This window comes from Bos indicus x Bos taurus, chromosome 1 (assembly GCF_003369695.1).
Source record: "Bos indicus x Bos taurus breed Angus x Brahman F1 hybrid chromosome 1, Bos_hybrid_MaternalHap_v2.0, whole genome shotgun sequence".
Taxonomy (NCBI): domain Eukaryota; kingdom Metazoa; phylum Chordata; class Mammalia; order Artiodactyla; family Bovidae; genus Bos; species Bos indicus x Bos taurus.
Window position 1 is genome coordinate 130418993 of NC_040076.1, and position 109267 is coordinate 130528259.

Consider the following 109267-nt stretch of genomic DNA (forward strand, 5'->3'; position numbering starts at 1 on the left):
AACAACCTGCCAGGATCAGGCTGGTTCCACTGACTTTTGTGGGCTTATTGCAGATCCTGTTCTCTATCCTGGAAGAGTGGCGTCTGTGGCACAGCTGATTTATGGAGAACGATTATTTCCCCTTGTATCCCTGCCCTTATTCCCCACCCCTTCTTTTAGCTGCAAGTAAATTTAAAAAGGGGGGAAATTACATGTGTGAATAGAGTAATTTCCAGGATAAATCCAGAAGCACATTCTTGGTAGCTATATAAGGTTTTGTCAACAGGAGCATGTTTGACTAGTATGGCTGTGTTGAGAAAAAAATTATTATCTCCAGAAACACGAGGTTAGAAGCATTTTTCTTGGAAATGCAGAATAGTTTAAATTATTGCCATGGGAAAAGGAGATTTTACTCTGGCATGAACTCACTGATTTTTAGTAACAAAAAATTTTTTCAAGATTTGATGTTGACAATATCACTCCTCAGTGTGCCAAGGGTTAGGCTGTGGATTCTTTCTCAGTCTGCAGCAGTGAACTGCCTCTGTCCAGCGATCTGCTCTCCAGTCATGGAAAACCAACACACCAGCCAGTTTCAGCTTCAGAAGAGTGGTGAAAGGAATTGGCAAGGTTGATAAGATATCACTCTGTGTATTGGTTTTGCCCTGCTAATAGCTAAATGGTTTAACAAGTTTATCAGTCCCACTGGTCTGACACATATGTTAGAAACAGGAACTGGGGTTTCAACAGCTCCAGAGAAAACAGGACACGTATTGTTGGCTTGAATATTTCCTTCTCGCAGTAAATCAGAGTTCAAAGAAACTACAGAATTAAGAGGTAGGCTTTTCATGTGTAATTGCACTCAACAAACATTTATTGTTTAAAAATTCCTTTAATGTTTCCTTCTTGACACAGTGGATCTTTTACAACAGAGGTAGTTCAGATCCAAACACCAAACTATTTCCAATTGAGGTGATCAGAGGTTATCTGTAAGGCCAACAAGTGGGGGAAAGCTAGGCTCTTCTTTGATTTTCTTCCCTGTACTCCCTTTTCTTTGCACTAGCTTCAAGCATCCAAAGAACAGCCTTGTAAAATAAAAAGAACATTGATTCAGAGTTTCTACCCATTCTGTTAGCTTATTGCAGGCAGATTCTTTACCGTCTGAGCTATCTTGGAAGCTCCAAGAATACTGGAGTGGGTAGCCATTCCCTTCTCCAGGGTGTCCTCCCAACCCGGGGTTTGAACCCAGGTTTCCTGCATTGTTGGCTGATTCTGTACCATCTGAGCCACTAGGGAAGCCCCATTTGAGGCTACACCAATCCACATGTCCTATGGTCTCATCACAGAGCAACAATTACGTAGGCTCCATGATCCACTGGATTGACCAAGTCTGGCTTACATTACAGTGTAGGAAGTAAGAACTCTCTTACAGGAGGCCAAAACTCTAGGAAAGGAGACAAAACAGACCTGGATGCATATTGACTGTCACCAGTTCATTCAGATCCAACTGTTGTGTAAAGATAAAGAACTCTGGGACCATCTCTACTCAGATATCTGTATTGAGGTTCCCAAGGATTGTTTGGCTGGTTGGAGAAGACCTGAGATTGGATGGTGAAGACATCTTCAGGAATTTTAAACAGAATTAATGTCAGAGCGGGTCAAAGAGTAGGGACATTCCTTAGGTGATAGGTAGGAGAAGCTGTGGATAAGTGGCATCCAGGGTAAAGATACTGATGGAAGCTGTGGCGTCAGTATCTAGGGTCTCCTGAAGCCCATCCTTGAGCCCCTAAGGGTCTGTGGAGTTCAGGATAGAAGCTGTCTCTGTGGCAGCTACCTGCACAGACAGAAAGTTAGTGTGGTACAGGCCAGAGAAGGCAGACATGGGAGCAGCCAGAAGGGAAGGCAGTTCTGCTCTGAACGTGAGAGGGAAGGCTGGAAGAATCTGGGGATGTTCCTGGTAGAGCAGCTCAGATGACAGGAGACATCCTTGGAAAGACTCTACAAGGATATCAGGCTGTGATGCTAAAAAGGCCCCAGGCACCAGAGGCTGACTGCTGGCCTCTGCACCCATTTCAACAATTCTCACACAGGGCTGAGAATTTCCTTCTTAACTGTTCACTGGAAAGTATGAAGATTTCATTCATCTGAAAACAGTAACGACTTAATGTTTATCATCAGGGAATCCATGCCATCTACAGTACTAGTGTTCTATTTTTCTCCTCTTAGCCTTGGTGGAATCACTTCTTTGGCTTTTAGAGCCTTCTGTCTTCACAATGGGCCTGAGATCAGCACTGCAGAGAGGAGCAGAGGCTCTGGGCAGCTTGGAGACTTGCCCTGGCCCCCTTGACCTATAGTGGGTAGAGGCGTGATTCCAAGCTCAGTGCTCTTTCTGTTATACCCTCTACTTGGTCCCTGGTCAGACAGGTCCTATGTTTTGTGCTGAAGGTTTCCCTGCATCAGGGCAGGAATACAGACGCAGATGTAGAGAATGGAGTTGTGGATACAGACAGGCTGGAGAAGGAGAGGGTGGGATGAATTGAGAGAGTAGCATTGGCATATATACACTACCATGAGTAAAATAGATAGCTAGTGGGACGCTGTCGTACAGCACAAGGGAGCTCAGCTCAGTGCTCTGTGATAACCTAAAGGGGAGGAAGGGATGCTCAAGAGGAAGGGGATGTATGTATACTTGTAGCTGATTCATGTTGCTGTACATGAGAAACCAACACAACATTGTAAAACTATTATCCTCCAATTAAAAATTTAAAAAATATATAAAATGTGAGCCTAATAGATGGGTTTACTGCAAGGAGGTCCAACCAGTCCATTCTAAAGGAGATCAGTCCCGGGTGTTCTTTGGAAGGACTGATGCTAAAGCTGAAACTCCAGTACTTTGGCCACCTCATGTGAAGAGTTGACTCATTGGAAAAGACTCTGATGCTGGGTGGGATTGGGGGCAGGAGGAAAAGGGGATGACAGAGGATGAGATGGCTGGATGGCATCACCGACTCAATGGACATGAGTTTGAGTGAACTCTGGGAGTTGGTGATGGACAGGGAGGCCTGGCATGCTGCAATTCATGGGGTCGCAGAGTCGGACATGACTGAGTGACTGAACTGAATGAAACTGAATAGATAGTAGAATACTAGACTTGTAAAGGTGTAATGAATTGATGTTTACACTTTTCCAATATTAAATAAAATTCCTTGAGTGAGAAAAAAAAAGATTTAACTGCATCACTCATGCTCACTTTCATCCCTGTGACTGTGACAAAGATCACCAACTACTTCCAGGCTCTCCACCTCAACCACTTGTGTGATGGTGTTGGCTATCTTGCAAACAGCTAGAAGGCACCAGGATTCATGATCCCCATGAAATGTGGGCACTAGGAATGCATCACTCCCACTAATGGAGTCCTTTCTTTACCCCAGAGTGAGGACCAGGAGCTCTGCTTCCTCCACCCCTCCATGAGGAAGGAACAACCCGTCTATCCAGGGCTAGGGAACTTTGGAAAGATTCCAAGGACTCTGACCCTAGACCTGACAAGGTCCAAAGAAGAAATTCAGTTCCAAAAGGAAGAGGGGTGTGTAGAGACCCAAAGAACTGCTCCTGGGGAGCCTTGGGCACATAGTGGGTTGAATAAAAGTTCATTCATTTTCTGTACGATGTTATGGAAAAACCCAAATGAACTTTTTGGCCAACCAAATAGAAAACAAGAAACCATCGATGAGTGGGACAGCTTTACTTTCCTTGAGCTGCTATATCAGGATCCAAAGTCTGCTTAGGAGGGAGCCTCTCTGTCCATACCAGAGCATCCAGTGGATACCTATTCATGGCTGAAAGAAGGTTCTGGATGAAGATAGAGCAAAGGATAGCTCGAAAGAGGATTACTACACGTGCCTGTTTGCCTTCCCAGGTGGTGCTAGTGGTAAAGAACCCACCTGCCAATGTAGGTAGACATAAGAGACGTGGGTTCAATCCCTGGGTTGGGAAGATCCCCTGGAGGAGGGCATTGCAACCCACTCCAGAATTCTTACCTGGAGAATCCTCATGGACAGAGGAGCCTGGTGGGCTACAGTCCATAGGGTCACAACAAGTTGGACATGACTGAAACAACTTAGAACGCATAAAATTACACCTTTCAGGGGTGATGGGGAGCAGACCACAGGAGAGTCACACTGTCTGGGGAAATGTGGGGATTACCACATCAGTGGAGGGTGGTGACACTGACCTCATGAGACTGAGAGGAAGCCCAGGGACCTCTGGGCAAAGGCACCTTTCTCTTTGTGACCCCATGGACTGCAGCCTGCCAGGCTCCTCTGTCCATGGGGATTCTCCAGGCAAGAATACTGGAGTGGGTTGCCATGCCCTACTCCCGAGGTTCTTCCCAACCCAGGGATCAAACCACTGTCTCCTGCATTGCAGGCAGATTCTTTACCATCTGAGCCACCAGGGAAGCCCTTCCTGAAGCCACCATAACTGAAATCAGGGAATCAATTCTAGTTCCACATCACCAGGCCTTGGACTACTGGGGTTTGCATGTGTGAGCTCAGTTGCTCATCATGACTCTTGCAACCCCATGGACTATAGCCCACCAGGCTCCTCTGTCCTTGGGATTCTTTAGGCAAGAATACTGGAGTGGGTTGTCATTTCCTCCTTTAGGGGATCTTTCTGGCTCAGGGATCACACCCTCATTTCTTGCATCTCCTGCATTGGCAGGCAGATTCTTAACCACTGAGGCATGTGGGGAGCCCTTGGGGTTTGTACACTACTTACCTATTTGTGAAGGTGGATTTTCTTTTCCTTTAACAAAACCTTTTGTTTGCAGAGCTTGGACAAACAGGGTTGTGTGTTGAAGAAATTTCCCAAGTCTCTGCCCATGATTTTGACTGAGGCCAAACTACTTGGGTGCACACTTTATTGGCTCCAAGACTATACTATGGATTCAGTTTTCCCCAGGTGAAATTGGTGCCTTGTAACACCCTGACAGGCCCACCAACAGGTAGGATTAGTGTGTGGGTCACCTGAAAAATCATGTGAACCCCTTGATCTGCAAGTCTCTGTTTTTGGGGCAGCTTAGTAAATAAAGGGAGGAGCTTCCTGGGAAGTTCTGGTGTTTAGCATTAATCTTCTGCCAATGATTTACTTCCCTTGGCACTGTTGAATTGAAGATTAGGTGGTCATTTATCAGAAAGTGCAGTAGGAAAAAACTTGTCGCTGCTGCTAAGGCCACGGGTATTGGCCAACTACAAGTTTCTGGCTAGAAGGTAAGCTCTGATTTATTGGATTTGTATTTTTTGAAAGAGTTACATGTAAAGCAAAAAACTAACTGCTAATGAATGAGATGTCTGCTCTCCTGGTGTTGGCTGGAGTTAGAGCTTATGTTGAAGGAGAGGGAGGTGCTGCAGGTATCCGCTCAGAGCCTAGGTTTTGGGGACAGGTAGACCCAAGTTAAAGTCATGGGTCTGCTAACTGTGTAATCTTGGCAAGTGATTTAACCTTCAGTTTGCTTCTTCTTAATTCTATTAGTTTTTCGGTAAGTTGTCTTGGATTTTCTCTGTAGGCAATCATATTTTCTACAACTAGTGATATTTTTGTCTCTTCCTTTCTAATATTCATAGTAGAAATTCTTTTATCTTGTTTCATTGCATTGGTTAGACTTAGCAGAATGATGGGGAAAATAACATTCATAATGGACATCCATACTACATTCCTGGTCTTAATGGGGAGGTTTCAAATGCTTCATATTAAGCACAATCACTGCTATATGTTCTGGTAGACACTGTCAGCTTAAGAAAGTTTCCTTGTGCTTTTAAAAAATCATAAATGGATATCAAATTTTATCTCGTTGTCAGCGTCTATTGAGCTAAAATGATCATACAGTTTTTCTTTTTTAATCTGTTAAAAGAATGCATTTCATTAATAGTTTTCCTACTAATTAATTATTTTCCTATTGCAAATCATCCTTAAATTTCTCAGGTAAAACCTAATCAATGCACCTTTCTTTTGAACATTGCTGGATTTGATTGGATCACATTTTATTTAGAATTTTAAAAATCAAAGCTTATTATTATTAAAGAAATGCAAACAAAAACCACAAAGACATATCACCTCACACCTGTCAGAATGGCTAGCATCAAAAAGTCTATAAATAACAAATGTTGGTGAGGAGGTACAGAATAGAGAACTCTCATGCAGGGTCCGTTGAAATGTAAATTGGTACAGCCTCTATGGAAAACAGTATGCAGATTCCTCAAAAAACTAAAAACAGAATTACCATATGATCTAGCAATTCTATTCCTTGGTATATAGCCAAAGAAAACAAAACCATGAATTTGAAAAGACACATGTACCCCAAAGTACATAGCAGTACTATTTACAGCAGGCAAGATATGGAAGCAACCCAAGTGCCGGTCAATAAATGAATGGATATATATATATATATACACACACAATGGAATTATTACTCAGCCATAAAAATAATGAAATTCTGCCATTTGCAGCAATGTCAATGCACCTAGAGAATATTATGCTTAGTGAAACAAATCAGACAAATACTGTATGATATCACTAACATGGGGAATGTAAAAAGTAATATAAATGAATGCACATGCAACACTAAAACAGACCCAAAGAGAGAGAAAACAAACTAGTGGTGACCGAAGAGTAGAAGGAAGGGGTCGTGGGGAGACGGGGGAGGGGATTAACAAATATGAACCACACTAGATATAAAATTGATAAGCAACAAGGATATATTGTCTTGCAAGGGAATTATAGTCATTACGTTGTAATATTTTTATTGGCATATAATCTATAAAAATACTGAATCACTTTGCTGTACACCTGAAAGTAATCTGATATTATAAATCAACTATACTTCAATTAAAAAACTAAGCTTGAAAGTGATATTCATATATTATCTTCTTGTGTACTATATCTTATCAAGTTTTATGAATATAATTTTTAATGAATAGTGTTGATTTTAGGGAGCAGGCCAGGACAGAGGGGTGGACATGCTGACGAAGCTCCAGTTCTCCCTGTCGGTCACCCTGCTGTTTGCCTGTGGCTTCCTCTACCAGTTCACCCTGAAACCCAGCTGCCTCATCTGCTACCTACCTTCCTACAAGTCCCATCAGGGGCTGGAAGCTCTCCTGGGTCGTGGGCGCAGCATCGTGTTCCTAGAAACCTCGGAGAGAATGGAGCCAACCCCACTGGTCTCCTGTGCTGTGGAGTCAGCTGCAAAGGTTTACCCCGAGCAGCCTGTGCTGTTACTTATGAAAGGGCTCAACAATTCCATGCAGCTGCCCCCAAACTCCACTTCCCCAGCCCTTTCCCTCCTCTCAGCAATTGACAACGTTTTCCTCTTCCCTTTGGATATGAAAAGCCTGTTTGAAGACACACCGTTGTTTTCATGGTACACTCAAGTAAGTGTTTAGAGAACCTCAGAATCCCAGTGTTGGGAGGGACCATAGAAATTGGATCCAACCTACTCATTTTATAGATGGGTACACTGAGGATAGATGGGTGGGGAAGATCCCCTGGAGAAGGAATAACAATCCACTCCAGTACTCTTGCTTGGAGAATTCCATGGATGGAGGAGACTCGTAGGCTACAGTCCATGGGGTCGCAACGACTGAGCGACTTCACTTTCACACTGAGGATAAGGGCTCAGAAATAGGCTGAGACAGGGTATCAAAGATAAGCAAGAACCCAGATCTTTTGACTCTTGCCTGGTCTTCTTTCTATAGTGTTGAGTCCCAATTCAAGGAAACAGGAGAGTCTTGATTTAAGCTTATCTCTACCCTGCTGCCTTTTACTTTCATTTTATTTCTTAGGATGTCTTGAAACTACTCTTAATTGAATGAGTTTCTGTATCTTTTCTAGGTGTATAGACCACTCATTTTTCACTGACAGTTTTAAACCCATCTATGTTAAACTTTTTTTGCACCTGAGGGGGGGAAATTAGGCAATATTGAACTAGAAAATGATTTAAATAGATAATTCATGAAAGATCAGGTGGGTGCAGCTATATAGGATTGTGTAATATTGAGAGATGATCAAGAAACTCCTGGGGTTCTTAGGACTTTTGTAATTTTGTGCGAAATCTCTCTTTACCTTTCCCTTTAAAGGACACTTGTGGTGGCATTTACGGCCCATGGTAATCCAGGCTAATTTCCTCGGCTCAAGGTCCTTAAGTTAATCACATCGGCAAAGACCCTTTTTCTAAAGGAGGTAATTGTAGGTTTCAGGAATTAGGACCATTGAGTGGCTGTTATCCAATCTACTACAGTATTTGTATAAAAAAAGAGAAAACTTCTGTCCCACACCCTCTCTCAGTCACCTAGGGACTGGGTGGGGTGTCCTGGATGGGGGACATGCTTGCATCTTGGGGGAGCTGGGCAGTGGCATTTTCTGCCCCAGTTAGCCACCATAGGATAGCTGGAGGCCAGCTGTAAGGATGACTGAGTGCGCCATCACCTGCTGATGATCACTGGACTCACTGCACTGATTTGAGCAACTGTAGCCCTTGAAGAGGAGAAGGCAATGGCACCCCACTCCAGTACTCTTGCTTGGAAAATTCCATGGACGGTGGAGCCTGGTAGGCTGCAGTCCATGGGGTCACTAAGAGTCGGACACGACTGAGTGACTTCACTTTCACTTTCATGCATTGGAGAAGGAAATGGCAACCCACTCCAGTGTTCTTGCCTGGAGAATCCCAAGGATGGCGGAGCCTGGTGGGCTGCTGTCTATGGGGTCGCACAGAGTCGGACACGACTGAAGCGACTTAGCAGCAGCAGCCCTTGAAGATGCCCAGAGATGAATACTGTGAACTTGGGGAGGGAATGAGCAACCAGAATCTGATTCCCCTTTCTGGTGCTCACCTCCAGGGAAAGTTTTATTTTACCTTGATGTCAGTCCAATGTCCACATCAAGGCAGGCTTCCTCCTCCTGGTTCTGTGTGGCTTCTGATATCTGGGTCTGTTCATTAATAATCACCAATTTACTAACAATCAACTTCAGTTATTTTTACTGAAAATAAGTGAGCCTCCAGAGTTAGACTGCCTGGGTTAAAATCCAACCTCTGCCTTTCTTACCTTGGACAAAGGATTGAACTTCTTGTTCCTTCCTTTCAATTTTTCACTTGAAAAACAGGAATAATCGTAGTATATAGGTACTATAAGATTTATTATTATTTTTTTTTTATATTTGGCTGGGATGGGTCTTGGTTGCTGTGCTTGGGCTTTCTCTAGTTGCAGCAAGCAGGTGGCTGCTCTCTAGTTGTGGTGTGCCAGCATATCATGGCAGTGGCTTCTCTAGCTGTAGAGCACGGGCTCCAGGGTGCATGGGCTCAGTAGTGGCGTACATGGGCACAGGCTTAGTTGCTCCTCAACATGTGGGATCTTCCCATACCAGGGATCAAACCCATGTCCCCTGCACTGGCAGGCAGATTCCTAACCACTGGACCACCAGGGAAGCCAGGTACTATGATTTTTGAGGATTTGTGTAGATTAGAAATTATAACAGTTATTGATAAATTTTAGCTATTATTATGCATGAGATTTTTGGCAATTGTATACAATATAATGCTATTAATAGTTCAGGTGAGGATTTTGGCAGTCTTAGCTGACTTTCTTTTGTTTGGTTTTAGAGCAGAATTTTTTAAAAAAATGTTTATTTTGTCAAAAGCCAAGGGTCATGGTTTAATCTTTTAATCAACATGTTTAAATTTAGAAAAATCTATTTTGCTTTCTGTATTCAAAATCTTAGCATTCCACTTGGGAACACGGATATTTAATTTATAATGGTTTATTTCTATTCATTTCAAAGTCATTTTCTGTTCTGCTCACATTTTAGCATTTTTCAGTTGTCCTTGACTCCTCGGTCTCCAGCTCCATATCCAATTCATCAGCAAATCCTGACCAGCTTTATCGTTCCCATGTGCTCAGAATCTGACTACTTCCGTCATCTCCTTTATTGTCACCCTGGTCTACATGGTCATCGTCTCCTGCCTGGATTATTTCAACAGCTTCCAAATTTGCCTCTTTGCTCCTGCCCCCATCTATTTTCCATACCATAGCCAGGGTGACCCTTTTTAGACTAATTCAGGTCAAATCTCCTTTCTTCCAAACCTTCCAAATCATTTCGGTCTCTACCCCAGCATAGCATCTGCCCTCACTCCTGCCCTGCCCCTTCTCTGATCTTGTTTCCTATCCCTCTCTTTTCACTACTCTGCACTGCGGTTTTCCTGTTCCTATACACCATGAGTGTGTTCCTGCCCCAGGGCCCTTGCACTTACTGTTTCCTCTACCTAGAACCCTCCTCTCAGAGATACCAACATAGTTCATCCATTCGCTTCATCCAGGGTTCTGTCTGAACTGAAGATCGTGCTCCATCCTGTCCCCTTCATAACCCCCTTGCCTGACTTTCTTTCCAAGCCTTATGAAAACCCAACATATGATGTATTTATTTGTTTATTGTCTATATTCTGCCAGTAAAGATTTTTGTCTATTTGTTCACTTTTGTATCCTTAGCAGCTTAGAGCTGTGTGAATGGTAAGTAGGCCTTTGATGAATGTTATTAAATGAATTAATCAGTGGACGAAGGTATGGATTTTAAGATTCTTTTACCAACTTTTCAAAGAACATAGATATTAATATGTCCTATAGTTTCAGAGTTCATTTTTTCCTTTATCAGTTCTCAGCATTTTTAGGATGTACAAAAAATTCTTTCTTCACAGTTTCATATTTGTGGTTAATTTCTATCCTGCTGAAAGCGACTCATGAAATCCCTTCTGGGTTTCATCTTTCTACTGCTTTTATAAAAAAAACGATTTCATGAAATCTTTAGAAGCTGTTAAAAATCTTCCTATTGATACTACTGCTGTAAACTTTTCACTTAAAGGCAACTTTTTTGGGTTGGAGGTAATTTTGATAAATTTGCGACATTGGGCTTTTGGCAAATAGATTTTTGGGAGGTCGACTTGCTTCCTCCTTAGCTACCTGTGCCAGGCCTCCCCTTTCCCCTTTCTGGGGGCTGATTTGTACCTGCTCCTGCAGATCAACAGCAGTACCGAGAGATTCTGGCTGCATATCAGCTCAGATGCATCCCGCTTGGCCTTCATCTGGAAGTATGGCGGTGTCTACATGGACACAGATGTCATCTCCATCAGACCCATCCCTGAGGACAACTTTCTGGCTGCACAGAAATCTCGGTTCTCAAGTAATGGGGTGTTTGGATTCCTCCCCCACCACCCTTTCCTGTGGCAGTGCATGGAAAACTTTGTGGAAAATTATAATCCAAATATTTGGGGCCACCAGGGTCCCGAATTGATGACAAGGCTTTTGAGAGTATGGTGCAAACTCAGAGACTTCCAGGAGGTGAGTGACCTCAAGTGTTTAAACTTCTCCTTCCTACACCCCCAAAGATTTTACCCCATCTCTTTTCGAGCCTGGCGGCGCTACTATGAAGTCTGGGATACGGAACCGAGCTTCAACAATTCCTATGCCCTGCATCTGTGGAACCACATGAACCAGGAAGGGAAGGCTGTGGTCAGAGGAAGCAATACACTGGTGGAACATCTCTACCGTAAGCACTGTCCCAAGACTTACAGGGACCTTCTTCAAGGTCCAGAGGGGTCAGTGACTAGGGAGCAGAGTCCAGGTAACAAATAAGCCAATGCTGGGCTGTTGGTGCAACACTGCGGATTTAGCCACTTCCTAGAGTGCCAGGTTTTCACCTGATCTCCACTTCCCTGGAGTGCAGAGGCTCATCCACATATCACTTACAGTCACAATTTTCCATGTTGTTTCACCAAAAAACCATTAGAACTAAAAAATGAATTCAGTAAGGCGACAAAATCAATACACAAAAATTAGCTACATTTCTAACCACTAATAATGAACCATCAGAAAGAAAAAGAAAACAATTCTATTTACATTTGCATCAAAAAGAACAAAACACCTAGGAATAAATTTAACCAAGGATGTGAAAGGCCTGCATATTGAAAACTTTAGGACACTGATGAAGAAACTGAAGAAGATACAATGAAACAGAAAGATATCATATGCTCATGAAGGATGAATATTGTTAAAATGTCCATTCTACCCAAAGCAATGTGCACACTGAAAGCAGTTTATACCAAAATTCCAGTGGCATTTTTTTCAGAAATAGAGCAAAGAATCCTGATATTTATGTGGAACAACAAAGGACCAGGAATAGCCAAAGCTATCCTCAAAAAGGAGAACAGGTTGGAGGTATCTTGCTCCTTGACTTCAAACTGTATTTCGAAGCTGCAGTAACCAGAACAATTGTGAGGTCAAAGACAGACCCACAGGCCAGAGGACCAGAATAGAGAGCCCAGAAATAAACCTACATGGATGTGGTCAGTTTATTTATAGCCAAAGGGTCAAGAACATACAGCCGGGCAAGTGCAATCCCCTCAGTAAACAATGAAAGGAAAACTAGACTCCATACTAAAGAATGACACTGGACACAGTATACATTGCACATACCACGGGCTAGAAACCTACACTTTTCCATGTCAAGATCTTCCTTTCCTGGGTCCTCTGAAGATGGACTCCCCCCAACCACCACCAACCTTCAACTCCCAGCAGTCAGTTGCTCACAAGAAGTTTCTCCCCTCCTTCCCTCACTTCACTTTTCCCTCACCGTTTTCTCCCCATGGGACCTCCTGGGGCGTGTCCTGAGAAAACTGTTCCTATCTGCATGGACACAGTGTCATGTTGTCCTCAAATTGAAACCTCATCAGGTCCTCAGAAGACCGAGCACTGACAGCGCTGACCTGTGGTATGTGGAAGTGAAACCCGTACTGGTGCTGAAGGAGGCTGAGCTCCGCAACAGAGCGAGATGAAACCTCTCGCGAGCCCCCGCTTACTGCTCCCTGCAGGCAGTGGCGGAATTGCAGGCCCCGCTTGTCAGTTGGGATGGGTGGACTGTGTCTACAATAGAAATCCCGAAGACCATTGGTATATAAAATATAGAAGTTTGTCTCTCATGTAAAAGTAGTCTGAAGGTAGGCAGATCAGGGTGGGTATGGTCACTGCAGTCATCAGGGACCCTGGCTTCTTGGATCTTTCTGCTTACCATCCTTAGCATCCACAGCCCATGGTTCATATGGTCTCCAGCCCATCATTTCTGCGTTTCAGGCAGCAGGATGAAGGAAAGAGGAAAGGTGCACTTTCCTTATTTTATAAATGCTTCCTGCAACTTACCATATAACATTTAACCTTACATCTCAGTGACCAGTATGTAGCTGCAAGAGAGGCTGGGACATTTAAGGAGGAAGAAAAGTGGGTGTTATGATAGGTGGCTGACAGTTTTACTACATGTTAAATTTACTTCTGTAAGATTAATTATAGAGTCCGATAGAGCATTAAATTTACTTCTGTAAAATTAATTACAGAATCTGATAGAGCAGGGGTCCCCAAACTCTGGGCTGTGGACAGGTATCTCCTGTCAAATCATTGGTGAAATTAGATTGAAGTACACTTGAATCTTCTGAAACCATCCCCCTCCCCCCAACCCCTGGTTCAAGGAAGAATCGTCTTCCATAAAATCTGTCCTTGGTGACATATAGGTTGAGGACAGCTGTGTTAGAGAATTGGCTGGGGAAAAAAGAGGCTTGATTCCTACCCTTTAATTTGATACTCATTAAAGCATTCAGTCAGTAATATTAATTCTGTCTCTCTGTGTGCCAAGCACTGATGTAGATGCTGAAGATTCAGCTGGATCAAGCAGACAAGGTCCTAAGTCAGCTTGGACTGCAATAACAAAGTACTATAGACGGAGTGGTTAAACAACACAAATGTATTTGTCACAGTTCTGGATGCTGGGAAGCCCAAGATCAGGGTGCCAGCGTGGCTGAGCTCTATTAAAGATCCTCTTCCAAGTGGCAGATAGCAGATTTCTTGTTAAATCCTCGCATGGTGGAAAGAGGCAAGCGAGATCTCTGGGGTCCCTTTTATAAGGGAACTAATCCCATCCATGAGTGTTCTGCCCTCATGACCCAATTACCTCCCAAAGGTCCCACTTCCTAATATGATCACTTTGAGGTAGTAGGATTTCAACATATGAATTTTGGGGGGATCACATTCAGTCCATTGGAGGTCCCCAGTACTTAAATCTAATGACTGGCCATATCCCCTCTGGGATAGTCTCCTCTGCTCCTTAGGGTGCCTGCTATTCCCTTTTCTACTCCAGTTGTCTTAAAAAAGCAAATCACTCACTCAAATTTTAAAAACAGCTTCCCCTTCTACAGTCACATAAAAATTTACTTCCTCTTCCTAGGAGGTATGAGAATTAATATTTCTTCCACAAATAGTCATCAATCAAGATTTTCTAGAAAATTGTTTTGATAGTTTGCTTTTAAGGAAAGCATAAATTTATGTTTTTCTCCAGATATGAAGTGATGATGCTTTTCAAACTACATCTACCCATCCCCTTTCATTCTGATATTTCCCTCTTTGAGAATCACTGCTCTGACTGTCCTGCTAAAAAATAATCACAAGTCATGTCTCCTGCCCTAGCTTTGTTTATTCCCAGCTAACTGCTCTGGATTCTTAGGTCCAGTCTGATGCTAGAGTGAGACTTTGAGACTTGCTGCTACTCACTGTGGCGGTCCTCTGACCAGTGTCCCCAAAGTCCCTGCTGGGTTTCAGCTCACCTGCGTGTCTCCATAGGCGTGTCTCCTAGCACTAGCCGTTTGAGGGTGGAGCAGGGTCACACACTGAACCTAATTTCCGCATCTGGAGAATGCATGGCAAATGCATGACTAATGTTCCCAATCACTAGGGTTTTGAAAAGTTTGATTAGAAATATTTTCAATATTTCAAAAATATATGAACTGTTTTATATGATGGGATCAAATAGGTCAAGCTGAATGTTACATTTCTTTATGCTGGGCTGTGATTATATGAATTCACTGTAGCAATACTGATAATTCGACGGTTATAGAGAGTTTTACCTGGCAGCAAGATGTTTTTGATTGATAACACGTCAGGCAGAAATTAATAATGTATTACTTAATAAATGCAGTTTGTTTAGTGGAAAAGAATATTTCAAAACTTGGCAGCGATGGGAAAAATGCATAGACTAAAAGGTATGTAATTAAAAAATAAGTACTAGAGATGTAACGTACAACGTGATGATTACAGCTAACACTGCTGTGTAAAACACAGGAAAGATGTTAAGAGAGTAAATACTGGAGTTTGCATCACAAGGAGAAACATTGTTTCCTTTTTTCTTTTTATTGTATCTATATGAGAAGACGGATTTTAGTTGAAACCACTGTGGTTGTCATTTCACAATATATGTAAACCATGCTGTATACCTGAAACTTATAGAGTGATAAATAACAATTACTTCTCAATAAAGCTGGAAAGAAAACATAGTGGTGAGGAGGGTACTGGGCAAAATAAAAAGAGTAATGAGCCATCAGAAATGTGGATTCCAGATGACCCTGGGTTCCTTCTGGCCTTTGGTGAACATATGCCACACGTTTACATCATGATACAGTTTGAAATTAGGTCATGCGAAGGCAATGGCACCCCACTCCAGTGCTCTTGCCTGGAAAATCCTATGGACGGAGGAGCCTGGAAGGCTGCAGTGCATGGGGTCGCTGAGGTTCGGACACGACTGAGCAACTTCACTTTCACTTTTCACTTTCATGCGGTGGAGAAGGAAATGGCAACCCATTCCAGTGTTCTTGGCTGGAGAATCCCAGGGACGGGGGAGCCTGGTGGGCTGCCATCTATGGGGTTGCACAGAGTTGGACACAACTGAAGCGACTTAGCAGCAGCAGCAGCAGTGTTTCCCCCATGTTAACTTTTCTTTTTTCAAACCTGACACTCATTCTTAGAATTTCAAATGATAAGATTGCATGGAATAAAAGATGAAAGTCCCTCTTGTACTACTGTCAAGTTTGGTATGTCTCTCACTTTTCTCTGAATATATGTCCATGCTATTTGTAAGTAGTTTTGGCCATAGTCTTCCCAGTATCCCCCACTATCAGCTTATCTGCCCTAACTCTTCTCTCCAGGATCTCCATGATGCAGCAACTAACGTGTGAAGACTTGCCCCAGAGGGCTAATGACTGTGTGAGCATAATGGTTAAATATTTTGAATATCACCCCTGAATTTCTTATATGTATAATTAAAAAACATAAATGGATTCATATAATACATAGTATTATGTTAGTTGTTTTTTAATTTAACACTGCATATGTCTTGGACACCTTTTTTCATTAACAAAATATATTCTTCATAAGGGCTGCAGAGTGTTTTATTGTAGGATATATCATAATCTATTTACTTAAAACCCAACTGGTGGACATTTAAGATGATTCTAATTTTAATCATACAAATGGTACTGTAGTTCTGATTACCACATTTTTAAGACTTTAAAATTTGGTATGTGCTGTCAAATTGTTTTCAAAAAGGCTGTTTGAAATTTCTCATTTCCCCATCCTTCACCAGTGCCAACATTCTACTTAATTTTAGCCAATATGATTGTTTAAAAATGTATCTAGTTATTTTACTTTTGGTGAAGTTGAGTTTCATATGTTTAACTGGTATGTTTTCTTATTCTATGACTTGCCTAATCTTTTGTTCACTTTTCTATGGGATTGCTTTTCTATTTCTTATTGATTTTTAACTGGTCTTTGTATATCATGGACACAAACATTTTATTATTTTGTTGCACTTTTTTTTTCAATCTGTCTCAGCCCGCCCCAACTAGTGTTTGTTTCTAGACTCAGAGAGTGGGTCCTGGTTAAACTGATCCTGCATCTCATTCTGCAATAGAGGAGAGAGTTTTCCTGAGAAAAGAGGTTTTTCTCTAAGTGCACAGACTTCTTCAAAGTAATCTTTTTCAGGGAATGGGTTAGAGAGTAGGTAAGAGGTTCCCCCTCAGTTCCAGCCAGTTCTTGATATGTGAGTGCAGGCTTTTTGGTGCCAGATTCTCAAATTTTTCAAGAAGAAACTAGTAAACCAGATTTTTATGTAAAATGTCCTTCTAACTATATGCCTGTCTATATACATTGATACAGTGAGAACCCAACAGTACACCTTTGACCTCAAATCACTGCTGGGACCATCAATGGTCAGCAGCCCAGCCCTGGGAGACCTGTCCCCCACACACCAGAAGCCCTTTCAAAAATTGGGATCTGGAACCCAGCTGGCTTCCAAAGTGTGATGCCAGCAGTTGACGGCAGAGGGCACTCCAACTGTGGACTGTTGTATCCATTAGACAATAATTTCCATTCCTTCCTTCCCCTAGCCCTGGCAATCACCATACTACTTTCTGTTTCTATGAATTTGACTATTCTAGGTACATTATATAAATGGAATCATATCATCTATGTCCTTTTGTGCCTGACATTTCATTTAGCATAATGTTTTCATGATTCACTCGTGTTAGCATGTATCAGAATTTCATTCCTTTTTAAGGACTTATATATATGTGTGTGTGTGCATATATGAATGTATATATAACATTTTGTTTTCTGTTCGTTAATGGACACTCCGGTTATTTCCACCTTTTAGCTATTGTGAATAATGTTTTTATGAACATGGGTGTACAAATATCTTTTTGAGTCTCTGCTTTTAATTCTTTAGTGTATATACACAGAAGTAGAATTGCTGAATCGTATGGTAACTCCGTGTTTAATTTTTTGAGAAGTCATCATTTTCTTTTCCACAATGGCTATGCCACTTTACACTTTCACAGCAGTGTACAGGGGTTCTAATTTCTCCACATTATTGCCAATACTTTTCTCCATGCAGTTTTGTTTTGAATATCCCCTCATACAGCTTAGTAGCTGGGGTGGGAAGAAGGCTTAAAGGGGGGGGGGGGGGGAACAAACTCAGAAATCCGAGTCTCAGTAAAACAACAAATGGCTATAGGAAGGTGTCAAAGACCGTTACCCAAAAAGAGCTTTTTATGGTCCTGGATTTCCCAACTGGATTCCCGGGGCTGACCAGATGGATGGGGGTTGCGGGGAAAGTGGTGGCCATCTGAACAGACCTGGGATTTACTCAAAGGACTAGCATGGGTTCGGATCAGAAACCAAGTGGCTGCGTGCGTGCCAAGTCGCTTCAGTCGTGTCCGACTCTTTGCGACCCCATGGACTGCAGCCCCCTTCCCAGGCTCCTCTGTCCATGGGATTCTCCAGCCAAGAATACTGGAGTGGACTGCCATTTCCTCCTCCATCAGAAAACAAGAAGGTCCCTTTACTTTGGTACTGGTGGACCCCAGCATTCAGCAGGTCAGGCGAGTGTGTGTGTGTGTGTGTGTGTGTGTGTGTGTGTGTGTGTGTGTGTGTGTGTGTAGACGGGAGAGAGTCCCTGCTTCTCAGCAAGGCCTGGGAGCCACTCACTAGGATCCTGGATTGGGTGTAGGGGGGGTGTGTGTGTGTGTGTGTGTGTGTGTGTGTGTGTGTGTGTGTGTGTAGACGGGAGAGAGTCCCTGCTTCTCAGCAAGGCCTGGGAGCCACTCACTAGGATCCTGGATTTTCCTGAAGGATTAAACGTGGCATTCCCTCCTTCCCGCTTCCGTAACGGACCTAAAAATAGCTTGTCCCGGAGGGACTGGGGAGAGGCTCCGCCCCTCCTTGGGGTCGGGTGGGGTGGCTCTCGCGGGAGCAGGAGGCAGCGGAGACCCCAGCCTCCAGCTGCGGGCGCCCAGAGGTTTTTCTGTGCCCCCGGTCCCACAGGTTGGCAGCAGGTGGCCGGGCGGCTCTGCCCCGTGCCGTTCAGAGCCCGAGCTGCCGCGCGGGGTGGGGGTGGGGGGGCCGGGGAGCGGAGGAAGCATCCCAGGCCGGCGCGGCGGCGAGGATTCCGGGAACAGCCTCCGTCCAGGGCGGTGGAGCGAGTCGGGAGGCAGGGCCGGGGCGGAGGGGCGGAGCCGCTCTTTCGCGACCTCTGCCCACTGCCTGGGTTCCGGGGACCCCCAGGTGAGCCGGACCGCGTGGGAAAACTATGCCAGGAATTTGGCCCGAGCGGGAGCGGCGTGCAGTCCAAGACGCTAGCCTCGGTCGCAGTAGGCTCAACAGCAGCGCCTCCGACGCCCAGCGGGGTCCGGCGGGGAGCTCTGCCTCCGGACCCACCGCCCCTTGCGCCCGGCGGCTTCCCCATCCCCGGTGCCTGGCCCACTCCGGACCGAGGTACTCGAGGGCGGGGTAGAAGGAATGACTGAACCCGCAGGACTGGGCTTCCCTGGGAGGACGGCCTCGGATTTTCACTTTTGGGAAAAAGTAAAATGATTGGCGTGGGGGTGGGGTTGCTGCTTTGCGTTCTGTAGGTAAAGGGGGATCTTCTAGTAATGAGGTGATGTAAAAACAGACGGATTAGCATCTCTGGTTCCTCCGCCTTGCTTCCCGAGGCTGGAGTGTAGGAGGAGGCAGCAACCATGTTTTTCGTTTGGGGTGGCTGCAGATAAAAGCCCAGGGGAACTCGCTTAGTACCTGACAAGTGTCCAGGAGGCCCGTCAGAGGAGGGGGTCCGGGACCTGGGAAGGAGTTATCCAGGTCTGTTCCTTAAGGCCCTGCCCCTGCAGGGTCTCTTGTAACGTTTCTAACCAGACTTTGAAGAGAGGCCTGATGAGTGGGCGGTGCTCTGACCGGCCTCCCACAGAGGCAGACTGGGTGGGTGGTCTTTCTTTCCTTTGCCTCAGTTTCTCACACCTCCTCCTGGGGCTGAGAACTGGCCTGTGAGGACAACCCCACCTAGAGAAGGCCGGTTCTGCAGTCAAGTGACTGATAAGAGGTATTCCGTCGTCTCTGTCAGCACCAATGCTCTGGAGACGTTTCCCTCACGTGGAAATCTTTTTGGATACCATCCAACTTGATAAGATGGTCACATGAAGCTATTTGCTTTAGGTGGAAACAGAAACCTGAATTCACTTGTGCAGCATAACTGGGTTCTGCCAGGGAACTGAAGTTTGGTCCAACTTCTTGGTTGCTCAGCTGAAACTGACAGAAAGAGGGAAGGAAGTAATTTGATGGGCCCTCCTTGTGGGCCCCTTGCAGGGAGGGCCAGTCCTGATCAGCAGGCTAACCGCTTGCATGCCATCTGTCACTGGACCTCCTACCTCTAGGGAGGATTTGAAGGGGATCTGGTGTCCCAGGATCTGAAGTTGGAAAAACTCTACTGAGAAGCAATGGCTTCTCCATGGAGAAGAAAAACACCAGTATGTTCTAGGAAAGAAGAAAAAGGTTGCTCAGTCATGTCCGACTCTTTTCGACCGCATGGACTGTAGCCCGCCAGGTTCCTCTGTTCATGGAATTCTCCAGGCAAGAATACTGGAATGGATTGCCACGCGCCTCTCCAGAGGATCTTCCTGACTGAGGGATCGAACCTGGGTCTCCTACATTGCAGGCAGATTCTTTACCATCTGAGCCGCCAGGGAAGCCCAGTATGTTCTAAACTGTTGTTCTTTTAGATGTGAAAAGTTGTGTTGGTTTTTGACGGTTTTGCACCTGGAGAGATAGATCTTATCAGTATGTAGTCATGTCTAAAATACTTCGAAGAGATGTCAATCAAATCCTTATCTCCCATTTTTATTTTATATTTTACTTTATTTATTTATTTCTATTTTTTGACAGAGCTGCACAGCATTCGGGCTCTTAGTTCCCTGACGAGGGATCGAACACATGTTTACTGCAGTGGAAGTGCAGTCTCTTAACCACTGGATCTCCATGGAAGTCCCATCCCATTTTTATTTTAAAGACAATTCTTTTGTGGCAAACTTAAAATAAGCTTTAACCAAAACAAGGAATCGTCTCTTAAAAATTGGAGATGTTCTATAAAGGGAGAGCTGTGTGCCTGGTCGAGTGGATCTCTCTCTTGCTACATAATGGGCAAGAAAGACTGAAAAGGGGAGGGAAGTCTCCTTGTTTTAGAAAAAAGCAGAAACAAAGAGCAAGGCAGAACAAGGTCTGTAATGGTAGTGCTCCAAAAGTGCTCCTGGGTCACTCCTGTCTCCATTGGGGTCTCTAGTGCTCCCTTGCCTACCATGTGTGCACAGCCTGTTTGCAAACTCTGCCAGGGTTTCCTTGGCAGCCAGAACAATTAGTGCTAATGACACACCTGAGTTCCCCGGGGCCTGCACTGCCAAGTTAGCTGGTAGTCAGGGCAGGCTTGTAAATGATTGCCTGGCAGTTGCCTTGGAAGCTTGGCTCCTCCAAATGCTCCTCTTGGCTTGACAGCATTCTTTAAAAAAAAAAAAAATTGTCGAGAGGTTGTTTCTTATTTATTTTTATTTTTGTCTGCACTAGGTCTACATTGCTGCTCGCAGCCTTTTTCTAGTTGCAGAGCCCCGGCTCTAGGGCACATTGCGGTGTGTGGGCTTAGTTGCCGTGAGGCAACTAAGTTGCTGGTCCAGGGATCAAACCCAAGTCTTCTTCGTTGGCAGGTAGATTCTTAATCACTGGACTTCCCTGGTAGCTCAGCTGGTAAAGAATCTGCCTACAATGCAGGAGACCCTGGTTTGATTCCTGGGTCGGGAAGATCCCCTGGAGAAGGAATAGGCTACCCACTCCAGTTTTCTTGGGCTTCCCTGGTGGCTCAGACAGTAAAGAATCCACCTGCAATGCCGGAGATCTGGGTAAGATCCCTGGGTTGGGAAGATCCGCTGGAGAAGGCTACCCACTCCAGTATTCCTGCTTGGAGAATTTCATGGACAGAGGAGCCTGGAGGGCCACAGTCCATGGGGTCACAGAGTCGGACATGACTGAGTGACTTTGACTTTCGCCTCTTAATCACTGGACCACCAGGGAAGTGCTGGCAGCATCCTTGAAGAAGCAGGACAGACAGCAAGGTTGCAGTGGTGGTGGTGTACACTAGTTGTTAATTTATGTTAAAAAAAAAAAAATCAGAATTTTATTTTGAAAAAATAAACTGGTCGTTTTTGTGGAAACCATCTTTGACAGTTGATAGGCGGCAGGTTTCAGAAGAATTTTAAAGTTTCCAGGAGTTGTTTCACTGAGAGGTGGCTCCCTTTTGAGGTAGTGAGCATCCCATCATTGGGAGTGTGCAAAGATAGGTGGTAGATGGCTTGCTGTTTCAGCTGTGAGGTTACTCCAAGTAGAAACTGTCTCTTCAATGATGAATGATTTGGAATGCTAGCACAAATATCATTCTTTTGGATCCCACTAGTTAATGATAGTGGTCTAGTATTGGGAAGTTCCTGGGACCCCATTGAAACATCTAGAGATGGTTAATAGTTCCTGATTTCCTAATGATGGGGAGTCATTTTTGCTTTGCATTTCTGTTCCCAGGTGTGGGAAAGCAGTCTGCTGATAATTTAGTTTGAAGAAAACACAGCGTTCCTGCCTCTGGGGCGCGTGGTCTCCAGGTAACCAGAAGCACTCTCACTTGGCTTTGTCTTCTGCCCATCTGCACCAGGATGCAAGCTGAGGAGCTGAGTTGTGTTTGGCTAAATTCTACAAGAAGACAGGGAAACGTTAGGGTCTCCAGCACTGATCTGTTATGATGTACTGTAAACTCTTTCAGTCCTTGCAGTTTGATCAAGAAATCTCAGGTATTATAATTTACAAAATGGGAAAGGATTTTTTGTATTATCATCATCACCAATGGGAGGTAGTTTGGCAAAATTCAGAAGCTTTGGACTCAGAACTTGATTTCGATCTTGGTTTCCTAACTTGGTAACTGAAGGACTGGGGGCAGATCCCTTAGTCTCTCTGAGCCTCAGTTTCTACATCTATCAGATGAGGCAAATCATAGCCACATACAAGGCTGTATGATGGTTAGAAATAGAACTATAAAATGCTGGCACAGTGCCTGGCACATGGGTAGTTAATAAGTAATAGCTGCTGTCATCTTAATCAGCTTCAGATTTCCACAGTTCTGCTCACCTTTTAAAATACATAAATAAATTTTTCTGTGCTAGGTCTTCATTGCTGTGCGTGGGCTCTCTCTAGTTGCAGCAAGCAGGGGGTCTCCTTTAGTGCGGCACTCGGGCTTCTCATTGTGGTGGCTTCTCTTGTTGCGGAGAGTACATGGCCTTCAGTAGTTGCACCTCTTGAGGTCTAGAGCTCCGGCTCAGTAGATGTGGCTCATGGGCTTAGTTGCCCTGTGGCATGGGGAATCTTCCTGGACCAGGCATCAAACCCGTGTCCCCTGCATTGGCAGGCAGATTCTTAACCACTTGGCCACCAGGGAATTCTGCTCATATTTTTATGTCAGAGCCCTGGGACTTCTGAGAATTGGACTCTTAGGGTTTCAGTGACAAACAAGGATGATACTTTTGTGGTTCAGTAAAAACTCACGAGGGGTTTCCTAGGTGGTGCAGTGGTAAAGAATCCGTCTGCCAATGCAGGATAGGTGGGTTCAATCCCTGGGTTGGGAAGATCCCTTGGAGTAAGAAATGGCAACCCATTCCAGTATTCTTGCCTGGAAAATTCCATGGACATGCTGGACTATAGTCCATGTGGTTGCCAAGAGTCGGATATGACTGAGCATGCCACACAATGCAAAAACTCATGAACACAGACCCCCTAATTCAGTATTTTCTATAACTGAGATTGGGGCTGCCACCTTGGCTATTTACAGAGTGTGCTCAGAGTGTAAACATGAGGGTTTAAGGGCTGCTTAGAAGGCCAACTAGAACACAGCTGTTACCTCTTGACAGTCAATGTGTACCCTGGGGCATCTCCCTGATGAGCCTGCACCCACCCATAAGGGTTCCTGCATGCTAAGCTTTCATTAGCAGCCTGGGGGATTAAGCTGAGGACACAGATGGTCAACAAATCGAGCATTTTACTGTCCAAATGGCATTTCTCTCCAAGGAGTCCAAATTAACTCACCCTAACTCAATTCTTGGGCTTCCCTGGTGGCTCAGTCAGTAAAGATTCCGTTTGCAATGCTGGAGACCTGGGTTCAATCCCTGGATTGGGAAAATCCCCTGGAGGAGGGCATGGCAATCCACTCCAGTATTCTTGCCTGGAGAAAACCCACGGACAGAAGAGGTTGGTGGGCTACAGTGCATGTGGTTGCAAAGAGCAACTAAGTACAATTCCATTCTTACTCTTTGTCCTAATTCTTTTTTTCTTTTTTTGATAGGAAAGTAGGATTTATTGATGGGCATGAGTAAGGAGGGGACAGTGCCAAGGCTCTCATGAGTGTGGGGTCTGCTGTTTGTCCAGAGGGTTATGATTAGGGATATATTTGACCTCTGGGATGAGCCATGTTTTCATATTCATCTGCATCAAACTTGAACTCAGCCTTGCAGGGGGCCTCAAGGCTCCTCATTCATGCGCTCCTTGTTCAATCACATATATATATATATATATATATATATATATATATATATATATACACAAAAGTTTTTCTACTACACTTGATAAAGGCTTGAGAAAGAACATCAGAAAAAAAAAGAAGAGATGGAGAAATTGGAGAGCATAAACTTAATGAAATTGGCACAGTGAATATGAAATAGAAAAAGTGAAATAAACTAGATAAAAGTAAAAGATCATCATATAGTACAGTTGTTTTTAAACATGATTGCTCATTAGAAACATATCTGGAGCTCTGGAGAAAATAAGCAATACCTGAGCATTAGCATTTTTCAAAAAATTTCAAGATTTTTTTGATATGCATCTGGATTTTAATAAATGATTACAAGCTTTTCTATTAGATCCTAGTTTTGGTGAGATAGAGTTCTATAATTTTGCTGTTGATCAATAATGATACAATGGTATTGCTGCTGCTGCTGCTGCTAAGTCGCTTCAGTTGTGTCCGACTCTGTGCGACCCCATAGACGGCAGCCCACCAGGCTTCCCATCCCTGGGGTTCTCCAGGCAAGAACACTGGAGTGGGTTGCCATTTCCTTCTCCAATGCATGAAAGTGAAAAGTGAAAGGGAAGTTGCTCAGTTGTGTCCGACTCTAGAGACCCCATGGACTGCAGCCTACCAGGCTCCTCCGTCCATGGGATTTTCTAGGCAAAAGTACTGGAGTGGGGACAATGGTATTTAGTGAGTAATAATTACATAATTACAAGCATAAGAGATGTTTGTCAGTTTTCACAATCAATAGCCAGACAAAAATTAAAAGACAATTATAATTGCAAGCCATAATGGGAACATGATTAACTTAACACTATAAAATAATTACATACAGTTATTTGCGGGGGTGGGGGTGGGGGTGGGTCAAGCAGAGTGATGTGGTAATTGGAAGTGCATACTTGCACATGTTTTTATCTACCTGGTAATTCTGTGTCTTTTGGCTGGTGCATTTAATCCATTTACATTTTGTGTGTGTGTGTAGCAGAGTTTTATTAAAGTAAGAAAAGGGACAGAGAGAGTTTCTGACATAGACATCAGAAAGGGATCGGAGAATGCCCCCTCACTAGTGTTAGCAAGAGAGTTATATACTTTTTAATTAATTATTACAATAAATCAAAAGAATGTCTCAAGGTTGTAAAGATCTTACTAGACCCACTCCCATAGTTTACATTTTAAGATAACAGGATTAGCAGGAAGGTTTTCAGGAAGGAGAAACTGTCCTCAAGCAGGATACATTGTTGTTATATAATCCTTGCTGCTAAGTCGCTTCAGTCGTGTTGGACTCTGCCTATCTGCCATCTGCTGATGGGTGGGATTGTTTCCCTTCTTGGTAGTTGTTTGGCCTGAGATGACCCAGCCCTAGGGTCTAAGGGCTCTATGGTAAGGTTAATGGTGACCTCCAAGAGGAAATTAGGGAAAACCACTAGACCATTCAAGTATGATCTAAATTGAATCCCTTATGATTATACAGTGGAAGTGGCAAATAGATTTAAGGGATTAGATCTGATAGAGTGCTTGAAGAACTATGGACAGAGGTTTGTGACATTGTACAGGAGGCAGTGATCAAGGCCATCCCCAAGAAAAAGAAATACACAAAGGCAAAATGGTTGTCCCAGGAGGCCTTACAGATAGCTGGAGAAAAAAAGAGAAATGAAAGGTAAAGGAGAAAAGGAAAGATAAACCCATTTGAATGCAGAGTTCCAAAGAACAGCAGGAGAGATAAGAAAGCCTTCCTCAGTGATGAATGCAAAGAAATAAAGGAAAACAGTAGAATGGGAAAGATTAGAGATCTCTTCAAGAAATTGGAGCAACCCCACGCCCAGGCCAGGGGCGGTGGCTGCACAGGCGCAGGAGGTCCTAGAGGAACTATTCCATGTTGAAGATCAGGAAGGGCGGCGGTGAGGAGATACCCCTCATCCAAGGTAAGGAGCAGCGGCTGTGCTTTGCTGGAGCAGCCGTGAAGAGATACCCCACGCCCAAGGTAAGAGAAACCCAAGTAAGATGGTAGGTGTCGCAGGAGGGCATCAGAGGGCAGAGGCACTGAAACCATACTCACAGAAAACTAGTCAATCTAATCACACTAGGACCACAGCCTTGTCTAACTCAATGAAACTAAGCCATGCCGTGTGGGGCCACCCAAGACGGGAGGGTCATGGTGGAGAGGTCTGACAGAATGCGGTCCACTGGAGAAGGGAATGGCAAACCACTCCAGTATTCTTACCTTGAGAACCCCATGAATAATATGAAAAGGCAAAATGATAGGATACTGAAAGAGGAACTCCCCAGGTCAGTAGGTGCCCAATATGCTACTGGAGATCAGTGGAGAAATAACTCCAGAAAGAATGAAGGGATGGAGCCAAAGCAAAAAAATACCCAGCTGTGGATGTGACTGGTGATAGAAGCAAGGTTCGATGCTGTAAAGAGCAATATTGCATAGGAACCTGGAATGTCAGGCCCATGAATTAAGGCAAATTGGAAGAGGTCAAACAAGAGATGGCAAGAGTGAATGTCAACATTCTAGGAATCAGCGAACTAAAATGGACTGGAACGGGTGAATTTAACTCAGATGACCATTATATCTACTACTGTGGGCAGGAATCCCTCAGAAGAAATGGAGTAGCCATCATGGTCAACAAAAGAGTCCGAAATGCAGTACTTGGATGCAATCTCAAAAACGACAGAATGATCACTGTTCGTTTCCAAGGCAAACCATTCAATATCACAAGCATCCAAGTCTATGCCCCAACCAGTAACGCTGAAGAAGCTGAAGTTGAACGGTTCTATGAAGACCTACAAGACCTTTAAGAACTAACATCCAAAAAAGATGTCCTTTTCATTATAGGGGACTGGAATGCAAAAATAGGAAGTCAAGAAACACCTGGAGTAACAGGCAAATTTGGCCTTGGAATACGGAATGAAGCAGGGCAAAGACTAACAGAGTTTTGCCAAGAAAATGCACTGGTTATAGCAAACACCTTGTTCCAACAACACAAGAGAAGACTCTACACATGGACATCACCAGATGGTCAACACCAAAATCAGATTGATTATATTCTTTGCAGCCAAAGATAGAGAAGCTCTGACATTATTATCAAATTCAGACTCAAATGGAAGAAAGTAGAGAAAACCACTAGACCATTCAGGTATGACCTAAATCAAATCCCTTATGATTATACAGTGGAAGTGAGAAATAGATTTAAGGGCCTAGATCTGATAGATAGAGTGTCTGATGAACTATGGAATGAGGTTCATGACATTGTACAGGAGACAGGGATCAAGACCATCCCCATGGAAAAGAAATGCAAAAGAGCAAAATGGCTATCTGGGGAGGCCTTACAAATAGCTGTGAAAAGAAGAGAAGTGAAAAGCAAAGGAGAAAAGGAAAGATATAAGCATCTAAATGCAGAATTCCAAAGAATAGCAAGAAGAGATAAGAAAGCCTTCCTCAGCGATCAATGCAAAGAAATAGAGGAAAACAGCAGAATGGGAAAGACTAGAGATCTCTTCAAGAAAATGAGAGATACCAAGGGAACATTTCATGCAAAGATGGGCTGGATAAAAGACAGAAATGGTATGGACCTAACAGAAGCAGAAAATATTAAGAAGAGGTGGCAAGAATACACAGAACTATACAAAAAATATCTTCACAACCCAGATAATCACGATAGTGTGATCACTGACCTAGAGCCAGACATCCTGGAATGTGAAGTCAAGTGGGCCTTAGAAAACATCACTATGAACAAAGCTAGTGGAGGTGATGGAATTCCAGTTGAGCTATTTCAAATCTTGAAAGATGATGCTGTCAAAGTGCTGCACTCAATATGCCAGCAAATTTGGAAAACTCAGCAGTGGCCACAGGACTGGGAAAGGTCAGTTTTCATTCCAACCCCAAAGAAAGGCAATGCCAAAGAACGCTCAAACTCCTGCACAGTTGCACTCATCTCACATGCTAGTAAAGTAATGCTCAAAATTCTCCAAGCCAGGCTTCAGCAATACATGAACTGTGAACTTCCAGATGTTCAAGATGGTTTTAGAAAAGACAGAGGAACCAAAGATCAAGCTGCCAACCTCTGCTGGATCATGGAAAAAGCAAGAGAGTTCCAGAAAAACATCTATTTCTGCTTTATTGACTATGCCAAAGCCTTTGACTGTGTGGATCACAATAAACTGTGGGAAATTCTGAAAGAGATGGGAATACCAGACCACCTGACCTGCCTCTTGAGAAATCTGTATGCAGGTCAGGAAGCAACAGTTAGAACTGGACATGGAACAACAGACTGTTTCCAAATAGGAAAAGAAATACGTCAAGGCTGTATATTGTCACCCTGCTTATTTAACTTCTATGCAGAGTACATCATGAGAAACGCTGGACTGGAAGAAACACAAGTTGGAATCAAGATTGCCGGGAGAAATATCAATAACCTCAGATATGCAGATGACACCACCCTTATGGCAGAAAGTGAAGAGGAACTAAAAAGCCTCTTGATGAAAGTGAAAGAGGAGAGTGAAAAAGTTGGCTTAAAGCTCAACATTCAGAAAACGAAGATCATGGCATCTGGTCCCATCACTTCATGGGAAATAGATGGGGAAACAGTGTAAACAGTGTCAGACTTTATTTTTGGGGGCTCCAAAATCACTGCAGATGGTGACTGCAGCCATGAAATTAAAAGACGCTTACTCCTTGGAAGGAAAGTTATGACCAACCTAGATAGCATATTCAAAAGCAGAGACATTACTCTGCCAACAAAGGTCCGTCTAGTCAAGCCTATGGTTTTTCCTGTGGTCATGTATGGATGTGAGAGTTGGACTGTGAAGAAGGCTGAGGGCCGAAGAATTGATGCTTTTGAATTGTGGTGCTGGAGAAGACTCTTGAGAGTCCCTTGGACTGCAAGGAGATCCAACCAGTCCATTCTGAAGGAGATCAGCCCTGGGATTTCTTTGGAAGGACTGATGCTGAAGCTGAAACTCCAGTACTTGGGCCACCTCATGCGAAGAGTCAACTCATTGGAAAAGACTCTGATGGTGGGAGGGATTGGGGGCAGAAAGTGAAGGGGACGACAGAGGATGAGATGGCTGGATGGCATCACTGACTCGATGGACATGAGTCTGAGTGAACTCCGGGAGTTGGTGATGGACAGGGAGGCCTGGCATGCTGCAATTCATGGGGTCGCAAAGAGTCAGACATGACTGAGCAACTGAACTGAACTGAACTGAAGGGAATATTTCATGCAACGATGGGCACAATAAAGGACAGAAATGGTATGGACCTAACAGAAGCAGAAGATATTAAGAAGATGTGGCAAGAATACACTGTGGCAAGAAGAACTATACAAAAAAGATCTTCATGACTCAGATAACCACAATGGTGTGATCACTCACCTTGAGCCAGACATCCTGGAATGCAAAGTCAGGTGGGCCTTAGGAGGCATCACTAGTGGAGGTGATGGAATTCCAGTTGAGCTATTTCAAATCCTAAAAGATGATGCTGTGAAAGTGCTGCACTCAATATGCCAGCAAATTTGGAAGACTCAGCAGTGGCCACAGGACTGGAAAAGGTCAATTTTCATTTCAATCACAAAGAAAGGCAATGCCAAAGAATGTTCAGACTACCACACAATTGCACTCATCTCACAAGGTAGCAAAGTAATGCTCAAAATTCTTCAACAGTACATGAACCGTAAACTTCCTGGAGTTCAAGCTGGATTTAGAAAAGGCAGAGGAACCAGAGATCAAATTGCCAACATCCATTGGATCATTGAAAAAGCAATAGAGTTCCAGAAAAACATCTGCTTTTTTATTGACTATGCCAAAGCCTTTGACTGTCTGGATAACAACAAAGTGTGGAAAATTCTTAGAGAGATGGGAATACTAGACCACCTGATGTGCCTCCTGAGAATTCTGTATTCAGGGCGAGAAGCAGCAGTAGAACTGAACATAAAACACTGGTTCCAAATAGGGAAAGGAGTACGTCAAGGCTGTATATTGTTACCCTGCTTATTTAACTTATATGCAGAGTACATCATGCAAAATGGTGGGCTGGGTGTAGCACAAGCTGGAATCAAGAATGCTTGGAGAAATATCAATAACCTCAGATATGCAGATGACACCACTCTTATGGCAGAAAGTGAAGAAGAACTAAAGAACCTCTTGATGAAAGTGAAAGAGGAGGGTGAAAAAGCTGGCTTAAAACTCAACATTCAGAAAACTAAGATCATGGCATCTGGTCCCATCACTTCATGGCAAATAGATGGGGAAACAATGGAAACAGTTTGAGAGACTTTATTTTTGGGGGCTCCAAAATCGCTGCAGATGGTAACTGCGGCCATGAAATTAAAAGACACTTGCTCCTTGGAAGAAAAGCTATGACCAACCTCGACAGCATATTAAAAAACAGAGACATTACTTTGCCAACAAAGGTCTGTCTAGTCAAAGCTATGGTTTTTCCAGTAGTCATATATGGATGTGAGAGTTGCACTATAAAGAAAGCTGAACGCTGAAGAATTGATGCTTTTGAACTGTGGTGTTAGACTCCCAGGAGATCCAACCAGTCAATTGTAAAGGAAATGAGTCCTGAATATTCACTGGAAGGACTGATGCTGAAGCTGAAACTCCAATACTTTGGCCACCTGATGCAAAGAACTGACTCATTTGAAAAGACCCTGATGGTGGGAAAGATTGAAGGTGGGAAGAAAAGGGGACAACAGAGGATGAGATGGTTGCATGGCATCACCGTCTTGATGGACATGAGTTTGAGTAAGCTCCGGGAGCTGGTGATGGACAGGGAAGCCTGGTGAAATCACAGAGTCGGACATGACTGAGTGAGTGACCAAGAGGACTTAGGCCAAGGGGGACCTTCCAGTGCCCCATCCCTGTGGTGAGCCCCTGCCGACCCATGCCTGCAGGAGGCCCTCCAATACTAGCAGGTAGTTTTGGTTCTGTCTCCTGTGGGATCACTGCTCCTCTCCTCTGGGTTTTGGTGCATGCAAAATTTTGTTTATGCCTTCCAAGACTAGAGTCTCTGTTTCCCTCAGTCCTCTGGAAGGTCTACAGTCAAATCTCTCTGGCCCTCAAGGCCAGATTCCCTGGGGATTCCCAGTCCTTTGTCAGATCCCTAGGCTGGGAAACCTGATGTGGGGTTCAGAACCTTCACAGTAGTGTGAGAACTTCTTTGGTATCACGGTCCAGGCTGTAGGTCACCCATCCAGCAGCTGTGAGAGTTGTTGTTATCATGATTGTGTCCCTTCTACCATCTCACTGAATTGGGAATCCGAGCTCTTGTTTGTGGAACATGAACTTCACAAACATGCAAACACAGTAGCAAGTGAATAGGATTTATTAAAGAGAAGGAAAGTACAAAGCTCTCAGCATAGGCACTGAGAGGGGGTAAAGAGTCTCCCAAAGGGTGGATATTACAGCAGTTTTATATCCTTACCAGTATTAATTTGTACATTTTTTGTTGGCTCCTGTCCTTAAAATACATCATTTTTAACCAATCAGTTTAAAGGTCACAATGTTTAATTTAACATCTTTATGACTTTTCTTGATCCTTGGATTAAATCACCATCCTTTTTCATGCCCCCTGGCCATTTTAAAATAGACTAGATGTATTGCCAACATCATCGAAAAGGTAAGAGTTTCAGAAAAACATCTACTTCTGCTTTATTGCCTTTGACTGTGTGGATCACAACAAACTGTGGAAAATTCTTAAAGAGATGGGAATACCAGACTACCTGACCTGCCTTTTGAAAAATCTGTATGCGGGTCAGGAAGTAATAGTTAGAATGGGACATGGAACAACAGACTGGTTCCAAATAGGGAAAGAAGTACGTCAAGGCTGTATATTGTCACCCTGCTTATTTAACTAAATGCAGAGTACATCATGAGAAATGGTGGGCTGAGTGAAGCACAAGCTGGAACCCAGATTGCTGGGAGAAATATCAATAACCTCAGATATGCAGATGACACCACTCTTATGGTAGAAAGTGAAGAACTAAAGAGCCTCTTGATGAAAGTGAAAGATGAGAGTGAAAAACTTGGCTTAAAACTCAGCATTCAAACATGAAGATCATGGCATCTGGTCCCATGACTTCATGGCAAATAGATGGGGAAACAGTGGAAACAATGACAGACTTTGTTTTCTTGGGCTCCAAAATCACTGCAGATGGTGACTGCAGTCATGAGATTAAAAGACTCTTGCTCCTTGGAAGAAAAGTTATCACCAACCTAGACAGCACATTAAAAAGCAGAGACATTACTTTGCCAACAAAGGTCTGTCTAGTCAAGGCTATGGGTTTTTCAGTAGTCTTGTATGGATGTGAGAGTTGGACTAGAAAGAAAGTTGAGTGCTGAAGAATTGATGCTTTTGAAATGTGGTGTTGGAGAAGACTCTTGAGAGTCCCTTGGACTCCAAGGAGATCCAACCAGTCAGTCGTAAAGGAAATGAGTCCTGAATATTCATTGGAAGGACTGATGCTGAAGCTGAAACTCCAGTACTTTGGCTACCTGATGCAAAGAACTGTCTCATTTGAAAAGACCCTGATGGTGGGAAAGATTGAAGGGGGGAGGAGAAGGGGACGATGGAGGATGAGACGGTTGCATGGCATCACCGACTCAATGGATGTGAGTTTGAGTAAACTCTGGGAATTGGTGATGGACAGGCTTCCCTGGCGTGCTGCAGTTCATAGGGTCGCAAAGAGTTGGAAACGACTGAGACCAAACTGATCTGAATGGCCTTAAGATTAATGATCTCGGGTTGTTTTTTTCTCAGGCAAATGGATGGGAAGTTAATTACTGCTCTTCCCTGGATCCCACTGCTGATAGTTTTATCAGACCAAGGACACATTCCAGGAATTTGTGACAACAGGTATAGCTTCAGGCTAATGGAGTGAGATGTTTATTGAAAACAAAACCAAGGTCTCAGAGTCCTTCACTGACTGCCTAGCAATTTCTGTGTCATTCCTGTGGCTTCTTCTTTGTCTTTGGACATGGAGTTTCTTTTTTTGGTGGGTTCCAGTGTCCTTCTGTTACCAAAAGGTGTGCGTTAGGGACCTGGCTGCTTGCCATTCAAAAGTCAGTAAATAGGCCAGGTCGGTGGAAAGGAAAGTTTGGTTTATTTCAGATGCTGGCAACTGGGGTGGGTGGCCCTCTCCCCCAAGCAGAGGGTGAGAGCTTTTATGGACAAAGTGTGTGTCTGGGAAAGATGCAGAACCAGTACAGTCATTTCTAATAGTCATCTTCCAAATGGTCATCAGTTGTCTGACTAGCATCATCTTGATTGTTTTAGGTATAGTTAATCTTCAGTTCCTGGGTGCACTTGTTCCCATTTCTTTGCATCAGTTCCCTGAATTGTGGCAGCTCATGTCCTGGGTAGTCTGTGGTCATCAAGTAGTTAACTTCTCCGCCTGGTGTTTTGGTATATCTATAAGACAGCTCACAGGATATGGCTCAGAATATTATCTTTAGCCCTTGAGAAAGAACTAAAGGTCCTTGACTCTGCTTAATGACTACATTATTATTACTTAGTTTCCTTAGACGGTTTTCCTTTGTTTCAGCATTTCTCACTTCTCTGATTAAACTTATTTTTTGACTAAAGTTTTCCGCAGGCAAAAGGCAGGCAGAGGACATGGTGCAGGGTGGGGAAGGACCATATGGTCCTGCTCTGCTCCACTCCTGTGGATAATTGTTCAACAACTAGTTGCAATTTTGGTGCTCTTGGAGGAGGAGACGAGCACACTTCCTTCTACTCTACCATCTTGAACTGGAAGTCTCGAGTTATTCCTTATAAAGCACTTAAAAACCGTGCCTATTGATAAATAACCCAGAGATATGAAAGTTTGGACAGCAAGTAAATGGTAGGTGGGAAATGCAGTTAGAAAGGTAGTTGGGAAACAGTTTATAGAAATGTTTGAATATCTAAATTTTTATTGATGTATATTTGACTTACAGTATTATATTGGTTTTAGGGGTACAACATAGTGATTCAATATTTTTATACTTTACTGAATGATTACCACTATAAGTCTAGTTACCATCTGTCACCACACAAAGGTATTATAATTTTATTGACTGTGTTCTCAATGCTCTGCATGACATCTTAGTGCTTATTTATTTTGTAACTGAAAGTTTGTACCTCTTAATCTCCCTCACCTGCTGTACTCATTCCTCCGCCCCGCTCCCCTCTGGCAAGCACCAGTTTTTTCTGTGTATCCATAAGTCTGTTTCTGTTTTATGTTTGTTCACTTGTTTTGTTTTTTAGATTCCATACTAAGTGAGATCATACGGTATTTGTCTTTCTGTGTCTGACTTATTCACTTAGCATAATACCCTCTATGCCCATCGATATTGTTGTAAATGGCAAGATTTCATTCTTTTTTATGGCTGAGTAATACATACATACATATATATATATATTTATCTCCTTTATCCATTCATACGTTGATGGACACTTAGGTTGCTTCCATATCTTGACTGCTGTAAATAATGCTCTAGTGCACACAGGAGTGCAGGTATCTTTTTGAATCAGTGCTTTTGTTTTCCTTAGAAAAATACCCAGAAGTGGAATTTCTGGACTGTATGGTAGTTCTATTTTTAATGTTTTGAAGACCCTCCTCCGCTGTTTTCCATAGAGTTGTACTAGTTTACAATCCCACCAGCAGTGCTTGAGGGCTCACTTTTCTCTACTTGTTAACACTTGTTATTTCTTGTCTTCTTGATGATGGCCATTCTGACAGGTGTGAGGTGATATCTCACTGTAGTTTTAGTTTGCATTTCCCTGATGATGAGTGATTCTGAGCATCTTTTCATGTCATGCCACTCCCTTCTGGCCTGAAAAGTTTTATTGAAAAGTCAGCTCATAGTTTTATGTGAGTTCCCTGTACCTAACTAGTTGCTTACCTCTTGCCACTTTCAAGATTCTCTTCTTATCTTGAATGTTTTTCTTTTTTAAGTTTAATGTGTCTTGGTATGGAACTCTTTGGATTCGTCTTGTTTAGGACTCTTTGTGCTTCCAGGACTTGGATGTCTGCTTTCTTTCACAGGCTAGGGAAGTTTTCAACTTTTATTTCTTCAAATAAATTCTCTTCCCTTTTCTCTCTCTTCTTCTGGGATCTTTATAATGTGAATGTTAGTATATTTGATTTTGTCCCAGAGATCTCTTAAACTTCCCTCACTTAAAAGTTAAAAAAATTTTTATAATGTTTTGGCTGCCCTGGGTCTTTGTTGCTGCATGGCTGTTTCTCTCGTTGCAGTGAGCAGGCACTGCTCTCTGGTTGCGGTGCGTGGGCTTCTCACTGTAGTGGCTTCACTCATTGCTGAGCACTGGCTCTTGGGCGGGCCGACTTCAGTAGTTGTGTTTCCTGGTCTCTAGAGCACAGGCTTGATACTTGTGGCACATGGGCTTAGTTGCTCCTTGGCATGTGGGATCTTCTCAGACCAGGGATTGAACCCACATCTCTTGTACTGGCAGGCAGATTCTTTACCACTGAGCCACCAGGGAAGCCCTGCACTCACTTTAAAAATTCATTCTTCTTTTCACCTTGCGTGATTTCCACTATTCTGTCTTGTAGTTCACGAATCCATTCATCTGTATCATCCAACCTACTGTTGATTCCTTCTAGTGTGGCAGTCCCCAACCTTTACGGCACCAGGAACTGGTTTCATGGAAGACAGTTTTCCTTGACTGGGTCGGGGGAATGGTTCAGGCAGTAATGTGAGTGATGGGGAACAGTAGATGAAGTTGCGTTAGATCGCCTGCCACTCACCTCCTGCTGTGCAGTCTGGTTCCTAACGGACTATGGATCAGTACTGGTCCACAATCTGGGGAGTTGGGGACCCCTGTTCTAGTATATATTTTATTTCAGTTGTTGAATTCTTCAGGTCTGTTTGGTTCTCCTTTATATTTTATAGCTCTTTGTTAAACTTCTCAATGTGTTCATGCATTCTTTTCCTGAGTTTGTGGAGCATCTTTATGATCATGATCTTAAATTCTTCATTGGGTAGATTGCGTATCTCCACCTTATTCTTTTGGGGTTTGATCTTGTTCCTTCATTTGAAACTCATTTCAAATGAGTTTTGAAATGAGTCTCTTCCTCATTTTGTCTAATTCTCTGTTTATTTCTTGTATTAGGTAGGTCAGGTTTTGTTTCCAGATCTTGGAGAAGTGGCATTACATAGGACATGTCCATGGAGCCTAGCACCGAACTCCCCCTGGTCACCAGAGCTATTTGCTCTAGGGGTGCCAGCTATGTGGGCTGAGTGGGCCTTTCTGTGTGGCTGGGCTAGCTGCTGTGAGTGTGCTGGTAGGCGTGGGTGGCCCTGCCTCCCATGGTGGCTGCCAGCCCCCTGGTGAGCAGGGGTGAGTCCTGGAACAGCTGGCTGTGGGGCTCAGGGCTAGTGGCAGCGCTCCCATATGCAAGCATGCAAGCCCTGCTGGCCTTCAGAGTCAGATGTTCTGGGAACTCATCTTCATGGTGCATGACCCCTGGGCTGGGAGCCATGAGGTGGGGCTCAGACCCCTTCTTCCTTGGGGAGAACCTCCGCAATTGTCATTATCCTTTTGTTTGTGGTTCACTCACCCACTCCCCCCAATCCCTTTACCTAGCTTATGGTTTCTTCTTTATATCTTTAGTTGTGGAAAATCTTTTCTGCTAGTGTTCAGGTCATTCCTGTAAATAATTATTCCTGTAAATAGTTGTAATTTTGGTGTGTCTGTGGGAGGAGGTGAGCTGGGGTCTTCCTACTGCACCGTATTGCCCATACCTACTTGAATATCTTCTTAATGAATTTGGAATTAGCCCACAAGGAACACAGAACATCCCTTCCCGTATGGCTGAAGCTCAGTGGTGGCTGCCCCTTGTAAACAGGGCATGCACTCCCTATTTTGCCAGTCCCTGACGCTGCCTATGCCAACACTCCCTGCAGTGGTTCTCAGTCAGTTAGTCTGAAGATCTGCATTTCTAATGAGTTTCCGGTTGATGCTGATGCTGCCGGCCAGCAACCACACTTGAGAACCACAACCCAGTTGTATCTTTTAAAATATTTATTTGGCTACACCTAGTTTTAGTGGTAGCACATAGGATCTTCAATCTTTGTTGCGGCGTGTGGAATCTACTTCCCTGGCCAGGGTTCGAACCTGGGCCCCCTGCATTGGGAGCATGGAGTCTTAGCCCCTGGACTACCAGGGAAGTCCCTGCCCAGTTACATCTTGGACACTAAGTTAGGGAATTAGTTGCCACTTATCATCAAACTTATGGTTTTTCTTATGCCTGGCATGTTTCCTACGTTTAACTAACATTACCTTCCTGGTCCTGATGGAATTTAGATTTTCTATTTCTGCTGCTGCTACTGCTGCTGCTAAGTCACTTCAGTCATGTCCGACTCTGTGCAACCCCATAGACGGGAGCCCACCAGGCTCCCCCATCCCTGGGATTCTCCAGGCAAGAACACTGGAGTGGGTTGCCATTTCCTTCTCCAATGCATGAAAGTGAAAAGTGAAAGTGAAGACACTCAGTCGTGTCCAACTTAGTGACTCCATGGACCGCAGCCTACCAGGCTCCTCCATCCATGGGATTTTCCAGGCAGGGGTACTGGAGTGGGTTGCCATTGGCCTTCTCCGTTGCTATTTCAGTATAATCAATTTTTTTTTAAATCACACATTTGTGTCCAGCTCTCTGCAACCCCATGGACTTTAAAGTCCATGGAATTCTCCAGGCCAGAATACTGGAGTGGGTAGCCTTTCCCTTCTCCAGGGATCTTCCCAACCCAGAGATTGAACCCAGGTCTCCCACATTGCAGGCGGATTCTTTACCAGCCGAGCCACAAGGGAAGCCCAAGAATACTAGAGTGGGTAGCCTATCCCTTCTCCAGCAGATCTTCCCAACCCAGGAATCGAACCGGGGTCTCCTGCATTGCAGGCGGATTCTTTACCAACTGAGCTATTAGGGAAGCCAGAATAATCAATATTGGAAGGTCAATCTAAAGATATCAAGAGATAGGCCTGTGAAAAACAGATTTGGGAGTGGCTGAAGCTTATGGTAGCTGAAGCTAAGGGTATGTGTGAGCTCATCCCCAGGGAGCATGTGCTGGGAGTGACAGGTGGGGGGTGAACAGCAGACTGTCACGGGGGCACGGCATACTCTGCCTTAAAGGAAGGGCAAAAAGATAGTAACTATTCAAGGGAGAGGCATTCAAAGAGGTGGGAGGCAAGCCGAGAGAGTGGCTGACGGAACTTTCTTGGCCTTATTATTAGAGAGGGGCTGTGGGCAGACATCTGAGGCCAAAGCTTAAATAGTTAAACAGCAAGTTCTCAGGTGAGCTCCTGGTCTGTGGGAGGACAGGAAGCAGGAGTCCTGTTACCCTCGCCCACAGCACGCCTGGTAACCTCTGTTGCTCCAAGGTACAGCTTGTTGTGGCAATTGTCTCTGAGGCTCTGGTGACAAGGTTGCAGCCAGCAGCTGAGCATGGTGAGTGTCATGTCACCTGCCTTCTTTTTTTAAAAAAATAATGTACCTTATTAAGAGAAACGTGCTAGTCTCCTCATGGCCGTGGTTGGTATGCTTGTGGCTGGATTTTTTTTTTTTTCCTGGAGTTTGTGTTGAGGAGGAGTATCTGAGAAAGGGAAGCATGGGAGCTGAAATGGGAAAGGTGGGTCAGTGGCATCCAGGGGCAGCTTCAAGACCAGGCTAAGGGTTTGCACTGGGTCCTGTGGCAGCAAGGAGCTGTGTGCTAAGCTGCTGGGGTGAGGAATGGGGGGCAGCTGTGTGGTTAATGCATCTCCATGGCCCCAGTGCCTGGCACCAGGCCTGGCCAAGGTAAGCATGCTCTAAACGGGGGGAGGTTAAGTGAATGAGTGGATGAATTTGATGGATAAGGAGTGATGATCTGATCAAAGCAAAATTGTAGGACAGATAGCCTCAAGAATTGATGTAGGGCAGTTCAAAGTCCACAAGCTTTGGAGCCTGTGTGTGTGTGTGTGTGTGTGTGTGTGTGTTCAGTCATGTCTGACTCTTTGCAACCCCATGAACTGTAGCCTACCAGGCTCCTCTGTCCATGGAATTTTCCAGGCAAGAATACTGGAGTGGGTTGCCATTTCTTTCTCCAGTAGATCCTGCCTACCCAGGGATCGAACCCATGTCTCCTGTATTGCAGGTGGATTCTTTACCACTAAACTATCTGGAAAGCTCCTATATATATATATGTGTGTGTGTGTGTGTGTGTGTGTGTGTGTGTGTGTGTATACCCATACATATGTGAGATACACCGATCTCCTTTATTTTTACAAATTATTATTACATGTCATGTTAATATATTATTTAAACAGAAATGCATATATATGTGTGTATATATAGTCATTATTCTCTATCAGTACATAAAAGGCTGCCTTCTTATTAATAGCTGCGTAGTATTTCATGTATAGAGATACCTTACTTTGTACTTTCTTATAATTTTCTTGTACTTTACTATTACAAATAATACTACAATGACAAATTTTGCACAAGCACCTTTGCACACCTGTATGAGTTTATCTGTGGAATAAACTATAATTCTTAGTAATGGAATGTTCATTTTAAATTCCAGTTGCTATTGTAAAGTTACAAAGAGAACAATTTCTTTGTCTAACAAGAGAGTGGTGAGTAGAATCTGGGGCTTTTAACAACAAACTGGAGCTGTTTTCTAAACCATAAGGATTGGAAAAGAGACCATTGTGGACCGAACAAGATCTCTGTGCAGAGACCCAACTGCTGTCTTGAGCGCCACCTCATGGCAGAGGTGGACATCATTTCACTCACATCTCACTAAAGAAAACATGGTCATATTGGTCCACCTTACAGCCGGGGAGACTGGAAACTGTAGCCCATCCCATCCATTAAATTTTTGCAATTACCAGAGGAGAACCATTTAATGTCCACTGTTAAGTGGCTCTACCTCCCAAGGCAAAGTTACTGGACTTTATCCTGTGATCAGTATAGGGTTGCAGAAAGGCTTCCATATGCATTTGACAGCTCCCTCCTGACCCAGCCCTCTGACAGGCACTCTTGCAGTGCACTTGGGCATGGTGGGGCGGGGGTGGGGGGGGTACACTGAGGACCTGCTGTGTGTCAGGCACTGGGCTGGGTGTTTTTCCTTCCTCATTCCTAACCACAGGCTTGCAGAGGAGGCACCATGATTCCCAGTACACATGGAGGCTTAATAATACAAAGGATCTTGCTCAAGGCTGAGGATCTGAACCCACATTTGTGTGTTATAAAGCCCACAGCTTGCTTTGGCCATGTCAGCGCACGCTGCACACTAAAGCTCCTGCTGTCCAGTATGGTACACGCAGCCACATGCGGCAGGCCTAACTTCGACTCTCTTCTCATTTTCCAGGCCCTCTCTCAGCTCCTGTGCCTGTTGCCGTGGCCTTGGTGGCACCCTTCCCCGGTGGCCAGCCCAGGGCTTCCCCCACCCATGCAGTCTCCCACCACCACTGCCCAGGGCCTCAGCGGCCCCCTCTTTGGGGCCTACACTCTCCCCACCTTCAAGTTCCAGCCTCGCCGTGAGAGTGTGGACTGGAGGCGCATCAGTGCCCTGGATGTGGACCGCGTGGCACGGGAGCTGGACGTGGCTACCCTGCAGGAGAACATCGCCGGTGTCACTTTCTGCAACTTGGACCGGGAGGTGTGCGGCCGCTGCGGGCAGCCCGTGGACCCAGTGCTGCTCAAGGTGCTGCGGCTGGCGCAGCTCAGCATCGAGTACCTGCTGCACTGCCAGGACTGCCTCAGCACCAGCGTGGCCCAGCTGGAGGCGCGGCTGCAGGCCAGCCTGGGCCAGCAGGAGCGTGGCCAGCAGGAGCTGGGCCGCCAGGCCGACGAACTCAAGGGTGTGCGGGAGGAGAGCCGGCGGCGGCGCAAGATGATCAGTGCCCTGCAGCAGCTGCTCCTGCAGACGGGCGCCCACAGCTACCACACCGTGAGCACCTCTGTGGGGCGGGGACCCTGGGAGGGCTCTGCGCCCAGCCAGTGGCCACCTCTGTGGCAGTGCCGCCTGGGCCCCGAGGCAGCTGTGGCCATTCTCACTGGGGCTGGGAGCAGGTTTTAGAGATGCCGTTCATCACCAGAGAGCCCCCTGCAGTCTGGTTAGGTCTACAATGCATGTGGAGTTGTGTGGCAGGTGTGTATGAGTTCAGAGTATAGATGTCTTATGTGTTATGTCTCGTGTGTGCATGTGTGAACATACGTACGGTGTGTGTGAGTTTACAGATGGTGGGTAAACATACCTAAGGTGTGTATATGATTGCTTGGAAGGTTATGTCTGTGAATGGGTGTGCATGTGTGTATGTAGAATGTGTGGCATATAACACACTTACGTAAAATGTGCATGTAAAGATACACTTTTGTCGCATGTGTGGATGTATGAAGGGTGTGTATGTGTGTAGAGGCCTAAGTGTGTATGTGTGAAGGCTTTGTGTGTGTGTAGAGGTGTGATGTGATAAACATGTATAAGAGATGTGTGAGGGTATGTGTGAAATCAGTGTGTGACAAGGAACTGGTGAAGACAAGCCTGTTCTGGAAAAGTGACCCCATTAGTCAACCAAGTGACAGCTTATCATTCAAAGTGGCATTTGAGCATTTGCGTCTCTTTCCATGAAAAGTGTAGATTGGGATCAGTTGCCCTTTAATGAATTGTTGGTGGCTAGATCCTCTGGCAGGCTCTGAGGATGAAGGCATCAATCATGCTGGTTCAGATTTTTCAGAAATTCACATAGTAAGGGTGACTGGACAGAAAGAATCACTAAGATATGATGTTAGTGACTAGAATGGTAATTGATGCAATTAATACAATGTTAATTATGATAAAAGGGTCAGACCTTTTCCAGTAGTAAATTACAAAACAGCAGTTTAACCTGGCTTAGGCCAATAAGGAATTCAGTGGTTTATGGATTATGGTGGACTCAGATAATGGCACCAGAATCTGGTTTCTCTCTCTGCAGCTCTTGGCAATTCTTTGTCAGTGTGGATTCCATTCTCAGAAAGAGTCTGTCTGTGTGGTAGCAAGTTGGGCCACTGCAGTGCCAGTACTTCATTTTCCCAGGTTCAGAGCTGGCATGGCAGAGGGCCATGTTTGGTGCCTGGTTTGTGAATGTGCTGCTTGCGGTGGGAAAGGGGAAGTAGGGAAGTGGGGGAGGAGGGGAAAATTATGGAAAATATTAAATGTATACAAAAGTAGAGAGAATAATATAACGAACCTTCATCTGCATACTACCTAGCCCAATAGTTTTCAACTCATGGCCAATGTTGTTGCATTCATTCCCCTACATGCTTCCCCCCACCCCTGGATTATTTTGAAGTGTATCAGTCATATGACTTTATCTGTAAATATTTCACTTTGTATCTCTGAAAGGCAAGGACTCCCGCTTTTAAACATAAGCATAATACCATCATCATGCCCTGAAAAACCAACAAAAATTCCTTAGTATCATCAAATGCCTAGTTTTTGTTCATAGCTCCCTACAGCACTGGTAGTGTTTTAAAGCTCAGAAAATAAATATTTTGAAGGGGCTGTATAAAAAATATATATGTGTATTTAATGGCTAAGTGGTAAAGTATCCGCCAGCAATGCAGGAGATGCAGGTTTGACCCCTGGGTTGGGAAGATTTCCTGGAGAAGGAAGTGGCAGCCCACTACAGTATTCTTGTCTGGAAAATCCCATGGACAGAGGTACCTGGGGGGCAACAGCTCATAGGGTTGCAAAAGAGTTGGACATGAGTTAGCAACTAAACAACAGCAACATATATATGTATATATATATATGTTTTATATATGTATATATGTATACATATATGATATGTATATATATATGTTTTATATATGTATATATGTATACATATATATGTATATGTATATATATATGATTTGCATCACTACATTACTTTGTAAATCAAACTCTTCATTTGTGAAGCAGCCCAGGGTTCCGAAGGAATGGGAGTGTTGATAGAGGGAGAATCATCCCAGGATGACTCAGGTGAGCTGATCCTGCACTTCCCACTGCTTCCCTCTGTGTAGTGCCACCTGTGTGACAAGACCTTCATGAACGCCACCTTTCTCCGGGGTCACATCCAGCGCAGGCACACAGGCATGGTGGAAGGCGGTGAGTGGAAGGGCCTGGGCTTCTCTAGAAGGCTGGGAGGTAAGGGCCCTTTAGAGTCACTCAGTCTGTCCCATTCACAGTCAAGAACACTGAGACTCAGAGAGGAAACACTGACCATGGTCACATGGTATAAGGGACAGAACAAAGCCTGGACGCTGCCTGTCTGACTCCCAGCCCAGCTCAGCTGGTGGAGGGCGTGTACAAAGGTCAGAACCTCATCATCCAGTCGAGGAGCTGGTGATCCCACCATCCACGTGGAGGGATCCCACAGCGGGTAGGAACATTTCTGACCCCATGTTTAGAGAAAAAGGTCTGGGAGTCAGACAGGTAGGTTCCAGCCTTCACTTTGTCCCCTACTCTTATGTGACCATGGTTAGGGTGGTTTTTCTCTCCGAATCTCAGTGTCCTTGCCTGTGACTGGGGCAGTTAGACACAGTGACTTGGACGGGCCCTTACCTCCCAGCCTTCTGTGAATCTGGTGCTGACTGTGAGTAAGCCTAACTGGGCCTAAGGAGCAGTCAGACCAGTTCTTTGACTTTTTAATGTACATGAATTCATTATGATTTAATCACTGTCATTTTACTGTTTCAAATTCTAAAACAAGTAGCAAGGCTATATGTTTTCCCCTTTAAGAGATTTTTTTGAGGTTCAGTAAAAAATATCTGTTAATGCAAATATATTATGATAAAATGTAATATAAATTAAATATAAAATTTCATTGAATAAAACATTTTTCCCTTTATTTTAATTTCCTTTTGAAAGAACAGAGTTTTAAAATAGCACTAGTCACCTAATTACTATGCATTTATTGTATATCTGATTCTTCTTAGTTCTACATTGGAGGCAACTAAAGAAAAACAGATTTTCTATTTATTAAATACTTTTTTCTGGAAAAGATATATGTTTTTGAAGAGATAGTTGTACACTCATCTTCATAGGAGCATTATTCACAGTAACTAAAGGTGTAGAAGCAACCCAAATGTCCACTGACAGATGAATGAATAAGCAAAATGTGGTATATGTATGTGTGTGTATATATATAGAGAGAGAGAGAGAGGGGGAGAGAGATACAAAGAAATATTTTTCAGCCTTAAAAAGAAAGGTCCTTCTGCAATTTGCTACAATAGGTTATTTTGCTAAGTGAACTGTCAGTTAAAAGAGGACAAATACCATATGATTTCACTTATATGAGGTACATAGAATAGCCAAATGCATAGAAACAGAAAGTAGAATGGAGGTTGCTAGGGGCTGGAGGAAGAGGGGATGGGAAATTCGTGTTTAGTAAGGACAGAGATTCTGTTTTACAAGATGAAGAATGTCCTGAAGATGGGTGGTGGTGATGGTTGAACAACATTATGAATGTATTTAATCCTACCGAACTGTACATTTAAAAATGGCTAAGATGGTAAATTTTATGTTAGGTATATTTACTACAGTAAAAAATTGGAAAATACATGCCTTTCACATAGAAAATTTAAATGCAGAAAGGTAGAAAAGAGAAAATAAAAACCATGGATGATATCATCTGCAGCTAATATGTTGGTGTGTCTGTGGTCATTATTTTTTGTGTATGAATATTATCATATAGGATGCAGTTTTGATACTGCTTATTTTCAATTAAGAATATATCATATTTTCCAAAATCATTAAATCATCTTTGTAAACATGGTTTTTTATGGCTGAATAGTATTTCATCATGTGCTGATCATAATTTATTTCAAAACTGAATTATTTCTTAATTTATTTGGATAACTAAAACATTCCCCAATTATAAATCACATGGTGGCAACATTCTTGTGCATAAATCCTTGTGCATGTTCCTTATTACTTCCTTAATGTACAGTGGTGGGAAAATACGGAGAGGAAAAATATGTTCTTAAGGAAATCCCATGGACAGAGGAGCCTGGTAGGCTACAGTCCGTGGGGTCACAAAAGAGTTGGACGTGACTTAACTAAAACAACAACAATTAAGACAACTTTGGCTACATTAATGTTCAGTAATTTATTATCAGGCAGCTGACTTCTCAGATACTGCAGTTCTCCCATTCCAGACTCACCTCAAATCACTTTATTTTTATTTTATTATTTTATGTTTTTGGCGGTGCCACATGGCATGCCTAATCTTAGTTCCCTAACCAGGGTTCAAACCTGTGCCCCTGGCAGTGGAAGCCCTGAATCTTAACCACTGGATTTCCAGGGAAGTCCCTCAAATCACTTTATTAATCCAAATTAATTTTCACTGCATCTAGAAGTTGCTTGTTTCTAAAAAGCCCCATTTGAGAGAAGCCATATATCTTTAAAAAAAAAAAAGCTTGAAGTTTTAATAAAAGTACCATCTAATAATCCCTAAATGTACTTTGAAAAGTAACAGATGTCCAAGTACAATTGGTGTCTTTTTCATTAACCTTTAACTCTTAGTTTATCAGTATGTGGTTTAGTTAGAATATTCTTCTATAATTCAAGTTTTCTTCATAGTGCACAGTGCCTTTTTTTTTAATTTGAAATTTAAAACTACACATTTGAACTGTACTACATTATTGAAAAGAATGAACTTTAAAACTACAGTTCTTATCATTACTTTAAATTCCCCTCTTTGTATTAATAATCAGTGTGTACATACTATTTGGTATCCCGATTCTGTTACTCTACCAGTTTTGCATTCATATTTCCCATTTGTAAGTACTGTCAAAATAGTTATTTTAGGGACTTCCCTGGTGGTCCAGTGGTTAAGACTCCAAGCTCCCAATACAAAGGGCCCAGATTCGATTCCTGGTCAGGGAACTAGATCCCACATACTGCAACCAAAGATCTGGTACAGCCAAATAAATAAACAAAAATAAATACATATTTAAAAAATAGTTATTTTAAATGACAACTATAGTTCACATGTATTGAGCTGTCCTGCCAGGTGCTATGCTAGGCACTTGGCATTATCACATTTCATCCTCACAGTGACCCTCTGGTTTCAATTCAGTTCAGTTCAGTTACTCAGTCATGTCCGACTCTTTGCAACCCCATGGACTGTAGCACGTCAGGCTTCCCTGTCCATCACCAACTCCCAGAGCTTGCTCAAACTCATTTCCATTGAGTTGGTGATGCCATCCAACCATCTTATCCTCTGTCATCCCCTTCTCCTCCTGACCCTCTGGGTTAGGTGCTGTTATTGCTTCCATTTTCTACTTTGGAGAAACAGAGGGTCAAGGAGGTTACGTCATTTGCCCAGAGTCAGTGTACACAGTGTAAGTGGCAAAGCTGGTCTCAGACTGAGGTGTGACTGCACACAAGGAACTGTACACACCACTGACTCTGACTTGTGCTGGTCACCCTCGCTTTGCGTGGATCCCACAGGAAAGCAGAGGAAGCAGGAGCAGCCAGTGGAGGAGGTGTTAGAAGAGCTGCGGGCCAAACTGAAGTGGACCCAAGGGGAGCTGGAAGCCCAGAGGGAGGCGGAGAGGCAGCGGCAGCTCCAGGTGGGCGTGGAGGAGGAATGACAGGGGATTCAGTCACAGACTGGCCAGGAGACCCGTAATGTGCTCAGATCCCAGAGTCGACAATTCTGGCTGTTTCCCAGAGCTGAGATTCAGGGCTAGGATGGTGTCTTCCTGGATGTGCCAAGTGATTTTAGGTAGTCTGGGAAGGAAAATTCAATTATTTGGCCAGAACTGTGTGGCCAAAAGAGAGCTGCAGCTTCCTGTGTTTGCACCCTCTGAGGGCATTTGAGCCTGAATTTTAACTTCTTAAAACATACTGTTAGCTTTTGTTAACAGGAGGAGAAAGACTGGGTAAACTCCAGAAGGCAGCTCAGAGGAGGCATTCAGTAAATATTTGTAGAATGAAAATACATACACTTGCGTCATGCCTTCCATCACTTATTCATTCATCACTCCTTGCCAGGCATCATGAAGAATATAAAGAGAGAAGAGACGTGATCCCCATCCTTTACAGTTCAGATAAGACTAATTCCACTCCCAGTCCAAACACTGGGGACTGGGGGATAAATGTTCTTTGGGTCTCCAGAGTGACTTACATGGAAAAGGGGCCCTGGCAGTTTCTTAGTAAATATTTGTCATAGTGTGGAATTAATAATGATTCTCTTGTTCTTGCTTTTCTTTGTAGGAAGCAGAGATCATTCGCCAGAGGGAAGCAGAAACTAAGAAAGAATTTGATGAATGGAAAGAAAAAGAGCGGGCCAAGCTATATGGGGAAATAGACAAGCTCAAAAAATTATTTTGGGATGAATTTAAAAGTGTTGCCAACCAGAACTCTACCTTAGAGGAGGTACCCAACGTAAAAGACTTCTCAGAGTTCTTTAGCTGAAAACCTGCTTATTTGTTCACAACATTTATTTCTTTGTACTAGTTCTGAGTCCAGACAAAGACGGCAGTGGCTGGTATTGAACCCATGCTTCATCACACACTGGCTGTGTGATCTTGGGCATGTTACTTAATCTTCTTTGCCTCAGTTTCCTTTCTGTAAGATAGGTTTCTGAAAGGGTTAAATTAGCACATCAACAATACCTAACATTATCTGGCATATATTATAGTAAGAGCTCCAGAGATGTTATGCTTATTTTTGCAAAGGGCTTCACTGGACAAGAAATGAGGCAAAATGTAAATGGAAACATTTTTCTTCTAACAAGTATTTGCTGAGCGCTGGTTACAAGCAGGCACTCTGTTGGGACCTGTGGAGTCACACAGTAACTAAGATTTACTGAAACATTTCTACCCCTGTACAAAGTTCTTTATGTACACTAGCTTTTAATTCTCATAACAACCAAACAACTCTAATATTCTAAAGGTAGGCATGTCGTTAGTTTGTTAATTTCTTTTTTTAAAAAAGATTTATTTATTTGGCTGTATCAGATCTTAGTTGCAGCACCCAGAGATCTTTTATTGTGGTGCAGATTCTCTAGTTGCAGCATCAGGCTTAGTTGCTCTGATGGGATCTTAGTTCCCCCAACCAGGGACTGAATCTGTGTCCCCTGCATTGCAAGGTGGATTCTTAACCACTGAACTACCAGGGAAGTCCCTAAGTTTGCTTTTAAAAAATTTATTTATTTTTGGCTGTGCTGAGTCTTCGTTGCTGCATGTGGGCTTTCTCTAGTTGCGGCGAGCAGGGGCTACTCTTCGTTGCCATGTGCAGGCTTCTCATCATGGAGGTTTCTCTTGTTGTGGAACACGTGCTCTAGGGCATGCAAGCTTCAGTAGCGTGGGCACACAGGTTCAGTAGTTGTGATGCAGGGGCTTAGTTGCTCCTCGACATGTGGAATCTTCCTGGACCAGGGACTGAACTCGTGTCCCCTGCATTGGCAGTGGATTCTTATCCACTGTACCACCAGGGAAATCCTCCCTAATTTATTTTTTAAAAGAATTCCCTGGTGGTCCAGTGGGTAAGGCTTCTACTGTACAGGGTGCATGTTTGATCCCCGATTGGGTATCTCACATGCCGCACAGTGAGTGCTGCTGCTGCTGAGTCACTTCAGTCGTGTCCGACTCTGTGTGACCCCATAGACGGCAGCCCACCAGGATGCCCCGTCCCTGGGATTCTCCAGGCAAGAACACTGGAGTGGGCTGCCATTTCCTTCTCCACAGTGAGTACAAAAGGTAAAAAATAAAATGCCTTTAAAAAAAAAAAAAAGGAAAAGCTATTATCATTCCCCCTTTTCAAGCAAACACGTTGAGGCCACATAACTTGCCCAAACAGCTGTTTTAAGAGGTAGACTGGGATTTGAACCCAGCTCCTTAAACTTCAAAGCTCTGCTCCTTTGATAAATATTATCAAATTTATTTACAAAAAAACTTATTAAAATTATCCCTGGACTGTATCTTCCCATATAAACCTGTGTAAGGGAAACATTTTGAAAAATATTTTCAGAATGTTGTTGTGTTTTAGTCACTCAGTCACGTCTGACTCTGGGATCCCATGGACTGTAGCCTGCCAGGCTCCTCTGTCACGGAATTTCCCAAGCAAGAATACTGGAGTGGGTTGCCATTTCCTTCTCTAAGGGATCTTCCTGACCCAGAGATCAAGCGCTTCTCCTGAGTCTCCTGCATTGCAGGCAGATTCTTTACTGCTGAGTCACTGGGGGAGCTGTATCAGGGAAAAGGTTTGAAGAGAAGTATTTTCAGAATGTATTCAGCTGTTATTGGTTCTCCGAACAGCAAGGAATATATTTTCTTATTTTTGAAAATGAATTGTCTAATAGTGTTTCTCACGATCATTCTACATTTTGCCTAAAGAAACACCTAGGCAGTTTTTCCATAAGGGGATTGTTGTAGGATATGGAGGGAGCCTTGAGTGATCCATCATCTCAATCTGAGATGGAAAACCAAGGATGGAGGGTGGTGGGGTTGAAACGAGAGATAAGGGTGTGTGTGTGTGTGCATGCATGTATGTGTGTGTGTAGGGACTTGAGCCCTCCCATCCTAAATGGTCCCCTAGCGTGGACAGGGATGGTTTATGGAAGACAGGATGCTGCTCCACCATGTGGTCATGGTTCTGACCCCAGCTCCACACTCATCATCTCTGAGCTCATCTGAACCTCTGACTCCCACGCTTCCCCTGACATTGCTCACTGACTAGACACGTTCTGTAAATAGGTACTGATTTAAATTTGGAGTTGTTGTTCATAAACCACGTACTCAAAATTTAAAAGGTTACATCTGTTAGGAAATTTTGAGTTGTGGTGAATAAGGACATAATTCTTATTACCATCCATGGTTTCCTTTTAACCGGGATTGCATTGTCTTAAACTGGAACATCCATTTTTTTGTCTTCCCCCGTAGGATGACTTCTGTTGAATTTTTGTGTTTGTGTGTCTCCCCTCATCTCCTCTCACCTGAAATTTTATTATTTTAATTTTATTAAAGTATAGGAACCAAACTGGATACAAAATTCTCAGTGTACTTGGATAATTATTTTGTTAGTTTACTTTTTAAAAATTCTGGGAGTGGGGGAAACAGGTAAGATTGCATTTAGAATGATTGTGTAAAACACTGTAAGTCTACTTTCAAAGCACAAGAGATGTTTGGAGTGCCAGTGAGAGCTAAGTGCATTTTGAAAATATTTGTTCTCATAACTTTTTCCCTGTTACAGAAGTCAGAGAGCTTACTTTGGCTAAATCATCTCATTAAAGAGAGAACTTTAGATTAGACGTAGGTTAAGTCCAGTTGTCAAAGGAGGCCCCAGTTGAAAGGAAAGCACCACGATGGTTTGTAACATCAAGAAAGCCGGTCTCTAGTGTGTCGTAAGCAGCTGTGTGAAGACAGAAGTGACGCATTGGAGGCTGAAAGTTGTGCATACATCTGATAAAGCATTTAATGCTACAAAAATATTCAAGGGGTTTAGAAATGATTTTCTCAGGTCGTGCCAGTGGTAAAGAATCTACCTGGTGATGCAAGAGACACAGGAGACATAGGTTTGATCCCTGGTTGAAGAAGATCCCCTGGAGAAGGAAATGGCAAACCACTCCAGTATTCTTGCCTGGGAAATCCCATGAACAGAGGAGCCTGGTGGGCTACAGTCCACAGGGTCTCAAAAAAGTCAGACATGACTGAGAACGCACTACTGTATTTTGTATGAGAAATGGTTAACATTTGGACCCAATATTGCTTGAGCAGAAGAGTTAAAGATAATAAGAATGTGAAGTTAAACTCAGGGGCTTACCAGTTCTCTAAAGCTGTAACAGGGTCTGTGAGTTTTATATGGTAATAGAGATGTAGGTAATTGCTTTTGTCACTACAGTAGTGATCTATTTAAAAACATAACTATGGGGAGGAGGTGGAAAGGTATCTTCTCTTTGATCCACTTTTCCTTACCTTTTCCTTCACATTAGCTCAGGAACTGTTAGCTCAGGAAGCACTCACTAGGCATTGGTGACATGACTCCAAGCTGTGAAGAAGCCAGGACTTCTTGGTGACAGCCAAGATTTTTTTCTTTGTTGAAAGAGGAGCAGGAGTCCTCAGGGAGTGGTCTGGAATGCCAGAGACCCTCCTCAAGGCTCTGAGAGTCTGATTCTCTTTAGCCTATTTGAGACTGAAGAAGAAATGGGAAAGTTGTCAGACAAGTTTTGGGCTTGAAGTACAGCAGAATTTCAGTGCAATGGAAATGACACTCTTGAATTGTGTTCTTCCATGGGATTTTCTTCTCCTGTGCAAGAACTGAGCTTTCAGGAGAACCGTAGTGAAGGGGAGTGTGGACTTGTGGGAACATTTGCAGGCATGCAGATACCCAGTAAGTTCAAGTTGGGGCTTTGTGGTTGGGGTAAGTATGCCCTTCTGACACCGCTCAGGATATAAAAGACAATGTCACGATTAGATCTTCATCCGAATGAAACTACACTTTGGCGTTTTCAGAAGCTGCAGGCACTGCAGTCCCACAGTGTGATGAAGTCCAACCTGGGGTCCCTGCGGGATGAGGAGCCCGAGGAGCGACTCAGGCAGGCTCAGGAGCTCTGGGCTCTGAAGGAGAAGATGGAAATTCAGGTGAGCCAAGGTCCCATGCCTTTCTTCCTGAACCAGGCAAGAAATGTGCTGTCTCCCAACAGAGTTTCTTGTTTTCACTCTGGTTTTAGGGTGGTTGCTGTTGTTCAGTCCCTTGGTCGTGTCTGACTCTTTGTGACCCCATGAACTGCAGCATGCCAGGCTTCCCTGTCCTTCATCTCCCAGAGTTTGCTCAAACTCATGTCCATTGAGTTGGTGATGCCATCCAACCATCTCATCCTTTGTTGTCTCCTTCTCCTGCCCTCAGTCTTTCCTAGCCTCAAGGTCTTTTCCAGTGAGTCAACTCTTCGCATCAGGTGGCCAAAGTATTGGAGTTTCAGCTTCACCATCAGTCCTTCCAGTGAACACCCAGGACTGATTTCCTTTAGGATGGACTGGTTGGATCTCCTTGCAATCCAAAGGACTCTCAAGAGTCTTCTCCAACACCACAGTTCAGAAGCATCAATTCTTTAGTGCTGAGCCTTCTTTATGGTGCAACTCTCACATCTATACATTGACTATTGGAAAAACCATAGCTTTGACTGTTTGAACCTTTGTTGGCCAAGTGATTTAGGGAGATTAAAGACATCACAGTTCTATATTTCAGACCTTGTGCCAATTAATGAAAGCATAGAGTAGAGTTCTTAGGGTTCTCAGGTGTGGCTGGTGACATTCAAATGTGCAGTGTCAGATTTGCCAGGGAGTTTTTCGAAAATACATTCAGCCATGTATCTTACTGGACACCATTGCCCTCACTTTGAGTCCAACCCAGTTGAAAACTATTCTTTGAAAGTGTGACAGTCTCCTGGCTTTGAAGATATTTGGCATGGATCTAATGTTCAGTCACTCAGTCGTGTCCGACTCTCTGCGACCCCATGAACCACAGCACACCAGGCCTCCCTGTCCATCACCAACTCCTGGAGTCTACTCAAACTCATGTCCATCGAGTCGGTGATGCCATCCAGCCATCTCATCCTCTGTCGTCCACTTCTCCTCCTGCCCCCAATCCCTCCCAGCATCAGGGTCTTTTCAAATGAGTCAGCTCTTCACATCAGGTGGCCAGTATTGGAGTTTCAGCTTCAACATCAGTCCTTCCAATGAACACCTAGGACTGATTTCCTTTAGGATGGACTGGTTGGATCTCCTTGCAGTCCAAGGGACTCTCTCAAGAGTCTTCTCCAACACCACAGTTCAAAAGCATCAATTCTTTGGCGCTCAGCTTTCTTTGTAGTCCAACTCTCACATCCATACATGACCACTGAAAAAACCATAGCCTTGACTAGATGGACCTTTGTTGGCAAAGTAATGTCTCTGCTTTTGAATATGCTGTCTAGGTTGGTCATAACTTTCCTTCCAAGGAGTAAGTGTCTTTTAATTTCATGGCTGCAATCACCATCTGCAGTGATTTTGGAGCCCAGAAAAATAAAGTCTGACACTGTTTCCCCATCTATTTGCCATGAAGTGATGGGACTGGATGCCATGATCTTAGTTTTCTGAATGTTGAGCTTGAAGCCAACTTTTTCACTCTCCTCTTTCACCTTCATCAAGAGGCTCTTTAGTTCTTCTTTACTTTCTGCCATAAGGGTGGTGTCATCTGCATATCTGAGGTTATTGATATTTCTCCCGGAAATCTTGATTTCAGCTTGTGCTTCTACCAGCCCAGCATTTCTCATGATGTACTCTGCATATAAGTTAAATAAGCAGGGTGACAATATACAGCCTTGACATACTCCTTTCCCTATTTGGAACCAGTCTGTTGTTCCATGTCCAGTTCTAACTGTTGCTTCCTGACCTGTATACAGGTGTCTCAAGAGGCAGGTCAGGTGGTCTGGTATTCCCATCTCTTGAAGAATTTTCTCCACTCATGTGAGATGAGTGCAATTGTGCGGGAGTTTGAGCATTCTTTGGCACTGCCTTTCTTTGGGATTGGAATGAAAACTGACCTTTTCCAGTCCTGTGGCCACTGCTGAGTTTTCCAAATTTGCTGGCATATTGGGTGCAGCACTTCCACAGCATCATCTTTTAGGATTTGGAATAGCTCAACTGGAATTCCATCACCTCCACTAGCTTTGTTTGTAGTATTGCTTTCTAAGGCCCACTTGACTTCACATTCCAGGATGTCTGGCTCTAGGTGAGTGATCACACCATTGTGATTATCTTGGTCGTGAAGATCTTTTTTGTAGTTCATCTTTTGTTTTCTGCCATTAAAGTGGGATCATCTGCATATCTGAAGTTATTGATACCTGTCCCAGCAATTTTGATTCCAGCATGTAAGTCATCCAACCTGTCATTTCTCATGATGTACTCTGCATATAAGTTAAATAAGCAGTGTGACAATATACAGCCTTGATGTACTCCTTTCCCAATTTTGAACCAGTCTGTTGTTCCATGTCTGGTTCTAACTGTTGCTTCTTGACCTGCATACAGGTTTCTCAGGAAGCAGGTAAAGTGTTGTGGTATTCCCATCTCATTAAGAATATTCCACAGTTTCTTGTGATCCACACACTCAAAGGCTTTTAGCATAGTCAATCAAGCAGAAGTAGATTTTTATTTTGGAATTCCCTTGCTTTTTCTATGATCCAGCATATACTGGCAATTTGATCTCTGATTCCTCTGCCTTTTCTAAATCCAGCTTATACATCTGGAATTTCTCAGTTCGTGTACTGCTGAAGCCTAGCTTGAAGGATTTTAAGCATAATATTGCTGGCATAGAAATGAGTGCAATTGTATGGTAATTTGAACATTCTTTGGCGTTGCCTTTCTTTGGGATTTAAATGAAAACTGACCTTTTCCAGTCATAAAACATCTTACAATTACAGCACTCTATTTTAAGCTGGAAACAACTTAACTTTGATTACATACAAATAGTCTACACTTTTCCTTCTCTTCCTCCGCACCTTCTGGTGTCCACAAGCTAGCCAGTAGGATCTGAAGCTGGCGTTGAGATCTGTGTGCCAGCGCTGAAAACCAGTTCAGCTATGTTGATTCCCTCAGTTCTGGTGGAGTGAGACAGAAGTGGGCCTCCTGGGCAGCATCCTTCAAGCCCTGGGCAGTTAGGTGCTCACTTGCACTCACTTTCCTTGTGGGAGAGACTGTGGGCTGAGGGGGTCTCTCTTAGCACCAAGCTGTGCTGGTTTGGGTGAGGGGTAACACAGGTAAGGTGAAACTATTCTTCCCCTCTTCAGTGTATCCACTCTTGGATTTTTTTGCTTCATCAAGGTGCTAGGACCTCTAGCTGGATTCCCAAGCTCTCATAAAGGTATTCTCATCTGTGGGTATTTTGAGAACTGGAGCCTACTAGTCCATCATCTTGCTGACATCTCTTACATTTTTTAAGATGAAATCTTTGACCACCTAGAATTTGTTTTCATTTAAGATGTGAAATAAGGATACAAGTTCATATTTTTTTGCAATCCAAGTTCAAGTAGTTAACTACTTGTTTGAACACCATTTGTCAGTAATGCATCTTCCCCCCAGAGGAGATTCCATTCCCCCCGCCCCACCCCCGCCCTGTGTCTTTGGGCTTTCTAGTCTTTTCACTGCTCTGTCTGCCTACTCTGTGAGCCAGTACATTTTAATTCTTTTAGCTTTGTACTGTATTTTAATATCTGGAGGGGCCCATTTGATAAGCATTTAATCTTTTTCAGAAAACAGAATGGAGGAGGAAAATGAAGGCACTGCAGGAAGAGCATGCAGCTCAGAAGAGAGAGGTAGGTCTCACCGGACTGTCTTGGGGAGCCTGGTTTCCGGTGACTTCCTTTCATCCTTCAGCTCCCCATCCTTTGCCCCCTGCCTTGAACTGCTTGGCAGATATTTTGTTGCTGATACGGTTCCCCGTTGCTGACCCCCATCAATACACAGAGGGGTCAGCTGCCCAGAGGGCTGCTTCCCTGGCTGGGAGCAGGAGCCTCAAGGCCTTCTCTTCTGAATCCAGCACATCCTTTCTCCATGGATTCCTCTTCAGTGACTGCTTAAGGCTCTCTAAGTAGGGCTGTGCTATAAAACTCAGAGAATTGCCTGGTCATTCAGTGTTTGGGCCCTCCTTTGAAACCCCACCCAGGAGAGATCCGGGTGGTTGTGGACCTCAGCGATAGTTCAGGGGCAGCTCAAATGGAAGGGTTCAGACACTGAGACCAGTGGGGAGAGAGCAGTAGTCCTCAGCTTATATAAAAATGTCCCTGAGGAGAAGGCAAGTGGAAGAAGCCAGTTAAGAAGAGCCCTAGGTTCTGCTTCAGAAAGCTCAGAAGGTAAAGGTGCTTAGATCTGAGTCTGGTGCATGATGGATGGCCCCCCATTCAAGTGGTTCCCCTCTGATAAGTTTATCTTTTTAAAAAAATCTTTATGTATTTATTTTTTGGTTGTTCCATGTGGCTTGTGGGATCTTAGCGTCTCAACCACTGGACCACCAAGGAAGTCCCTGATAGGTTTATCTTATTTGAAAAATTAAAAAATGGGAAATGCATTCAAGTTTATTCCAAAGAGCAGAAGAACTATATTAAGGTACATGGAGTAGTCTCACTTCTGCTCCATTTCCATCTACCTATCCCCGACACCCACCCCACAGGTGACCACTTTTATTGCTTTCTTGTATTCTTCTAGAGGTTCTTTATGCAGAAATAAGTGGTGTCATTTTCTCTCTGCTCTTACATCAGAGGTTGCTTGTAACCACATTTCCTTCATTTTTTGTCTTCACCTAAAAGCACCCATTTGATGATTTTTGAATGACCTCAGCTTACCTGACTGTCCTTCCGTGGGTGACACAGCTGACAGAGAGCCTTTGCCCTGAGCTTAGGGGCCTGCACTCAATTCTCACTTCTCAGGTACCACTTAATATGTCCTCAAATAGGAAGGAAGTCAGTCTTGTTAGAAAGCTACTCGCCCAGGTCTGGAAACCCTCCACCTACTTCAGGTGAAGCTCCGGCCAGCGTTTGCCTGCAGGTGCAGGTCCTGCAGGCACTGAGCTCTCAGAGGTCCCTGCAGACATGTGACTGACCAGCCACCCTGTGCCACCAGCTGCAGGAGCAGAACGAGAGGCTCCAGGCTACCCTGTCTCAGGATCAGAGGAAAGCAGCCGCCCAGGCCCAGCGCCAGATCCATGCCCTCCGCACCCAGCTCCAGGAACAAGCCAGGCTCATTGCCTCCCAGGAGGAGATGGTAGGCGTGTCCCTCCTCATAGGCGTGTCCCTCCTCCCAGTCGGGACCTGGAGCCATAGACCCCTTCCCTGTGAGGATCTCCTTAGAGTCTCTTGGACTTGTTGGCTCCAGTCTCATTAGTTAGGGTCTCTGAGGAGAGGGAAGGGTCTTCAGACTTGAGGGGCAGAAAGCGATGAGGATGACGTGACTGCTGTCCTTAGGGGCTGTGTTGGTGGGTTCACAGTACCAGCAGAGACCATGTGAATGCCAGCGCCTGGTTAATACTTTGTTTATTCCTCCATGTAAACCTCACTGCTGCCTTTCAAGGTAGACATTACCTTTTCCCCAGCTTCCTTTGACAGATGATGAGGCAGGCTGCAGAACTTAAGCACCTCGCTTGAGTCTACACAGTGCATGTTATAAATGACAGGGGTGAGAATCAACCCTAGCCAGGTAGGTGGAATGTGAAGCCTGTGCTCCTTTCGCTGTGTTCTCAGACACATTTCTTAACTAATTCCTTTTTCATAAGTTAACAGCCTCTGAGGAGGTTGTTAGATAAGCTAGTATGACGAGAAGACATCACTTACTACGCACCCTTCTTCTAAAACCACCCCTCTGACTCTTCATCTAATGTGGACCATTCTCTGCCCAGTCAGGGTGCAGCTCCCCGTTCTGAGCCCCAGGTCAGTGGAGACGTGTATCTGTCCCCAGCTGGGCCCTGCTGTGGCCTCAGGTCCTTGCCGTGAACCACCCTCCCCAGAGCTTTCCTGGGCGGAACACCTACTGTCACTATCTAATCCACTGATCCTCTCGCTATTTGTCCCTTTCTGTTCTTCCAGCTGTTAACATATCTAACCCACTTCCTTGCTGCTTTTCTTTTTCACTACTTCCCCTAACACATTTAGCTCTTCAAAGCTGTGGCTGCCTGGAGGTTTCCTCCTTTTGTTACCAGAATTCTTATTTATAGTTGTTTCAGTTAGGAACCCACTGGCTAAATATAATAGAATAGGTTAACTGGTGTTTATTTTTATTGTAACACCAAAAGAGGTCACATTTGATTTAGCAGCAACATTATGCCATTGGAATTCTAGACTGTTATTATTATTATTTTTTTAATTGCCGTCTTTAGCATATTCCCTGGTGGCTCAGATGGTAAAGAATCTGCCTGCTATGCGACAGACCCCAGTTTTATCTATGGGTCAGGAAGATCCCCTGGAGAAGAGAATGGCAACCCACTCCAGCATTCTTGCCTGGAGAATCCCATGGACAGAGGAGCCTCATGGGTTATAGTCCATGGGGTTGCAAAGTGTCAGTGACTGAGTGACCAACACTTTCATTTTCACTTTAGCATATTGACTTAGGCTTGACTCTGATAGTTGCAGAATGGCTGCCATAGCCCCAACCATCACAACCATATTCAATGGAGAAAGTTGATGAAAGGCTCTTCTCAAGGCTTCTACTTATATTTTACTAGTCAAAACTGTGGAAACTATAGTTGTGAGAGAGGTTAGAAAAGAAATAATTAGCTCTATACTTTCTAGGATAGAGGTAAGCAAAGGAGGAATGGAAATGGACGTTGGATGAATCATTCATCAGTAAGTGGTGGAAAGCGACTCAGGCCTAAGCCGAAGAGGAGATTTGTCATAAGGTTCAACAAGGTCTCTCAGAAAGCTCAAGGCAGCGGAACAGCTAAGTCTAGGAATAAATTGAATCCAGAGACATGAAATGTGGTCAAGTCATTGCTCTGTGATATGTCTCTGTTCCTTCTTCTGTAACTGTTTTGATTTTCCCTGTGAAGGTCAGCTTCTACTCCATGTCTGCCCCACGTGGCAAAAGAAACAAACAAAGAAAATAAAAACTCAAACCAGTTAGCTGCCCAGAGCTCATGAGTTGACATGTCACCAATCCAGAATTCTCTGCCCAAACCTGGACAGTCAGCTATGGCTGTGGTGTGGGGGTCACAAAGTTACAAGGGGCTGTCCTGTCTGTGACTATGTAAACCAAGGAAGAAGAGGCACTTCCTGGAAAAGAGGGGTTGAGCAGAGAGTCAGTGGCTGTTCACATCATGCCCCCTTACCCCCAGGGGGCACTCAGCTCAGAGCCCACATCTCAGGAGGGGCAGCTCCCTTGTCCTGGCTGAGGTTACTTGTGTGCTTGTGCCCCTCTGCTTGCATGGGGGTTCCTGTCCTTCAGGCCACAGTCCCTCTCTGTAGAGGGGCCTTCTTGCCTCCCCACCATGGGAAAATGGAGCATGGTGCCAACCTGATTACCACTGTTCAGTCTTGACGCCATGCCCTCACATCTGCACAGCGGGAGGTATGTTGCGGGGCCAGGGCAGAGTATTCTGAGCTCCAGCTCACAGTGGATGGTGTGGAAACACTGGCTGTCCCTTCTTTATAGAGCTAGGCAGCCCCACCGCTCACAGCAGAGCCCCCTGCTGCCTGTAACCTGCTTTGTTCCATGTCTTTGCAGATGCAGGCCCTGTCTCTCCGGAAGGTGGAGGGTGAGTCTGTTGTCTTGGACTCTCCTGTCTCCTGTCTCTCCTGCCTCTGGTCCCCTCTCCTGTCTCTGTCATGCTATACCAGTCAATGTATAGGATGAGGATGGTGGCAGCTGCTCAGGGACCTGTGGCATCAGGCTCTCTGGCTGGACAAGGGAGGGTGAGAAGATGCTTGTTTCTGGGACAGACAGGGCTCCAGCCCAGGTTCATGCTGAAGGCATTCTGTGCAGGTAGCAGGGTTTCTTGTCTGGCCTGCTCTTCTCTGTAGGACGGTGGAGACATGAGGTGGGGTGAGGGGTGAGAATCCTGGGCGGGAGGTGATGGGCTCATGAACAGGCTCTTTCTAATTCACCACAACTGTGATTCAGTTCCATCCAACTTTACCTTGTTTCCATCCTACAGCAAGTTGACCCCAAATCTCTGTGAATATGCCTGTCTAGAGTCTGCCTTCCTCGTCTTATGTGCGTGCTTCTTAGTGTGCATGTCTGACAGATGAGGTGCTGATGTCTAAAGGGCGACAGTAACCTATGGGGGACCAGCCTGCTTGGAGGACCTGGCTAGCCCCTTGTGAAACCTTCCGACTCCACCCCACCTCTGCTGCCCTATGCCTGTAGCTTCCCTTCTGACTTTTCTGGCAAACCCACACATCTTCCCAGCCTCTGCCTTGAGGTTAGATGTTTCTTTTGCAGTCTTGCAACCAGTTCGGAGAGGCGCCGTTCTATGGCTGTGATCTGAGTGCTGGGGCTGGGGCATGTGCGTGTGTGCTCAGTTGCGCAGTCACGTCCGACTCTTTGCGACCCCACCAGGCTCCTCTGTTCCTGGAATTCTTCAGGCAAGAATACTGGAGTGGGTAGGCCATTTCCTACCCTAGGAGACCTTCCCAACCCAGGGATCGAACACGCATCTCTTGCGTCTCCTGTATTGGCAAGCCAATTTTTTTAACCACTGAGCCACCTGGGAAGCCCAGGGCTGGGGTGGGCCATTAATGAGAGCTGTGTGTCATAGACTTCAGATCCGTTGTCTCAGCACTTTGTGCCCACATTTTAGTGTGGGGCGGGTATGACTGTCCTCACTTTCTAGAAGAGCACGTGAGGCTTAGAGAAGTTCAAGGGCTTCTGTCATGGGCAGCCAGTGAGGGGCAGGGCTGGAATGTGGATTCTGATCTTGCTGCCTCCCAGGTTATGGTTGTGACCACTGCTTCGTCCTGCCCCTGTCTGCTAGAGGACTGACTCAAGTCCTTGCTGTTTCTGGCCTGCACTCACATGCTGTCCTGGCTCTTCTCTGAGGTGGGGGTGGGGCCCAAGGCCCTGGAGATACTAACTACTGCTGCTCTCCTCAGGGATCTGTGAAGGCCCGAAGGCTGTGGACACAGATGAGGACTCTTCCGAGGAAGGTGAGGCTCCGATTTCTTCCCTGGGGGCTGCCCTCTTCATTGTTGACTTTGTCTCTACTTAACTGGATCTGGCTGCCTGAATCTGGGTGCAGGGAACTAGGGATAAGCGGTAAATATTTAACCACCCGCTGCTTGTCAGGCACGTGACATGAAGGCACACATGTGCAACCTCCTGGTTCTCCCTGGCTCGGAGAGGACCAGTGGCTTGCCCAGAGCCGCCTGCTGCCTCGCCCATCCCTGGTGCCCACCCCACCGCCTCTCGCCTGGTATGACCCAGAGCAGTGGATGTGGCCTCACTGTGTGGGCTTAGGTGACTTTTGCAGTTTTCTTCTGCGTGGCGAGCATGCAGCAGGCAGATCACACCGGCCAACCTGATGTGCAGGAATCCTCCTCGGCGACCTCTGCGGAGCCCTGGGAGCCTGCCACTTTTATTCACTCTGTTCAGTGACTGACTCCGATTTGCAGAGCTCTCAACAGAATGTTTCCAGGGGATGCAAAGGAGAAGTGAAAAAAATAGACTCTCCTGGGTGAGTCGGGGAGGAGGAACTCCCAGGAAAGATCAGAGAGAGCTCACAGCCAGCCTGCTGACCAGGCCCGCATGCCCAGCCCTGCTGTGATGTGACAGTTCCAGAGTGACCCAACAGGTGCACTGAGGAATGGGTTTTATTTGTGTCACCAGAGAGTTCATCATGGGGGTATTTTGTTGTTTTTTAATGTACTTTTGAGGCAGTTATCTATGCTTTTGGCAGAAAAAGCAGAAGGGTGCACAGTAGGTCTCCCTCCTGCCAGGCCATCCAGTCTCCGCCCAGAGATTCCATTGTTAATGGTTTGTCACGTTTCTTTCCAGAGACACTTGGTGCAAACACAGGCACGTCCATGTATGCGTTCTTTTCCTTTTCCCTAAATGGGAGCACAGTATACATATTGTTCTATGGTTGTTTCTTAACCATATGGGGGGTCATTTCTTATCCCTTTATATAGAGCTGCTCCATTATTTTTTCAGGACTTCAAAGTACTCCATTGGATGGATGAACCAAAATTTAATCAGTCCTCTGCCACTCTCCCACCCCAGTGCATTTAACCTTGGAATATAGTAGTAAAAATAAGTTATACAGGTAACCCTGAGTAACACAAGGTCCACAGTGAGGATGAGCCAAATCCTCCAGTGGGGCACAGAGTTCTAGGAGGCGGTCACCGAGTGAGGGGGACCCCTCCCCACCTCCTCCACACCCCATCCCGTTGCAGGGAGGACCCAGACCTTGGTCAGACTCTGCTGTTCCTCTTCACTTGCTTTTCTACTCTTCTAGTGTCAGACCAGCAGAAGCAGCATCCCCTGGGGACTTGGCTAGAAATGCAGATTTTCAGATTCTCAAGTCCCAGACTGCACAGACTGAATCAGAACTTCTGGGGCAGGGCCTAGCCATTTCTGTCTGAATGCCCTCCTGGGCATTCTGGTGCTTGCTCAAGTTTGAGGACCTCTGTGCGTCCCACAGCTCTCTGCAATGGTCGCACACTAAGAATCTCCTGGGCTGCTTGCAGCTCTGGAGGAGCAACCGGCCGCCTGCTGCCTAGATCACCACACGCGGGGCAGACCTTCGGGCAGCAGTAGTACACAGAGCTCCAATGCTGATTTCAATATACAGCCCAGTTGGGGCTCATGCCCTGTGCAGACTCAGCAGAGAATTGACCCTGGGGGCGAGGGAGGATCTATTAAAACACAGACTGCTGGGCTCCACCTCCTAACATTTTGATTCAGTCCGGTTGAAGTGGTGGAGTAGGAAATGGCAACTTCCCTGGGGAATTCCATGGACAGAAGAGCCTGGTGGGTTACTGTCCATGGGTTGCAAAGAGTCAGACACGGCTGAGCGACTAACTCACACACAGGTTGGAGTGGGGATCTGAGAATCTGGGTTTTTAATAAGTGACAGGTGGCTCCCGTGCCATGGCTTACACTACACTTTGAGAACCGCTGCTCTAGACCAATTGGTCTTCAGGCGTGACTGTTGTTAGAAGATCTGGGAAGTTTCACAAATAGATCTTAAGGCCTGGGGCTAACCCTCCAAGATTCTGATGTACTTAGCTTGGGATGGAGCCCAGGTGTTTCAAATAAGCAACCAAGGGATAAGATTACTACTTGACATTGAGCTCCTTGACGGTTTTCTTTCGTGTCCCCAGTGCTGGCCTGTTCACACTCATATTACTTGTCAGTAGGCTGGTCCACCTCTAACCACAGTGGCCCCTGGCATTAGACCTGAAGAGCACTTCTGGGAGGTCTACCCTGACTCACCCTGGACGGCCCCTTTATAGCAGTAATCACATTGTATTTTAATTGCCTGTTTCATTACCCTCTGGGTCAGTAGGTCTTCCCTGGTGGCTAAGCGGTAAAGAATCAGCCTGCAATGCAGGAGTTGCAGGAGACGCAGGTTTGATGCCTGGGTTGGGAAGATCCCCTGGAGGAGGGCATGGCAACCCACTCCAATATTCTTGTCTGGACAATCCCATGGACAGAGGAGCCTGGTGGGCTATAGTCCATGGGGTCGCAAAGAGTTGGTCATGCCTAAAGCGACTTAGCACGCATGCACACTGGGTCAGTATTTCTTAAGGAGTGGTCTGTGGGTCACCTCCATCAGAATCATCTGAGCAAGTAAAAATGCAGATTCCAGGGCCCTTCTCCAGATCCGTGGAATCAGACTCTGGAAGGTGGGGCCAGAGAATCTGTACTTTAAACCCATGCAATTCTATTGTGTATAGTTGGAGGGAGAACACCTAATTTAGACAGTAGACTCGAGGGGAGCAGGCAGCTGTCTGTCCACAGTATATATGTGTATACATATATCATGAATGTGAATCAAATCATTATGCTGTGCATCTTAAATGTATACAGTGCTGTATGTAAATTATACTCAATAAATTTGGGTGGGGAGAGAGGGGAGGAAGAATGGAGCCGGGGGAACAAGCTGCTGTTGAGAGTCAGAACCCCAAAAGTTCTGAGTCAACCTGGGACGGGACTGATCCAGATCTTGAAGGTCCAGGGGATGAGGATCTCAAAGGTGGGTGGAGGGTCTGCTGCCGTGATTCCCAGAGGAACAACTTGGGGATGGACCCTCAGGTGGGGTCGGTGGCCCTGGGTCATAGGCTGGAGACCATGACTCCTGGCTGGGTGCACTGGGGCTTTGGGAGCGGAGGTTCTGGGCGCCCCGGCTGACCTTGGTGGTGTCTTGTGCTGCAGAGCTGGAGGACTCCCACAGCGGACAGCAGAAGGTGCTAGAAGCCCTGAGGCGAAACCCCACCTTGCTGAAGCAGTTCAGGCCAGTCCTGGAGGACACCTTGGAGGAGAAGCTGGAAAGCATGGGGATAAAGAGAGTGAGTTCCGGTACCACCGTGGCAGGGCCGCACCTACCATGTGGACGCAGGGCGTTCTTAAACCAACAAAGGGTCAATTGTTCTTTATAGTGTAGGCTTATTCATCTCGTTCGTTCCGGTGGGGCACCCTTGGTGTCCGGGAATGTAAACCCACGCAGCTGGCACTGCGATCTCTTCTGTTTCCTCCAGTGGCTTCCTGAGATGTCATCCCGTGTCCTGACCTCTCCGTGCTCTCCACTTACTGGCTGCTTTCTCTGTGTCTCTATTGCTTTTTCTTTGTTGTCGTTCACATATTCAACAAATATTTATTGAGCACCTTTATGCTAACTGTTGTACTAGGTTCTGAGAAAACTGGAGAAGGAAATGGCAACCCACTCCAGTATTCTTGCCTGGAGAATTCCATGGACAGAGGAGCCTGGTGGGCTACAGTTTATGGGGTCACAGAGTCGGACACAACTGAAGTAACAGCACACACGCATGCTGAGAATACAGCGATGAATTAGAACTGAAAATTTTTTTCATGGAGTTTATAGATGGTAGGGAACTCAGATACTAAACAATGCTTTTCCAGAATTTAATAACTTAACATTGTGAAATGCTCTGCAAGTGAAGTATTGGATACTATAAGAATGAATAATAAGGGGATGTGCCTTAGTTTGAAGGTCCGGGTCTGATGGTGGACATTAAGTGGACAAGGGATTCCCTGGTGGCTCAGACGGTAAAGAACCCACCTGCAATGCAGGAGACCTGGGTTTGATCCCTGGGTTGGGAAGATCCCCTGAAGGGAGTGGCAACCCACTCCAGTATTCTTGCCTGGAGAATTCCGTGGACAGAGGAGCTGCCTGGCGGGCTACAGTCCATGGGGTTGCCAAAAAACTCAACTGAGTGACTAATACTTTCACTTTTCATATTGATATTATTTTGACAACTTACAATTAGATAGTCTTGGTGGATCTATTAAACAAGATGTCCCATCTTCTATTGGACAAAGGGACCGTATTTTCTGACAAGAGGAATTTAATTGGCTCAATCTGGCCTTTGGAGCGGTGAAGTGTCTATCATCAGTAGCACCCTTGGCCATGCCCACTCAGCAGGTGGCTGTGGGTGGAGCAGGCTCTGAAAGTCCTATCTGGTACAAATTAATATTTGAACACCATTGTTTTCTCATGCTCCTGTTCAACCAGAGTATGGATATTATCATTAAAGGCATCAATGAAATCCATGATTAAAAACACCCACCTTATTACTAAGGCAGCTGGAATATCACATCATTGAGGATACTTTGTGTATAGAGTAAAATAAGAAAAAAACCCAAACACCTAGGTTTAATTTAGCAAAGATGCCCCTTAATCATTGACTTTTTTCAACTACCGGTCAATCTAACTTTGGCCTTATGTTCAGACTTGATTAAAACATTTCTTCTAATCTTAAATTATTCCTCAAGGGTGGATGTCAAAAGCCCAAGAAACTTCCATTAAGTGTTGGAAGGGTGCCTGGCTTCGATTTTTTGCAGTTGATGTTTTCAACCATTGTCAGCCACGGAGGACAATGTTTCTGGCCAGATGATGATGCAAGTACAGAAAGGAGCAAGCCGCAGTCTCCCACAAGGATAGTGGAGAGGCATGTCCCATCTCAGCCTGTATGCTTGATGTTGATAGAACTGTGCGTAGCCCCTCTGCATCATCTCTCTGCTCGTGCTTTGCTGGGGCTCCCAAGCCCTAGCCCACCTCACTTTCAGCAGCCTGCTCGCCCTGCCCTGATGCTCAGCTCATCTCTCCCAGAGGCACCAGCATGGATCCCAGCGACTCCCAGGCCAGCAGCAGGTGTGAGAGGCCGAGGGAGGGAGGAGGGGAGCCCATCTCCAAAGGGGACCTCTGTGTCTTCCAGGATGCCAAGGGAATTCCCGCTCAGACCCTCAGACACCTGGAGTCCATCCTGCGAGCCCAGCGGGAGCAGAAGGCCAGGAGGTTTTCTGAGTTTCTGAGCCTGAGGGAGAAGCTCATTAAGGAAGCCACCAGCAGAGTCAAGGACAGACAGAGGGACCGGGCCCCAGTGTCCCAGCCAGAGGGCGAGGTGCCAGGTGAGCTGGCAAGAGGGCCTGCTTGGGACTGGGAGCTGGGAGGGTTCAGGCTTGTGTGGAGGAGGGATATAATCTCTGTCCTCATCGGGGTGTTGCCTGTTGCTCAGAAGGTCCAGACATAGGGCTCTTGCAGGTGGCTGAGTCCAAAAGACCTCTGTTGGAAAAACAGGGTCTAGGGGTGGGGTGGTCACCCGGGTCCCTCAGGGAAGCAGAGGAGAACCAGGGCCATTGTCCTTGCTCAGACACAAGGCCTCCTCAGCAGCTCAGTTCTGCACTGTTTTGCTTGTTTGGACCACAGGCTGAACTTGGCTCCAACAGAGTGTTGTCAGCACAGGGGCTCCAGATGGAAGCAAGGATCAATCAAATGGAATATTCTGCCCTAGAGCAGTGGGAGGGCATGAGAGGCTGGGCCAGTTCAGCAGGCAGACATATCCTCAGAGCTCAGACTCCTTCCCTGGGCGAGCCAGCTGCTTTGTCCCTGGGAGTTGTGACAAGGAAAGGCCCTGTGGTTCCTGTGGAAGACTGAAGGATGTGAGTGAGGACCCTCTGGTCTCTGTCCTCAAGGAACTTAGGGAGCAAGGGAATTGTGTCTTTGCACCAGGAGCCCCCATCTCTAGAGGGGTCCCAGATCCTCATGCAGGGCGATGCCCTAGCTCCTTGCAGTCATGGGAGTAGCTGGTCAGAGGAGGGTCACTTGTGTAATCTCCTCATGTCCAGGCAGACCCAACCTGAGCTCTTTGTGCAAAGGAAATTTCCAAAGTGTGGTCCACACATCTCTGGGAGGTATGCAAGATGATTTTAGTTATCCGTACTTTAGTTATCTGTTATTTGGTACACGAATCAATAATTTTAAGATTTAATCTTTATTTTTCTTTATGTACATTGGAAAAATATTACTAACATAGCAACCCTGAAAGCTCATGGAAATGATTACTTGGGTAAGTATAAAGTGGGAATTTTATGTTTAAAAGTGGTATCATTTTCTATAAAAATGTTACATAGAAAACAGGACAGTTGGTATGAGAATATGGTAAAAATTATATCAATGGTCTGGGTAACTCTGTTCTATTTGGTTTAAACACCTGACCTTAAAATCACTAAGGAAAGGATAGTTTTCAGTTTCACACAGAAAGAAATCTCAGACCGAAGGAAATTTGTCACAAAGCCCTCTGCCTCAAATGCTCCTTCATTCCTAATTTGTTTAATTTAGTGCAGTATTTACTGAGGTGCAGTATTTACCCTGGTTTGATTCCTGAGTCGGGAAGGTCTGCTGGAGAAAGGTTAGGCTACCCACTCCAGTATTCTTGCCTGGAGAATTCCATGGACCGAGGAGCCTGGTGGGCCACAGTCCAAGGGGTCACAAAGAGTCAGACATGACTGAGAGACTTTCACTTTTCCCTTTACTGAAGTTGATCTGGGCCAGGGCCTGCCCCTCAGCTGGAAACCAGCCAGAACTAGGTGATGTGATGGGGCCCAGCACAGGCCCGGGCAGCTTAGAGGAGAGGGGACAGGCCCTGGGGCTGAGGGCTGGAGGGGTGGATGGAAGCCCCTCCTTGTCCTGGTTTCCAAGAGAAGAGAAAGGCTTCTTGCTCTTGTGGTGCCACCCCCTCCCCCAGCGCTTGTGCCTGTGGTCCCAGAACCTGGGGTGGAAGCATCCCTGCCCCCCACTGTCTCTCTCCCCTTCCCTGGGGCGGGGTGGGGGGCTGTTCCTTCTCAGGGCCCGTTACTGACCTATGGGATGAGCTCTGTTCTCTTGGCATTTCGTAGGCCGCTTTCTGGCTCTGCACCCCCATGTGCTCTCCTTCTAGTCCTCAGGAGTGCTGTACAAATGCGCACCTCCTGTCTCTGCTCAGACCATGCCTCTTTTATCTGGAGGCAAAGGTGGGGGATGTAGTCTTGTTAGTGGCAAAAGCCTGAGATTTGGGGTGACTGACCACCTGGGTTGGCATCTGCCATGGATTCCCATGGAATCGTGGGTCTTGAGCAAGTTCCTGAAGCTCTGGAAGCCTGTCTGGGGCTAAATGGATGTTGGATGTAAAGTGCTTAGCTTGGTCTGTCCACTGTAACTGTAGCTATTATTATTTTCCCTCAGCAAGTTTACTTTAACAAGTTGCCTTTAGGTTACTCTTTCCTAGAAGGCCCACTTCTGTGTGAATGCATCCTCCGAGAGTAGTGCATTTCAAACACTTTTAACTTTGAACTACAGTAAGAAATGCATTTTATGCTGTGGCTCAGTCCATACTTTGGAGTTTCATGAACCAGTACTTACTTTGCCTCCCTGTGATGTACTTTCTCTGCTCTTCTCTTTGCATAAAAAAATCGTGGGTCCTGCAGAACAGCCTCACTCCCCGCCCCCACCACAACCCGCCCCCACGCTTGACCCTCCTGGTAATTGGGAAAAGGGAGGGGCTGTGTCTGATTTCCTGCCTTAAACACTCCAGCTACAGGCCCCTTCTGGGAGGAGGTGTATGGATCTTGACAGCCCAGGTGGTCCTACAGTGCCCTCTGGTGGCATCAAGGCCTTCCTGCAAGGCTGCCTGAACTCCAGTAGCAGCCGCTGGAGTTGGGTAGACAGGGTAGGTGGCCTTGGCAGGGCCAGCTTCTCGGATTGTGTCAGGGGTGGGCTGCAGACACGCTGGGCTTCCTTAGACCTGCTGCCTCCCCTGGGTCTCCTGGAATGATGACATGACCCCGGAACACCAGCTGCTCTTCTGGTCTTTGATAGAACCTGGTGCCCAGGCTTGGCTGGCCGTGGGATACTTGGGGTGGGGGAAATAATTAAATCTGCTGTGGTAATAGCAGTACACTGCACAGAGTGACTTGTTCTTTTCCAGTGTGTTGGAGCCTCTTTCTGCCTCCTCTTGGGCTTGAGAGTCCAGATGGATATGCCCTGAAACGCGTTCTTATCTGTGTTTCTAGTCAAAAGCCAGCAGAGCCCGCTGGTCACCAAAGAGGTCCAGCCAAAGGCCAGGACCCTGCATGTGGCACAGCCATCCAAGCCGGCAGAGCCCCCTGTGACAAGTCTTCAGAGCCGCAGCAGCCATAGCCTGGGCCTGGCCCCGGGGCCCAGCCCTACTCCTCGCTCCAGAGCATCTGGACCCCCCGGCACCCCTGCTTCCCCAGGGCCTGGGCTGAGGTGAGCTGGGCTCTGCATTCTCACAGGGTCCGTGGTGTGACTCCCACCCTGTCCTGGGCCCCCCACCAGCTTCCGCAGACAGGTGAGGGGCAGAGAAAGAAGTGAACAGGAGGGGCCTCAGGTGGGGTCCAACCCATGAAGAGACTGGAGTCCCTTGCTCCTGGGACTCCAGGAGCCAGGCCAGAGCAAACCTCCCCTCCTCTTACGACTCATCCCCAAGCCCCAGTTGCCACCCTGGAGGGGCTGGGTCTTCATCTTCTAACAGAGGGTGGCTGCCCCTCTCCAGATGACTCCTGGCTGGTGTCTGGGCCCAGGGGTGCCAGGGGCAGGACTGGCTCTGGGCCAACCAGCTTGCAAGTGGTGAAGTGTGGCTTTGACCATCTTCCTTCCAGCTCACGCACTCCTCATTTCCTCTCCTTCTTGACAGTACGCCCCCGTTCAGTTCTGAAGAGGACTCAGAGGGAGATGCTGGGCCTCGTGCATCCCTGCAGCCCCCGAGAGTTCCTTCAAGGGTGGGGCCCCGGCCGCAGGATGACTGGGACTGGTCTGACACCGAGACCTCGGAGGGGAGTGCCCAGTCCCCTGGCAAGGGCTCGGGCGGGCTGGCCTCCTCAGGTGAGGAAGGTTTTCTTATAAGACTATTAATGAGGCTTGTAGCTTCTGGGCTTCAGTTGCATTTTCTAGCCAAAGTTTAAAGAATATAGAGCTTAGGTTTTGTCTTTCCAAAGGCAGAAAGTGGACAAGCTAGGGGGTAATCCCAGTTCTGTGCCATCTGTCAAGTCTACAGTGTCATGAATTCTGTGGAACTTCATCTTGTCCATGGCATGGTCCCAGCCTGCCAGCCCATCTAACCCACCAGAACCAGATCTCTGGAGAAGAACTGATGACCTGCCAGGTGGATGATAGGGTGTAAACATCTAGGAACTGGGAATGTGGAGTCTTTGAACACGCTTTGGGCTCTGTCACTTGCTCCCTGTGTGCTGGTGTGGAGAGTTTTGGTTCCTGTGTTGTAAAGGGAGGTATCTGGATAAGATGAGTGATGAGGGGCAAGGAACATAGTATGAATATAATAGACCCTTAACTAACTGGTTTTTAATCAATCAGTGAGCCAAGGGTCATCATCACTCTGGACCTCTGCTCAGGCCCCCAGACATTTGAATCCTGGAAGGCCATGGCTGGCTCCCTGCTTCCTGGCCAGTCCTGAGGTCTGAACATCCACCTTGCTTTCTCACACTGAAAATGTAGTCATTGCTTAGCCCCCTTCCTGTGAGGAGGTCATAGAAAGTGGATCTGGCCCCACAGCCCTGAGCGAATTTATATTGATGATATTTCTTCATTTCTCTGTGAAGATGTTGGAGGAAAAACTACACATTAATCTTGCAGTTCATGTACCGACTGAGCAGCGGTTCCTCCTGCTAAGAGGAAAGGGCAGCTTGCTAAGCTGCTGTGCCCAGCTGTGCCCTTCAGGACATAGTACATTTCTGGATGTTCCAAGCCTCTCTTCCCCGCCCATGCTGGCCTGAGCCTCTCTCTCTTTGCCTGTCTTCTACTGCTTTTGTCTTTCCTTTTTCCCTTCGGACTCTTCTCCATGCTCCCTTTATCCACACTGGACTTGGGACGTGACCCATGGGGATGATGCAGTCATACTCTGGTTACCTTCCAGGAACACTGGTGCAATCGATGGTCAGAAACCTTGAGAAGCAGTTGGAGGCTCCAGCCAAGAAGCCTGCTGGAGGGGTCAGTCTGTTCTCAGTGCCCAGTGCCGGGCCACAGAGAGCTGCTGTGCCAGGAGGAAAGCCCCAGGTAGGCTGGAGGACCTAGGAGGCTCCCCTGCAGTCTCCTACCGAGCCAGCTCGAGTTTGGGGCCCTGGACGGGGCCTGAGGGAGGGCCCGTGTGTGACACTACAGTTGCCCTCCTGCCCCTCGCCTCCTCTGCCCCTGCAGGAGTGGCACGATGCCCACTCTCCAGTGCTTGTTGTTCGTGTCCCTTGTTAACATCGAAAAGCCTCGTGGTTCATTACATGAACCACTGCTCAGCGGGTTGTTTCTCCCAGCCACGCACACCCCCACTTCTGGCTCTGATGGGGCCTGGACCTGGCTTTGTGCCTGGCTTCCAGCAGTAGCTGCTCTATTCGGGCTCCAGCTCATCCCACAGCCAAGCTCTCCCCTTTCTTCACTCCCCGAGGACCCCAGCGCAGGACTGTGTGCAGAGCAGACTGCTCCACAGTACACAGTGGGGATATTAGGCACCTTTGTTCCAAATATCCAAGGCCATTTCCTCATCACTAAGAATGTCTTAATGGCCTTGCCTCTCTCCAGCTCCAGCTGCCATCAGATTTATCGCTCAGATGCTCAGCCTCCCAGACCATTCCTGTTAGGATGTCCTTGCCACCTCCCCTCTCCCCATAAGGGAACCACTTCTGTATTCCTGTTGTGTTTTCTTAGGCAAAAACATTTCTGGCTCTTGTAATTTTACCCTCCCTTCAATCAGAAAGATGCATCCTAGGATGACCTATGTTATTGCTCTAAAATTCAGAAATAATGGGCAATCACTTTTTGGTTTTTCCCAGAATACACCTCCCCTGGCAACCCCGACACCCACCCTGTGCTATGTGATATGTTCGGTTTATTATGTAGCTCATGTGTGTTTGTGAGTAATGAGTCTAAATGATTCAAAATGTATTCAAAAAGAATTCATCGTCAGTTGTGAGAGAGCACCAACCGCCCAATGCAAGTTGAGGCACTGTCCAGAGCCTGCTTGCCACCTGGGGCCCTGGAGGTTTCTGATTGGTTGTCCTTACGTTCCAAGGCAAATGGTCTGGGCACTGAGAGCTCAGGTTGGGGTGGGGTGACCGTGATTCTGGTTCCGGGACAGCCTGGGAGTTTGGCCCACTCTTGGCTCCCCTGTTGGCCCTAGCTCAGACCTTTTCCAGGCTGAAGGATCCCTGCACTTGGAGTTCCCCTCACGCACCTTTGGTCAGAGTGTTTCCCAGCCCTGGACCAGCAGCCTGTGGCAGGTGGGGTAGGTGCATTAGGCACTGGTACGTCAGCTCAGGAGTTTGGAGAAGTTAAGTCCCTGGACTTCCTCACTGTGGGCAGTTCAAAAATCTGGACAAAGTTTAAATTTCAACAAGAGAAACCTGATCTTCTACAGGCCTTGGGGCTGGCCTCAGTGTGGCCAGTGGAATTTCAGGGGTGTTTTGCAATGGCTGTGACCCCAGGTCTCTGAAGCAGGTTCTCAAAGACATGGACATGAGAAGATGGGAGGAGTAGCGCCCCTCCTGCTTTCTTCCAGATCTGCATTTTCTCCCCGCATCCGTCCTCCCTGGTCAGATGCATTTTCTTCTCCCCTGTTCTCCCTGCAGCTTTCTGAGGATGAGAGTGACTTGGAGATCTCTTCCTTGGAAGATCTCCCACAGAACCTAAACCAGAGAGAGAAACCGAAGCCCTTGTCTCGCTCAAAGCTCCCGGAGAAGTTTGGCACCAGCTCTTGGAGCCCCAGTCAACCCAGGGTCCCTGGCTGGTGAGCCCGCTTCTGATTCTGGCAGCCAGAGGACCAGCCTTGTCACCCAGCTGGGTGGGGCTGGCTCAGAACCCCCCATCGATGGGGCTGCTGGGCTTCTTGTCTTCTCCAGAAGCTGAGAGGTCTTCTCCTTGGACAGAAGCAGAGTAGAAGACAGATATGATTTCTACCATCCCCCGTGAGAGCTCTGGCAGTGTCCCATGGGTCCCAGGGCTGAGAAAGGGTTGTAACAGGACCTTGAAAGAGCATCCTTCATCTACCTCCATGTTCGCTCCAGACTGAAAGGAGACACTTGGTCTCTACTCTTCAGCGTTTTGTAAACCTTGGCAACACTGTAGAGCTGGGTCTTTTATGGGGTCCTTTGGGGGACTTATGCCTGAGTCAGCCATTCAGTAATTGACCCAAAGTCATTTACTGAGGTCGTCTGGCCTCTTACTGCTGAGCCAGAGTGTAGGCAGAGATGAGGGGGGAGACGAAAAGTATGGGGTCATAACAGAGATTGGGATGTTATGGGAGCACAGACAGAGCCTCTCAGTGCAGCTGGGTGTGAATGTGGAGCACTGCCCGGAGCTGATGTCCTCAGGACCTGCTCATGGGTGAGAGGGAAGGCGGGCCACCTGGCTGGGGCCTCATATCCCCAAGGGACCACAAATTAAGTTTTGATAATATTTCTAAAATTAGGTTATATACATATACATATCTATAGTATTTTTTTAATGTAAAGAGCATTAATTTATTATATATAAACCCTTAAATACAGCATGTTTATCACTCTCTGGTATTTCTTCCTTGTTTTTGGAGCTTCAGCAGAGACTGGGTGGGGGCCAGAGCCATCTGTACCCCAGCTGTCAGTTTAGGACTTTGGGGTGAAGTTGCCAAGATGGTGGTGGCAGTACAATGGGTTTGTTGGGGAGTCACTCCTGTGAAAGGTGAAGGCAGAAGAAGCTGGATCAGGGCAAGTGCTCAAATGCAGTGCGGGTCTGACCCCCAGGAGAGGAGAAGAGCAGCCAGCAGGAGTGGGCAAGGGGAGGCCAGACCGCTGTGTAGCTGACAGCCCCACCAAGTCAGTGGGAGCTCCAGAGCAGGCCCAGCCCACCAGGGAGTCCCCACTGGGCAGGATGGCCAGAGCCAGGCACCCCACCCTGCTTGGCCATGGACTGCAGTGCCCAGAAGAGAGAACTAGTAGAGCAGCCATAGTTTTCCCTAAAGGGAAGCCCAGCCGTTCACCTCCAGGCCTCATGAGTAGAGGGAGCAGAGAGATGAGCCCATGAGCAGAGCTCATGAGCCCATGAGCCTATCCCTGATACCCAGCTTCAACCCTTATCAACTCAGCTCATGGCCAATCTGGCTTCATCTGTCTTTTCCCACTACCTCGGGTCTCTCCCCGGATCTCCATCCGGGCTTCTTTTGACCTCTGGGTGGTAAGCCCTGAGGTTCTAGCAGAAAGAACTAGGGGAAGTGAGGAGGAAAGGCATTGCCGAGGATAAAGGGGTCCGGGGGTGGGGAGGCTTGGGGGTATCATGGTACCAAGCTGTTCAGTGAGGCCAGGGCATGGTTTATGAAGGGCCTTATGTGGGACCCGGGGTCAGCCCACCTCTGCTGCTAGGGCGTAAATTCCCTTTGGGGTCTCATACCTTTGACCAGCTGAGAATATGTATGGATTATCCCAGTGACTCAGTGAGGAGGGGAAGGAAGGGGCAGTGAGTAGGGAGTGTTAGTGAGGTTCATCCCTTTCTCAGAATTCTGCCAACAAAGTCATGCTTTCCTATTCACAGGCTTTGGGCGAGGGAGGTTAAAAAAAAAAAGATGTTTGTGGGGTCCCTTGCCACCTCCTGGTTTCCTGTAGCTCTGAGTGCACTACAGATGCCAGCTCCCCACATCACTGTGCACGCTGGGATCTCTGCCACTTGTCCTCAGGGTTGTTTCTGATGTGGGAGGCTGCACGGACTACATGCAGGTACAGCCTGGAAGTGGCAGAGAGCTGACTCTACCAGGGCAGCCTGCACTCGAGGTGGAGTGGGAGTTGGTGAATAATTGCTCCAGCTTCCTGCGCTTTGGTTTGACAATTCGGAGGTTTATTCCACAGTTTTTCAAAGTCCCCAGGGTAGGTGAATCCCAGTTGCTGGCCTTTCTCCATCTGGTTTCACTTTTCTCACTCACATTTGCTTCTTGGGAGTACCTCTGAAATAAATTCACTTGTACCCAAATCTTTGCCTCAGGCTCTGCTTTCATGGTGACCCAAGTGAAATAGATGTGAAAGCCCGTGTGTTTTCACACACACTGGTGATAATCACCCATGAAGAATGACTCTATTCCTGAATGTTCATAATTAAATTCTGTGTTTCCAAATCTGTTTTTCTACTTTGGAGACTAATGTATTAGTTTTTCATTTGCCAAGCTCTGAGGAATTGATACTTTTGAACCGTGGTGCTAGAGAAGACTCCTGAGAGTCCCTTGGACTGCAAGGAGATCAAACCAGCCAATCCTGAAGGAAATCAACCCTGAATATTCATTGGAAGGACTGATGTTGAAACAGAAGCTCTAATACTTTGGTCACCTGATTCAAAGAGCCGACTCATTGGAAAAGACCCTGATGCTGGGAAAATTGAGGGCAGGAGGAGAAGGGGGCTATAGAGGATGAGATGGTTGGATGACATTACCCACTCAATGGATATGTGTTGGAGCAACCTCAGGGAGATAGTGAAGGATAGGGAAGCCTAGTGTACTTCTGTCCATAGGGCCACAAAGAGTTGGACATGACTTAGCAACTGAGCAAATGCTGTTTACCCCTTCCCACTTTCAAATACATTGAAAAATTTAGGGGCAAGATTTATAAGAACTTTGGAACATGTGTATTAATCAGGGTTCTTGAGCTTCCCTTGTGGCTCAGCTGGTAAAGAATCTGCTTGCAATGCGGCAGACCTAGGTTCGATCCCTGGGTTGGGAAGATCCCCTGGAGAAGGGAAAGGCTACCCACTTAAGTATTCTGGCCTGGAGAAGTCCATGGATGACTGAGCAACTTTCAACTTTTCCAGGGAAACAGAAGCAATAGGATATAGATATAGATACAGATGTAGATTTAACTACACAGAAGAAATTTATTATAGGAATTGGCTTATACAGTATGGAGGCCAGGAAGTCCCTTGATCTGCTGTATGCAGGGTGGGGAACCGGAGAGTCCCTGGTGTTGGTCCTGGAGAACCAGGAGCTGGGATGCCCAAGGGCAGAAGATGGACATCCCACTCAAGAAAAGAGAGCTAAGTCACGCTTCCTTCTTTTTTCTCCCTTTCCGTTCAATTTGGGCCCTTGGTGGACTGAATGATGCCCAGCCAGGCTGGTGAGAGTGGTTTTCTTTATTCTGTCTACTGATTCAAATGCTAATCTCTTTCAAAGGCACCCTGAGAGACATACCCAGAAATAAAGTTTTCCCAGCTATCTGAGCATTCCTTTGCCCAGTCAAGTCGACACATAAAATTAACCATCACAATATGTAATGTATTAAATTATTTTAAAATTATCCAAACAGTAAGATTGATGTAGAAAAGTTAGAAAACACAGATGATCCAAAAGAAAAATAAATTTGAATAACCCCCAATTCCAGAGTCAACTACTAGATATACAAGCACTGATTAAAAAAATACATATGTCTCCTTCCTACAGTTCAACTATATTTATTCTTCTCTAACTTGATTTTCCTTCTTGAAAATAGATTATAAATGTCCTTACATCAGTACATATGTATCAACTTAATTATATTTAATGACCACATAGTATCACATGGAAAAGATTACAAAAATTTATTTAACCAGGCATTTCTACTTTGGGCCTTTGATTAATCATGGAATGATAAACAAATGTGTATATACATCTTTGTGCACTTAATTAAGATTTCCTTAGGATAAGTACTTAGAAGTGAGGTTGCTGAACCAACATGGTAATGAAAGCCAGCACTGTATGCCAGGCACTGGTCCAAGCTTCTTATGAATATTCACTGAACTTCACAGCAACTCTTTGAGGTGATGATGCTCTTACAGTCATTTGGGGACCAGGGGCTGAGACACAGAGCAGTCAGGAAACTTGCCTTGAATCCTGTCTCCAGTAAGTGGTATGACTGGGATCCAATGGGGCTGGCAAGCCCTGGAGCCCTGGCTCCTCAGCATGTATTTTAGGGAATTTTTGTTACATAAACGTTCTCCAGAAAACGTGAGCCACTTGAGTCTAAGGTTTGAGATGCTCCTTTGAGCATTCCCTTGCCACCAGGGGGTATCATTCATCTTTAAATGCCTGGACAACGTGATATGTAAAAAATGAAACCTCATCTTTGAAAAAGTTTACATTTTTTATTTTTCTCCTAAGGCAGGATTTTTTTTTTTAATTTTCCTATTGATTATTTCTATTTTTTCTTTCATTAATTGCCTGATTATATTCTTAGTGCTTTTTTGGTCAGTTGATGCAATTTTCCTAGTTGCTTTTTTCTTTATGTGTTTATTATGGAAAATTTCCAGCATATATAAAAATACAGGGAATGTATAATGGCCTTGATGTTCTCATCACTCAGCTTTAATAATTATCAATATGTGATGACTCTTATTTCCTGCAAATCTCTTAGCAACCTCCCCCAAATAGTCATGTTATTATATCTACAAATACTTCATATGTATCTTCCATATGTATTTTCTTTCCAAAATAACCACTATACCACCACCACTAAAAAAAAAATCAGTGATATCTTCTAAATATCATCTAATATCTACTGTGCTCATGTGTCCTCTCTTTCCCTGTATATTTAAGACTCTTTTAATCCATAGATTCCTTCTCTGCTTTCCCCTTCCTTCCCTCCCTCCCACATTTTCTTCCTCACAATCTTTATTATTATTTTGTTTTTGTTGCTAAAGAGATTCGGTTATTTGCCTAGAAGAATTCCCCTGGTCTGGATTTTGCTACTACATTGCTATGATGGTGTCTAATGCATTCCTCTTTCCCCTGAACTATCTGTAAATTTATAGTTAGATCTAAATACATGATCAGGCCTCCCTGGTAGCTCAGTTGGTAAAGAATCTGCAGGCAGTTCAGGAGACCTGGATTGATCCCTGTGTTGGGAAGATCCCCTGGAGAAGGAAATGGCAAACCATTCCAGTATTCTTGCCTGGAGAATTCCATGGACACAGGCGCCTGGTAGGCTGCAGTCCATGGGGTCGCAAAGAGTCTGGCATGACTGAGGGACTAATAAAGACCCAATACGTGATCAGTTTCAACTTTTATGATTTTTTGATTCTTTTTTGACAAGAACTTCTTATGTAGCACTATGCACCTCTGGTAGGAGGCACATAATGCCTGGTTCTCTCTTTTTATGGTGTTGGTGATGACATTGATGATATATTGAAGATCATTGCCTAAATCTATTGATTAGGGATTTCCAAAATTCCTTTGGCATTTACTAGCTGGAAAACTTCTATAAGGGGAAATTCCCCAAATAGAACTGCCTGGTTGCCTTAAGATATAGTTTATATAGGTAAGGCACCTAAGAGACTGATTCTTTCCTCTTTCAAAATAATAAGATGGTTTCCTAGCATTCTCCATGGGTACCATATGAACTCCTACATTGAAATATATTTGATTTGTTGAAATTGATTGTAGTTGTTATCCTTATTGTTGCTGAACTTGTCCCATCTTTGGCCAATGGGTGCCTCTTCAAGTTGGTTCCTGGGTCCTTTTGAATGACCTTGGTAATCTGATAGCTTCCTTGCTATCTGTTATGAGAGTGATCCAGACTCATAGCATACATTTCCTGCCTCAGATTTGAAATTAGTAATTTCTCTGGGTGAATCCTGATTTCTTTTAGAGGAAAGTGGTATTTACAGACACAATCTGGGTGCAAGGGGTGCTGATTACTATTGGTCTTGTCATTACTTCTAAGCCCTTTCAGTGGACAGAGACAGGAAATAAACAAGTAAGAAAAGGTAAGTTCATACTGATATTTCCCATTCAAATTTATGACTACAGGATTTTTACTTTATTTCATTGATCTAACATCTATTTGTATCTTTTTTCTTCCGCTCTAAAGAGTCTTGGCTCCCAACAGCACAATCTCAGTCTCAGAATAGCAACACCAACTTTATTGTCCACAGTATGATAATTGGAAACAGTTTAACATTTATTGCTGTTACATTTTGGAGTTTTGGGGTCCTTAGGGTATATCCCACTGGGGATGTGCAGTTAAATTACTATGTTTTAAAATCACATCCAATAGTTTCTCTCTGTGGTTATGCTACTGAATGGCTATATAATTTGGTTTGCTTCTTCATTATACTTTTGATTTTTAGAGATTGTATCTTAATTAATTTGCTTCATATAGCTTATATATATGTATTGCTAATATATAAAAATATTAAAATTATACTATTATATTAAAAGTCTATACATATTGAAAATATTAATCCATTGTCACATTGCTGCTTTTTGTCTTTTTGTTTATAGGTTCCTTCTCATAGAGAGATGTTTAAAATTCTTATATATCTAACTGATGTTTTCCTTTATATCCAACTGATGTATGTCTTTGGTGTCAGAATTAGAAAGGCTTTTTTCATTCCAGTATTCATACAGTTTCAAATATATTTTTCTTTTACTTCTTTTACAAAATTTAAAATTTGACTGTTAATATATCTGGACTTTGTGTGTGGAGGATTGATGGCTATAAGCTGTGAGTTAGGGATGTTACCTATTTTTTTCCAAAAAATTAGCCAGGGGTCTCACCAACATTATTTGACAATTTATTCTTTCTTCATTTAAAAAAATATCCCCTTTATCAAATGTAAATCATTGTATGTGCTTAAGTCTGTTTTTGGACTTTTTATTATTCCATTAATTGACAGTTTTGGCACTGGAATTGTACTGTTCTTAATCATTAAAATTCATCATCTTGCAGGACACAAAATTATTTTTACCTCTCAGAATTTTACTACTGGCTAATTTTCAAAGTTGAAATTATATCAGATTCTTATAAGTGAACAAATAAACATGGATGGCTCAACATGCAGCTTCATGAATCCTAATTACAACTCATTTGAAATCCTAATTACAACTCATTTGATAGCAAAGCACTATCTTGAACCTTAATTGGGTATCTTTTGAATACTTCTAAGTAAAGTGTTCTGTTTCTCACAGTTCTTTCTGGATCTCACAATTCTTTCTGGATTTCCATCAGGCTGATTCTTTGTAGAGGGGAGCAGAGTCCATGTTAGTGTGGGGCGCCAGTGTGCTGTAGGCTCAATCAACAAAATGTGATTCAAGGTTAACGGCTTTTATTTTGCCGATAACAGAAAGTATGCAACAGTTAACACACTAGCACCATTATTTTATAGAAGATTTTTAATACCAGAAGAATGAGATGGGGTGAGTCTTGGAATAGAAAACTCAACTTCCCAAGAATAGGCCCCTTACAACGACATGCATCCCTCATTTCACTCATTCACTTTGAGATGTGGTGAACAAACAAAGGCTTGGTTATGGACCAGCTCTGGTCCCCAGCCTGGCACTCGGGAAGCACAGTTTGTATCTGTGGACCATCCGTTCCCTGATTGCACGACTCAACATGAAAACAAAAGTGTAATAAGTTGTATCTTCTGATGTAACTTCAATAATAAGCTTAACTTACGCATATAGGGGGCTTCCCTGGTTACTCAGATGGTGAAGAATCTGTCTGCAATGTGGGAGACCTGGGTTCGATCCCTGGGTCAGGAAGATATCCTGGAGAAGGGAATGGCTACCCACTCCAGTACTCTTGCCTGGGAAATCCCATGGACAGAGGAGCCTGGTGGGCTACAGTCCATGGGGTCACAAAGAGTTGGACACGACTGAGCGACTAACATGCATGTAGGGATAATAATGACTGGAAGTTTGTAATAGGTTGATGGCTACGTCCTGAAGAAGATTTTTTTTTTAATCATCTAAAAATCTGAACCTACAATTTAGGAAATAGAAGATGCTTTGATATCATGGCTGGAATCTAATAGTGATGGGAACCTGAGATACACAGTAAGACCATTTTCAGTTTTGGAAAATCTAAAGTGAAATGACGTAAGTTGATTTATACGCTGTTATCAATTCTCAGTTTATAGTGAATTGAAGTAAAGCAGACTCTAAAGTCAACAAAACTTCAGGTGTGATCCTGCACTTTTCACTCTACCTGATGTGTGTCTCCTGCCAGCTTGTGAGGGGAGATACTGAGATCCTTCAAATCCTCTGTGGGAGGAAAGGATGTGGAAAGAATCATTCTGATCCATATGGCCTACTCTGTCCTTGTGCCTGTGGCTATTATAGACATTTACACACCCGACTCCCTGCTGGACATAATGGTGCAGGTTCAGCATTAGAATAATAGAAGATAGAGCTGCCAGACACTAACATTTGCTAAGTTCTTTAGGGACGGGGATGTGTCGCTGATCCTTGTACCATCTGTTTCTGCAGAGATTAGACACTCGCCATCTGATACGCTGACAGGGCCGATTCCAAGTCAGTTATTGTGCCAGGGGTGTCTTCATATGTATGTCACGACGACATACCTAATGACAAGAGACAAGAACCAACCTAAGCAAGGAAAGAAACATATTCCCAAAGGATAGAGAGGACTCAGAATAAAGGTCAGAGGGGAGTCAATGGGAGGACCTGGACCAGGATGAGATAATAAACTGAACTGTTGCTGCCACTGCAATAACTGGTCTGTGTCACACCTTTGTAGGAATGAAGATGTGCTGCATACTTAACAGAGCCCATCGGTGGCATGGATCAAATGGATGGTCTAAAGGAGTGGAGGCTTGCCCTCTGCTCATTAAGTCTATGATTCTTTTTTTTTTTTTTTTAACATTAGCAACAATCTAACCTGAGGGAAAGCTCTATTTATTTATCTTTTAAATTAATATTTTTTTGTAATTTGGCCCTGCCGTGTGACATGTGGAGTCTTAGTTCCCCAACCAGGGATTGAACCCATGCCCCATGCAGTAGATGTGCAGAGTCTTAACCAGTGGAAAACCAGGGAAGTCCTGATTCCTTGATTTTGATCGTAATCAGAGATCTTATAGAGGAGATCCAGGAGAACTTGGGACCGATAGCTAAATCATAAAGGGTCCATCGAGCCCCAAGATTCAAGTGTCTTTTCTTTGCCATAGTTCAGCACAATAGTCATATAGAGAAAGTGCTTTGAGTTCCTGATCAGAAGTGGTATGTAGGCTTAGCAGCTGCTACTGCTTGTTTTATTTTCTGCAAAATCAGCCCACGGGTGCCTACCGTGTAGTGGCACTGTGGGCCACGGATTGGATGGCTCACGAGGACTTCTCAAGGGCATGTGGACCCCTCTGCAAGAGATAACCAGGGCTCTTCCATCCTTCACCACCACTCAGATCAGGTGGGCAGGACTTGGCAGATTGTCTTATTCAACTGGGCAACTGCCTTATCAATAAAAAAGCAAAAATCAAAAACCTTTGAAGATAAGTGTAGAGCAGGGACTTGTCGTGCTTTCCTGCTTACCCTTGTGTTGCCAAAGCCCAGCAGAGAGTCTTGTGTGGAAAAGGCAATCAATAGATACAGATGGGATTTCACAACCTGTGTTCTCAAGGAGACTCACTCTCAGGAGGTTTCCCCAGCCTGGAAGTATCCAACACCAGGGGACAACCCTGCACAGAAAAGTCCTTATGACCTCACTGCTTCCTCAGTTCTTTGCCATTTCTCTCAGTTTGTTTATAGATACATCTAATTGATTTGCCCATACCTGCCACATCCAGGCCTCATTCCATCAATCTGCTAGATAAACCCAGTCATGACTGAATCTCAGTCTGGGCTGACATGCCTTTGAGCTGCCGATGAATGTCCCCTACTGCTGGGGACCAGCCCCAGCTGATCCAGGGTATTCGAAGGAGAGACGGCCTAGGCGACTATTTATATGCTAATTAGAGATATAGAGAACAATAGAATGAGGATAGCTCAGTAGGAAAATTCAGTGGAGAAAAGAGGCTGAGTAGCTTGGTTTACGCGGGAGACCAATAAAACTTCAAGACAAGAAGTTTGCACCACTTACGTAGGCCGCAGGCGCCCTCTCGAATAGCGGAAGGTGCCTCACCCTAGACACCTTCTCGAGTGGGTCTTAGAAGCCCAGGCATAATTAGTAAGCGTGGTGGGTTCCGCGCTCCAGATGGAGACTCAGCTGGAAGTTAAAGGGAAGAATGACATGGGGAGACCAAGCGCTGGTGAACAAGGCCCATAGCTTTATTTTTAACAGGGGCTTTTATACCCTAAGTTACACATAGAGGATAATAGGGGATGCAAAGTCAGCAGTCTTTGATTCCTATCAAAAACCAAGGTTTCTTTCCTGCAAATTTATCATATACAAATGGTTTAGGTGATTTACATCATCTTCTGGCCAGAAGGCCTACTAACATTTTATGACTGTTGACAAGGACTTATCAACAAAGACTTATTTTCTCTAAGAGTAATTATTTTAAGGTTTGGCACCATCTTCCAAAGATAAAATTGCATTCCTATAGGGCGGATGTGTAATGGGTTTACAACAAAGAAAAGAATTTATTACCTTAAGGGTCTAAAGTTACTAACACCAAGGCCACTACTTATTTTTTACTATATACCAACTATTAATTAATACACATTCAAGGATACAATTCAGGGGATGTGAAAACTTGGCAACAAGCATTGACTCATCAATGAAATCCTTTACTAGTTTATTCTGACAGTTTTTAACTCTCTGAGAGGCTCTAAGCTATTTGAATATCTTAAGCTTCCCGTGCCTCTCGAGGCTGGGAGACTGTAAACAATCGTATGCACAGCTGCAGGAGTCCGGGTCAACTTGTCAGGCGAGTTAGAGAGCCATCTGAGGGGTTTGGATTTAAACACTCCTAATTGCCCAGGAACTTTATTAATTGGAGCTGTAAGTTAACTCTTTGACAGAGAGAGAGAGAGAGAGATGGTGGTAGGGGACAGCCCCCAGTAAAGTCAGAGGTGAGAGCACAAAGCAATAAAGTAGGCAGACTCTGGTTTTTTGGGGGAAAATGCTCGAGAATATCTGGGCGGACTCCTGAGGCTTGCGTATGCCGAGCCTCCTTCCTCATGACCTTTGTCATGAGCAGAATGCCTCACCGGCTCCCCGCACCCTACTTTTCAGTTTTTCCAGCGCGTACGCATACCTCCCTCACCACACCTCCTCCACCATCACCACCATCTTTTCTACCACCACCACCATCTCCATCATCATCATCACTACCTCCTCACCACCACCACCATCACCTCCACAACCATCACCACTGTACCATAATTCTGGGGACGGTCACTCATTTGTAAACATAGCTTCTACCATAGACTGAGTGGAAAGAGCCTGAAGCAGGGAACTAGGCAGCCCTGATTCAAATCCTGAAAGCCACAGACCTGTTTTGTGACCTTGGGAAAGTCATGTAACATTTGTTTTCTCACCTGTAAAGTGAGAAGCTTGGCAGTGACGATCTTCTAGACTTACAGTATTCTATAATCCCATGAATGCCTTAGGCTTTGGAAATTCACTTTTACCTTTAAAAAGGCTAGTCAATTTACTAATTATAACCTGAAAGTCCTTTTGATATTTAAAAGATCCTCTTGCTTTCTCTTAGTTCTTTGAAAATTTAGAGCTGCCTCATTTCGTAATGCCTAAGGCTTATATTTATAATCAACATCTATTTCATGGTTCTGAGCCGTTTTTCACATAATTGTCTTTTTTTTTTTTTGCTTTGGAATTAGTTCTTTTGTGGTTAATGTATAACAGAAACAAAATGACTTTTTAAAAAAGCCCTGTGGGAACTCTGGGGTTCATAACTGTGTCACTAGGGGCCCACACATCACGGAGAGAGAACTAGGTCTCAGAAAGGAGAGCATCCCATTCTGGGAAGAGAGAAGGGAGTAGTTGAGACCAGAGGCAGGTGGTGTCTGTAAGAAGTAGATAGCGGTTTAAGGGTGGCCTGGAAGAAGCTAGTAAATGGCAGTCTGAACTCCAGGGGAAGGGATGAATATGTCCAGTGAGACCAGCAGGGGGCAGCGGAGTTGAGCAAACTCTCCCATTCAGTTCAGTTTAGTCGCTCAGTCGCTCAGTCGCTCAGTCGTGTCTGACTGCAACCTCCTGCACCACAGCACGTCCATCACCAACTCCTGGAGCTTACTTAAACTCACGTCCATCGAGTCGGTGATGCCATCCAACCATCTTATCCTCTGTCGTCCCCTTCTCCTCCCGCCTTCAGGCTTTCCCAGCATCAGGGTCTTTTCCAATGGGTCAGTTCTTCACATCACGTGGCCAAAGTATTGGAGCTTCAGCTTCAGCATCGGTCCTTCCAATGAATATTCAGGACTGATTTCCTTTAGGATGGACTGGCTGTATCTCCTTGCAGTCCAAGGGACTCTCAAGAGTCTTCTCCAACACCACAGTACAAAAGCATCAATTCTTCAGTGCTTAGCCTTCTTTATGGTCCAACTCTCACATCCATACATGACTACTGGAAAAACCATACCTTTGACTAGACGGACCTTTGTCAGCAAAGTAATGTCTCTGTTTTTTAATATGCTGTCTAGGTTGTTCATAGCTTTTCTTCCAAGGAGCAAGCGTTCCTAATTCAGGTCCAGGAACCATTCTTCATGTTCTTCATGGCTGCAGTCAGCATCTGCAGTGATTTTGGAGCCCCCCAAAATAAAGTCTGTCACTGTTTCCATTATTTCCCCATCTATTTGCCGTGAAGTGATGGGACCAGATGCCATAATCTTAGTTTTCTGAATGTTGAGTTTTAAGCCAGCTTTTCCACTCTCCTCTTTCATTTTCATCAAGAGGCTCTTATGTTCTTCGCTTTCACCATAAGGGTGGTGTCATCTGTGTATCTGAGGTTATTGATATTTCTCCCAACAATCTTGATTCCAGCTTGTGCTTCACCCAGCCCGGCATTTCGCATGATGTACTCTGCATATAAGTTAAATAAACAGGGTGACAATTATACAGCCTTGACTTACTCCTTTCCCGATTTGGAACCAGTCTGTTGTTCCATGTCCAGTTCTAACTGTTGCTTCTTGACCTGCATACAGATTTCTCAGAAGGCAGGTCAGGATTTTGCTCAAACGCAAGTCCATTGAGTCAATGATGCCATCCAACAATCTCATCCTGTGTTGTCCCCTTCTCCTCCTGCCTTAAATCTTTGCCAGGATCAGGGTCTTTTCTAATGAGTTGGCTCTTTGAATCAGATGGTCAAATTATTGGAGCTTCAGCTCTGGGAAGGTGAGAGCCAACAGTGGCTCAGGCAGAATTTCTGTGTTGATGCAGGGCACTCCGGGCCCTCCAGGAAGGAATAAGACCTTACCTGGTACCCACAGATGGGTAGATTTAGGTACATTTGGATTTCACATGTAAATTCTGAGAGATATGAAACATTTAGGGAGGATACTGCAGCAAAGCATGAGAATTCCTATTAGTCAAAGGCACAGGGTTTGGAGCATCCATGTCTGGTGTGTGGCTGTGTATGAATGATCACATGATTCCTACTCATCAGCTGCTGCAGGTGAGGTGGCAAATACACTTGGGTTTAATGCTCCCTGATTGTGTCTATATTTCTCATTCTAGATGTGGATTCAGGCATTCCCAATATATTCTTTAGTTATATAGGTGGTTGCCAGTTTCCCTGTAGAAGGGGTTTAGGGGTGATGATCTGATTAGGTGACCAAAGCATTAGAGTCAGTGAAAATAGCAAATAAAAAGATTTCCCTCTCATTCTTAAATTATAGAATACTTAGGTGTAGAATTTGCTGTTGTTCAGTCGCTCAGTCATGTCTGACTCTTTACCACCCCATGGACTGCGGCACACTAGGCTTCCCTGTCCTCCATTATCTCCCAGAGTTTGCTCAGACTCATGTCCACTGAGTCGATGATGCCATCCAACCATCTCATTCTCTGTTGTCTGCTTCTCCTCCTGCCCTCAGTCTTCCCCAGCATCAGGGTTTTTTCTAATGAGTCGGCTCTTCGCATCAAATGGTCAAAGTATTGGAGCTTCAGCTTCAACATCAGTCTTTCCAACGAATATTCAGAGCTGATTTCCTTTAGGATTGACTGGTTTGATCTCCTTGCAGTCACTCTGAGTAATCTTCTCCAGCACCATGATGATTGTTTTCCATCATTACGTTAAAGATGTGATTCTAGTGTGTTCTAGAAAATCTATCGTCACTCTAAACGCTATTGCTTTGCAGTCAATCTGTCTTTTTTCTTAAGTTTATGATCTTCTCTTTACTGCTGCAATTCTACAATTTAATTATGGTGTTTATAAATTTGGATTTCATTTTGGAAAGTCTTTATTGAATTTATTACAATATTGTTTCTATTTGTATTTTGGTTTTTTGGCCATGAGTCATGTGAGATCTTAGCACCTTGACCAGGGATCGAACATGCACCCCCTGCATTTGAAGGTGAAGTCTTAACCACTGGACTGCCAGGGAAGTCCCTGGATTAATTTGTTTTTGTCTGTCTTTACTAAGACACAGTATGATTTTAAGTGGGAGGATTTATATCTTTAAAAACTTTAAAATTTGAAGTATTCTATATATAAAGATATAAATTGGACTTTATAGAAGCTGATGTAGGATTTTTTTTTTTCTGCATATGGTTAGCTAGTTCCTTCCACAAACAAATAATAGCAGCTGACAGTGGTGGATAATTTATTGTACAGTAAGTGCCTTGATGAGAAGTACTATTATTCTCCCATTTTACAGAATGGAGCACTGAGGCCCAGGTAGGTTCAAGGTCACATGGCTATGCATAGTAGAGGAAGGGTTTAAACGTGGGGCAATATGCTTTAGCAACTACTATTCTTGCTATACTTCCTCTTGATATTAGCCTCAAGTTTTTAAACTTAGTATGTTTATTTTTCTTTTATAAAATTTATTTTTATTATATTTGGGGAAGCTCTTAGTGGGCTAATAAAGATTACTTAAAGGGGACAAAAGTCTCCACTCATAGCTAGGTTTTCCTGTTCTCACATTTGAATGCACTTTCCCAAGCATGTTTCTGCCCAGCTCTTTCCTCCTCTATCTTAGAAAGATGTATTCCTGGCAGGGAACCTCTAGCATGTGCAGGACTCTGAGCAAATATTTTTTTGTAAAGCTATGAAACTATTTAAGACAAAGAATTGCAATAATTTAAAGTTTAAATTAATTAATTGTAAAGAATTTAAAATCCATGGTCAGGGGCTTGTGTGTCATAGTGATTTGTTGTTGGAACACAGAAAAATGGATGAAGAGGTACTTATCGATTTGTTCATTGTCCAGTTGGTACATGTGAAGACTGTGGTGGCCTGGCATCCTCCCATCCTGTTCAGGTCCAGGAACCATTCTTCATGTTTTTTATTGTCAAATGCACCATTCTTGGCTAATTTCATACTCCTCATTATGAGAAAAAGTTAGCAATACTGCTACTGTTCCCATTACTGTGGCTTTTTGTATTGAAGCAACATACATCTTCTAGTTCCTGAAATTTCCTGATACCTGCAATTAAATGCTTGTAACATGACATTACTGCTTACAATGCTACATATGCATCAGTTCAGTTGCTCAGTCATGTCCGACTCTTTGTGACCCCATGCACTGCAGCATGCCAGGTTTCCCTGTCCATCACCAACTCCCAGAGCTTGCTCAAACTTGTGTCCATTGAGTTGGTGATGCCATCCAACCATCTCATTCTCTGTCATCTCCTTCTCCTCCTGCCTTCAATCTTTCCCAGCATCAGGGTCTAGCAGGTGGCCAAAGTATTGGAGTTTTAGCTTCAGCATTAGTCCTTCCAATGAATATTCAGGACTGATTTCCTTTAGGATGGAATGGTTTGATTTCCTTGCAGTCCAAGGGACTCTCAAGAGTCTTCTCCAACACCACAGTTCAAAAGCATCAATTCTTTGGCGCTCAGCTTTCTTTATGGTCCAACTCTCACATCCATACATGACTCCTGGAAAAACCATAGCTTTGATTAGACAGACCTTTGTCAGCAAAGTAATGTCTCTGCTTTTTAATATGCTGTCTAGGTTGGTCATAGCTTTTCTTCCAAGGAGCAAGCATCTTTTAATTTTATGGCTGCAGTCACCATCTGCAGTGATTTTCAGTTCAGGTGAATTCAGTCACTCAGTTGTGTCCGACTCTTTGTGACACTATGGACTGCAGCACACCAGGCCTCCCTGTCCATCACCAACTCCCAGAGTTCACCCAAACTCATGTCCATTGAGTCAGTGATGCCATCCAACCATCTCATCCTCTGTCGTCCCCTGCTCTGCCTGCCTTCAATTTTTCCCAGCATCAGGGTCTTTTCAAATGAGTCAGCTCTTCACATCAGGTGGCCAAAGTGTTAGAGTTTCAGCTTCAACATCAGTCCTTCCAGTGAACACTCAGGACTGATCTCCTTTAGGATGGACTGGTTGGATCTTCTTGCAGTCCAACGGACTCTCAAGAGTCTTCTCCAACACCTCAATACAAAAGCCTCAATGTTTCGGCACTCAACTTTCTTTATAGTCCAATTCTCATATCCATACATGATTTCTGGTTCCTCTTCCTTTTCTACAGTAATTTTGGAGCCCCCCAAAATAAAAAGTCTGTCACTGTTTCCATTGCTTCCCCATCTATTTGCCATGAAGTGATAGGGCTGGATGCCATGATCTTAGTTTTCTGAATGTTGAGTTTTAAGCTTTTTCACTCTTCTTTCACTTTTGTCAAGAGGCTCTTCAGTTCCTCTTCACTTTCTGCCATAAGGGTGGTGTCATCTGTGCATCTGAGGTTATTGATATTTCTCCTGGCAATCTTGATTCCAGCTTGTTCTTCACCCAGCCCACCATTTTGCATGATGTACTCTGCATATAAGTGAAATAAGCAGGGTGACAATATACAGCCTTGACTATAATTATCTTCATTACCTCCACCATAGTTTGGTATCAGGTCAAATAACCAGGGAGGGAACACAGCCCCACCCATCAACAGAAAATTGGATTAAAGATTTACTGAGCATGGCCCTGCCCATCAGAACAAGACCCAGTCTCCCCCACAGTCAGTCTCTCCCATCAGGAAGCTTCCATAAGCCTCTTATCCTTACCAGAGGGTGGACAGAAAGAAAACAACAATCACAGAAAACTAATCAAACTGATCACACGGACCACAGCCTTGTCTAACTCAATGAAACTATGAGCCATGCCCGTGTATGGCCACTCAAGATGGATGGATCATGGTGGAGATTTCTGAGAAAACATGGTCTACTGGAGAAGGGAATGGCAAGAATGGCAAACCACTTCAGTATTCTTGCCTTGAGAACCCCATAAACAGTATGAAAAGGCAAAAAGATAGGACACTGACAGATGAACTCCCTAGGTCGATAGGTGCCCAATATGCTACTGGAGAAAAGTGGAGAAATAACTCCAGAAAGAATGAAGAGATGGAGCCAAAGAGAAAACAATGCCCAGTTGTGGATGTGACTGGTGATGGAAGTAAAGTCCAATGCTGTAAAGAACAATATTGCATAGGAACCTAGAATGTTAGGTCCATGCATCCAGGTAAATTGGAAGTGGTCAAACAGGAGATGGCAAGAGTGAACATCAACATTTTAGAAATCAGTGAGCTAAAATGGACTGGAATGGGCAAATTTAATTCAGATGACAGTTATATCTACTATGGTGGGCAAGAATCCTTTAGAAGAAATGGAGTAGCCCTCACAGTCAACATCTGCATCAGGCTATCTGTGAATCCTGGCTTTCAATGACTCTCTCAAATGTTGCCATGCTTCGTGGTGGAGGAGCACAAAAATCTTACTCAGAGCATATAAGAAAATGAGAGCGATAGCTTTCTGGGCTTGTTGCCTTTACCATTTGGAATTTTTTTAACCTAAAGGTAGACCACATCCTTTCTTGAAATTTTTAGGCTTGAATCACTTCCTTCCTAGAATGTGGTCTCTTTCAATGTTGTTAGACAATGTTGTCTGCAGGGAGGATGGGTGAGGGACCTAAGGGGTGAGTGAGAAGTGAAAGGTATGAGCATTGTGAGCATTCTACAGCTGAAGACTGAGCCAGAGACGTCAATTAAAGCACCTGCTGATGTTGCAGAGTGGTGATCTGAAGACGTTTTAGAGGCTGTGGGTGAGACCACCCCCAGAGGACTGCTGGATGTGTGGCGTAGAGCCTGTGAGGGCTTGGGAGACCTCCCTGGGCTCCAGCAGCAGGGACACACAGGATAAGTCACACCTGCTGCTGCCTGATGTTGTAGATCTGAGGTGGGACTGGGCAGAGAACATGAGGGAGGGGAAGGGGGTGGCCCTGAACTTGTTTTGTGGAAAATGTGTCACCCCCAGATCAGTATGTTAGCACCATTTTAAGGGCCTGATCTTGCATGTCATCACAGAGAAATACTGCATTAAGTAGGAAGAGTGAGCTGCTGGCCCAACTGCTGGCCTGGGGACATATAGACACACACTCCAGAGCCCTCTGGGCATCCTCACATCCAGGGTAGAGAGTCAGCACTGAGGAGGGGAGAGATGGATGGAGTTCTCTGAGTCCTGGGCCTGGACCTGAGGCACCTGGTCAGATGGAGCTGCTGGCCCCAGCAGATCCCAGGCCCCGAAGGGGACTTAGAAACTGTCAACGAAGGCATCTGAAGACACAGGGCCCCTTGCCTGCCCAGGCCTAAGCCCTGTACTGCTCCTGCTGGTCTCCTCATGACAGTGACCACCTCCACACTTGTGACTGTAGAGTCAGCCCTCGGCCTCTGCATACTGGCACAGGAAGGAAGTCAGGCTGAGTTCCAGTTTTGTGGGTGAGGATGGACCCAGGTCCTCTAAGTCTTCTCTTTGGAATCATCACTTCTTTTTATCATTTGATCTATTAGAGTGAACACTGTTGTGAAAACAAGCATTTATTTTGTTCTTGATGTACAGGTTGAACCTACAATGAGGAAAGGATGGTCCTTTCATCTGCAGAAGTCAGCCCTAAACTTCGCCTCACAGGGCTCCATTCCTGGATGGAGGAACTTTTCTTTCTTGCTTCACCTGGAATTCTCCAGCTTCTGAATGTCACCTGTTGCTTATTATGCTCTTATTACAATAAAATTAACCTTACAGCTAAGAAGTACCCATCATGCACCAATGCAACAACACTTCTGATCTAAGTTAAATAAAGACAGAAATCCCTCCTCCCCTTTGAAAAATGGAGCTGGGATGAAAATCAAGAAATAAGACATCCAAACTCCTTCTTCCCCAGTGACGATTCCGTCCCTTCATTTGCATGCCCCTCATGACCAGCTTGCCAAAGAAACCCAGGGGGCTAGCTCCTCATCTATCTGTCTGCTCTCCCTCTGAGAGTGTATCCTTGCTTAAATAGACTCTCACTTTACTTTCTTTATCTCTCTGCTTTGTCTCTGAATCCTTTTGCAACAGAGAAAGAAACTTGCATTCACTGGGAACAAAATCACACATTAGGACTGTCAACCAAAAAAAAGCAAACCTAAAAGTTGCAGGTTATGTTTTAATTCAGGGACCTTACTGAGGACTAAAGCCTGGGAGAAGGCAATGGCACCTCACTCCAGTACTCTTGCCTGGAAAATCCCGTGGACAGAGGAGCCTGGTAGGCTGCAGTCCATGGGGTTGCTAGAGTCGGACACGACTGAGCGACTTCACTTTCACTTTTCACTTTCATGCACTGGAGAAGGAAATGGCAACCCGCTCCAGTGTTCTTGCCTGGAGAATCCCAGGGACGGGGAAGCCTGGTGGGCTGCCGTCTATGGGGTCGCACAGAGTTAGACACGACTGAAGTGACTTAGAAGCAGTAGCAAAGCCTGAGAAGGCAGCCTCTCAGATAGCTCTGATGAATTGTTTCAAAGAGGTAAGAGAGGAGCCTGGATATATAGAAACTTTTGCTGAAAAACAAAATGAAACTTAGTTGAATATTGAAAGATTACTGCTAACCACAAAAGAAATCTCAAGTTAATAATAGTGCTTTTCTGTATATGTGAAAAGGCAAGAATTTGGACTCATCGAAATTATTCCTTAGATTTGCATCCTAACTAGGATCAGGACCCCATTTTTCTTCATCCAGAATTCCTTTCACAGAGCACCATCGGAGGTGGCTGCAGTGGCTGATGGCTTGATGGTGGACCCCATTTGTTGTTTACTGGAACAGCAGACAACATTTTTTTGGTAAGCACTGGGATAGCATCCTGAGATCCTGGGATGCTAACACCTAGGATCACATCCTGGTAAGCCTGGCTGTCTTCTCACGGTTCTTAAGCCCACGGGCAAGTGGTGCTGCCACAAGGTTCTCCAAACAGCCAGGAAACCAAGGCACATCTTCCTGGGCTATCAATTTTATTCAAATATCTGAGGGGATAAAGGTTGAACATTTAAACTAGCTTTAACTCTTAAAACATTATAAGTATAGATATATTGTGGAACAGAATGCAATGTGCAATGAGTCCCTATCTAGAGCTGTAACTGAGTCTGGGCTCTCCAGCTCTCTCAAGGACAAGTTTCCCTATGCTGAGTTTCTCTATTTTTAAAAAACATGTTTAAAAAAAATTTTTTTTAAGATATAATTGTTGAAAAAAAATTGCACAATGTGAGAGCTGCAAGTTAAGCTTTATTTGGGGCAAAATGAGGACTGCAGCCTGGGAGACAGTGTTTCAGATAGCGCTGAGAAACTGCTCTGAGGAGGTGAGGGGAGAAGCTAGGATATTTAGGAGTTTTTACAACAAAAGGCAGGTAGTTGGGAACATAAAAAATTACTGTTAATTAGAGAAAACAAGATATCCCAAATTAAGGAATTTAGCACTTTTCTGTGTATAAGAACATTCAAGAGTCTGGGATTACTGAAATTGTTCCTTTGATCTGCACCTCAGCTCTCTGGGGCCAGTATCCTGTGCTGTCTCACCCTGAGTTTCCTCAGGGCTCTCCTTAGGGAGCGGCTGTAGTCTGATGGCTGCTAGATGGCAGGTATTCTTTCTTTCCTGGGTTCCTTCAGGGCTCACCAGCTCACCATCTGTGGTGGCTGCAATCTCTGAGGACCGTGCCATTCTTGTTTACTGGTATGGAAGGAAATATCCCGTTTCTGAAATTTGTATAACATAATTGTCCCCACTTTAAAGTCTACAACTCAGTAGTTTTTAGTATATTCACAATTTTGTGCAACCGCCTCACTACTACCCTCTTTATGAGGAGTTCTTTCATGAAAACGTTTGGGGTGCTGCCTGCCAGCCACTCTGCCTCCAGAGGAGAATTCACAGTGTCAGTGACAGGAGGTAGGTAAAAATTCTTATTTGTTGGGATGGGTTTTGGTGTCACGGGGATGCATTTTCATTCCTATCAAGTCCTTCCACTTAGGCAATCGTCTCTATTTGAGAGGCAGCCCGTTCCTTAAGTATTCACGCTGTGCTGTGGATAGATTATCCCTAGAAGAAACAAGGATGAAACTTCCTGCCATAGAAATGACTAAATCACAAAGGACTAAACAGCTTAGAAACTGTGAAGACTTCTGAGAATAGTAGGGGCTGGACTTGCTTTTAATCAGGTTTCAATGCAGAGACAGGTGTCCTGTCAATTCTCTCATTCAGGGACACATTTGTTGTGACATTAACAAACAAAATCAGCATTCCCTGGAGACCCATGAAAGCCTGATCCAACGGGAGTCTGTTTTTCTGTAAAGATTTGCAGCAGGATTCCAGGCAGTGTGGGGCTTCCCAGGTGGCTCAGTGGTAAAGAATCTGCCTGCCAATGCTGGAGACACAAGAGATGTGGGTTCAATCTTGCTCCGATATTCTTGCCTGGAGAACCCCATGGACAGAGAGGCCTGGTGGGCTACAGTTCACAGGGTTGCAAAGATTCTGACACGACTGATCACACACACACTCCAGGCAGTTTAAATAATAGCCTTCCTCTCATGGCCCATGGTTACTCCAGGGGGCCAGACCGTTCACAAGCAGGCCCCAACAATGGTGGGTCGTCTTGACACTCTTGCTCAATATCTACCCTGCATAAGGATGTGAGAGTGGGAAATGAGTCTCTGAACTTACCTCTTATTTGGGCTTTTCTCTTCTTACAGACTTTCTGGGGATTCTTGAGACAAACACAGGCTTTCTCAAAGCCATATAGCAAAATCCTGTTATCTTAGATTCTAGAATTTATATCCATAAACTTGAGAACTTGGTATGTAGGAAAATGGCTCCTGTCTCTTTGAGAAATGGTAATTTGCGTAGCTATGAAAGTGTTTTCTATATTTATGTTTATAAGAAATGGCAATTTGCATAGCTCTGGAAGACACGGTGTCCCCCTACCTCTGCGTCTGAGGCCGGGGGCTGGGGGATGTTGGGGGGACATGCTGCCTGAGAGAGGGAAGAGGGAAAGAGAGCTTGTGCTGCGGCCCTGACCTGTGGGCCCCGTGGCCAGTCCTCCTTTGGGAGCTCCTTTGTACCAGCAAGCGGTCTTTTGGATGTGCCCCTGGGGCTTCCCTGGTGGCTCACAAGGTAAAGAATCCACCTGCAATGTGGGAAACCTGGGTTCGATCACTGGATTGGGAAGATCCCCTGGAAGACGCCATGGCAACCCACTCCAGTATTCCTGCCTGGAGAATCTCCATGAACAGAGGAGCCTGGAGGGTTACAGTCCATGGGGTTACAAAGAGCTGGACATGACTGAGAGACAAAGCACGTGAAAGTGTTAGTGCTCACTTGTGTCCGACTCTGCATAGCTATGAATAGCAATAATGATTCTTTGTAGGCTAGTTCCATGTGCTAGTTGTTTTTATACATAATATTTTTAATCCTCAAAACAACCTTGCAAGGTAGGTGTTAGCCCACGTTGGCTGGGCTGCTGAGGCTGAGAAAGGTTAGTAACTGGCTTGATTTTGTACAACTCACTAGCAAATAGTTTGGCTCCAAATTTCCCAGGCCTCCTCCTCGACCTTTCCTTTGAGCTTCATCTCTCATTTGGTCCATGGTCCTGGTGCATTGAAACACTATGGGCTTTGAGTCTGTTGACTGAAAAAAAGTCCACACCCTAAAAACTGAGAATTATGTTTTATTCAGTACATTTACTGAGGACTTAAGCCCTGGAGACAGCTCTGAGGGACTGATCTGAAGGGGTAAGGCAGGAGCCATAACATACAAAAGTTCAAACAAAAATACCCAGATAGATGCAACATCAAAAGGTTACTGCTAATTAGAGAAAACCAGACTTCTCAGGTTAATGAATTTAGTGCTTTTCTATGCATGGGAAAATGTTAAGAGTCTGGGCTCCTTTAAATCATTCCTTTGACATATACCTCAGTTATCTAGGGCCAGTGTCCTGTTTGTCTCCATCCTGAATCCCCTTAGGGTGCACAGTCAGGGACTGAGTTGGTTGATGGCTTGATGGCTCCAACATCCTTTTTTTAATGATGTGACAGGCAACATTTTTTGTCCGTAAGTCAGACAGACATGATTCTAAAGCCAACTCCACTAATCACTAGAAGAATGACCGGACAAGTCATGTGATCTCTTTGAGTCTCAATTTCCTCAGCTCTAATTGTGAGAATGAAGCTTTGGGATGTTGCTATGGGGATGAAATGAGCTGAAGCACTTCCAATTCCCTAACATGGCATTGGGACATTACATATCACAGCAGAATCTCAACAAGTGATATTTTCTTTTCCTTCTTTATTCATCTCTGTATCTGCCATGGCACCTGATACAAAGTAGGTACTAAAGAAATATTTGAGGAAGGTAAATCCATGGCCTTATTTCATAGGGACGCTGTGAAGTTGAACCCTCTCCAAAAGCTCCCTGAAAGAACAAAAGCAGTTTTGAAGCACGTCAAAGCTACTCATGGTTAAAATCTTTAGGATGAAAGCAGGAAGACAAGAAAAATCCTAAAATAACAATAATACTAAAATTCTGAAGTAAAATTCACTAGGTGGAGTGCTGTTGATCTTCAAGAAAGAGCAAGCTGAGGAGTGTCAAGTTGAGGATTGGCGAGGCACAATAAATGTGATGAGAATGGCTCTTGCGCTTGAAGGATTGTTCAGCAATGCCTGAATTGGTTGGAGACAGTGCACTTTTGTAAGTGTATCCTTGTTTAAGAGCTTAAAGAATAAAATATAAGATTTTTGAATACATGATGTGTTGAAGGGAATGCATCCTCCCTGTGATGAAGGTGGTGGTTGGCTGAGGTCTTAAAAGGGATTTGGGAGGGCAGGCGTGTGGTATGGGTGCTGCCTGTCCCCAGCCAGTTCCTGACAGACACTGCTTATTGACCATGGGAGTCTCTCATGCCTGAGTCCTTCTCAGCAGGGGCGTGCTGTCACTTCAGTTGTGTCTGATTCTTAGAGACCCTATGGACCATAGCCTGCCAGCCTCCTCTGTCAGTGGGATTCTCCAGCCAAGAATACTGGAGTGGATTGCCATGCTCTCCTCCAGGGGGTCTTCCCGACCCAGGGATCCAACTCATGTGTTTTACGTCTCTTGCTTTGGCAGGCAGGTTCTTTACCACTAGTGCCGCCTGGGAAGCCCTGGTTCTCAGCACAGTCAGTTGGAATCTGTCTGACTTTAATACCCAATCATTGTTGTCCCTGGCTCCAAACAGGGAGACATTTGGGCCCATTTAATACCCACAATTCAAAGACCTCTCTTCCCTCTAAGGAGGCTTCAGTCTAGTCTTCTGACATGGCTAGGCCATAGCACCAAACTACTAGAACCTCTCAGGATGCCATTAAGATTAGTTCCCTGTTATCCATGGGGATATGTTCCAAAATCCCCAGTGGATGCCTGAACCCTAGGATAGTTCTTAACCCTATGTATACTGTATTTTTTCTATACATACATGCCTAAGATAAAGTTTAATTTGTGAATTAGATGCAGTGAGATACTTGTTAAGATAACTAATAACAACATAGAGTAATTATAACAAGATGCTAATAAAAGTACATTTATCATGTTCTGTGGCTATAAATTCTACATTTTGAGGTATGATAGCACAACCAGCACAAACTTCTTTTTCCTCCTCCACAATTTCACAGATAGAAAAATCATTCTAATCATAAGTCTTAGTGTATTTTTTCTTTTCTATGTCAAGAACTTTCACCTTTTCACTTAAAGGAAACACTTTATGCTTCTTTTTGGCACATCTGAATTTCATCAGTACTCTTGTGCATTGGAGTCATTATTAAGTAAAATAAAGGTGACTTGAATACAAGCACTTTTATATCAGGACAGTTGATCTGATAACCAGGATGGCTACTAAGTGACTAATGGGAGGAAAAAGCTGGACAAAGGGATGATTCACTTCCTGGAGAGGACAGAGTGGGACAGAGTGGGACAGAGCGGGATGGCATGAGATTTCATCATGCTTCTCAGAATGGTGCATAATTTAAAATTTATGTATTGTTTACTTCTGGAATTTTCCTTTTAATATTTTTGGACCATGGTTGATGGAGGATAACTGAAACCACAGAAGGTGAAACCACAGATAAGGGGAGGACTATTATTGTCATTAGTATATTTTGTTTGTTTTTGTAATGCCCTTGCACTAGACTCAAACACAAGTATATGTGCGCACACTAGACTAGATGACAATCAAAATGACAGCCTTCACACTGCATCCAGAATCATCCCTACTCATGCTTCAAGCAAATCTGTCCTTTGTCACTTTTATTCTCTTGGGATGTCCTAGGACATTCCTCATGTTCCTCAAGTCTACCAAACCCACTTGGCACAGTGGATATTTCTGTGGGAACTATACCCACTCAAGGCCTCTGAGAAAGCCTGGCCTGGGTGTCCATGTTTCTTTGGATTAAAATACATTGGCTTTGAAGTGAAGTGAAGTGAAGTGAAAGTTGCTCAGTCATGTCCGACTCTTTGTGACCCCGTGGACTATACAGTCCATGGAATTCTTCAGGTCAGAATACTGGAGTGGGTAGCCATCCCCTTCTCCAGGGGATCTTCCCAACCCAGGGATCGAACCCAGGTCTCCCGCATTGCAGGCAGATTCTTTACCAGTTGAGCCACCAAGGAAGCCCAAGAATACTGGAGTGGGTAGCCTATCTGTTCTCCAGTGGATCTTCCTGACTCAGGAATCAAACTAGGCTCTCCTGCATTGCAGGCAGATTCTTTACCAGCAGAGCTATCAGGGAGTAGTAGTAAATGTATACTGAAATTTAGTTATGTAATAAAAAAGCTAACTATCATATATCACAAAGAGTTTAGAGATGGAATGTCTGCAAATAAGCAAAAATTTAGTGTTCTGGCTCCACTTTTCCTAGGCTTCTCTTCTGCTTTCCTTCATCTTCAGGCTGGTAGCAACCTAGCTTCAGTGTTTTCAATAAGCATTTTTAATCTTGATTATGCTTAGAGGAGGGGCTTCCCTGATAGCTCAGTTGGTAAAGGATCCACTTGCAATGCAGGAGACCCTGGTTCATTCCTGGGTTGGGAAGATCTGCTGGAGAAGAGATAGGCTAACCACTCCAGTATTCTTGGGCTTCTCTTGTGGCTCAGCTGGTAAAGAATCTGCCAGCAATGTGGGAGACCTGGGTTCCATCACTGGTTGGAAAGATACCCTGGAGAAGGGAAAGGCTACCCACTCCAGTATTCTGGCCTGGAGAAGTCCATGGACTATACAGTCCATGGGGTCACAAAGAGTTGGACATGACTGAGTGACTTTCATACCTTTTATGCTTAGAGAAGGAAAGGTGTGTGTGCGTGTATGTGTGTGTGTGTGTGTGTGTATCTTGGGGCATGGTTCTGTAGATTTTTCTGTCTTCTCATTATGAGAGAAGAAATCTGTTTTAGAATCCTCCCACAGACTTTCTTTTAGGAATCACTAGTTGAAACTGGATCATATGCTCTTTTCTCTAAACCAATCACTGGGAAGGGGAATGAGCCACTATGATTGACTTACATCAATCAAAAAATATCCCATGAGCGGTGGATACACTTATTTAGCAAGAAAAAGTGATGGTAATAGATTGGATGTTGAATAGCTGACTCTACTGAAGGGACAGATCTAATTGGATCACAGGTGAACCCTTCACAAGGGTGACAAAACTTTCTGTTGATTAGTGATTAGAAAATCAATCAGATTCTCATGAGAATAAAGTAGATACTTTAAAAGTTCATGCAGAGTTGGATCTGGGTGGTGCAACCATTTTTAGTTGAAGAGTAAGCAGCTGACAGAGAAGCCCCAAATTTTACAGTGGGATTTCTGCTCCTTTATACAAAAAGACTTGATCAGGATATTCATGTATGTTTGCATCTGAGGTTGAGCACAGTGTAGATTTAGCTGGTCCCTCTGCCTACCTAGGATATGTTGTTATCTTTGTGCTTCTCAAACTAATGAAGTAATTTTGATGTGTAAAAGCACTAAAGCTAAGATGATGCTTGATCTTTAAGGGCCCACTTGTTCTTGAGTGTCTGAGTATAATCCTCAGTAGTATTTTCTTGGGAATATTCGGAATATTTCTAGGGACTATTAGGTGGGAAAATACCCACCTAGTAAGGTCAACAAGATCTCTAGTTCCTCAGACATAACCCTTTTCCACTGGGGGAATTCTGGGTGGCTCATACAGTCACATCATGCGTTCTGAGCACAACGACAGCTGGAATGGCTAGTATCATCTATGCTGGCCCCTGGAAAGCCTTCATCTTGTCCTTACTTTGAAACGATAGCCTAGCTGGGTGTAAAATTCTAGCTTGAAAATTATTTTTCCTCTGAACTTTGAAGATATGATTACAAAGTCTTCTGGTATTTGTTGGTATTGATGTCAGTCTCATTGCCATCGATTTATAATAATTATTTTTTACTTCTTTCAAGATAATTTTTTTATTTCTGATATTCTGAATTTTCATGACTGTGTCCCTAAGTATAACTTAATTCATTTCCTTTACTCAGCCTTCCGAGATACCATGCTATATCTGCTGCTGCTGCTGCTGCGTCACTTCAGTTGTGTCCGAGTCAGTGTGACGCCAGAGACGGCAGCCCACCAGGCTCCCCCGTCCCTGGGATTCTCCAAGCAAGAACACTGGAGTGGGGTGCCATTGCCTTCTCCAGTGCTATGTCTAGTCCACTATTTGATTTGACCATGATTCTTAGATCAACAACTAAGTCTTAAATTTCCAGCATTTTTATTTGATTCATTTTAAAATACCACCTGCTTCCCACCCCCCCCAATTCTTTTTTTTTGAGGATACATTTAAAGTATCCTTATTTTACAGCCTCTTATATTTTTCTATTAGTCATAGACCCTGATTTCTGATTCCTCTTGGTTGTCAAATCTAGAGACTTTCTCATCATGATTTATTTCCTTACATGCTTTATAACTTTTGATAGTAAGCCTAACTTTAGTGAAAGGTGTTTTTGTGAGGGAAGCCTGTGTATGGTGGGATGTGGATGCATCCATATGGAGTAACTGCTCTGGGACCCTATAGTTTCAGTTATTTCAGGCTGTTTTCTTTCTTTCTTTCCTTCCACCTACCTTCCTTCCTTTCTCTCTCTTTCTTTTTTCATTTCCAACACTTGTGGGTGCCCCACTCCAGTTTGGCTAAAGAGAAGAAAAAATTTCTGGTCAATTTTATATAGCATTTCTGTGTAATTGAACTGGTGGTTGGGGGTGAGCGTCCTGTGTCAGCTCAGCTTGCCACCTTGACTGAGCGGCAAGGGTTGCAACTCCAGCTGGCACAAGCATCAGTTTGCTTAGCTGCTTCTGTCTGAGCTGGGAGGAGGCTGTCATCCAAGAGGAATGCCACCCACCCAGTTCCAAACTCCTCTGCCTAAACCTTGGCATAAGCTCCCAAGGGCTGAGACAAGGGGCTAGTGAGCAATGCCAGCCTGTGTCTGACTTAAAAATGTCCTGTGCCAGATACGCTGAATCACTGATCCAGGACCCACTGGGGCACTTAGCCTCTCTCCTGCCTCAGAGTGACTTTTTTCTCTTCGTGTATAGCCCCTTCGTTTGTAAACTGGGAGACAGACTTTGTCTTCTCTTGTCACTAAAGCCTTGACTGCGTGTGCCAGGATCTAGGTGTTAGTCGCATAGACGCCTGTTATCTTTCTCCCAGATCCTCCGGCAAAAAGGTTTCCTGAATGGTGGGTGTTCTGTTGTGTAAGAATTTCTGAATGGGTATATAGGCTCTACCCAACTCCACTTCTGCTCTCCCATCCCGATCCCTTCATTTCCTCTAAGGTCCTATTTTCTTCTAGATACACACAAAAAATGGTGATTAATGTTTTTCCCTTCAAAGTTGTCAGAAATTTTACTTTGCTAAAGGACTTGCAGGTAATGGCACCCCACTCCAGTGTTCTTGCCTGGAAAATCCCATGGACGGAGGAGCCTGGTAGGCTGCAGTCCATGCGGTCTCACAGAGTTGGACACAACTGAAGCGACTTAGCAGCAAAGGACTTGCTGTGGGATTGGCACACTTGCTGCAGCATAAAGGTTAAAAGAAGGGATTTAATATGTTCCTTTCCCATTCCTTCCTGGGATGTACAGTAGTAGGGAGAGGGCTGAGGCCGAGGGGGCTCCAGGTCCCAACCCTAGCCTGGGGAGAAGGGGGAGGGAGGAAGAGCCTGCTGCAAATGTGCATTGGATACTATTAGCTAGGTACATCAGAGAGGAGATAAAGCTAAAGGTTATGTGGGAGGGGTCTGACCTGGGAAAGTCCCATAGAGTCCTTCTTGGTCACAATACCAAAACTGCTGGCCCATGGACCATACTTTGAGTGTCAAGGCTTTTCAATTCAGAGGTATAGCCAGGTGCTGATCTCAAGGGAAGGGAGACTAGGGGCTGGACAAGGATGAGAGGTGGGAGTTTTGCCGTAGTTCCTGACCTTTGCCACAAGGGGGCAGTACCAATGGAGGCACAGAGAAATGAGGTGTCATGTCTTGGCAATGAAATTGTACTTTTACATACTTCATAAATCTCTCTTTGCCTGGGTTTGATTTCAAAGGGAGAAAAGTCCACACAGAGAAACAGAAATATCTACATGACTACTATGTGCTGTGAAATTTTATTTTTTGCTCGTGTTTTCAGACTCTTGGGCCAGCCTTAAGAAACAGTAAAATTACATCAGTTAGGAATATATTCAACAGAAAATGCAATGACAGTGAGGTTTATTGGTTTTACATAATGGCAAGTCTGAACCACTGGGTAGTGGGCTGTTAGCTCAGACCTCCTTTTTCTATATGCCTCCAGAACTTGGTTCTCAACTCTGGCTGAATGAACTAGGGAATTAAAGAAAATCACCATGTCTAGAGCACAGCCCAGACCAGTTAAATCATAATTTCCTGGGTCATGACCCAGGCATCAGTACTTATAAGATCTCCCCACATAAATCTAATGGTTGAGAACTTCTGCTCTTGGCCTTGCTGGTGCACAGCTTTCTCCAGCATTTTGCATCATGTTCTTAACAACGCTCAGCTGCTGGCATGGGTGCAGCACCCAACAGCATTACAGCCAGCATCTATGCGGGTCTCTGGGCCTTTTCAGCTTGGTTACCAGATGCCTGCTGCAGCCTCAGTCACTCCATTCTAGATAAGGAGGAGGAGGAAGGGGGAAAGGCAGGTCTCAGACTTCCACTCACATCTCACTTGTTAGAACTGTAACGTGCCTTCTGCTAGGTCAGAGGTGGCTGGAAAAGTGACCATTTGAGTTTTCCAGCCTCTTTAGTACAAACAGATAAGAGTAATGAGGGTTGGGAGTTGCTATGAGGTAAGAGACAATACTGAGTCTTTTAGAGTTGATTATTATTGAGAAAATAAAAATTACCTGCCTGTTATAGAAATTTTAGAAGAACAGAGTAGAAGAAAATAAACTTACCATAGTCTCAGCACTTCAGGACAAGACCTGTCAATAGCTGATGCATTTCCTTCCAGATTCTTGTTGGTTTCCCTATGATTCAGATCATATTGTATTTACAATGATGAATTTTACCTTTTCTTATAACATGAAAGCATGAGCATTTCTCTATCGGTTATGGTGATTTCTTAAACATCATTTTATTGTCTGTATCATACTTCACTATGCTACCACATTATAGTTTAACTTCTTCCTTGCTGTTAAGAATAAGTTTCCCTCACCCCACTTTTTTAGTCTTACAGAATTAAAAACAACCCCGAACTTCTTTGTACACAAATCCTTTCCCTTCCTTTGTTCCTATCTATCTACCTATTTTCTATCTATCATCAATAATCTATTTTGGTGGGAGAGGAAGAGGTTAAAAAGAAAGGTTTGGTTTCTGCTTCAAACAACTTTCCCAAAGAATGGTGATTCATTTACATTACAAACGCTCTTTTCCTGGCTTTCATGACAGTATGAATTCCACTTAATGTGTGACGCTTTCTGAAGTCCAGTGTATTCATTTGGACCTATGTAGAGAAGGCAATGGCACCCAACTCCAGTACTCTTGCCTGGAAGATCCCATGGATGGATGAGCTGGTGGGCTATAGTCCATTGGGTCGCTGAGAGTTGGAAACAACTGAGCGACTTCTTTCACTTTTCACTTTCAGGCATTGGAGAAGGAAATGGCAACCCACTCCAGTGTTCTTGCCTGGAGAATCCCAGGGACGGGGGAGCCTGGTGGGCTGCCGTCTATGGGGTCGCACAGAGTCAGACACGACTGAAGCGACTTAGCAGCAGCAGCAGCAGCAGGAGTGTTCCTTGTGTTCTTGATCTCATGTGAAAGATATTGACATTTTGGCTTCAAGAACAAATTAAAAAATCATAAGTACAGCTTCTGTTTGATTTGGGTCTGAGCAGATTACAAAGCAACTATTTAGCAACAATAGTCTCAAATATTTAAATACTCTGTGAAACTGTAATTAATTAAAGAACTGTTGATTTGAAGAACTGTGCAACCAAGGCAATGAGGAGAGAGTTTTAAGTCTGGATGCCAAGTTCAGATCAAAATATTAATAATATCCTACTCACATCTGCAGTATCTGTAATAGAATAGAGGGAGAGAATAATAAGAATTACATGAATAATGTTAAATAAAAGTGCTTCTAAACCAGGAAATTTTTTCCATTAAATTTGCCACTTATTCTAGTTCAACAAAATGCTTGTAAGGAAAAGAACTATTTAAAGCATTGTTACATTGTTGCTATTCAGAACTTCTTGAGAGGGCAAGAATGAACACCTATCAACTCTCCTGCTTTAAACTTAAGTATTTGTCTTAAAACATATTATTTTATAACTTGAACATCTACTTAATGCCTTGAAAAGTCCAAGAAGAAAGTAAAATCATATTGAAAGCCAGCAATGGCATCAATCATCTAGACAGATGTTCGCTGGTGGATTTTGGTATCTAAAGCCCTTCCCCCCACATTGCACAGATGTTCTTTTTATAGACACAGCCCTGGCAGTAATGAGCACCTGGGTTGGTGTATAGAACTTTCGCAAGTTCTGCAAGTGGAGGACTTATTCTCTCCATATGGACTGAATTTTGTTTGTTTAGAAGGTAAAGTTTTATTTTTGTCCAGCTTTCTCCTACCATTTCAGTGGTATTTCTTGCACATGGAAATACATATATTGTCTGATACTAGTACCGGAAGTACTACCAAGTACCTTCAGTTGATGGTTTCCTTAGCTGCAGACCAAGTTTTTTTAAGTCAGAATGATCCCCTTTTGGGGCTTCCCAGGTAAAGAATAGTGGTAAAGAATCTGCCTGCAATGTAGGAGAAGCAAGAGATCTGGGTTCAATCCTGGGTGGGGAAGATCCCCTGGAGAAGGAAATGATAACCCACTTCAGTGTTTCTGCCTGAAAAATTCCATGGGCCGAGGAACCGGACAGACTGCAGTCCATGGGGTCACAAAGAATCGGACGTGACTGAGAAACAGCCTCCACGTGCAGGATTCTCTTTGGGCAGGTTCCCAGGAAGTGACCACTGGGTCACAGAGAATGAACCAGGTAGGGACTTGGAGTATGTTGCCAAAGTGGCCGTGAGGGTCATTCTGACACCAAGTCTCCAGTGCACTCTCCCCTGGCTTCTCTCTGCCCCTTTGGCTGTGCCTCTTTGCAGATGAATGGGGCTGGTCTGACTGCACAAGGGTTACTGGCGGGAGGGTTCTGGGAGCTCTCAGGAGAAGACACAGTCACATGCACCCTCCATGGACTTTCAAAATATCTCTACCCACATTCTGACCCCTCAGCCCCACCCCTCAGAATGTTTGCTGGACACTTTTATTTCTCTCACTCTCTTAACTCCTGAGACTTGGGCAAACACTCCCAGGATCATAAGGGATTGGCTGGCTGGGTGGCTTCTGCCCCGTTATGGTATTTTATTCACCCTTCAGCCAGACTCCATCCTCCTTACCAGAACCATTGCCATGACAACTGTCCTCCTTTGGGCAATGAGTATGGGTGGCAAAGTCCTACATGATTAATATGTTTGATATTTTACCTTTCAAAAAATTCTCTGGGGAAATTCAAGTTGGCTTGTTGAACAAAATAAATATGCTTTTTATTGTCAACAAAGGTTAAGGGCGGCAGCTTTGATAACAAGGAAAGCCTGGACTGGTTACAAAACTGAGACCAGAGCGAGTAGGTCACATCCAACTCCACTCGAGACAAGAAAGGAATGGAAAAACTCTTGATTGGTGGAGACTGACTGAGATCTCAGATTGCTAGAGAGCTCTAACCTGAGATTAGCACTGAGATGAAATGAGCCTCAGCCCAAACCCAACCCCAGTGATCTTTGGGTGGCTTTTGGCTATCACTGCTTGAGGAATCAGGGATTTCACCTGCAGACAGGGGGCCATGGGCCTTCCTTGACCCTCTGGGTGGCATCACACCTCAGACTTCCTGAGCCGGGAAACCTTTAGAAGTGTACGGGCATCACACAGCACATTGAGAGTTTTGTAGAGGCTGAATGTTTTAGCTCAGAGGAATCAGCTGGCCTGATGTCCTCCTCCATCCCTACCATCTGTTTGTCTACCATTTACAATAGATTTGATCTTTTTTTGATACTTTTTGAAATTTGAGAATTAAAAGATGAAATTTTACAGTATATTGTTTTAAGTATTATGTTTCTTGGCTTCATAGGCAAATACTTTTTCCTTTGAAGTAGATTTATTCCTCCTTTCCTCCTCTCTTTCTCTTTTTTCCTCACTCTTCCTCTCCTTCCCTTCTCCCTTCCTTCCCTCTTCTGTGTGTGCGTAAATGTATGTATTTTCCCTTAGTGGGATTCACTCTAGCATAGTGGAAAGAGAGTGAGGTGTGAAGCCAGACAAACCTTTGTTGAGTTTCATGTTTTCCTATTACCTATGTAGCTTTGGCATGCGGTGACCAGATGTCCTAATTTGCTGAAGGCTAAGGGTTTTCCTAGAAGGCAGGACATTCAGTGCTAAATCCAGGATGGTACTGAACAAATCAGGACAGTTGATCACCTCACTTAGACAAGACACTTAACCTCTCAGAGCCTAGGTTTATTCATTTGTGAAATGTTGTTCTTCAGTTGCTCAGTCATGTCTGACTCTTTGCGACCCCATGGACTGCAGCACACCAGGTTTCCCTGTCCTTCACCATCTCCCAGAACTTGCTCAAGCTCATGTCATTGAGTCAGTGATGCCATCCAACCATCTCATCCTCCGTTGTCCACTTCTCCTCCTGCCTTCAATCTTTCCCAGAACCAGGGTCTTTTCTAATGAGTTGGCTCTTTGCATCAGGTGGCCAAAGTATTAGAGCTTCAGCTTCAGCATCAGTCCTTCCAATGAATATTCAGGGTTGATTACCTTTAGGATGGACTGGTTGTATCTCCTTGCAGTCCAAGGGACTCTCAAGAGTCTTCTCCAACCACAGCTCAAAAGCATCAATTCTTCAGTGCTCAGCCTTCTTTATGGTCCAACTGTCAACTCCATTTATGACTACTGGAAAAACCATAGCTTTGACTAGACAGATCTTTGTCAGCAAAGTAACGTCTCTGCTTTTTAATAGGCTGTTTAGGTTGGTTGTAGCTTTTCTTCTAAGGAGCAAGCATCTTTTAATTTCATGTCTGCACTCACCATCTGTAGTGATTTTGGAGCCCCCCAAATAAAGTCTGTCACTGTTTTCATTGTTTCATTTATTTGCCATGAAGTGATGGGACTGGATGCCACGATCTTCATTTTTTGAATATTGAGCTTTAAATAAGCTTTTTCACTCTCCTCTTTTACCTTCATCAAAAGGCTCTTTAGTTCCTCTTCACTTTCTGCCATAAAAATGGTATCATCTGCGTATCTGAGGTTATTGATATTTCTCCCGGGAATCTTGATTCCAGCTTGTGCTTCACCCAGCCTGGCATTTCCTATGATGTACTCTGCATATAAGTTAAATAAGCAGGGTAACAACATACATACTCCTTTGACATACTCCTTTCCCAATTTGGAACCAGTCTGTTGTTCCATGTCCAGTTCTAACTGTTGCTTCTTGACCTGCACACAAGTTTCTCAGGAGGCAGATAAGGTGGTCTGGTATTCCCATCTCCTGAAGAATTTCCCACAGTTTGTTGTGATCAACACAGTCAAAGGCTTTAGCACAGTTAATGAAGCCAAAGTAGATGTTTTTCTGGAATTCTCTTGCTTTTTCTATGATCCAGCAGATGTTGGCAATTTGATCTCTGGTTCCTCTGTCTTTTCTAAATCCAACTTTAACATCTTGGAGTTCTTGGTTCACATACTGTTGAAGTCTAGCTGGGAGAATTTTGAGCATTACTTTAATAGCATGTGAGGTGAATGCAGTTATGTGGTAGTTTGAACATTCCTTGGCATTGCTTTTCTTTGGTATTGGAATGAAAACTGACATTTTCCAGTCCTGTGGCCACTGCTGAGTTTTCCAAATTTGCTGGCATATTGAGTGAAGCACTTTCACAACATCATCTTTTAGGATTTGAAATAGCTCAGCTGGAGTTCTATCACTTCCACTAGCTTTGTTCATACTAATGCTTCCTATGGCCCATTTGACTTTGCACTCCAAGATGTCTGGCTTTAGGTGAGTGATCACACCATCATGGTTATCTGGGTCATTAAAATCTTTTTTTCTATAGTTCTTCTGTGTGTTCTTGACATCTCTTCTTAATATCTTCTGCTTCTGTTAGGTCCATACCATTTCTGTCCTTTATTGTGCCCATCTTTGCATGAAATATTCTCTTGGTATCTCTAATTTTCTTGAAGAGATCTCTAGCATTTCTGATTCTATTATTTTCCTCTATTTCTTTACAGTGTTCACTTAGAAAGGCTTTCT

The 109267-nt window shown here is 44.6% G+C and overlaps 2 protein-coding genes across 9 annotated transcripts; both read left to right on the forward strand.

Annotated features, from left to right (window-relative positions):
* Window positions 1-6989: 6989 nt before the first annotated feature.
* On the forward strand, window positions 6990-15556 carry A4GNT (alpha-1,4-N-acetylglucosaminyltransferase). The gene is made up of 2 exons (XM_027552603.1): window positions 6990-7400; window positions 11034-15556. Exons 1-2 carry the CDS (start codon window positions 6990-6992, stop codon window positions 11646-11648), a joined length of 1026 nt encoding a protein of 341 aa, XP_027408404.1. The 3' UTR covers window positions 11649-15556.
* A 3244-nt stretch (window positions 15557-18800) lies between these two features.
* Window positions 18801-75234, forward strand: DZIP1L (DAZ interacting zinc finger protein 1 like). 8 transcript variants are annotated; one of them, XM_027545314.1, is made up of 17 exons: window positions 18801-19157; window positions 22272-22348; window positions 40660-41241; window positions 43335-43419; window positions 46768-46889; window positions 47536-47697; window positions 51774-51902; window positions 55547-55609; window positions 56913-57053; window positions 59505-59535; window positions 60872-60925; window positions 64155-64288; window positions 66176-66368; window positions 69288-69504; window positions 69932-70119; window positions 71168-71307; window positions 72870-75234. In XM_027545314.1, exons 3-17 carry the CDS (start codon window positions 40741-40743, stop codon window positions 73029-73031), a joined length of 2322 nt encoding a protein of 773 aa, XP_027401115.1. In that variant the 5' UTR covers window positions 18801-19157; window positions 22272-22348; window positions 40660-40740; the 3' UTR covers window positions 73032-75234. The 8 variants fall into 8 exon arrangements, with proteins under 8 accessions (XP_027401115.1, XP_027401117.1, XP_027401123.1 ...); XM_027545316.1 differs by having other exon boundaries at window positions 18801-18947; XM_027545322.1 differs by lacking the exon at window positions 22272-22348.
* Window positions 75235-109267: the final 34033 nt, after the last annotated feature.

Coding starts and splice junctions, on each gene's coding strand:
- A4GNT (XM_027552603.1), top strand. CDS start 6,990: ATGCTGACGAAGCTCCAGTTCTCCCTGTCGGTCACCCTGCTGTTTGCC. Junction 7,401..11,033: donor TGTTTTCATGGTACACTCAA/GTAAGTGTTTAG, acceptor CTGCTCCTGCAG/ATCAACAGCAGTACCGAGAG.
- DZIP1L (XM_027545310.1), top strand. Junction 57,054..59,504: donor TTGCCTCCCAGGAGGAGATG/GTAGGCGTGTCC, acceptor ATGTCTTTGCAG/ATGCAGGCCCTGTCTCTCCG. Junction 69,505..69,931: donor TCCCCAGGGCCTGGGCTGAG/GTGAGCTGGGCT, acceptor CCTTCTTGACAG/TACGCCCCCGTTCAGTTCTG.